A 112,492-nucleotide genomic window follows, 5' to 3' on the forward strand; every position below is an offset into this window, starting at 1 on the left:
ATGCTGGGTTAAACAATTTTCTGGATTTTCAACCCAACTTGGGTTATTTTTAACCCAGCATTTTTTAGGGTGTGGAAGCAAATGGGCTTCCAAAGAATTAAGTAAGTGTTAGGCTATATATCAAATCAAACAAGAGCATCTGCTGATTCAGGTGATACCGTATAGGTCCTTTAACATCCATGAACCTGATCGCAAATCAAATTATAACCCACAAGTGAAATAAATTTTCTACCTCAGAATAATTTTTTGTTCACTAAATCCATTCTGTTTTTGCTCCCCCGCGCCATATTGCTCTCCAATGTTTGCAGACGTTAGATTCAAATGAACTCCTTTTTTCTTCTTTTACCTTTGCCATATTTTGTCATTAAACTGAATGAAAATGCGCTAATTTGTTACAGTCTGTCAGCAATACAAAGCCACACAAAGGTAAGTTCCTTTCACTTGTAACCGCTGGAGTTGCGCAGCTCAAGAAAGGACACGTAAAATTGATTTAATTTTGCCGTTAGTGGCTTTTCCCTAAAGATTCACTTTTGGACATGTAATTAATTTTAATTGGAATATGATGTGACGCACACAGAAATAGCAGTGCAAGAGCAGGCGGCGTAGCAGCGGCCTGTCTGTCCTCGATGCTTAGCCGTGTGTGATGCACGTTCGTTTGAATTATTCCCACCCTGATGATAATCTGCTTTTAAAACCATTCAGCCCAGTTCAAACAACTGTACATAGATGCTTTCTCTCCACAGAACGTTGCCATCCAAAACACCAGCATAGAAAATTAGCTTTCAGTGAAGTGAATACCATCACATGTATCAAAACAGGTCTACATCAGAGTGTGACATATCAAAAGGAAGAAAATGGAGGGCGGAAAGGCTCTTTAATAGAGTGAATTTCAAGAGTGGAGTCCTCAGAGGATGCTGGGAAGACATAATGGCACTGACAATCAACTGGCTGAGTGCCTTCCTCGTTCTCTTTTCATCGGCTGGGATTTGGGGGATGCCTGTGTCTGTGTCTGTTTGAACCCGACACAGAGCCGGGGAGTCAGCTCGACTTAAGTGGAGCAGAGATAAGCACCAGGAGGCCGTGTGGAGACCCAGTTACCCATAATCCCACAGTGCGCCCTGTGACATTGATAGATTAAAAGAAAAAAAGAAGGAAATCAGTGCTCATATGTTCAGAGCTCAGCGTTGAGCTTGTTGTGGCCGTAAATTAATACATCACAACATAAGTCTTAAAGAAATGGCAACCATCAGATGGAGGTGTGATTGCTTTTTTTTCCTTTCCTCTCAGACCTTTAACAAAGTAAACAGCGGGTTTAAAACCGCTTTTCCTTTCTGGGTACTTGTTTATCTCTGTGAAGGAATCTGATTGCAGTGCGCATTGCAAACATTCTGAACATCTCCAGCTAATTTTGTTATGACATGTAAAACATGATGGAACGCTCATAAACATGTCCAAATCCTCCGTTAAATGAAGGCCATCAGACATCCTACTGGCAGCTTTGATATTAAAATCACAGGATACAATAGTGTAATATATATATATATATATATGTAATTTTTATTTACTTGTGTTGAAACAACAGCTTGGAGGTGGCATCTGAGAGCATGTGTTGTGATATATTAATTGTTGTATGTTCCTCTTGGTGTTTTCATATATTTAAAAAAAAAAAAACCTTAATTAGCCCATCTAACCAACAGGTATACACCGATCTGGCATATGACAGGTGAAGTGAATAAATTCACAGGTGAAGTGAATATTATCTCTTCATCACGGCACCTGTTAGTGGGTGGGATATTTTAGGCAGCAAGTGAACATTCTGTCCTCAAATTTGATGTGTTAGAAGCAGGAAAAATGGACAAGCGTAAGGATTTGAGCGAGTTTGACAAGATCCAAATTGTGATGGCTAGACGACTGGGTCAGAGCATCTCCAAAACTGCAGCTCTTGTGGGGTGTTCCTATCAGTATCTAGTCAGTATCTATCAAAAATGGCCCAAGGAAGGAACAGTGGTGAACCCGCGACAGGGTCATGGACGGCCAAGGCTCATTGATGCACGTGGGGAGAGAAGGCTGGCCCGTGTGGTCTGATCAAACAGACATACTATTGTATAGCTCAAAGTGCTCAAGAAGTTAATGCTGGTTCTGATAGAAAGGTGTCAGAAAACACAGTGCATCACAGTTTGTTGCCAATGGGGCTGCATAGCCGCAGACCAGTCAAGGTGCCCATGCTGACCCCTGTCCACCACCGAAAGCGCCAACAGTGGGCACATGAGCATCAGAACTGGACCATGTAGCAATGGGGTAAGATTTCTTTTACATCACGTGGATGGCCGGGTGCGTGTGCATCGCTTACCATGACGGATCGCTTCCTGTATTCTTCCGTTGGATAAAAGCGTCTGCTAAATTAATAAATGTAAAATGGAACACATGGCAGCAGGATGCACTATGGGAAGAATGCAAGCCGGTGGAGGTAGTGTGATGCTTTGGGCAATTCTGCTGGAAACCATGGGTCCTGCCATTCATGTGGATGTTACTTTGACACGTAGGCTACCACCTACCTAAGCATTGTTGGAGACCATGTACACCTTTTCATAGAAACGGTATTACCTGGTGGCTGTGGCCTCTTTCAGCAGGATAATGCGCCCTACCACAAAGCAAAAATGGTTCAGGAGAAGTTTGAGGTGTTGACTTGGCTTCCAAATTCCCCAGATCTCAATCCAATCAAGCATCTGTGGGATGTGCTGAACAAACAAGTCCAATCCATGGAGACCCCACCTCACAATTTACAGGACTTAAAGGATATGCTGCTAACATCTTGGTGCCAGATACCACAGCACACCTTCAGGGGTCTAGTGGAGTCTATACCTCGACGGGTCAGGGCTGTTTTGGCAGCAAAAGGGGGCCCAACACAATATTAGGTCATAATGTTATGCCTGATCAGTCGGTGTAGAGACTGTACACTGACTGAAATGATTTCTGCTTCTATATCAACCTAATTCTCCCCTCAAGGACTATTTTATAGTGTAATATATTTTATAGTGTAATAAAAAACTATTTTATAAGTGAATGTGGGTAATCCGTAAACATTATGCATGTTAACGTGATTTTAGTTATATACAGACTGCCTTGATAACAATGCTTAAAACCTTAAAACTACGGTAAAAAGAACTTTACGAGTTTAAAAAGTTTTAACAGGTGAATGAGTGCTGAGAATAAAAGTAAAAAACTTTGAAAGCCTCCAAAATTTGACCCCATTTAGTTCCATTGTAAGTGCCTCACAACCACCTCAACCCATCAGCGTTTTTTTTTTTTAATTGCCAGCCACCGCCAACATTTTTGATTATTTTGATTGTGTTTTACATATGCATATGATCACATATATCGCTTGTTTCTGCGTCATCTTCGCACTTGTTTTGATCAGGATATTCAGTACTCTTTCAGAACGTGTGTAATAGCACCCCCTACCGTATAACAGTGAAAACTCTGAAAGCTGAAAGTTTCTGTCAATGGCGGAGAAGTGTTTTCTCACGAATGATGGAAATTTCCGTCAATGGCAGGGAAAGAGTTAAATATTTTTAATTTAAAGAAAATGAGGGACAAGTCCAATTTATTTTTTTACAAGGTAATCAACATTATCCCAGAAATTGAGATGTTGAATCGAACCAGACTGTTTCTTTAAGTTTGCTGTTTAAGTCTACAGATTCCAACAAATAAGTACAAGACATTTTGAGAAAAGTTTTGGAAACAGACATTGTGAGTGTGAGGAATACAGATTTGAGAAAGCATATTGCAATATACACCAAATCGTCATTAACTGCTGTTGATTTGAAAGCTGCATTACTAATATTACAGATGGAGAACATCACCTTCATGACCTTTACAACAACCAATTAAAGCAGCATTACAGACACTGCACAAGAGTGCCAGTGCTCCAATTAACAAGATAAATAACGACATTTGGATTTTGTCCCCTTGTCTCGTCTCGGAGAAACGTGCTCCATCTATAGACGTCAAAGTAAATTGCAAAATAAAAAAAGCAAACAGAAAACGCAAAGAAAATTAGTATCAATCACTTGTGACTCGTGACTGTAAAAAACTGCAGCTAGCTTCATGAAACAAGCGCTAGAAAGTAGATTGACAAATTCCATATTTGTATAGGTTGATTGACAGACTTACTAATTAAATTGTAGATTGTAGCCTATTAATGCAGCTCATGCTGTCAGTCTGCAGACTAGTGCTATACCTACTAATGCCATTACTAAATAACCTCACTGCTTTATGTAACTGAACTGTCTGTTGGTTGAAGTGAGCTCATCTTTATAACTGCCATGTGGGAATGACAATTGTCGTATGAAGGAACCCTATTGCTTTATTCTTGCCTTTAATTTAAAATATCAGAAGCTGTATCTGAATTGTTTTCCTTCATTATCCTTTTCTCGTTACCATGGGAACATGTGCAGACAGTCTTGTGTATAGTTTAAAATACGAATACATATAGTGAATAAATCTTTTTCTCATTTAAATATTGTTGAGGGGAAAATGTCCTTAAATATGCATTGAATGAAGCACGTGAGTCTAGCGGATCAAATATCAGCCAGTCATTCATATGTTTTTGTTGAAGAGCAAATGTTCCTGTGCACCGTCTGTGGTGTATATGCCGAACTGAACATCGTCTCTCCCTGGATCTCATGCTCACGTTCTCTGGGAGGTGGCCTTTATCACTCCTGTCCTGACATGTGTTCTGTGTCGACTCAAGGACTCCAGCGGCGCGGTTATGGAGAATTATAATGAGGAACCTGGCTAGCTAAAGAAAAGCTCATCCTCCTGGGTAACACTTTACATTGAGCTGATGAAAATGTATAACAGCTAAGAAAAACCTTTATATCATTATCTTTTTTGACAGACAGCAGCCTGACATCTGTATATTTTTTCTGCACTTATCCACATCCCTCTTTCTGTCAGAATCTCTGATTGTGATTTTGCAATTTGCATAGCATATGTTCAATTTCTTCTCACTTTTCTCACAAGTCCTTACAAGTCATCATCAGCGGTTCGGATAACAGAGCCCAGTTTCACTCATGGCGGTAATTGTCCTCTTGACATTGCTAGATGAATAATATTGGTAATGTCAAGAAGACAGTTCAAGCAGAAAAGATTACCGGTCAATTGAGTTCCATTCGCTCGGTTCAAAATGAGTCGATTATTCCCATGGCCGGGTCTCGCACAACTCTCAAGTTTTTTCACAATATGAGCTCCCCAAAGGAGCTAATTGTTCATCTTTGCAGGTGTTCTTTTAGCTTTTATGGAGAAATTTCTCCATGGATTCCAAGTTTAAAATAAGAGGTATGCTGAGAAATTACGACACAAAATGAGGGATATGCCAAGAGCGCAATCTCTCACTCTAGGAGCACAAATAACTAAAAAAAACATTGTTTTTTGTAAGGACAACACCTCCTCAAGGGCTGAATCCGGAATCGCCCTCTAAACCCTCAATCACTATTCCCTGTTAATCCACTTATACAGTTCACTTGAAGGACAAATTCGAACAGCCGTTGAACGTACATCGGCTGTACACTCGTTATCGCGGTGCAATGTGGGATTCAATGAGGGCACTCAATAACATCCACTGTGGTTTTGGACACCACTACAAATGGCTGTCCCTTCAAATAATGCCCTATTTGAGGGTATAGGGGCTGTTTTGAAATCACAACCACCTCCAGTGCATTCACTGGAATTTCTGGTTATTTACATCAGTTATGTGACAAATATTTGTCCTTTGATTTGAAAGCTTCACTCTAAAAAAAAATGGTGCTATATAGCACTAAAAGTGCTTCTTGGTCGTAATCATAGGGGAACCACTTTTGGTGCTATATAGCACCATATCTTAACATGTTCTGTATATGGTAGCGGTGCTATTTAGCACCTCAGCCAAAGAATCGATGAAGAACCGCTGAAGAACCACTGAAGCACCATTGGTGCTATACAGCACTAAAAGAGGTTCCCCTATGATTACGAGCCATGCAAGAACCACTTTTAGTGCCATATAGCACCATTTTTTCATTGTGTTTGGCTCTTCAGATTCGATTAAAGTTGAAAAAATTTGAGAGATTCATGAAGGATAGCCACTTAGTTTCATCATTCAAAGAAAACTCCCTGACCTGTTGCTCATTTGTATGATGCAAGTTTCAGTAAAAAATGTTTTTTTTTTTCAGATCTGAAGTCCATGAGCAAATGGAAAGGAGAAAAGAGTTCTAAATTGTCAAAGTGTCTCTCTCTGGATGTCCCTGAGATTTCACTTCTGTTCCTTGCAGAAATTGAGGTGCAGTGTTTTCACAAGAGACAAAAGCCAAGCAAACACTGCTGCAGGCCTTGCCACATTGATAAGGTGAGGTCAATGCAAGCTCATAATCGACTTCAACAGCTTATGGCTCTTGCCCTCTGGGAATTTCCACATATCAACAAAAGCAGCTCGGCGGAGCAAGTAATAATCTGCTGATATCTGGACTGTGGCATGGGACTACCATCGCCAGCGGCTTTCCGAAATGGTTTCCAAACAAATCCCTTCGAAAAAAAAGAGAAGAGACTGCTTTAAGGAATTTATCTATACTATATGAGGCCTTTGTCTTCATCTTTTTGAAACCCTCTGGAAATGCATTTCTGCTTAACTACAGTTTTTCATGTCTGTAGTTGCGGACGGTTCTCCTGACTGACATGGGTGCTCTTTTCTCTATGTGTGTGCATATTGCTTCATATCATATTCAAAGCGCTGTGGTCTCTAAGCAAATTACATGAATGCGTACACAAATAACTCAAAGTGAACCTAAATGACATGTCAACATTTGTAATGACTACTGACGTGTGTCAAATCAGCTTTGTTCATGACCCATTTACTTGCTTCTATTCAGCAGTGTTGGTGTCATTAAAAAGGATTATGTTAAAATACATCTCACATTTTCAGCCTTTTGTACATTGTTAATGGGGTGAGGGGGGGGGGGGTCTAATGCAAATGTTTCTTGCATTCTGACTTATTTACACTGTTAAAGAGTTAGACGTATGATTTCTGTCAAACAAGTTTTGGAAAGTTTTTTTTGGAGTATGGCCTTGTATGATGTCATAAAGAGTGGAATTACTTTTATGGGCACTTCTCCCAGATGAGCGTGTGCTTACATCATCCAGAGCGAAAGCAAGAGCACGCCCATCAATGAGCTTCGTTCGGGTTAGGGGAGCTGTCGGCAGCGCTGTCATTTTGTTTTTAGACCACAAAATCAACAATGTCACTAAAGAAGTGTGTTTCTGGTTGTGAGAGAAAGATAACCTTGTCCAGCTTCCCAAATAACCCAGTGCTAAGGAAACAGTGGATGCAGTTTGTTTTTTCGGAGCAGCTAAGGAGTTCTGCAAGTGTCTTTGTTTGTTCTCGGTCACAAGTCGAAACCACAGGCAGTGAGTGAAGCCGCATCAAATGTCTGTTTTTTTGGCAATCCGCGCATAAGTGCATATAATGTAAACAACAAATCAAAAGTTATCCAGGGATAATGCGAGGATGTATTGTGTGCACGTTCAGGAGTCTTTAGCTCCGCCCACTGCACGCCTACACGAGCTCAGGTGTTTTCTGGAAGAATCGGTACAGCGTATCTGTCTTTTATAAATATGATAAAACTAAAGACTCTTTGGAGATTTGAAGGATGCAATACTACTCTATTGGTACACAAGATTAACAAGAGATAATTGATTGTTCCGTAAAATATGTTGCCCCCTTAAGCGGTTTCAGCGCAGGAATCCAACAATCCCACCTGCCAAACCGTAAGCAAAGGGTGCTTGGTGTATCAGAGGACACGTCACTGTGATGGATTGTGAACTCTTTGCGCGGTGACATGGGGAGTATACATCATGCTGTCATGTGTTTTGATCCTTCCAGCCAGAACTCAAGTGTGTAACGCTATGCTGCAGAGGGAAAAGCACCTTCATTTTAAAGACCTGATGAAATCATTATTTAGTACCCTTCTACATATCTCTTGAATGAATTTGCCCTCTATGTTTTGACACAGCAGTCCGTTGGCATTAGGATCAAACCCAGTTATGGTGAAACACACTTTTAGCTGTGACAATGTTGAAATGTTGAGAGGAGCTCCACAGTGCTGTCACTGCACGGTCGTTTTTGGTGAAGGCTTGGCTCATGCACCCAAATCTCACGCTTAAATCACTGTTTTTTGATGCTTCTGTCAAACATCTTAATCTGAAATGTCTCTCTACAGACTTTAAGACTACTGACTCTTCACATTAAAGGGAGAGTATCTGTCATTATTTACTAAGAGGGTATGTTCCAAACCCTTTTGCTTTTATATTTTCTGCTGAACACAAAAGATTTTTTGAACAATCTTCATGTCCCTTTAATATACAGTATGATAGTTCATAGTGACCATGTCTATTAAGCTCCATAAAATTGGTCTCATGCTCTAAATTACAAGTCATAGAAAAACCGTGATGTATTTAAGTAATTATTCACTGTTTAAAGTCATTATAATTCAAGTCTTTACTAGTATAAAGTCTAGCTTTTTACTGATGGCGATTGTATTTATGCTTCAAATAATCCAAAAGAAAAGTGCAATGGAAAAATCCTATAGGGTTTTTGTCGAGAGGATCAGGGTGATGCTATCTTCCCCAAAAATATGTCATCACTGCAGCCCTCTATAGGCACGTTTCAGAATTTAATTATTGCTGCTGTCGGATAATGGGTCGGGTGTTATTGTAAAGATCACATGAAAGAAAAACTATGCATGGCCTCTTTTGTAGATGTGCAACGGTGGGCATAATAAAACGGCTTACCTGCTCTAGAGCTGGACTGGCCGGCCTCGAGACTGCAGAATGAATCGGAGATGCCTAGACTTGGAATTGAAAAGTGCTGACGGAGGGGTCACTGCAAGGTGTTTTTAAATAAGGTTTTATAGAATTTTGCTTAAACATCACTGCTGGCCATAAGGCTGATTTTCTAATACACAACTGCAGAACAACTAGATGGGTGAACACACAAACTGATTGAGACAGCCTGGATAACTTGCTAAAACACAGATGTCAGTTAAACTCATCCAGCATTATCCATTTTATTTATTTTAGGATTCAGGAATTTATAAACATATAATCATTTATACACTCTAAAAAAAAGGTTCTATATGGCACCAAAAATGGTTCTTGGCTCGTAATCATAGGGGAACCTTTTTAAGTGCTATATAGCACCAATTTTGGTGCTTCAGTGATTCTTAAGCGGTTCTTCAGCGGTTCTTTGACTAAGGTGATATAGCACCGCTAACTATACATAACATGTTAAGATTTGGTGCTATATAGCACCAAAAGTGGTTCCTCTATAATTACGACGAAGAACCACTTTTGGTGCCATATAGAACCTTTTTTTTTTTTTTTAGAGTGTATGAACTCTCTGGTATTGTTCATTTGGGAGTCACTTATGTTGTTTGCGGTCAAAAGTGACCGAACACCTGAAATGTAACTTTTTTATTATTTTCAGTAAAATCAATGCACTGTAAAATATTTTTTTCCAATAATATTTTTTATTTTGAGGGAATTTTACGTTATGAATATTTATGCAATAATTATGTTTTTTTTTAAATCCCTTTGAAAATTTAATTGAAATCCAATTTAAATAATCCTTTTTGGTTTTGTTCAATTAAAGGGTTAGTTCACCCAAAAATGAAAATTCTGTCATTAATTACTGGCCCTCATGTTGTTCGACACCAGTAAGACCTCCGTTCATCTTCGGAACACAAATGAAGATATTTTAGTTGAAATCCGATGGCTCTGAAAGGCCTCCATTGGCACAATGCACTTTACACTCTCAAGACCCATAAAAGGTACTAAAGATGTTGTTACAAACTCCATCTCACTACAGTGGTTCTAAAATAACTTTATGAAGCGACGAGAATAGTTTTAGTGCGCAAAAAAAACCTAAATAATGACTTATATAGTGATGAACGATTTCAAAACACTGCATCATGAAGCTTCGAAGCGTTATGAATCAGTCAAGTCGAATCATGAATCGGATCGCATGTCAAACTGCTGAAATCACGTGACTTTGGCGATCCAAACCGCTGAATCGACTCACTGATTCATAACACTTCGAAGCTTCATGATGCTGTGTTTTGAAATCGGTCATCACTCTATAAGTCGTTATATGGGTGTCGAACGACATGAGGGTAAGTAATTAATGACAGAATTTTTATTTTTGGGTGAACTAAGCCTTTAAAGCTGTATTTCATGTTAAAACAGAGACAATGCCTTTTTTTATTGACGAAAGAGTAGTGTCATCTGGTGGGAGTAAAAAAGAAAAACATATGTAATGATGTGGTGTAACGCTATATAAAGAGGCTTGTAAATTCTATAGATGTTTTTAGACATAAAAATTTACTTTTATTAGGTAGTGGATTTGGATAGATATTTAGACATTCTCAAAAACTACTTTTTGTCAAGGCTTAGATATTTTTTTTGTTTGAAATGTTGATTTGAAGTGTCAGTTTTTCCATTAACTTTAATACAGTCAAACCTGAACACAGTGAAACACATTTTGTAGCGTGTCTATTTTGCATTCTTGATATTTCAGCGTCCAAGAACAATACTTTTAATTTATAACATTTTTATTATAACTGGATTGGCCTATGCGTCATAATGGATGCCCTTGAAGTTCAGTAGCCTACCGTTGATGGTTTATTTAAATATACTGACACAAGAGAAAACAATCTCGCCGGACAAGTAAACTGCTGTCAATATAAGCTTTTAATTAGCGACGGATAAAGGCATGTTAATATGTGATGCTTACGTGTGTGAGTGTTAATTCATGTGGTGTTGCTGCATATGAGAAAGAATCCTTAATGATGAACAGCTGGCGAAGATCTCACTGAATCTCATTTCAAGGTTCTTCTCACTTCAGACATGAAGCAGAGTATACCTCAGGAAAAAGCATTTTCACATGCAGCTTTCCTAAATGTGTTATAAAATATTCCATTCAGGAAACTTTACCTATGGGTTTGGAAGATAACAGTGAGTCTTAAAAGTTAGCCAGTGTGCTGGAACACACACCGAGCTCTTTTTCAATTTTTATCTTCTTCCCACAGAAAAGTGCATCGCTGGTAAGAAGGTGAGAGCCAAAAATTCTTGGAAATTTATAAAATTACCCTTGTCAGTGACATGTTTGAAGTTCTGCTTTTATGTAAATCACTGGAGTGTCCTTGACTACAGTGAGATTTTAACAGCCTATTTTTAGCAGCTGTCACCATAAACCAGAGAAGGTTTGCCTTCATGTGCTAACAGCTCAGAAGTGCTCTCCATATGAACAATTTGCAAGCAACGTGTTGTTGGAAGGCCATATTGTGGCGGCTCTAAAAACAAATCATAATTCATGTCTGCCATTTGTGGGTTTTATCATCATGTAAAAAAAAAAAGCAAGACTATATTAATAATGGATGATGTTAAACATGTTTTATATGCTTTGGGGTTTTTAAAGGATGAGGGAAGTGTTGTTGTAAAAAAACCTTGCGTGTTCAAAAGCGATTTAACACAACTCTGATATAATAAATGCTATATGCATTTTTAAAACAAATCTCTGTCCTGGGTTTGACACCTACTTACTAATTCATTTATTTGATTAACTCGAATGGAAAAAAGGCGGAGTAGATCGCTATTAGAGAAGATAAATGCATTAGAGTTTGAAAGAGCTTCATGAGATTTTGAGGAGGAAATGCTAAGGCTCTGATGTCTGTATTTGATATTTAGACACATATAAGCTTGTGGCAAAATAGCTAACTAGCATTCAATATTCTTTTGCTGCCAAAACAGCCCTGACCCGTCGAGGCATGGACTCCACTAGACCCCTGAAGGTGTGCTGTGGTATCTTGCACCAAGATGTTAGCAGCAGATCCTTTAAGTCCTGTAAGTTGCGAGGAGGGGCCTGCAACAATGCTTAGGTAGGTAGTACGTGTCAAAGTAACATCCACATGGATGGCAGGCAGAACATTGCCCAAAGCATCACACAAAGCATCACATAAGGTTTATTTTTATCTTTATTATAATGTAGTTATTTACACAGTGACAAGAAAATGAATGCTTACGATGATGGAAAAAGATCTAAAGTTGTTCAGTGAGGCACTGAATTAGTCTACTTGAAGATTATTTCGATTTTTTAAATAGTTTTGATATTAGAACCATTTCAGAATCTTTATCAAATGGGATGGGAAGTTTTAAAGCGAGAGAAACAAACTATCATTACAAAAATCACAGAAATCATTACTGGGAACGCCCACAAAAACGTCATATTCGCCATATGCTGAGGGGGAAAACAAACCATTAGAATGAATGCACGTAGACCTTGTTAGACGCTTTATCTTTACTCTAAAATACTAGTAAAACTAAGGAACTGATTGTTAATAGGGAAGGACCATCTAGGTCCTTCTAGATGCAGGGGCGGCAGTGGCTCAGTGGTTCATGTAGGTTGTCTACAAACTGGAAGGTTGGTGGTTCGATCCCCGGTTCCACCTGACCAAGTGCCGAGGTGTCCATGAGCAAGACACCTAACCCCAGCTGCTCCCGACGAGCTGGATGGCGCCTTGCATGGCTGACACCGCCGTCGGTGTGTGAATGAGTGTATGAATGGGTGAATGTGAGGCAAATGTAAAAGCGCTTTGGATGGCCGTAGGTCTGTTAAAATCGCTATATAAATGCAGTCCATTTACCATTTACCATCTATACATCAGCCGGTTATAATTGGGGGCCAACATGTTGAGACTGTTAATAGCTTCAAATTTTTAGGGATCATCCTAGATTGTAGTCTTACTTTTAATGAGCATACAGACTACATCTATAAAAAAGCACTCCAAAGATTTTTTATTTTAAGGAAATTAAACAGTTTTAATGTGAGTAAGACAATCTTGGGGATGGTCTATACCAGTTTGCTGGAAAGTATTATTTCATATAACATTACTTGCTGGTGTGGAAACTTGGGGGCTAGAAGTAAAAGCAAGCTCACAAAGATTATTAATACAGCCAATAAGATTATCTTGCACCCCCAGAGGCAACTCGGGGAAATCTGCACAAATCAGTCCAGGAGGAAAGCTCTACAAATAACTCAGGACCCTACTCACCCTCTCCATTATGAATTTGAAAAACTCCCATCAGGCAGACGATATAGGGTACCCATAGCAAAAATAAATATTTTTAAGAAATCCTTCATACCATCTGCTATTATTTTATTAAATAAATGACTTATGTCTGTGTATTATGAAACTAAGGGTGCTTATTTTTAGTAATATTCCTAGTAATTGTATTTATGGTCTTAGTGTAATAAGTTTTATGCGTTTGTAATGTATGGAGTATGTAACTTTTGCATTTTAGGTATGTTTGTTTTACTTTATTGTAGTCAACTGTATGTTTTTTTTTGTGAGAATAAAGATGATTTTCCACATGTGTGGCCAATAAAGATTTTCAATCAAAACTTCAGATAACTTACTAGAGGTGCAGAACCCCACATGGCAACTTTTCGGGACTGCACCAAGCAAAAATAAATCGTAATCATTACAAAGAGTAAAGATAAAGCGTCTAACAATGTCTACATGCATTCATTCTAATGGCTTGTTTTCCCCCAAGGCATATGGCGAATATGACGTTTTTGTTGGCGTTCCCAGTAATGCCGACCAAGTCTATATAACAAGGCTTGTGCTGTTTTCCCACTAAAAGGATGTCACTTCCTGAGGGATGATGCCATTAAGTGGCTTTTGTTAGTTTTGTTGAATATTACACAAGACTAACGAGATGGAAAATTAAATTGATTATCAATTAAAACAATATTCTAAATAATAAACATTTAGAGAAAGGATAAAATGAGGAAACACATGGAATATTTTTTTTTTTTATTGGAGAAATATATTGAGTACAGATAAATTGAACAGGAATCAAATCTCAAGATCCTCCATATTTTCCTTATGTACACAGAATCTAACAAAGTTATAATTTTTCTGCAGGTATTGACTATATATCAATTTTACATGCATATGTACACAACTACACATACAAGCATAGATAACATTCACATAACACATACATGCACATGCCACCTAAGTATATCTGTAGTACATACATGCTAACATATGCACCTATTCTGACATACAGAAAACTCTTAAACAAAGCTCTCTAAACCACCCACCCACCCCTCCATCTGCCTGATACGCACCACATAGGGAGAAATGTTAATTACTATTGTTTATTTATTAGATCCGACTCAAATCAAGTCAGCTTCCCTTTCCTCCAGGTCTCCTCCCCCTAAATACTTTATAAAGGGTTCCCAAGTTTTTACAAACTGTTGTCTCTTGTTCCTTAGAAAAAGCCATATACGTTCAAGATGAAGTGTATTTGTGAGTTCGTCAAGCCAAAGCTGGAAAGGAGGTGGCAATTTATTTTTCCAGAATGTTAAGACAAGCTTTTTGGCAGTTAAAAGTCCATAGGAAAGAAATTGTTTTTGTCACTTTGACAAACCAAGCTCATGTCTTGAAACACCAAACACAATTAAAAACGTCTCAGGTTACTTGCGTAACCTATGTTCTCTGAGTAGGGAACGAGACGCTGCGTCACTTTAATGATGTAATGGGACGCCCTCTGGGTGTGCCGATTGTCTGAAGCCCTTATAGAATCACGCCAATTGATTGGCTGATGGCGCGCACGTCGCCCCACCTGACGTAGTCACCTATATTAGCGCGCGCGCCATCTGCTCCTCAGATTTCTCTGCCGAAGAGGAAAGCCTGTCAGCAGCGCGAGGAGCTTGGCAGCGTACGCAGCGTCTCGTTCCCTACTCAGAGAACATAGGTTACGCAAGTAACCTGAGACGTTCTCTTTCATAGGTTCACTCGATGCTGCGTCACTTTAATGACGTAATGGGAACGATATACCAAACACGCCAAGCTAAAGCGCTGCCGTATCTGGCTCAAAGAACACCAGATAACCTGCATGACTAGGTTAAGCAGACAGGACATGCGAACCCGGAGCCATGTCGAGATCCAAACTATAGAATCTCACAAAAGTGTGCGGAGAGGACCAACCTGCCGCCACACAAATATCTTCCAAAAGAGCCCCTCTAAAAAGTGCTTGAGAGGAAGCCACACCTCTGGTAGAATGCGCTCTAATATCAAGAGGTGAAGGTAAACCACGCACCTCATAAGCTAAGGAAATAGCCTCTGTCACCCAATGGGAAACCCTTTGCTTCGAAGCGGCAAGCCCGCGGCGACCAGCACCGAAGCACACCAACAGCTGGTTAGATTTCCTCCAGCCGTCTGAACGGTCAACATAACACTTCAACGCTCGAACTGGGCAAAGCAAATGAAGTTTCTCGTCTTCCTCCGAGTCAAACGGAGTGGGGGTGAAAGGAGTGAAGAGTAATAACCTGAGAGCGAAATGACGTGGACAAAACTTTGGGCACATAACCCGGCCTAGGTCTTAAGGTAACCTTGACTAGGCCAGGGGCAAAATCCATACAGGTCCCGTTAACAGAGAGAGCCTGTAGATCGCCCACTCGTTTCAAAGAAGACAGAGCTAACAAAAGAGCAACTTTGAGAGTCAGAATTCGCTCAGGAGCTGACTCCAAAGGCACAAATGGAGCCAAAGTTAGCCCTTCAAGGACCACGGAGAGGTCCCAAGAGGGAATATCAGGGGAGCGTGCTGGTCTCAGGCGCCTAACCCCTCGCATGAAAGATGAAACCAGTCTATGCTTGCCTAGAGGGATTTCGTCCGACTCCCTACCAGCAGCTATAGCTGCGACATAGACCCGAAGGGTGGTGGCCGCTGCTCCAGCAGCAAACTTCTCCTGCAGGAACTCCAGAACTGAACCAACCGGGCAGTTAACTGGATCTGCTGCATGAGTCGAGCACCACGACTCAAAGACCCTCCACTTGGAGGAATAGAGCTTCCTTGTGGAGGGGGCTCTCGCATTAGCAATGATCTCCTGAACGTCCGCAGAAAGACCAGCGTTTAGTGTCGTTGGCCCTTGATGGGCCATACCCACAACTTCCAAATCTCCGGGTGAGGGTGCCAAATCCTGCCCTGAAGTTGTGTCAAAAGGTCCTTCCTGACCGGTATCTCCCATGGGGAGGAGTCCAGGAGGAGAACCATCTCCGAGAACCAAGTCTGGGATGGCCAGTGTGGAGCCACCAGCAGGAGGCTGGCCCCACTCTCCCTTACTCTGTACAAAACCGCCGGAATCAGCTTGATGGGCGGGAACGCATAGAGTTTCAGATTGGGCCATGGATGCGCGAACGCATCTATCCCCAACGGGGCCGGAGAGCTCAGAGAAAACCAGAGCCGACACTGGGACGACTCCTTCGAGACAAAGAGGTCCACTTCCGCTTTCCCGATCATCTCCCAAATCTGTGACACAGTTTGAGGGTTCAGCATCCATTCCCCCGACCGGAGCTTCTGTCTCGACAGATAATCTGTAGCGAGGTTTAAGACTCCGGGTACATGGACTGCTCTCAGGGACAAAAACTTGTCCTGAGACCACAGGAGGAGTCGGCGCGCATGCCTGTCCAGGGTGCGCGACCGTGATCCTCCCTGGCGATTTACGTGAGACACCACTGCCATGTTGTCGGTCCTGACAATGACATGATGCCCCCTGAGTGAGGGGAGAAAATGCTGAAGGGCCAGGGATACCGCTCTCAACTCCAGGCAATTTATGTGCCAGGAGAGAACTTCCCCCTCCCAGATCCCCATGGCTGGTCTGCCCTCGAATACCGCACCCCAGCCGGTAAGAGAGGCGTCCGTCGTAACCATTTGGCGACGGAAAACAGCCCCCATCTTGACCCCTTTCTGAAGAAAAAGAGGGTCTCGCCACATTGATAGGGCACGAAAGCAGCCGCGTGACACCTTCAATAGGCGAAGGGCCGATCCTGTTGACCGAGCCCCTGAGCGTTTCATCCACCAGAGGAAGGGCCTCATATGGAGCAGTCCCAGGGAAAGCACCGGGGAAGCTGCGGCCATGAGACCCAGGAGCCTGCGACATGTAGCCACAGAAACATGATGGCCTAGCCTGAAGTGGACCAAGCATGTTGTGATACTGGAAATCCGAGCAGGGGCCAAACGGGCCTGCATCGGAACGGAATCCAGACGAACACCTAAGAAGGTGGTCTGCTGAGCCGGAGTAAGAACGCTCTTGTCTGTGTTCACTCTCAAGCCAAGAGATTGAACGTGTCGAAGAACGACATCTCTGTGATGACAGGCTAACTCCCTGGAGTGGGCCAGAATGAGCCAGTCGTCCAGGTAATTGAGAATACGGATGCCCTGGAGCCTCAGCGGGGCCAGAGCAGCATCCATACACTTCGTGAACGTCCTTGGTGCCAGGGCAAGGCCGAAGGGAAGGACTTTGTATTGATAAGCCTTCCCTTTGAAGGCGAACCTGAGAAACTTCCTGTGTCATCTCGCAACCTGAATATGGAAGTAAGCATCTCTCAGGTCTATAGTGACAAACCAGTCCTCCGCACGTATCTAAGACAAGATAGTCTTTAGCGTTAGCATCTTGAACTTCCCTTTGTAGAGGGCGAAGTTCAGGCGGCGGAGGTCCAGGATGGGACGCAGACCGCCGTCTTTCTTCGGAACAAGGAAATAACGGCTGAAGAAGCCACATTTCTCCTCTGTTGCCGGAACTTCCTCTATTGCCCCCTTTAGGAGAAGAGAAGAGAGCTCTTGTTGTAGCACAGAAGCCTGAGAGGCGCTGTTTACTACCGTCTGAGCGACCCCGTCGAAACGAGGAGGGTTGCGACAGAACTGAAGCGTGTAGCCTGACTGAATCGTGCGGAGGACCCAGGATGATATCCCTGGCAAAAGCTTCCACTCGTGGAAGAAATTTGACAAAGTGGGAGGTATGATGAGGTGCGGTGGACATACCTGAGTTGGGGTGTCGAGCTGGACCTCTGAGGGGGGTGTGGCCATCCGCAGAGGAGAGCACGAGGCGTCCTGGCGCGGAGTAGGCAGTGGAAGGCTGGGCCGCTCTGGTTCCCGGAGAAGACCGGATGTGTCTCCGTCTGGACGAGCGGCGGATGGTGAGCCAATCAGACGTGAGGGGAGAAAGCAGACAGAGTCTCCTTCCTTCAGCGCCGGAAAAGGCGAGGATAGAGTCGGTTCTGTATTCCGAAGCGCGCTGGGCGGCGGAAATGACAGAGCTGGATAGGGAGAGCTGGTGGGGGGCGGGCAGAAACGCTTGCGCGGTCTGACCCAGCCCCGGTCGTGAACTGCAGCTCCCCTTTTTCTGACCGGAGGGTCAGGAGCGACTCGAAGTGGCGGAAGCAGAAGGTTTGTTGGGCCGCTTTGGGTCGATGCGTCTGTGAGGACGTTGACGGGGAAATGGACGACCGCGAGCTCCCCAGACCATGGTGGGTGGAGGATAACTCTGGTCGCTCCTCCGGGCGGTAAACTCTCTTTTGAAAGAGGGGCGATCTCTGGACTGAGAGGGGGAGGGGGAAGGAGCATCCCTCGCTCTCCTCGGCATGAACTGCTTAAGAGTGGCAGACTGGGATTTTGCAGATCTGAACTTCTCAACCACAGTATTAACCGCCTCCCCAAACAATCCGGACTGGGAAATCGGAGCGTCCATAAGGAAAACTTTCTCCTTATCGCGAATCTCAGTGAGATTGAGCCATAAGTGGCGCTCCGCCGCCACCGCGCCCGCCATAGAGCGCCCTACAGCGCGAGCTGTGTGTTTAGTAGCCCGTAACGCCAAATCCGTGGCTTTACGAAGCTCCTTTACAGCTTCTGGTGTCAAACCGGTGCCCTCGTCCATTTCCTTCAATACATCCGCCTGATATGCCTGGAGAATGGCCATAGTATGAAGGGCCATGCCAGCCTGACCAGCCGCCATGTAGGATTTGCCAATCAGGGCAGAAGTGGTCCTACACGGCTTAGTGGGAAGAAGGGGGCGGGACTTCCACGAGGGAGCTGAAGATGGCGCGAGGTGAGTGGCCAGCGTGTCCTCAACCGCGGGAGTAGCGGAATAGCCCTGTTCCTCAAAACCCACGAGGTTGGTGAAATCAGCGGCTGCCGCGTTAGTTAGGCGGGCTGAGAACGGCTGCTTCCAGGATCTAGAAATCTCACTGTGTAGATCACTGAAGAATGGTAGCTTCCTCCGCGGAGGCCTAGAATTAGGTCCGCTGAGGAATCTCTCATCCAACCGAGAAGATTGAGCTTCGCTCAAGGGTTTTGAGAAGGAGGTTATCGCAGTATTTACTGTTAGAGAACCCCTGAACCACGTCGCGTGCGTGAGGAAATCCCAGACATTTAACACACTTACTGTGGGGATCGTCGTTCGTGATGAAGCGAGTGCACGGCGGTGGGCAACGTCGGAATTCCATAGCACTTCACCACAAGGAGAACAAAGTTCCACAATCCGCGGTCGCTGAAGTGCTGAGGTAAATATCGACTGAATCCTAGAATTTTGGGCCAGAAAAATCGATAATCGAAGGGCATGAAATGGCCGCTTCGTGAAGGCAGAGAAATCTGAGGAGCAGATGGCGCGCGCGCTAATATAGGTGACTACGTCAGGTGGGGCGACGTGCGCGCCATCAGCCAATCAATTGGCGTGATTCTATAAGGGCTTCAGACAATCGGCACACCCAGAGGGCGTCCCATTACGTCATTAAAGTGACGCAGCGTCGAGTGAACCTATGAAAGAGAACTCATCTGGTTCAATAGATTGATTGGTGATTTCAGAGATGACACTGAAAATCTTGCGCCAAAAGTCTTGAAGGCTGAGACATAATGCGTAGCTGTGAAGCAGGGTTGCATCAGCCATCCTACATTTGTCACATTTTGGAGAGATACCTGGAAATATTCTGGATAATTTTGTTTTAGAATAGTGTAGTCTATGCAAGATTTTGAACTGGATGAGGCAATATCTGGAGTTTATAGAACATCTATTAATCTCTTCCAGGCTATCCGTCCACAAGTCATTTGAAATTTCTAACCCTAATTCTTCCTCCCATAGACTTTTTATTGAAGATGTAGCAGGTAATTGGGAGACCTGGATGGTGTTGTAAATGCAGGATATCATTTTCCCTTTACCAAAATAGTCCTTAAGACAGGGGTCAAAACAAGAAGGACTAACTGTTGCAAACCCGTTAAAGGATCTTACGTAGTTCCTGACTTGCAAGAACCTAAAAAAATGACTTCAATGCAGTTTGTATTTTTCCTGAAGTTTTTCAAAGGAGACAAAAGTTCCATCTTGATACAGATCACTTACAGCATGAATTCCTGCATCTCTCCATTGCTGAAAACCTTTATCTAGCGTGGAAGGTATAAAAGAGGGATTGTCAGCTATAGGCATTGATAAAGGTAATGTCTCCACCCCAAAGTGAGTTCTGATTTGTTTCCAAATACGAATAACACTACTAATGACAGGGCTGCTTCTGTAAATTTCTTTTTTACAGCTTGTTGGTGAAAGAATCACAGCACCAAGATCATAGGGGGTACATTAATCTTTTTCTAATCGGAGCGAGCCAGTCCAATTGTCCAGTTTTATCATTTAATATTATTGATATAATTCTGAGGTTAACTGCCCAGTAATAGCAGCGGAAGTCTGGAAAGGCAAGACCCCCCACATTTCTAGGTTTTGAGAGATGTATTTGTTTAATTCTATGGTTTTTATAATTCCAAATAAAGGGTAAGATAGTTGAGTCCAGTTGCTTAAAAAAGGATTTGGGAAGAAATAAAGGGATGTTTTGTAACAAATATAATAGTTGTGGGAGAAAAAACATTTTGATAGCATTTATTCTTCCTATTAGCGAAATGGGAAGAGTCCTCCAAAACTGAATATTTCTTTTCAATTTTTCTAAAAGGGGAGCATAGTTGGCTTCTCGTAAAGAGCTAAACTTCCTAGTTACAACAATTCCAAGATAAGTAAATCTCTCCTTAGCTATTTTAAACCGAATTGGGTAAATTTGTGAAAGATCTTTAAGCCCAACTGGCATGAGTTCGCTTTTATTTAGATTAATTCTATAGCCTGAGAATGAGCCATATTGCTCGATCACTTTTAAGATTACAGGTATACTAGACGCAGGCTTAGTCACATATAATAAGACATCGTCTGCATATAAAGAAATTTTATTTATAGAGGTTTGAGTACGAAGCCCATGAATTCTCTCATCAGAGCGGATGGCTTCCGCTAGAGGCTCAATGGCCAGAGCAAAAAGAAGCGGGGAGAGCGGGCAGCCTTGTCGGGTACCCCTAAATAAAGCAAAGGATGGTGACATAATTCTATTTGTGAGTATACGTGCCCTAGGATTTTTATAAAGAATTTTAAGCCAAGCAATAAATTTCTTTCCTACATGAAATTTCTGCAGCAAAGCGAAGAGGTAAGGCCACTCTACCTGATCAAATGCCTTTTCAGCATCTAAGGACAAAATCACCAGGTCGGACTGATTGGTCTGGGAAGAATATAAAATATTAAACAAGCGACAAAGATTATTAAAAGAACTACGACCTGAAACAAAGCCAGTCTGGTCAGGTTTCACTAGTTTGCCTAAAAGTGTATTAAGTCTGATGGCTAATGTCTTAGTTAAAATTTTTTGGTCCACATTAATGAGAGAAATTGGCCTATACCCCCCGACCTCCTCTGGATCTTTGCCCTTTTTAGGTAGGACTGTGATTACCGCTTCATTAAACGACTGAGGCAGTTGTCCCACCTCCAGAGCCTGGGAGAACATTCTAAGCATATAAGGCCCCAATAGATTGTTAAATGTTTTATATACCTCGCAAGGGATCCCGTCAGGGCCTGGGGATTTACCTCCTTTAAGTGACTTTATAGTGTTCTTCAATTCATCTAATGTTAAATCAGTCCCAAGAAATTCTCTGTCCTCTTGGTCTAGCTTTGGTAGATTACAGCTGTTTAAAAAAGTCTCCATAATGGAGGAATCATCCGTTGCATTACTGGTGTACAATGATTCATAAAATTGTTTAAACCGATTGTTGATTTCGGTAGGGGATAATAAGTAAGACCCAGATTCTGATTTGATCCGATGAATTGTGCGATCACTTTCCAGCTTTCGTAGCTGTCTAGATAACAATTTGTGTGGCTTATCACCAAATTCGAAATATTTTTGTTTCATAAACATTAAAGATCTTGAAAACTTTTGATAATCTTGCTGTATTGGTATCTAAGATTTAATATTTTCTTATACAGCTCTGAAGAAGGTTTTGTAGCATTCTCATTATCTAATTGACTAAGCTGTCTTTCTAAAGATTTTAAAGCAGCTGTATTTTGTTTGCTTTTTGCACCCTTAAAGGAGATAAAACAGCCCCTTAAATATGCTTTAAAGGTGTCCCATAACAGAGAAGGTGAGGTGTTCGGTTGATCGTTAGTTTCAAAAAATAACTCTAGCTGTGTCTTTAGGTACTCACAGAATTTTGTGTCCTTTAGTAGATAGGGGTCTGCCCGCCACAATGGTTGAGTTTTTACCATTTCTGATCATTTTAGAGCAAATGTAATTGGACTATGGTCTGAAATTAGAATATTATGATAGGTGGCATTAAACGTAAAGGGTATTAACTTCAAGTCAACCAGAAAGTAATCGATACGGGTATAGACGTTGTGTACCTGTGAATGAAAGGAGTAGTCTCTCCCCGTTGGATTAGCTAGTCTCCATACATCACCTACATTCGAATTTTTAATGTACATGTTTAGAAAGTCCCTGGATTTAGAGGGGGGAGCACGCTGAGCAGATGATCTATCTAAATATGGGTCTATAACGCAATTGAAATCCCCCCCTATAATTAAATTAGTAAGTGACACGTCAGGAATCCGGGAAAACACGTTTTTAAAAAAGTGTGGATCATCAAAATTTGGTCCCTAGATGTTGACTAAGGTTATAGGCGTTGAAAATATTTCTCCCACAACTATGATAAAACGCCCTTCCTTATCTGCAATCGAAGCCTTATGCTTAAAAGGAACCCCTTTTCTTATTAAAACAGCAGTACCTCTAGCCTTGGATGAAAAAGAAGAGTGAAAAAGAAGAGTGAAAAGACTGACCTATCCACCTGGCTCTCAGCTTGGAATGAGAATCATTTTTAAAGTGTGTCTCTTGTAAAAATATTTTAATATTAAAGTAAATTAGCCCATTCATAAAGTTCCGTGAAGAGAGATTATTGCTGCCTTCACGTGCTATCGGAATTATCGTAAATACGAGTTTCCTAGGTAAAAATTGCACATGAACGCCCTCTGATGTCGTGTTTACCACTGGGAAGTTCGGAAATAATTTTGATACCCCAATTCCCGAGATGGGCGTGTCATAAGCTTTAAACATGATGGCGGGGAGAACTAGACTGCTGTGGCAGGTGTGGTTTTATTGCCCCCCCCCCCCCCCCCGTCTACTGCGACTTTCCAGATCCGTACACTTATCTGTGAGCTGTAGGACGCTGTTTGTTAGCTTTTCAACATCTCTTTGTAGCTGAGAGACCGTGTCAGAGGTAAAGGTTGCGCCACGTTCGAGCTCCGCCATAGTTTTAACTTGGTCGTCCATCTTGTTTTTCATAGCCGCGATCGTGACATCCGTCTCTTTTTTGAGAGCAGTTATCTCTGCTCTAATGGAGATCGAGAACTGGTCAAGTTTCTTGTCAATAGCCTTAACTACCTCCGACTTGAATAGTTGAAAATTTGATTGTAAAGCAGCTATCCCCTCTAGCACTGCCTTGTTGGCCACTGTGCTAGCCTCGCCGCTGGAGTCATCTTGTTGGACGTCTTTCGGGACCTCAGTCGTTTGTTCCGCGGTTTTTTGGGGTTTATTTGGCATCTTAACTGGGTATTCTAAACTTAATGACGTGAAAATAAAGTTTTGTTTAGTTTTGCTTCACATATCAATGAAAAATCACAGAGCTGCCTTCGCACGCGTCTTACTCTCACATGACGCCTCCCGGAAGTCACATGGAATATTTCTTAATACATTGCCATTTCATATTCTGTCATTTACAACTGTAATGAAAGAAAACTCACTAATATGATTTCCATCTTTAAATATTGTATAAAGAGTTAAAACTTGATGAAGACATGAAAATGTCTCGACTGCATCATAGGAATGACCTGGTATAATCCACCATAACTGGTCACCATTTAAAGTTTTCATTTTAATAACTTTTTTTGTTGTTGCTTTTAGTTCATTTGAAATAGTCCTGCTGTGTGATGGGATGTGAAACACTTATAGGACGCGGCAGTCTGGAACATAACAATTTACACTGAGCACAACAGTTATAAATCGCTGACATTTGTGCTGGTAGCACATATCCTGAAAGGACAGATTTGAATTTGATGCTGTCAGAATGTGTGCAGGAGAGAACCAGTTTGAGCTGTCAGCTCATCCTTGCATCCTCAAATCAAGCAAGGCCCCCACCCCCCAAAAAATTAATTCATCATTGAAATTCTAATTATAGACTGTTTTGAGATAAGACTACAGCTCATCAAATGACATTGACTGTTTAAACTACCTGTCTCCATCGAGGAGGACGTATGCTGTTTGATCTAGTGCACTGTTGTTTTATCTCAGGGAAAGCTTCCATTCTCTTTCACTGTACACGCAATATATATATTGAGAGCTGATTAAATGTATCCCATTGCTCTCTTCTCACCTTCATTATGGCGAAACAAAAATGTATTTACTAAAATGTATTATGTTCCGTCATGTTGTACCATATTAATTATTTCTGTGGTAGAAATCGTTGTGGCACAAAGATCGGTTACTATGGGGGCCCTTGGGTTTGTTATACCCAACGTGTTCTTAATCCGGGCCTGGTGGAGTTAAAAGAACAAATCAAGTCACAGCACCAGTCAATATGGGAGCTATTTCAGATTGGATGTGAGAATAGCCACAATATTTGGACCATCATAAATTGGTGTTTTGTTCTTGTTATTGTTTCTTATGTTTTATGATACAGCAACAAATTTTGATTCTGCATTTTGACATTGACTGCAATAGGTCTATCTAGGTTGTGGTTTATTTCTGTTGTAGTTGTGTCTTCAGCCATTTTGGTGTGTTAAATTTTAATCCGTTTTGGACTTCCCCTTTTTATGTTTGAATTTACTTTGTGAAAAACAAGGTTGTGTTCCATATTGTGGTGCTCAGATATTGTATTGTCAATAGTATCATTGTAGATGTAGATAGACCAAAATAAAACCATTAAAATATCAAGTAAATAAGTATTGTGATACTTGGTGCCACAGTGACACTCAAGTATTGCTATATCACGATACTCAATATGTTGTCCCACAGTGAGACATTTTTTCCTGTTGCACCTACACAAAATTTGAGGGTTCCCCCACCTGCCAAATCCCACTTTAACCACTGCTTGTGGTTGCATAATGATTTCTTATAACACATTTTTTTGTGTTTCATAATAAGGTAGATTAAGGAGCTTTACACTGTGATATATTTTCTTTTAAATATTTATTTGAATGGGACATTAGTAAATGAGAGGTGAAATGATATTATACACTGGAAAACTCATGAATGGTGGCCGCAGTGCATACAGCTGAGCCATTTAAGCAGTGAATATGCACTGCAATATAACTAGACATTCAGACACAGATTTCCCCCCTTGCGGTAATAATACAGACATGATGAAAATCCCTGAACATTGCAGTTGACAGAGCACCTCTCAAAGCTCCACTGCAGCCTTTTCCATGTGTTAGCTCCAACTTGCCAGATGCCAGATATCAGACACGCTTATTCACTGTCACAGCGACGGCCCTTTAGATGCGGCGTAAGACAGGGGCTTTGCGTTTTGTCCGCATCTCTGCTGCAGGGGACAGATTTGTGCAGGAAAGAACCCCTGTGACATCTGGCCCTTATGTCGGCGGTGGGCCTCGCTGCCTAATGATGGGACATGCTTGTGCTTGGCACGGCACTGCACACCATTTATTAACGTCAGAGAAAGTCACATCAGGGTCTGCTGCACACTTTAATGATGGCAAACTCAAGCTCACAGTGTTTTCAAGCATTCGTGTGAGAAAGCTAGTCCTGTCAGAAAGACTTTTACACTTCATACATGCTACCCTGTCCTTGGGTGCGTGCAAAAATCTGTTCCTAGAAGATACATTCAATACGACATTAAAAATAGATTTCTATTTTCATTGCAAAACGATTCCGTATTTGTACCTCTTTCTCGGTATTCCTATATGTGAGTAAACAATTATTGTCTACTATAATCTTCCATATCTTTGCACGTTAACCATGTCACTATTCTAAAGTTCACTCTACTTTTAATTATTTTGAAAGTGGAGGGCCGCATGAATGTAACAGTTTCATACAAATTGGCACACAAAACCCAGCTTTTTCCAAACTATTAATATAAAAAAAAATGAATGAGGGGTTTTTAACAACTGCTGATTGTTTACGCCTTTGGATACAATTTTGATCCAAAATTGAAAGTACTGAAAACAGGCATTTGCATATACCAAATAAGGCCTTGGGATCTGCTTTCATTCAGTGTACATCTTGCTCCAGCACACCTGCCAGTGATTTCCATGTGAACCTGTAAAGCCTGATGGGTTTCAGGTGTGTTCGATTAGTGTTGAAGTAGAACAATGCATGATGGAACAGTTGCAAAAGATCCCAGCCCAAAGCCCAAGGTCTAGGGGGGCGTTAACACGACACCATTTTCAACAAAAATGGCAAAATGTATGCGTTTTGGACATTTATTTGCATGACAACAGTGTTTTGGGGACCTGAAAACGCAAACTTTTGAAAATGGGTTTCAAAGTGCACGTTTTTGAAAACGATACCGTTATTGCCTCGGTGTAATCTACAAAAACCCCCCCGCTAATTTGTGAAAACTGACTCCATGCGCATGTTTATTACATGTCCAGTCTATAGGCGTGTAGTGTTTCTTTACAAAACGGCATTGGCGACTACTTGCCTGGCATGCACAATACAGCATTTTTTGTCGTTTTCACGGATCCGTGTGAACAGGGATCGTTTTGACAACATTGTTGTCTGTACTCAAAAAACGTTTCCGTTTTTAGTACATCGCTGTCATGTCAACGTACCCTAGAAATGAAATAACGATTATATAAGACATCATCCATTGGTGTTTTGTAAAGTTTTATTATGTACTGTCAAGTATAAAACTGCTATCAGTGTTTACTTTTTAATAGGACATGTTATCTTACTGTAGTGTTTTCATGAAGAGTTCTCATTTCATATGAGTTCATATGTCCTACTATTGGTACAGTCATATTACCTAGTCTGCAAAGTGATCAAAATAAATGAAAGAAAATATTATTCTCTCTATCAGCACATAACAGAGAGATGATGACAGAGAGAACTGGTAGATTTGCTGACAACAGTTGAGTGAAATTGGCAGTAAACTGGTTTGAAATTGGTTTCAGAAATAAAAGGATTAAAAAGATTTGTTTATAAATGGCTATAAAAACAATTATAGTTTTATTGTATCAGTGGAATGCATGCAAAATCTTATATTTGACAAACCTATAGACGATTCTGTACAAAGTTTTGATTGGTTTCAGGAATATGCGTTGAATCCTACAGGCTTTCCACGTTCTTCAAAAAGATGTTGTTTCATTCGTAGTCAAAAGAAAATTGAATTTTAAAATTCTGCCTGAGCTGTGCTGATAACCTCAAGGGCACTTAAGACGGTGTTAAAATGCCACTTAGAAAAACATGATTGGATGTTTTGAAATTGTCATTGCAAGGAGAAAAGCCAAAGCAGATTCAGCTGAGAAACTCAAAGCATTAATATGAATATGTGTTTGTCATAAGAGTTTTGGGCTGCATATTGTGTGAAATTAATTTACCGTTTGTTTTGTTTAACTGTTCAATAATTTGTGAAGCCTCAGGCTTTTAAAGCACAGGTTCTGATGAGTAATATGTGCTGTATAGTGAAAAATGCAGAGCAAACTGAGTCATATGCTCACAGATGTCACAGTGGCTGTTTCTATAACCCCAAAAATACAAGCAAAACTGTTTGTGTGGCATAAAGATATTTATAGGTATTTGCTTGCATGTAGTTGTATATCTATCAAGATTTAATGCACCATGTTAAATCCTCACATTTAGCTATCGTTGAGGTGACATCGCGTAGACAAAATATACTCCATCTTCAACAGCCATTTAATCCAATTATGTCCTTTTTTGTCCTGTGGGATAAAAAGATTAAGCGAAAAGAGGATATATGACCAATAAATGTAAGACCTTACAGCACAACATTATGCATGAGAAAGGATTTAGCTGTTATTTAAACCTGAAAACAATGTTAAGATCAACATAGCCTTTATTACACCACAATATGTGGCATGCCTTATGTTGCCATGTTAATTTTGAAACTATATTACTAAATCTCTGAAGAATTCAAACTAGATGTGATACAGCTTAAGAAAGGTATCTTCTTGGACCTTCTGTGGTGGTCTGAATGAGCCAATCCAGGAGTGAGGTCAGCCTCATAAGATACTGTTCAGCTTTCATTTGGCTGAAAAAGACAATAAAAACATGCATCTTAACTTAGTGTCACTCAAAAATTCCTAAAAAATAGGCTCATTTTACACAAATAGATCAGCGCTGTATTCTACATTAAAACATACCAGACAGTACCTGTGCTTTTTCGTTTTATTTTACTGTCATTTCTTAAAGCCCTCTCATGCCGTCCTTTCCCATCTGTCACAAACCATGTGTCTGTACAGTGACTTACACAAGATGGATGTGCAGTGGTCATCTGTGCCCTGCAGTGATGTTCTGTCGAGATCAGCTCTATTGAAGAGCTGTGGGATCCATGGAAGTGAGAAGTTCAACACTGTTGGGGAAAGAAAAGAGAGAGAAAAGTCATATATGTCATGGATTCTGAACAGCATTAATTCTGGTACACTTCTGCACTTCTGCTTTTTTTTTTACTAACATTTCCCAATAGAAGAACATTGTCACTTACAAGCAAGACAGCTCAAACACTGTGGGCTGAAACACATCTCGAGCAATGTTGGCAGTGACCTAGAGAAAGCACAGTTACATTGACAAACGTCTGTCAGTTGGAAGCTGTTGTCTACAGCCCTGCAATTATCTTTGGTTTCCAGAACAAATCCCTCAGTCGACTTGCCAAGTGTATAGCGTTACCATAATGGCAGAGAATAAGAGAGTGCAAGTGCACTCCTGCAAGCAGATGGTGTCATTGTATCACTGTCAAACCTCTGAATTTTCAGTCCGACTGCATTAATTGACTCTTCAATCATAGCACAATCTTCACTGCTTTTGGTGCATAAAAAAATATAAAAAATTAACTAAATGAGGCTAAATGAAATTTGTTCAAGTGAAGCATGAATTCAAAAAGTGTTATGCATTATGAGCAATAGAGCACCTTATTCAAATGAAGGGGTCATGGTTAGGCTGGTTTACATGTTAGGGATGCCGTAACCATACTTGGTTCTTTTTTAACCTAAAAAGTCTTTAAAAAAGGAAAGGTTTAAAGTCAAAAATCAAATGGACAATTATTTTATTTTTATGGAAAATTGCAGTATTTATTATAAATGATTTATCCGTGCACATCATTAGGTAACACTTTGGGCCCTATTTTAGTGATCTGAGCGCATGGTCTGAAGCAAGCAGGTGCATTTCGGGGGTGTGCCAAATCCACTTTTGCTAGTTTAATGATGGAAAAAATGGTCAGCGTACCAGGTGCACAGTCCAAAAGGGTTGTACCCATAGTCTCTTAATGAGTCATGGGTGATATGGGTGTAACATGCAACAAACCAATCAGAGTCTCATCTCCCATTCCCTTTTAAAGCCATTTGCGCTTGTACCATGGCGGATTGCTATTTACATGGCGTAATATAGACACACTCAACCTGATGAGTCAGTTTAAATACATGTGTGTATTTCCACGATTGGTCAAATAATTAGCCAATTTCATTCCTCATTACTGCAAATAGGTAATTCTGATATGACATGTAGGCATTTTTATCTTTATGTACACAATAATAATCTTTTACATTGTAATCCTTTTATTTTTTATATTTGGCATATCTGTGTGCTGCTGCGTGTCCCTTTGTGTGTAACAAGCAGAGTGTACACGTGCTGTATACCCGCCTATAGGCGCATATTACTAATGAGCCCTTTAAATAACAAACAATAAATACTGCAGGTTTTTGTTGGTCAATGGCGCAGTCGTTTTCAGTTGCCTCAAAATAGCAACACGCCAACAATGCGCCTGAACACACCTCGCTTTCAGACCAGCACGCCCAAAATGATAACTGCGTCGGGATGAAACTAGCAATTGCCTGGTCGATTAGATTATTAATAATCTAATAAGAGTTAGTGACATGTAGGTGCAACATTACTTATAGTCAACAGAATGTCTAAAGTAGACTATCAAGATAAAGTGTAACCCAATTATTGCTATTATTTTTTTAACTCACGTGCCCTCGTAATCTTTAATCAAAACGACATGTTTGCTGGAGTGAGGGCAACCTGTCACTCATGTCATGTGAGATCACAGTAATAGCAAACAATTGATCCATTGATCCAAAAACTCCAATCAATTCCTGATGGACAAAATCAAGTCCCGCTCTGCATTTTTCTTGTCCGAGAAGCCGCTACACTCGGATATACGTCACAACAGGGAAGAAAAGACTTCGGTTTCATGCCAACTTTGAAATTATTTGCATTTTCTGACAAAATAAAAAAGATGGAAGCAACATGTACTCTACAGTTGATCATTTATACTTCATTACAGAACATGCCACTGCATTTGAGATGCTAATGGATCAATTTCAGTTATTATTGACCTCCTTGATACAACCTTAATTTTCCACAAAGATTGCACTCAATTTTTAATTAATCACTCATTGTCTTGTTTTCAAATGTCCTTGAAACATTAACTTCCTAAAAAAGCTGTAATTTGCAAAGAATTAAACAGATGAAGAGGTAAATTGATTACACAAAAACAGGTGAAAACAGCAAGGCTCGCTGCACTCTGAATTCACAAACAGGCGCTAGGCACTCTGGGAATGTGGCCCCTGGCTCACACAGTTATAAGCTCAGCATGAGAATGGCTCTGTGCGATGTGTCTGCCAAAACAGCAGGCACGTGCAGAGGGGGGGGCGGAGGGTGCTTGAGCACCTGCCTCTTTGCCCCTTGATGCCCAAAGTGCCCTTTTTGTCAAGGCAAAAAAATTTTTTTTTAATATATATATATATATATATATATGTAATTAAAGGCCCTTTTGTGAAGGCCTGCCCAATCTAACTATTAGTAAAATTAATGAATAATAATTTATCCGTGAATAAAATGAATCACATGATGATGACCTTTCACCCGACGACCTCATCTCTCACGCGCCGCTCACGCGCGCGCCAGTGCCTAGTGGACTGACAGGAGAGGATTCTTCAATACCGCGGCTGCTGGTAAGTGTTGTTCTCAGCGAACGAAGTGTTTGTTTACTTATTATTTTGTATTATTTCACAAGAACGACGTGGAGAGAGCATGGAGCTGTTGTTTATATTGCTGTTTCCTGTATGTGTAGCCTGTAGAAGTAACGTTAACATTAGTTTGCTGTGAGGGAGAAAAGTTTCACGGGCGTAGAGTTACACAGTTTTGTCTTTTTATGTTATTTTACTAAAAACTGTTTATACTTTAAACTATTAGTTTTATTCCAGTATTTATTTTAAAAACGTATTCCAACACTGGTAATATACTGATTTTTCGTCCTCTGAATTAGCCTATATCTGTTTTTATTATCATTAAAAAATATATATAAATTCAGAACAGGATTCAATTATGTTCATGTCAATAATGTTCATCACAGAGAAAAGTGTAGCTTTAATGATAATTCATCTGTATTTAGTTTATTATTTGTGCAGTTCAGAAAGGTGTTATGTTAACGTTTACGTTTTCTGTATATGTCTAACAGGGAAGGCCACAGGCAAATATAACATTTATTATAATGGGATTATATAAAGATTGTTTTAAGTTCACTTAAATTAAGTGTTTTTTTTAAAGCCTAATAAATGTTGAAATTGGTAGCTTTCATTTATACTGTAATGCAATGTCATAATGTTTCATAGAGACATTCATTCATAAAAAGATGCCAATACAACACATATTTACAATATGCTGTCTTTAAATTGTTTCTACATTAATTTGGAGAGTAACTGAAATTATTACAATATCAAAATATTAAAAGCGTCCATGTTTTTTAATAGTGATTAATTACAGAAAAAATTTGATTAATTATAGAATTTGTTTAAATCGATTCCCAGCACTAATTTTAATATGACAAACCTATGTTTTTCTGTAACAGTAGTGTTTACAACAGCAAAATCACTATAGCCTGTAAACTCAATAATATATCTCTGGAAATAATACATTTAAAAATATCAATGTCAATATAAAATGAACCTGACCTAACATCAAAGTGCAGAGTAAATGAGATATGGCCCTAGTAGATTTCAGGAAAAGGTGTGCAATGTCCCTTTGTTTGTGTGTTCTGCAGTGCAAAGATGCCTCGCAAAGAGAGGAGAATAAAACAAAAAAAAAAGGAGCTCCTTGAGGCAGCAAAAGGCAGTGGATCCCTATCTAGCTGGTTTACGAACAGCACAACAGGTAAGCATAACGCATGTAGCCTACCATTTGTTTACACTGCAAAGGTATTTTAGACATCAAGTACATCAGAAATAATAATTACTTTATTGCAGTGTATCAGTTCTTTAATGTTTTGTATCAATACTGAAGGTATTATTGATTAGGTGCAAGGGTAGTAGTGATGGTTGAGAATATATTAATGCTGAAATTATGCCTTGTTCCTAGATGGGCAGAGAGTGGAAAGTAATAGATCAGATGATGAGATGGAGTTAGAGACTGGAGAGAAAGAGGGAAATGTAGAGACACAAGCGACAGAAACAGTGCAGGGAACAGCAAACAAGGAGACAGAGGCTGAAGAGAACGAGGGAAATGTAGAGACACAAGCGACAGAAACAGTGCAGGGAACAGCAAACCAGGAGACAGAGGCTGAAGAGAACGAGGGAAATGTAGAGACACAAGCGACAGAAACAGTGCAGGGAACAGCAAACCAGGAGACAGAGGCTGAAGAGAACGAGGGAAATGTAGAGACACAAGCGACAGAAACAGTGCAGGGAACAGCAAACAAGGAGACCGAGGCTGAAGCCAGAGACCCCTCTATATTCTCAAACCTACATGGACTACAACACCCAACTGACCCTGCCCACGTCCTACAATTCAACTTAAAGTATGATGAGGCCTTTATCCAAATGTGTGACAATATTGGACCCTGCCAACCAACACTGTCATTTCCAAAGAATGTAGAGGGACGGTCATTTCAGAAGAAGTGGTATGAGAATAACCCATGGCTAGAATATTCTCCTAGCACTGATGCCATGTTTTGTTTCAGCTGCCGTCTTTTTTTAAATGATGAAAGATACAAGAGTCACACTAACTGGAAAACTGTAGGGTTCAATCGCTGGAGGAAGGCTTTGGAAAAAATTAGAGAGCACAGTGCCTCAGAGGCTCACATGTGTGGTATGGTGAGGTGGAACTCCTTCAAGAAAAAATTACTGGAGGCAGCTTTTGAAGTGGGTGACCTTGAGTCACAAGCTGCAAAAGACAAAGAGAGGGAGAGCAACAGAGAAGTGTTGTCTCGTTTGATTGCCATTGTTCTTTTCCTGGCTAGACAGGGCATGTCTTTCAGGGGAGATGATGAGACTTCATCAAGCCAAAATCAAGGGAATTTCTTAGAGTTAGTGGAGTTGTTCAGCAAATATGACAGTGTAATTAAATTACACCTTGATGGAGTAAAAGAGAAGCAGGCAACCCAAAAAAGACCTCTTGTCTCGCTCCTCTCGAACAGAACCCAGAATGACTTGATCAAAGCTTTGGCTATATCGGTAAAACGTGTCATCAGAGAAGAAATTCAAGAGAGCGAAATCTTTTCCATACTTCTGGATGAAACGACAGATGTGTCCCACACTGAACAGGTTTCCTTTGTTGTGAGATATGTACACAACATGAAAATAAAGGAGCGATTCATTCAGGTGTGCAATGTGCAGTCAACAAGCGGAGATGCTCTTGAAAATCTTGTCATGGCTCTATTGGAAGAAAATCACCTGAAAATAGAAAACATCCGGGGTCAAGGTTATGATGGGGCTGCAAACATGAGTGGACACTATAAGGGACTGCAGTCCAGAATCCTAAGGCAAAATCCAAAGGCCTTGTATGTGCACTGTCAGGCACACTGCCTTAATCTGGTATTGGTAGAAAGCGCAAAGTCAAATATCTGTTTTGTCAACTTTTTCAATCTAGTTGAAAAGCTTTACACTTTTATGGCCAACTCATCAAAACGACACTCTGCATTTATTGAAATGCAGAAGAGGGAGCACCCCGATCAGCGTCCTCTTGAGCTGAAGAAACTGTCAGATACTCGGTGGGCCTGTAGAGAGAGTGCACTTAAAACTCTGGTGAAGGTCCTCCCATCTGTCATGCAGTTCCTTGAGGAAATGACACAGCAAGATCCCCCAGATTCTTCAGCTGGTGATGCAATGATCCTTCTAAAAAGCATTAATTTTGAGTTCTTCTTGTGTCTGGAGATCACCTGTCCAATCTTCCAGGTGACTGCAGTTGCATCTGATGCATTGCAGCAGAAAGACATGGACCTGGCTGCAGCATACAGCATTGTTGATGGAGTTTTAAAGAGGCTGGCCTACAGCAGAACAGAAGAAGAGTTTGAGAACATTTATAAACAGGCTACAGAGAAGGCTGCATCAGTGGGCCTGGATCCTCCATCTGAGGTCCCTGGACAAGCAAGGAGGAGGAAAGTGCCAGAGAAGTTCAAGTTTTCTGCCACATCAGCTACGACTGACCATGCTTTCCCAACTTTGCAGGAGTACTACCGTGTTAAAGTGTATTACGTTTTTGTGGACACAATGATACAAGAGCTTCAGAGACGCTTTAAAGGAGGAGATAATTTCATATGGGAAATCTTGCATGCCTTCCATTGCCTAGCAGTCCCAGAAAACTGGAAAACCGCAAGCATTCCAACTGCAGCACTCCAAGCTGTAAAGAAACTGTGCCAGTTCTATAACATTGAAGAGGAAGACAAATTGCAGACAGAACTGAAGGTCTTCCATACTTCATACTCATGCCCACCACCAGTCAATGTGTCATCTATTCTTTCAGTGGTCAAGGAAAACAATGCACATCTAGTTTTCCCGAACATGACTGAGCTGCTGAAGACATATGGCACACTTCCGGTATCGACAGCAACTGTGGAACGTTCCTTCTCAAAACTGAAGCTGGTGAAAACCAAACTTCGCAGCCTTTGCAAAGAGGATAGATTGTCCGACCTTCTGCTTTTGGCAATTGAGAAGGACATTCCAATAAATCACAATGATGTCATTGACATTTTTAGGGACATGGCCAACAGGAAATTGCTGTTATAAATGCCTACAACTCATCCTCCACTTATTGGTAAGATTATTGCTACTAGTACTCTAGTATACTAGTGATTTTTAGTAGGTGCCGACAGAATGAACACACACATTTTAGTTTCTTTATTTATATTTTTGATTAGACATAATCAAAATCCAACTACATCTCAGAGTCACAATGCAATATATGAAATCATGATCACTGTCTATATAGATTTTTCTGTTTCACTCTTACCCCTGCCATGGCCCTCATCCGTTCCCCCTATTGTTTCTTTCTCAGATGCTTTTCTGAATCTGATATCTTATTTTCTCTCCACAGCTCTTGGTGTGCAGCAGCCTATATGAACATCTCCCTCTTCTTGTAGCAGTCAGCCTTGGCAGCAGTTGCAGCACAGTGAGCGAGTTACAAACACTTTCAGCAATCTTTACATCTTGTCATGGTCACATAACAATTGTTTAATCAGCTAATATATCTCATATGCTTGTTTTAATTTCTATAGTCTCAGATATACTCCAGCAGCATCAGCAGCAACAACAACAGCAAAGGCAGCAAACCCACTAAAGGATTTATTTAGGAATTTAAGATTTTAAGATTTTACCAGAAATTTTTTAGACGTTAATGTTAAAAATCTTGTATAAGATTGCTGTGATTTTTTTGTTTGTTTGCTTGGTTTTTATTTTTATTGGATAAATGTAACTCTTGTATATTTGTAATTCAGTTTTTGCCATGAAAATAGCCACAGATACTGACATGGCATTAAATAAAACTATTCTGTACTGTACGAAACGGGCCACGTTGATTTTGAATAATGACCATGTCCTACACAGTTTACTATAACAGCTGTTCTTTACTATTCTGTATAACTGAATCATAAGTATAACAGTTTCTAATCCCAGAGTTATTAATAGGTGCCAATAATTTTTTTTTTTTTACTTTTAACCTTTAAATGGTCTTTTTTATTCTCTTTCTTTTTCAAAACTGCATCAAAGCATTTGCTACCATATCAATACAGAAACATCCGTATCGGAACGCGTATCAGAAAGGAATGCGTCACAATATATTGCTGTATTGATATTTTGAGCACAGCCCGATTAAAAGCCTTGTTCCATGTGCCCCTTTTATACTTTGAGCACCTGCCCCTCCAACGGTCTCTGCACGGCCCTGCAAAACAGCACCAATAACGCTGGAATCCATTATACTCCTATAATACTAATCAGTCGAACACCAAAAATAAACAGATGCTATGCAAACATGGCTGCATTTTCCAGGTGCTGTGTTCAGGAGGGACTAGCGGATTGTGATTTTCACTGGAGGAGACAAGATAAGCCACAAATGCATGTCTTCCTAAAGCGTATGGAGTGTTTATTAAATGAAGAGGAAAGTTCTCTATAATGAGAAGAGTGGGACTACTGCTAATTGAGATTCATTAAAAACTAAAGGATAATTACATTGTGTCTAGCATGCTGAATAGAATATTTCATTATCACACAATCAAGAGTGCTGTGGTTTCGAAGCACAGCTGTGATTCGGACGCGTGTCGCGCTGATATTCAGACCGACAGAATGATTGCGAGTGTGATATTTTAAAACAATTCAATATTGTTGATGATAGTATTGAGTAAGTCACATTTTACACACAATATGTCTATTCTTGCTGTGACAACTGAAATAGTTAGAGTTTGAACTAATCATTTGAGTGAAGGATTCAATGACACACTTAAAGACAGACACTTGTTTTGTTCCTGAACGAATCAATGTTGTTGAACATATCAGTTTAATGAATGATTCACTCCAATTGGCGTATCTATGAAACCTACAGAAAGAGCTGTTGAAAAATGTGCACTATTATTGCACAGAATGACAGTGTCTAACTGGAACATGGACAAGTGGAGTGCTTCAAAGTCCCAGGGCTGTTGGGTTGTTTATTAGCCCTCTTGGAATGCCATTTGGCAAATCAAATCAGAAGAATGGAACTAAAGGACCACGCCAAGGACGATAACTATAAAGTTTTAATAATCGTTCTAATTCTTTGAGACTCTATAATGATAATGACACAGATGAACAATATCATTGGAATCACTTTCAGAACGATTTTTCCAGCTGATGAAAGATAAAAACTTTGACAACCAATCAGAATCCACCTGAGTTTGAGCATTTAACACAACGTTATTGTACATTGGTGTGGCCATTTGTCACTTTAAATGCTTCATCGACTTAAAGTTGGGTGAATTCTGATTGGCTATCAAAGTTTTTATCCTTCATCAGCTGGAAAAAAATAGTTCTGAAAATGATTTCAATGATATCCTCATTGTTATAACTGTGATGTGGGCTTCCCTATTCACTGTGATTAAAAATTTATATTTATAGCTATATATAGTTATATTTATAGTTCATATATACACTAACGGTCAAAAATGTTGAAACATTTGTCATTGTTTTTTTTTTTATGTTTTAGAAATTAGTCTCTTAATCTCACCAAGACTGCATTTATTTGATAAAAAATACAGTAAAACAGTAATATTGTAAAATATTATTTAAATGAACTGGTTTCTGTTATAATATATTTTAAAATTTAATGTATGCCTGTAATGGCAAAGCTGTCAGTGTCACATGATCTTTCAGAAATAATTCTGATTCAAGATCATTTCTTATTATTATCAATGTTGAAAAGATAGCTGCTTTTTGTTTTTTTGAAATCATGATACACAGCTATTCAAAAGTTTGGGGAAAGTAAGATTTAAAAGAAAAAGAAAAAAGTAATACTTTTATTTTGCAAAGGCACATTCAATTGATACATAAAGACGTATTAAATTATTACATTTTACAAAAAAAGTTCTAAGTATAATAATTGCTGTTCTTTTGAACTTCCTATTAATTAAAGAATCCTGAAAAAAACATCACTCACAGTTTCCACAAACTGTTTAACATCTTAATAATAAGACTGTTTCTTTAGCCCTAAATCAGCATATTACAATGATTTCAGAAAGATCATGTGACAGTGAAGACTGGAGTAATGATGTTGAAAATTCAGCTTTGCCATCACAGGAATACATGACATTTTAAAATATATTACAACAGAAACCAGTTCATTTAAATTGTAATAAAATTTCACATTTTTTACTGTTTTTACTCTATTTCTGATCAAATAAATGCAGCCTTGGTGAGATAAGGAGACTCATTTCAAAAACATAATGTTTGACCGGTACTATATAAACTGATGTATAATCGGATATACAGTAGGCTATTAATACTGCTATTATCCAGCCCGATCTCACGGCAATTCATACATATTTTACAAGGTGGCTAATTCGGTTGTGCAAATTTGTTCGATTTTTGCTAAATTTGTACAAATGACCTACCCCTAACACCGCCCCTAAACTTGGGGTTTAGACAAATCGTACCAGTTTGTAAGAGTGATGTCGTACAAATTCGTACGAATTAGCCACCTTGTAAAATACATATACGAATTGGTAGTGAGATAGCGTTGCATTATCTATATAAGGCAGTCTACTTATTTTTCAGTTAGCTTTCTGTACACTTGTAAAAGGCAAGTATAAACAATACTCTATAACTTACCTGGCATACAGCATCTCTACACAGACTGCTTATAAGCACTTCCTCAGCCAAACGGGATGGAGCCCCCTCACTTCTCACTGATTGGTTTTATCAATATGCTCCACATATCGTCTGCAAAGCGCCTGCAACGGCAGGGAAGAGATGTTACTCAGGTTAAACAAACACAATGTTTAAGGGGAGGCTGAGAAAAGATATCCTTCTCTTGGCAGCATAAAAGGCAGAGACTAGAGCTGGATACGTGGGAGGACTTGGGTTGGGAAAGCAGCTGATGATAGTCATACACTCCTCAGCGATAATATTTGTGGCTAAAATCTTGCCTCCAGATAACATGAATATGACCAGTGTATTTTGTCTAACATTCTGGTAGTTGTCAAAAAATTAATAGCCTAAAACGCCTCAGAGGTGTCTTAGCCACAAACTACATCATGAGGTTGTTTCAGATATTTAGTTGGTTAAAGATTTGTATACCCTGCTTATGATTCATGATCTACTGAAGAAAAACCTGTATCTTCTTTCACTCTCCTACACACACTGACTGTCCGATGGTTTAAAGTAGGTAATGATTACATCTCACATAACATTCCCAGGCTTAAAAAAAAGCTTCATTTAAAAGAATTTAGTGGATTTATTCTCAAATCTCTACATCGTCTGCACTGATCATTGATTATGGAAAAGTAATGGAGGCTGGATTAACTGGTCTCTTTCCATTATCCACGTTCATTCCAAAAGGATCCTCTGAAGAGGCTTAGGCCGTGAGGCTCGCACAGCCTTTCATGCACAAGTTGTACAAGTCTTTTTAATTCTCGTACAATGGCTTTCACTGACGTTGTGGGATATCAACATCACACGGGTATAATATAAAATAAGAGTACATTTGAAAAAATGAAAGGCCCAGTAGACTCCTCATCTAACATTACTTAGAAATCAGAGCTTGTCGATTTCTCTTAAGAGCCATGTCCTTAACATTTGTTTATTTGCTCTCCTGCTGTGTTAAAAACCCTTAGGAATTAGATTACAGGACCACCACACACTGCCTGACAAAATCATTTTAACTCATCCTTGTGTTTAATATGATGAAATCTGTATGTTTATATGTTTGATTAAAAATATTTTACCCGTATTCTACTGATGGTTATGTAGAACACTAAAGGGCTTCAGACAAGTAGAGGTTAGTAAAATGTACTGAAATAGATCTAAACAAAATTGCCAATAGCTAAGCAAGGTGTTTATAGAGCAATTACCATTTTTGTTATTGGATTGCTGTGCAAGTACCCTTAGTTTTTAATATCATGGCTACATTAAAAGTTGCTATTTGGGCCACGGCTTTACACAAACAAGTAACTCCCACTATGCGAAAAGAAATGTCTAAAGCCTTTTTCTTCAAACGGCTCTCCATCTCGGTCTCTCTACGTGATGACCAACTGTCACAGAAAACAACAGTGATTTTCAAGTGATGGAAATTCTACTAGTATTTGACAGCAAATTGAGCGTCTTGTGTGTGAATTACAGTCTCTCAGCGGAAAACATCCTACATTAATCTGTTATTGTCATCGTGAATGCATTCTTCCTCACCACAGAGAAAAAGACAAATGCATTGTGTATCACACAAAACCAGATTAACAGAAAGCTTAAAAATTCCAGTTACTTGTTACAAGTCTCATTGATTCATAGCACATATGAGGCATGAACCCTTTAAAACCTTCATGTTTGCAGTCGAAATATCAGACCTCCTGCTCTCTCTTACACTGTGGAACAGTGTTTCAGGACAAATGAGCTATACATCCAAGCTTCGAAATCCATTGCTGACATGTTCATGCCGCAGGTACTACTGCAAAATCGGCACCTGTGTGCCACTGATTAGAAGACACTGCCCATTTTAATTAGCAAGCCTAAAGCCATTCAGTTACCTGTCCACAAATCACAATAACACCACAAATGTGATTTAAATAATGCATAATCTATTTTTATTATATTTATTGACATGCTATTTTACACAAATTACATAAAATACAGCAGCTAAAGATTTGATTTCAAGCAGTCCATTAACGATCAAAAACTACAGCAGTGTCAATGCAGCTAAAACATCTTCTCATGGTTTCCTATTACCTTTCCATTCTAAAATAAGCCATCTGATAGGCATCAGCGATTTAATCATCCTTTGTTGCTTTACAAATGGTTCTCTGTGTAAAAAACGCATCTGTTTGAGCATGTCCCTGTCTTGTCCTTAATTAGACTATAAAACACGGCTGACCTCTACAAAAGACTTCCATCCATCAAGAGAACCAAAATAATGTGACGATGGTCCTAATTAATACAATGACTAATTTAGGAGATTTGGAAGTTCCGAGATTTGAATCTTTGAAAAAGCTTAAATTAATAATGAAAAGGTTGCGTTAATTGATTTTTTTGTAATGCAGATAATTGCTCTAGCAGAAGAAAAAAAACACACCAAATGAATCCTAAAGAACACTGTGTATTAGTCTCTTGTTGCTGTTACGCTCCACATGTGGGGATCGCCTGCATTGTAATTAATACAAAAATGGTTAATTACCCAAATGTTCCTGAAGGCCACATTTCACTCGAGGTCATACTATCACTCTTTAATATTTTAGTGGTGTGTGCAATTAATCTGTGCATAGTTGCACAAGCCTATTTCATATTGAGAGATATTCTGTCTTCAAGCTAACCTAAAGGGATGTTTCTGCTTCTTGCTAAATGGCTTATTAATTGTACTGTCACAACAAAACATTAATACAAGCTCCTACAGTAACTCTGAAATCAAATTGTTTGCTTTACTGTTTTCTCTTGCTCTAAGACAGCTCTGCAGTATAGACTGTAAAACAAATGGTAATTTGCCAAGACATTATCCAGTAATTTTACAGAAACTTCCGTTAACCCTTAAAACACAACCTTCACTGTAAAAAATGAATCCGTAAAATAACGAAAAAATTCTTGCAGCTCATTACTTGGACATTGTCCAGTAATTTTACGGACATTTCCGTTAACCCTAACATAGAACGCAATGAAATACAAAATTCTAAATACAGGTAAAACACCTGTATAAAACCAATACATTTTTTGTAGGTATACTTTCAGTGTTTCTGATGAAGCATGAAAGATTTATGATAAATGACTTCCATATCTGACCAGGTTTGTTTCCCTGCCTATACAGCCCGGGACGCTGGGAAACTGTATGGACTTCAGTCAAAGCAGGTTTACAATAAACCCAAGTAAAAAGCAAATACAACTAAACTATATTTGAATGCATTTGTTGTCGTGCAGAGACACTTTTGCAGCTTACCCAGTCTGACTCAATCCACTGCGTCTCAGCTCACAGAGAGACTGGTACCTGTTGAAAGGATAAAGCGTATTTAAGATACAGATTTTGAGGTGCTATTAGTATAATACACAAATGAAGAAGAGACGATGAGTGAGGCTACAAGTCAAAACAAACGTACACTCGCATGCATGGTTAACAGATGGACTGAAAACAGTTTGACAAAGCATATGTTACTATCAAAAAAGTAAACCAATTTGTGGGGCTGGACAAAAGCTGTCAGAGCTGAATATGATTTGAGAGCAACCATCTTTTTCAGCGTTTCTGGTTAAAAAGCTTAGTTTAGCTGGTCAGGTATTAAAGATCAGTTTTAGCTTGTTTTAAAAGATGGATGGTTAATTGTTTCTTTCTTTCTTTCTTATGTGTTAGTAAGTCATTTTTGGTGTCACTAGTTAACTTTATTAGCGGATTTAGAGGGCCGAGGCATTTATTTGGGAGTTAGTGAGGGCAGGTTTACTTTTTGAAGTATAAATAACTTAATTTATGACTGGCATTCGCAACATTAGAGTTATTATTAGGGTTACCTGCTTAACGTTTAGTCATCCTTTCGAAGTCTTAAAACGCGTCAGCATTCAGTTCTAATAGTCACAAAAAAGAGTTGAGGTCTCTATGGGGCCTTCAATAGTGCTGCTGATATTTAAAAGCATTGGTATTACAACACAAATGCAGCCTTCTAATGTTCATTAACATAAATAGCAGAAGAAAATAAATATACTGTAGGTAGCAGAGATAAAGCAATTTAACTGGATTCCATTCACTCCTGTGAGTGATGAAATATGAGTGTGAATATCAGCCATATTCACATTTGCTACAGTGGTTAACACCAAAGGCTGAAGGCACTTAGAACATCTTATTGGAATATGGGGACGTCTTACCTCCTGAATCTCCATATCATTCTCAGAGTCACGTTAGTGCAGACAAGTCAGTCCGACTTATTGTTTAATAAGCTGAAGCTTAAAGAGTGTGTTAAAAAAGATTCAATTTATTGATCTAAACAGTTGATTTCCATTAACATGTTAAACATTTAAATGACTAATCAAGAGTCAATGAACAATTTAGAGCTAATGTTAAAAATTATTTAACAAAGTTTAATTCTATTAATGTAGCTTATCTGTTATTACACAAAATGACTTGACAACGTTTCTACGGTTCCTTTTTGTGGCTTTTCTTTGTATATATAAAAAAACATATTAGCCATTTCCTTAGGTCAAACAGGCATTTAGTACTAGAGACAAGTACCTAATCTAATTTTACAAAAATGATCTCCTCCTTATTAACAAATTATAGCAACACAAGTTTAACAATTATAATCACCTATTTAGAGAAGCTTGCACAAGGCGATTTACATCCTTTTTATTACATTTTTATGTACAAATACAAGCTACACACAAAGCAAAGCACTTAGATGTGGCTACGTACATAGCCAATTGCTTTCAAACCCAATACTGATATCAAAATTAAATATACAAACTCAGTATTTACCATCATCAAATCAAGAAGTATTAAGAAAGATGTTATGTACAAAATGAGTCTTTTCACTGTGGCCATACATTTTTTTCCTTAACGCAAAGATTCCCAAAATCAGGGAAGCACAATGTGTAGCTAATTCCATGCTTTACATTTGGGGGACAAACAATGGAAAACTAAAGGAAGGAGCATTCAATGACAAAAGTACACTGCCAAATTCCGGCCAGAACTAATGTTCGTATGGCATCTTACAAAGAAGTCAACAGTTTCAGATAAGAAAAGAAGGGACCCCACCCAAAGTTAGTTTAAAAACATGGTTGACCTATTACTTAAAAATCCCTTTTTAGATTATTTAATAAATACGGTTTGCATTGTATGGAGGTCACATGATCTGGAGCACCTTTAATATCTACCATAGGGGTGATCTCTGTAGCCCCCTCGATTAAGTCTTGATGCAGGAGCTTTGAGGTTGGGCCGGGATGATATCCAGTCCTCTTCTGCTAAAAGTAAGATGATTACATTTTCATTTAAAGTATCTTACAGAACATTTGAATTGAACACAAGTGAGATGTTACAAAATAGAGAAGCCTCTTTAAAAGGGTGAAATGCAATGCTATGACGATTCATCAATGTATGGATATAGCTTTTTTTTTTTATCTAAGCATTACAAAATGATAAACTGAGCACCAGCTGATCATCTTACGCATACATTTCAATAATTAGAGCTTCGTTCCCACATCTCATCTTAGGCACATCATATTGCCTCGGTCCATTATCATAGATTTCAGAAATATACAATGTCACTTTGCCCTAATTATCAGTTACCAAAGGCTGAGCAGATGAGGCATGAAATCCTGGCTGAGCTCACAGTATGACCCTGCTGTCATTTAAATACAGTATGTGTCGGGAGCCGATGCTCCATTAGGTTCTCTGAGTGTGATCGCTGGGCCATTGAGGAAACAATCAGCCCGCCTTCAGGGCAAAGAACCTTAACCTTCATTGTTGCTAACTACCGTTTCACAGAGAAAGGAGGAAAAACCATTATACAGCATGACAAAATCCCTTACATTCCAGTATTCTGTGTAATGATCACTACCACACAAACAGCCCTCCCTTACTCACATTATCCTTAATATGTTTCTCCCTTACATCCTTCTCACTGTGAAAAACTATCTCTGATCTTGGCAACTTACAATGATCATATGGAAGCCTGTTTCCGCCTCTGAGTAAAAAAAAAAAAGTACAACATGTAATTGTGAGATAACGGGTTAGTTTTACCCAAAAAAGAAAATTGTGTCATTATTTTCTCCCTCTCATGTCGTTCCAAACCCGTAAGACATTCATTCACAATCTTCGGAACACAATTGAAGATCTTTTTAATAAAATCTGAGAGCTTTCTGCCCCTGTAAAATCCTTTCGGAAAGCTTTCTGTCAGGTAGTAAATACATCATTAAAATAATCCGTGTGAATCCAGTGGTTTAACCTCAATTTTATGAAGCGATGTGAGTGCTTTGTTTGCGAAAAAAAAACATAATTTACGACTTTGTTCACAAAATATGAATCTCCAACTCGTCTTCATGAGAGCACCACGATGCATGTGTGTTGACATGAGGATGTTGTAATGTGAACGTTAGATTCATATTTTGTAAATTAAGTGTTAAATTATGTTTTGTTTTGTTTTTTTTGCGCAAACAAAGCGCTACATAAAATTGAGGTTAAACCACTGGAGTCACATGGATTACTTTTATGACGTCTTTACAACCTTTACAACCTGGGGCTTGAAAGTGCTATTTGTGTCAACGGAGGGACAGAAAGCTCTCAGATTTCGTTAAGAAAAAATCTTAATTTGTGTTCCGAAGATGAACAAAAGTTTTACAGGTTTCAAACGACATGAGTAATTAATGACAGAATTAAAATTTTTAGGTGAACTAACCCTTTAAATATTTGAAATAAAATCACATTGTGATATATATATTCATACTTCGAGAGAAAAAAAAAATCACATTTTGAGATATAAAGTCACACGGCGAGAAGTCACACTTTGATCTACAGTCACATTGTGAGAAATAAAACTCACAATTACTAGAAATAGTCACAAATAAAGTCACAATTGCGATATAAAATCACATTGCTAGAAATAATCAATAATCACAATGAATATATAAAAACATAATGAGACATCATATTGCAAATAATAAAGTTATACTGTGAGATATAACACAGTATAGTCTCACAGTGTGTTGTGTGTTATATCTCACAGTATAACTTTATTTGTACAGTGCGAGATGTAAGGTTGCAGCTGAGAATCAAAGTTACAATTGGGAGAAATGAAGGTGCATCTGTGAGACTTAAAGACACATTGTGCAATATGAAGTCACAAATGCAACAAAGTTCTCATTGTAAGATATAAAGTCACCTTTTTTATTTTACTCTAAAAGGCGGAAATCCATATGATCCTAACTGCCTAATAAGAAAAACACAAAATACAATCTTGGTCTCAAGTCAAAAGGTGGCAAAATATCAAATCATTCCTGTTAACAGAGACACTCCACTGCACAATTTGACACAATGCAAAATGGATGAGCAGGCACATATACAATGGGAAACTGGCATCAGTGGAACACAACAGTCTATGCCAAGAACAGAGGGAATCCTGCATCAAATATAATCCAGACAGGGCACATATTCAAAAGGCAAAGTATGGGCTGAAAGGCCATTCCGACTCCCTTGGTGAGTCTCAGCAATGCCTGAAGCTCTCTACTGGCTCTGGTCCATGATTTCAAGTGCATCTTAAAACCCAGCCCTGAAGCAGACTAGTAAGGTAAGATGGCAGCTGCTGTGTCCTGGGCCTCTGTGATTTAACAACTGGTGAATGCCGCAAGGTGTTTTTCCTTACCTTTAGCTCTGAAACATTTAACAGCAATATGGAAAATGAATGAGGCAAAGAGGTTTCTCACTGGTGTGGGCAATGTGCCATGACTGAGTTTCAGCCCGCCTGCTACGCGAACTACTGCTATGCAAAGAGGATGTTTCTCTTTGTGGTGCATCATTCAAAATGGTTGACCTAAAATCCTAATAGTTTCCTATCGAGCTAAATGGGAAAAAAGTTTGAAATGGAAGTCATGATGCTTTAGCAGAACTGTAGATCAGATACATTTCTTACCATAACTGTTATAGGTTTCGTCATTATTGCCGTGTCCATATTCATAATATTCTGAGACACTGTAGGAGAAAAAAAATATTTCTTATGAGAGATTTTGGAATATTCTGAAAATACGCATTAATTAGCTCATGTTGTGACAAAATGTCATTCAAAATTAAATGTGCACCTTTTCGACTGGTTGCTGTAGTTGTCATCATAGGCCTCATAACTCTGATCATCATATTCCCCGTCATAACCATCATCGTATCCCTGAAATCACAGAAACACAAAAGAATAATCACAGAGGGAGACGTAAGAGGTCTGAATCTGTCTCAAAGCAGTGCTCTAATTGTTTAGAGTTGGAAAATCAATGTTTAATTACACTGCCAAAGGATTTCTCTAATAAATATACTCCCAGAGTGGTGGACTGGCACAGCTGAATCATGTCCAACAGAAAATATTGATCAGTAAGAGACAATTGTCTCATTTGCCATGCCTGAAGACAAATGGACAATGCCTAGGTCGATTCAATATTACAGACAAAAGAAACAATAAACAGATTAAAACTTCATAATCCTACATGACTGGTGTCATCCATACACTTATTATAACTTTTTTTAGAGCCATCACTGACATTGAGAGAAATTATTATCATTACAATGCACAAAGATGGCAATAGCTGAAATCCTTGTACGTGTGGAGACATTTTTTGGACCCCATGAGGAAAATTCAGACTAAATTATGTTTTTTTGAAAATGTAAAATTGCAGAACGTTTTCTGTGGTGGGTAGGTTTAGGGTTAGGCGATAGAATATACAGTATGAAAATCATTATGTCTATGGAAAGTCCCCATAAAACATGAACACGTGTGCGTGTGCGTGTGCGTGTGTGTGTGTTTCACCCAAACACTTCAGACTTTTTGGTCTGTAAAATATATGCAGCATGAAAATTCATCTTTCCTCAAACAAAATTCTTTCATAAGGACCATGAGGTTTTCCAAGTCCCCCTTCAACTAGCAAAATGCCATCAGAATGACATATTCCATAGAGTAGTGTAGTAATAAAAATGATACAACTGATCATTCTGTTCCTTGCTTCTGATGTTGACACAGCGTTACATTCATGCTAAATAATACGCAATATTACAGCTATGACACAATATACCGGATAAACTCCCAAAAATTCATAAATGCTAACTCATAACATCCAGTATTGTGTTTCCATTTTGTTGTTCAGGTAGACGTACTGAAAATGCTTCCATTTTTATTGTGCCTAACCTGTCAGAAAAACCTGAAAAAGCTATTTTGACCCTGCCTATTCCCTTTACATTAAAATTCTGCACAACAGTCTGGTTTTATGAGTATGAAGAAGGATTAGACTAAATGAAAGTCATGGATTATGCCAGGGATTAAGTTGTTCAGGAGATCTAACACACAACTTTCCTTCTATTAGTTTTTCCTCATGCTAATAGGGTCAGGGTTCTGTCCTCTCCCACTAATTGACCAGTTTGTTAACATTGCCTCTTGACAGAGTGTAATGCATATCTTAAGCAGCAGAGTACAGAAGAGGCAGCATGTTTTACTATTTAATGACATATTTCAGAACATGTCAATCACACTAATACCAACAGCTCTCTAAGGAAATACATTTTAGCAGAACAGTGAGAGGTAGTGGCCGACCTTCCCGTTTAATAGGGTCATTTCATCAAGAGCAGGAGTACCTTCCATTTCAACACTCTTGAAAAATGAAGAAGTGTCCTTTTTGTCTGCTATGACATTTAATGAACGAACAGAATAGTTCACCCAAAAATGAACATTTTTTCATAATTTACTCACCCTCATGCCATGTTATGATCTGTTCAATGAACTGTTTGATCCAGAAAGAAAAAGGGTGAGTGAACTATTCCTTTAAAGCGGCAAAACACTACAATGAACACATTCAGATCTTACAGTATGCAGAGGCCTTGCACATCTATGCAAACATTGTGTGACCAGGATATTACTTAGTATATTAACAAAGTGCTGTTTAAAAGGTCCTTGTGTCTGACCTTTCTGACTTTACCATGCACTTACAAGCCACTGCGCATAATTCGAGCAAGCTCTAGTTAATGGTGCTTGATCGTTACATTTCAACACTCATTTGAAAGAGCAATTAACTCTGGTCCTATTGAGCAAGCTAACAGGAAATAAATCAAGTGGTAGAGAGCACTGCAAAAGTAATTAATACAGCAGACAGCCAAAGGTCTTCAATACTCAGCTTCATTATCAATTGACAACCACCAACACCTCTTGACAGTGACTGATCTCTGTGTGGGATGGCAACTGAATATGATTCCTCACTGGAGAGCAGCAAAAGGAAATGAATGGTTGAAAGCGCTTTTTGGCTGTGGCTCCGTCTGCTTATTGAATGAAGTCTCTTTGTCTATCCCTTATTTCTCAACCTATTTTTCAGGCCTAATATTTTCAGTTTGAAGTATGAGCAAACATGGGCTTAAGGCCAGACAGGATGAAGCAGTCTGAAATATACTCACATCCAACAGGCCGTACATCTATTTAATGGTCTGTTCTGATTGTTGCAAATGTTGAAAGGACACATCATTCTTTCAAACATAATCAAAATTGGATTTTAATGCACATCAATTTTATATTAAAGGAAAACTGCAAATTTCAAATTATGGTGTTTAGTGACTAAGAGATTTAATGATGAATTAAAGGCAGGGTAGGCTTTGAGCACGAGCACCACAACTGAAACATCAGCCACCGTTTACAGTTCCTGAACCTGCTTATGCTGCTTTTATGCCATAACTCCTGTTGAAAAACAGCATATGCTGGTTAGGTATGATTTGAAGCATGGCAGCTGGTTTGAGCTGGTTTTGGCTGGTCCTTAGTTGGTCCTGTGCTGGAGCTATTTTCTTATGGCCAGCTTGGGACCAGCAATTGAACAGTTTAAACCAGCTCATGAGCAGCTAAGGACCAGCTTAAACCAGCTGCCATGCTTCAGAACATACCTAATAACCAGCATATGCTGTTTTTTCAACAGGGACTATTGCAATTTGGAAGAGATGGAAACCTGCGACGTTATACGAGTGGTTTGTAACTCGAACTGATGCGTTTCAGTGGCAACACTATCAACGCCAAAATGAATATGCAGCAGTCAGGTGGTACAGGTCAGTGCTCTTTAAACGGTGGATGTTATGTGCTTTGAGACATGAGGTAGTTTAACGCCGTCTCCCGTGATGCTTTTGTTTGCTCCCTGCTGTCATGTGTTTTGAAGTAGGCATTGCTTTAGGCACAGCTCTCTGAAGGGAGGGTGGGATCTTATGCTTTCAGAGCTAGCGTGCTATTGCTAGCCTCTCCAAAAAATGCCTACCCTACCTTTAAGTCCCTGTCCACACGAATACGTGTCCACAGGTATTTTCAAAAGCACCGCTTTTTCTATGCGGTTTGGCTGTTTGTCCACACGCAAATGCAGTATCCGGACACAGAAACCAAACTTTTTTGAAAACAGGGTGAAGATTTTTATAAACTCTGGTTGCAGTGTTGTCGTGTGGACAGTGAAACCGGAGATTTTGGCTTGTTACGTCAAAACCAGCAATAACCTTTTTCCTGGCTTCTGATTGGCCAACATGGCTTTACGGTTATTATATTGCCACCTGTTGGTTTGGCATGCTCTTGACAGCGCTTCATAGCGTGTTTTTGCGTTTTCATGTCATTTTGATACAAAAACTCTATTTATAAAAAAACCTGTGTACGTGTGGACTAAGCCTAAGCATGTTCAGTTAACCACAGTTTATAAGAATAAGGAGAATGAAAACAAGTATCCTTCCATTAGTTTTTCCTCATGCTAATAGGGTCAGGGTTCTGTCCTATCCCACTAATTGACCGGTTTGTTAAAATTGCCTCTTAATAGAGTGCTATGCATATCTTAAGCAGCAGAGTACAGAAGAGACAGCATGTTTTACTATTTAATGACTCAACTAGAGCTTTGGTATTTGCTCTTATCATTGGTGTCAAACTGTGTTTGGATTCATAGCATTAAGGTAAACATTCACTAGTCAAAACCGCTCGACCAACCTTTAGGAAATAAATAACCACACAATTAAGTAGTATATTAAATGAACTTGGATCATGAATGTCACTAATCAGCTGCTCTCCGAGTACCCCATACATTTTCATACAAATATGTCAATTACCATGTGTTGTTCCATATGTGGAGAAATCATTACATATTCAGGAGCACAAGATTTCAAGAAAACAGATTTCACTGAACAGTCTTTTCTTTAAGCAAAGATTATTGTCTGTGACCAGGAGTCAGTTTTTAATTTAATTTATTCCACAGAATTAAAATATCTTACTACTTACCACCTGGAAATGCAAATAATTGATGTCTATTCATTTATGATAACAGCTTGCTGAATTGTTAACACTTTCCACCAACTCAAGAACAACCACATGAATATTTATAGAGCTAAAATAACAATTTAGAGAATCCTGAACGCATAGGATCTGCCTGAAAAGCACAGTGATTTGCCAGTACTAAGAAGGTGGCAGCAGAAATGTATGGAGGGAGCTTTGTAATAAACCAGGACTGTTTATTGCCAAAGATCTCACAGTATAAATATAGGAGCACTTTTTATTTGTTACATAAACTTTTACAATCACCCAAATAAAAGAACTAATTCAAGCTGATGACAGACAAGTAGGCTATTATTTCTAACCTTCAGAAGCCGCAATTCGTGTAACAGAGCAATCTACTTTGCATTTGCGAATCATGTTGTAATAATTTTTAATAGGAGTTATTTATGCACGACAAGGAGCTCTGATTCAGTAATCACTGACCAGTAAATATACTGTTGCAGTTGCTCATAGAAAGCATAAGGCCTGATATTTGCATGCACTGTACGCATCAATTTAACCACTGCAAGCTATATAGCTCATGATATTTCCACAGCAAAAGCCCAAGTGCTACTTTTCCCTATTTTTTATGCAGCTCTCAGACCTGAAATAATATGCAGAGCCTCTAGGCATTTCACATACTTCTCTTCAGCAGGAAATTATTAAACTTCTTCTCGAGGTGTATGTCGTACATCTGTTTTATTAAACGAGGGAGTTCTGCATGAAGAATTCCATTTCAATAATTAGTTCACCTCAAAAATGTCAAGTCAGCGGTGTAAGCGAGCCCATTGTTAAAAAACAATTACAGCCGCGGTGAGAACCGTGCGAGTGAAGCCTTTTCGCAACATTCTATTTTGCACGTTGAATCGGCACTTGCCACATGAAGTGGTGTGTGATTGTGTGTCTAAGAGCTTTACTGTGATATCCGAGACACTCAAAGGCTTCTTTCAAAGTCATTGACCCTTTTCATTTATTTATCCACACTGAGATGGTTGTGACCTTAGAACGCATACTGTATGCTTTTTAATTGGATTTTCGAACAGTTAATACTTTAAAACAGTATATTATGGATGGAAAATTAAAATTCTAAGGTGTTTTCAGGAGTGTAGTCCCTAACTTAAAGGGTTACTTTAACACAAAAATGAAAATTCTGTCATTATTTACTCATCCATGTCGTCCCAAACCCATAAGACTTTTGTTAATCTTCGAAACACAAATTATATACATACATATGCAAACACAATGTATTATATACATACATATATAAACACACATATATATATATATGTATATATATATCAGAGACATAATCTAAAAAAAAAATATCCAGAAATCACAATGTATGCTTTTTTAACTATTTATTTGTATGATTCAGCTGCAAATAAGTATTTGAACACCTGAGAAAATCAATGTTAATATTTGGTACAGTAGCCTTTGTTTGCAATTACAGAGGTCAAAAGTTTCCTGTAGTTTTTCACCAGGTTTGCACACACTGCAGGAGGGATTTTGGCCCACTCCTCCACACAGATCTTCTCTAAATCAGTCAGGTTTCTGGCCTGTCGCTGAGAAACACAGAGTTTGAGCTCCCTCCAAAGATTCTCTATTGGGTTTAGGTCTGGAGACTGGCTAGGCCACGCCATAACCTTGATATGCTTCTTACAGAGCCACTCCTTGGTTATCCTGGCTGTGTGCTTCGGGCCATTGTCATGTTGGAAGACCCAGCCTCGACCCATCTTCAATGCTCTAACTGAGGGAAGGAGGTTGTTCCCCAAAATCTCGCAATACATGGCCCCGGTCATCCTCTCCTTAATACAGTGCAGTCGCCCCGTCCCATGTGCAGAAAAACACCCCCAAAGCATGATGCTACCACCCCCATGCTTCACAGTAGGGATGGTGTTCTTGGGATGGTACTCATCATTCTTCTTCCTCCAAACACGTTTAGTGGAATTATGACCAAAAAGTTATATTTTGGTCTTATCTGACCACATGACTTTCTCCCATGACTCCTCTGGATCATCCAAATGGTCATTGGCAAACTTAAGACGGGCCTGGACATGTGCTGGTTTAAGCAGGGGAACCTTCCGTGCCATGCATGATTTCAAACCATGACGTCTTAGTGTATTACCAACAGTAACCTTGGAAAAGGTAGTCCCAGCTCTTTTTAGGTCATTGACCAGCTCCTCCCGTGTAGTTCTGGGCTGATTTCTCACCTTTCTTAGGATCATTGAGACCCCACGAGGTGAGATCTTGCATGGAGCCCCAGTCCGAGGGAGATTGACAGTCATGTTTAGCTTCTTCCATTTTCTAATGATTGCTCCAACAGTGGACCTTTTTTCCACCAAGCTGCTTGGCAATTTCCCCGTAGCCCTTTCCAGCCTTGTGGAGGTGTACAATTTTGTCTCTAGTGTCTTTGGACAGCTCTTTGGTCTTGGCCATGTTAGTAGTTGGATTCTTACTGATTGTATGGGGTGGACAGGTGTCTTTATGCAGCTAACGACCTCAAACAGGTGCATCTAATTTAGGATAATAAATGGAGTGGAGGTGGACATTTTAAAGGCAGACTAACAGGTCTTTGAGGGTCAGAATTCTAGCTGATAGACAGGTGTTCAAATACTTATTTGCAGCTGTATCATACAAATAAATAGTAAAAAAATCATACATTGTGATTTCTGGATTTTTTTTTTAGATTCTGTCTCTCACAGTGGACATGCACCTACGATGACAATTTCAGACCCCTCCATGATTTCTAAGTGGGAGAACTTGCAAAATAGCTGGGTGTTCAAATACTTATTTTCCTAATAATGGCAAACGGATGCTCAAACGTGCTTTCTTGACTTCAGAAGACTTGGATTAAACCGCTCAATTCATATGGATATCTTTATAAAAAAATTTAAGTGTCATGGTGGAATGGGTAAAATTTTAGTGGGACAGAAATCACTAAGGTTTCATTAAAAATATAATTGTTTGTGATTCAAAGATGGACGGAACTCTGATGGGTTTGGAAGGACTGAAGGGTGAGTAAATAAAGAAATTTTTTTGGTGAATTATCCATTTAAATTTGGAGTAGTGTGCCCACATCCAAAATTGGGAAGGTCCTTGGTCAGAAAATGTCAAAAAAGAAAGAAAAAAGGCACCCTCTTTATCTGCTGAGCTCCCATGAAACTTAAATAAAATAGCAATGTTTCGAATAAACAAGGTCTTCGTCAGGCAATAAGAACAACATCAAGGGATTTTATATATACATAGTAAACCCCCTCAGCTGATAAAAGACAAGGGCAATAAGCAAACTAGCCAAACTATCCAGTGTTATCCAAAATAATTGAAAAAAAAAAAAATTATTGCTCTCAAACAGCTTTCCACATCTGCGATTGATCAAGATAAGCAGATATCCCCACCCCAATCTAACACCATTGGTCAAGACCCTGTTTCTATGCTAGGCTGGTCAAGATAATCCTACACAATCACCTACAAATGACTTATGGTCACTCTGCAATGCATATTAAGATGGAATAGGAGAACGTATTTTAACATCAAACAACATACAAACAATGGCCAACAGATAAGAAAAACTGGATAATTGCAAATCTTTAGCTTTAAACATTATTTTAAAATGTTAGAGCACAGATATCCGTCTAGTTTTCTACTAAGCCACATTCAGAGGTTTGTTTATTTTGTGGGGGGAAAAAACGGGGCATTAGCTCATAGACGACTGTTGGACTGGTTTGTAGAAGAGTGAAGAGCCCTTTGAGAAAGCACTTGTGATCTTTGAGTAAAGCTGTTGTGCTGAGAGGGAGAGGAGGAGGCAGTCTGGCACGGCTCAGCTGATATACATAAGAGCTGTGATTAACTGGATTCAAATGCTCACCAACAAAAAGAGCAGAACATTACCAAACAACAGTGGATATTCATGTGTCTTTCATTTTATACAACGTGGATGACACCAAAGTTTGTATAAAAGCAGAGAGCTAATCCATCAGAAAACTGCCTGACTCTTTCTATTAAACATATACGGGTATATACACACACACACACACACACACACACACACACACACACACACACACACACACACACACACACACACACACACACACACACACACACACACACACACACACACACACACACACACACACACACACACACACACACACACACACACACACACACACACACACACACACACACACACACACACACACACACACACACACACACACACACACACACACAATCATATTCTTTCCTCAACATTATCAGTCATTTATAGTCCATTAAGCCAGTGAATAAATGACTATTTAATTAAAGAATATAACTGGTAGTGCATATTATTTTAAGGGTTTGGATAAATATCCTTTGCACAGATGTAGACATTATTCTGTAATGCAGTTTTTTATTTATCAATCAAAAATCCTCTCCAACTTTACCAAGCTTATTATTTATATATTACACAGGGTTCCCACTCTTTTATGAACACCAGATTCAAGGACTTTTTAAAGCACCGTTTATTTTAAATCAAGCACAATAAATATGATAAAGGAGGGTGTGTTACTGCCAATATATCAAATACCTACTTTGCCTGTGTCTACACTAAAGCATATACTGACAACTAAAATACAAAATACAATGAGGAAAGAGGCTGGTGTACAAGATGAAGTTTGCAGCTCTTATTCCTGCTTTTAACATTTATTTCACACAAGTTTTAGTTCTTTTTTATAAATCATTACTTTAAAAACATCAAAATATAGAGATAATATTGTATACATGAATTTTCCAATTAAATGAAAAGATATGGACAAGTTAATTGTTAGGCATTAAAAATATCCAAAATTATTTATTAAATCACCTGTACATGTACCTTTTTAAAAATAAATTTGAAGGCTTTTAAGACCTGCACATATATTATATTTAACATATATAATTGCTGCCGTAATAACAGCCCATTTCAAATGTTTACGTGCTTTTCTTCTTTTTATTTTTTGAGCGGTGATGAAATATTGCTCTTGTAAATACTTTCCAGCATTTCAGTAATGAAAGTCTAGATCTTTAAAATGCATCCAAATTACAGCAAAGCGCAACCATACGGTGGCCTGCTGTGGTCAAAAAGGATATAAACAGTGAATTTTGAAGTGATCTCATCTTGAAAAGTCAGATGTGGATTCAGACGGCAATTAAATGACCACATGACCTTGGTGTTTGTCAAAAAACAGTAGGTAATTCGGACAGGGATTTTAACGCGGGTGGTGGGAGAAAAACTCTGACATTCTGGATTTGGGCGGCAATAAAATCACCTACTAGCCCTTGTCAATGATGAAAACACCTTATGACCTCATGAGAAACAATTACCATCCGAATAGGGCTTTTGACTGTAGATGGCGCTTATGGAACAGCAGAAATATATTGAAATAGCTTCCTCCCGTAATGCTGTTTTGTTCTGGCTTTGGCTATTTTTTGGCTATTATACTTTTTAATATATGTTATATTTATTCATTATTTATTTATATTTAAATAAAATACAGTAGAAAGTATATAAACCAACTGTCCTACAATGTCAATCATTTAATGCATTCAAAACATATATTTAAAACTTCATATTCAAAACAGGTTGGGTCTTAGTAAATTTAGCTTAATGTAGAAGAATTTTGATTATTATGATTATGCAAATCAACAGTGTATTCATTATCTAGTTATATATCAGCATTCAGCATCAAACCTTCCCATGATTGTTTGATATTAATAATAATAATAATAATAATAAATGTTATTTGTACTGCACTTTACTGTAATATAACTTTTAATCGGGCAAATGTAATATGATTCAGATTCAGAAAGATATTGAATCCTCTAAAATTATTCTTATCAATGAAATGTGAATAGGTAATACAAGATACAATTTTCAGATTCAAATCTCTCTCTCTATGTGTATCATGTACTGTATATACAATTAAAAAAGACATGAAGATATACACGTGTTTAACCACAAATAACAATTGGAATTCTCAAATTTTCTAGGGATTGAGACATTTTCGAGGTCGAAGATGGGCAAGGTTAGATTTTGAAAGGTGCTCCTAGTGAACTACTCATTTTTTAGTCTACTTTCTTCCACCTGCCTACCCAAGACCCAATTACTCACAGAAATATGTCCACGTTTTCCATGTCTCCCGTAATACAGAGGCTCTCCAGCAGAACTCAATTCACGCTGGTAATGAGTCTGTACTCTAACATTTCCCCATGCAGACAGACCAATCTGCCACAGCGCTACACATATAGGACTTTTGCATTAGGCAAAAGCTCAGAGGGAATCGAATCCATGAGATATTGCTTTTTTCATTAGGTTGGAGTTTGACGTTCACTTGGCTGAGAATTCTCAAAAATAACCTTGTGCACACCTGGGTGCAAAAGTCTGCAATGTGGAGGTGTTGTCCACTATTTAATAACATTTGTAATAATAATGATAATAATAATCATAATTATAATAGTGAAAGTGATAGTCAAACTCATCGCCACCCTCAGATAACGGCCAATGGAGTGAGCAGATGCTTTTCTTTTTTGGACCACATAGCTTTCCTTTACAGTATGTCAACATGTGGACTAACATCTTATGGCATTAAATCTGTCAGAGTGGGTTCTGTCTCCACTGATTCATTCAACCTTTGGTAAATAGAAAGGCTATTTTGTTAGGTTTTTTTTGGTGTTTTTTGAGTGTGTACGTGTGTTTGTGTGATTGTATAAGCAAGACTTTCAGTAATAAACATCAACTCAACTTTGGTCATATACAGTATAACATCAGCAAATGTTCACCAAGAATGCACCCCATTTAACTAAAACACGTAAACACTCAAAAAAAAAAAAAAAATGTTTCACTGAATTTTCACTTACGTAGTCATCATATGATTTGTGTGTGGCCTGCAGTAGCGAGGCTCTGTATCCAGGGGTCCCTGTAGTTCCTCTGGTCCGGGGTGCAGAGACTCCTCTGGCTAATGTGGGTGTGGTGGAGGAGGTGCGCGTACCCACAGTTCCTCTGGGAGCTGCTGCCCCTCGTCCAGGAGGAGCGGATGGAGCTGCCCCTCCTCGACCTCTAAAAACATAAGAAAATGGAATATGATTTTTTTTTTTGCACAAAATGTTTCTGCATAAAAATATTAGTATTAGTATCCATGAACCAATATGCCAATAATGTCAATAATTTAATGGCATTAAACAAACTTGACTTCATATTCAAAACAGCTTGGTGCCTATGTACATTTAGCTTAATGTGTATCAATTTTGATTCTTCTGAATATGCAATTTACAGTGTAGCCATTATCTTAGGCACTTTGGTAAAAGTGCTAATTTGACTGTAGTCTATCACCAAATGTATCCATAATTGTTTGACATTACTGTATTCTAACTGTTCTGCAGAACTACATGCAGTGACAGCACTATGCAAAATTAGTGCAGCACAACTCCAGTGTTTACAGATGAAAAATTAGCATTTTGTGTGAAGTCATTTGCTGCAGTGCTATAATAGTGAGCTGCTGTTAGCTAGTGTTTTCATCACAGACAGCCTATTAAAGCCCTGTGAACCATGAGCTTTCAAAGCTATTGCAATATTCACTGCCTCAGCACTGCCTTGTTTCACAGCACTGCTCTGGTTACACACTATAACTGTGGCAGTGAAGCATGCCATCAAAAACCAAACTGTAGAACACATTGTTTCATTCAGTACGATGAGAGACAGCTTTATTTTGATCTACGGTTGTGCTGCTACTGTTTTTAGGATGAATCAAGGGGTAAAGTTGCCTGTTTCTGGAGTATTATTCGACCTGGTTACAGTTGCAACATGGCAGATGGAGTTGGCAACGTTGGTGAATGGCAGATGTCTCGGTCTGTCCAGATCCACATTCGGTCTATCCAAATCCAAAGATCCTACAGAGACTAATGGCCTCATCAGTGTTGTTTTGGCCATGCTGATTTGTGGTAATGACTTCTCAGGGCACCACAAGGAGCACATCAAGGAGAAGAGGCACTTTATAGCTGTATCCGCCAGAAACAGAAATATCATATTTTGAATCTATTATTACTACCTGAGGTAACGCAAGCTGTCGTTGTTGTGGGAGAATCCAAGAGGGATCTTCACAGGCTGCAGCAAGCCAGAACAAGTGCAGTGTGGAATTGATGAAATAAACATTAAAGATGGTGTAAATAATGTATGATGGTATATATAAGTTATGCTTTTGATGAGAACAATTAAAGCTTCACCTGCTAACCTGATTAATAACACTGAACCTCAGGGCACTTTCATGATCCAACAGAGCGCAGATGTTTGGGAGTGAAAACTGGGCGTCTGTTAGGGTTGTTAACAGTCAGAGTCAAAGCGGTTAACTTGGATGGCTTCAGTTTCATGAGAAACACTGATTGAGAATATTTTTTTATGATATTTTATTGTACTTTTTTTGTGCTGCGTTAACGTGAGACTCTTATCGGGCGATAAAAAAAATATCGCCATTAATCTATTCTCAAAGTTGGGTTGGGAGCTGGGTCTATACTACGCAAGCTATGATGACTTTCACCTTGATATTTTAGCGCGGATGTATACCTAGCCGAATTACACTGTGGGGGCGAGAGAACGAACCTGTGTGTATGCCTGCTAGTGTTAAATATCGATATTTCGCTATGTATCGATACTGAAATATCTGAAACGATATGATACTCATTTCCTACAGTATCGATATATCAGCTGCGCTCTCCTCTCCTCTCCGACCAACAGCGAGTTGACACGCACCCGCCTCCTCTCATTCAGTCCGTTTAATCCTCTGAACATTGCGAACGGGTGTTCTGCTGGATTTTTCCTCATGACCGCGTGTTAGTATTGGTGTGACTGGTCTGAATTTCGCGCGGGGTTGCACATAACGTTAATTCTACTGATTCCCGCAGATTTCGCGCTCGCATCTGAAACGCACACACACATACCGCAATAAAGCCGTCTCTGACATACAGGTGCAAAAATGAGCTCCTTTTTCCAGTTTATTAATGGTCAAATACACTCAAAAATGTCTCAATGCCCATCTTGGTGAGTTTTAACGTAAAGACAGTCATAACCAGCTCACAGGAACAGTGGGATCCATGCGTGCATCAGGTCTTAAAGGGACAGAAGTTATTTATTATTCAAACTACAAAAAGACAAACGATCACTTACGAGCACACATACTCCGAATGCCTTCGGCAGAATTCAAATGAGCCATTTTAATCTAGATTAATTCCAAGATTACAGTGAGATTAATCTAGATTAAAAAAATTAATCTATGCCCACCACTAATTTTTTAAAAAATGAAATCAGATGTTTCTATCTTTAAGAAATCTTCCAAATTTCTTGTTTCGTGTTCCGTCATACATTTTTGGAACGACATGAAGATGAATAAATGATGCATATTTGGGTGAGTTATTCCTTCAAGGTTTCTATGATTCTTCAGAGTGGTGGTGAGGTGAAATGACTGTACCGTGTGGAGGTTGTGGAGGTCAGACGTAAGCTACGTCCTCGTGCGGTTCTTCCTCGGCTTGGGTCATCTGAACCATTTAAATAGGAGAGCTCACGAAGCTGCTCCTGCCTGATCTCATCATTGTAATCCTGTGGGAGGAAAAAAAAAAAACTGCCATAAAAAATACATTTATATACTAAGGTAAAGGTGTTGTATGTGCACCTCCTCTGACATGCTTCTCTTCAACCACTGCAAAAAGAAATGATCCCGTTGGATGCACAGAGCTTCAAATGCATTGCCAGACAACCAGAACGTTGGCAGGGAATGTTAAATATACAGCCAGAAAGTTTTGCTGACTTCAAACTAAAAAAAAATCAAATGTGGAGGACAAGAAACTGTTTTGCATACATACTGACAAAACGGCACCATATGACACGCACTCCAACTGAAAATATGGTGTAGAAATGAGGTACCGTGATGCACACATATCTTTCATTTAGAGTAAGAGGAATGATAGAGGCAGGAGAAAAATAGAGCACTGGCTTATTAACTTTGTTTGACATCAGCTATCAGTGCATTGTTGTGAAAGAATAATTCCACTTTCTGCATTTATAAAGTCCCTCTCTCATTTGATTGAACATGACAGGGCCCTGAATCACAAGGACGATTACAGAGTGGATAGCGCTTATTTTATTATCATGTCGCTGCCACAGGCAGATAAACGGAGCCTCATTTCCACCAGCCACTTATTTCCCTTCCTGTTTGGCACAACTGCTGTGTACAGGCAAATATCAGACATGGCAGCTAAAGGAGAGTGGCCTTTCCACAGAGATATGCTCAACAATCAATAAAGATTGCATTAGAGCTGCTTCTGTACATCCTGCACATGCTTGTACATTGTTACATTAAGAGTAGAGAAAATTTAGAAATAGAGTATAAAAATATATTAATACTCTATTACACTGCATGTTCAGAAGAACAAACTTAAAAAAAAAATTTGTTAACAAATATCTGTGATTATGGAAAAAGAAAAAAATATACAGCACTGCGCAAAAGTCTTTAGGCACATTAGTATTTTCACCAACAAAAAAGGCTTTAAGCCAGTTATTTATATCTTTTGCTGTAGTGTGGTAGTAGGAAATATCAGTTAACATTTCCAAACATTCCTTTTGCCATTAATTGTAATAATCCAGTGAGATTTTTGTATGCACCAGGAGTCTGACAACAGCCGGTATGATCCATGCAGAGTTCTGTTCTCATCATCATTGACAAATATCAGTGATTACATGAAGAAACAGAAAAACCTGAGACAGACAGTTCCAGAAGAACTGTGGCAATATCTCCAAGACGCTTGAAGAAACCTACATCCAAAGCTACCTGATAAACTATATGTACCAAGTGTACCTGGGACAAAAGCTGTTTTAAACGCTTTAGTTAGTCACACCAAATATTGATTTTATTTAATATAAGTTAATTGATAAATAAAATCTATTTATGACTTTATTTTTTGAAAGCATCCTAGCTTAACAACATTTTTACACAAGTGCCTAAAACGTTTCACAGTATACTGTAGCTTTGGAAGTGTCTTGGAGACGTTGCTGCAGTTCTTCTGGATTTAGTCTGTCTCAGTTTTTTGTGTTTCTTCTTGTAATCCCAGATGGACTCGATGATAATGAGATCAGATCTCTGCGTGGATCATATTGGCTGTCGTCAGACTCCTTGTGCATACAAATATCTTACTGGATTAGTACAATTAATGGTGGCAAAAGAAATGGGGGGGGGGGGGGGGTCCCACCGTCCTCTGAAGATCCTCTTAGTAGCTACAGAGACAATCACCAAGGAAATCCAAGACCCAGTGTTAGGAATTTTGATAGCTTCTATACCAGATTGAAAGGGGGGAGGTGTGGGTAAGTGAGGGGAAGTGCATGGCGTTTGTGCTTGGATCAGCGCTAGCGAGGTTTTCCCAGTTGCCAGGGAAGCCCATGTCGTAGCACCTACACAGTCTGACTACATTCCTTGCCTTGAGAAATTAGGGCAACACACGGACAGACAGAAATGTATTTCATACTGATCAGATGTAATGAGCATTCTGATGGATTCATTATGTAGAGTGTCTCGTGGTGAAGCTAATTATGTTCTGAATCATATTTAATAACAGCGGTAATGCATTGATTCGGGATACAAACAGTGAGTCTTAGAAACACCAGGTCAAATTGCGTCCAGTCAGCCGGTCAAGCCAAAAACAAATAGAAAGAACTTGTTTTTGTCCATTTTTGTCACTATTATAATTTAGTCCTTGCATCATCTCATGTATTAATGGTATGTGGAGAATTCCTCCTACAAAAACTAACCAGTTTCTTTCTTAATGAGACTACAGTCAATAGACGTACAGTGCTCCCGCTGAGGATAACCCACTCACACCTACTGAAGATGCTGAATTTTGCATGATTCACTCTTTTTCTGTGGCAATGTGTGAGGTTGCATAATCGTATTCACATAATGGGCTTTCTGTAGGCCTTATCAACAAAGGTTTGGGCCTATCAGTACAAGCTTCAAAGGTGTATTGTTTGTTTGTTTTTGAAAGACATGTTAACCATAGCTAAACTGGAATTATAAAATTCACTCAATGGAATTTCACAATTCATAGAGCAATTTCATCAGCTACAGGTAATCTATGTGTGGCTTTGTTGTATGAGAATAATTCCAGCAGATGTTGAAACATGGATTTTCTCACATCCAGACACAAGAGCATCACCAATGGCAGGTAATGATGTTGAGTGAGGTGTTCTGGCTCACAGCCTTGTGTTCCAATTCATCCCAGAGGTTAGGTGTTCAGATCTGAGCATGGTGCAGGTCAGTCAAATCCTTCCACACTACACTCAGTAAAACATTTCTTAATAGACTTTGCTTTGTGCACAAGGGCATTGTGATGCTGAAACAGAAAAGGGCTTCCTATGAAACTATTGCAACAAAGTCAGAAGCACACAATTCACTAGAATGTCATGTGTGCCATAGCATTAAGGTTTGTTTTCACTGGAATTAAGGGGCCTAGCAAAATCGTTAATTACAACGGGGCCATGTAGTGATTTTGTAATGTCACATGAATGTTGTAATTCACATGACTGCCTGGATAGTCACTTCAAAGTGCACCATCTTGAGATGCCTTTTATTTCTGACAGGAATCAAGCTTTCTGACAAAGATAAATGTATAAACATATTCAAAGAAGGAAAGACGCCAAGACATTAGCTTCAAACCCTAATAAGCAGTCTACATATGCAGCTGCTTTTATGGCAGCACCCTACCTGAAATGGACACACACAGTTCCTTAGAATTTGGCTTTTCTGTTTTACAGTTTCACAATTTCTACAGTTTAAAGTGAGCAATGCATCAAAACAACGAACAGGTTCACTCCCCAAGCGCTCAGGGTCAGGGCTGGACTGGTAATCTGGCATACCGGGCATTTTCCCGGTGGGCCGACGCACTTTGGGGCCGATACAAGGTTATTTATTTATTTTTATTTTTATTTTTTTGCCACGGACTGGCCCATCATGCAGGGACAGCGGCCCATTGGTTTGTCTTCTGATGACAGGCCAAAGCGAGAGAGACCTTCCCTCCTCCATAGCCTGTGTCCATATTAGGCGCTGTTTAAACATTTGGGCGCATGAAACTGCAAAAGGCGAATATCCGCGCAACAGCGCTGCCGCTGACGAACGTGCGCTGCGTTTCTGCTGCTCTATGAAGTGATGAACCGGCACTTTGACTCCGAATGTTGTTTTATACAATCGTGTGATATGGGAACATTAAAGGTTCTGTGGTGAATCAGCTGAAAACAGCCGCGACCGTGTAAATACATCACGAGGTAAATTGGAAAACAGCAATACACACAACTACAAACTTGTCACTCTAGCACAACCAAATTCAATAGTTTATTATTATTTATTTATTTATTTTCGAAACCATATACTTATGGCAATGAGAAGCATGATTTTACCTGTGACTACCATGCCCATACAGTTAAATGAAACTGACCTACAGTTAAACTCAGTTAAAATGTCATTACACTCTAAAAAAAAAAGGTTCTATATAGCACCAAAAATGGTTCTTGGCTCGTAATGATAGGGAAACCTTTTTTAGTGCTATAGCACCAATTTTGGTGTTTCAGTGGTTCTTCAGCGGTTCTTCACAACCACTGAAGCACCAAAATTGGTGCTATAGCACTAAAAAAGGTTCCCCTATCATTACGAGCCAAGAACCATTTTTTTTTTTTTAGAGTGTAGAGTAATTAAATTATAATTCAACAAAACAGCTTTAAAGCCTGGATCACATGCATTAAAGGGATAGTTCACCCAAAAATGAAAATTCTGTCATCATTTACTCACCCTCAAGTTGTTCCAAACCTGTATGAGTTTCTTTGTTCTGCTGAACACAAAAGATGATATTCAGAAGAACATTTGTAACCAAGCAGAGAGAGCAACTATCAACAAAATACTATGGTAGTCAATAGTTGCTTTCTCTGCTTGGTTACAAATATTCTTCTAAATATCTTCTTTTATGTTTCACGGAAGAGAGAAATTCATACAGGTTTGGAACGACATGAGAGTGAGTAAATGATGACAGATTTTAAAAGCAGTAAATTCACTTTAATGTATCCTAGCTCAAAATCAGTGGTTTACTGTCAAGTGCATTTCTGTGTGACAAAAGTGCAATATTACGTTTGTTATCTGCATTTGCAGTAAATTCGATAATATCCATCATTAGTTGTCCCTGTCCTATAGATTTATTTATTTACTCCAATTTAAGGCCCTAACCCCAGTTAAAACATTCAAGAGGAACTCATGGGCCGGATGGGCTGGGTTTGCCAGGGCCGAATTTTAGCCCCAGTCCAGCCCTGCTCAGGGTCATTTACGGTAATGATCTTTCGCCACCACATCCTCCAATATTTTTATCTAGAGCCAAACACGCTTCATTCAAGCCCTTTCCGTTCTGTGCGCATTGTTTCCTTCTGGAGCATCAGTGAATGTTTGAACCTTTTTTAGTTGTTCTTTTTGAGTCCCTCAATTGTCCTCAGTGTGAAAAGATTGATCTTAAAAATCGTACAGTCATTGCTGGAGAGGGTTCAAATATGAAAAAGATGCTGGAAACCTGAAGAATGTGCAGGACCTGGAGGATTTTTCTGAAGAACATTGGGCAGTTTAGCTGCTCAAGACAAACAAGAGACTCATGAACAACCATCACAAAACAAAAAAAACAGCCGTGGATCATCCAGGTAACGACACACAGCACTGAGAATCAATGGTTCATAAACTTTTGATCTGGGTCATTTTAATAATTTCAGCATTTTTTTGTCTTGTGGACTATATGTAAAAAAAAAATGATGTAAAATATCTTATTCAGGACAGTACTAAATAAAAAATAACATGCATTTTGTATGATCCCTCTTATTTAGTTACAATTATTATTTTCTTACTTTTTCTTGCCACTGTATCTTTCTGCATCTTTCTGATTAAATCCTACAATTCATAACCTAGGGTGAAATTAATTTATTTTTATATATTATCAGAAACTAGCAGCATTTTCAGCCAATACAAACATATTAAACATCCAATTTTGGATTTTAGGCTAATCTCCAATATAATATAATATAATATATAATATATATATATATAAATTAAATATATATAATATATATATATATTTAATTTAAGCATATGCCTAACTCTATAATCTCTTTTTTCCCTAGCAGTAAACATAGGCAAATTTATGCCTGCAGGAGAGCACTAGAGTTCAGCATAGTGTACTCTCATCTTGGCTTCCAGCTCACCATCTCTTTCAAGGAATTCAAGTATATAAACTTACTGGAACAAGGAATTTCTTAATCTCCTCCAGGGCATGGCTCATGCGGGAATAGGCTTCACCAGGTGGTGCGAAAACTTCAATTAAAACATGAAGATCGTTGCTCAAATGGGCGTATTTCGCCTCTCCACTTTTTCTCAGCTCTTCCTCCTAGAGATGGAAAAATATTAAGTCAGGAATTCTGTGTGAAGAATTAATCATATCATTAATGAATTCAATAAAGAGTGCTTTTCTCCCCCCCCCCTAACCATATTATGCATATTTTGAACTGAGAGTGAACTGGAAAGGCATTAAAGGGATAGTTCACCCAAAAATGAAAATTCTGTCATCATTTGATTGATTGACTGGACAAACGAACACTGGTCCACATTCAGGTCATACAGGTTTGGAACCACATGAAGGTGACAAAATGGTCATTTTTAGGTGAATTGTACCATTATGAAAGAAGCTCTTTTTGAGATGATGTTTTTGTAATATATTCTGACAAAATGTCACAAAGACTTTTTTTTTGTGAATAATGAAACCTATTGACACCCTTAGTCTGTAACACAATGGGTACGTGGATGCAAATCATTACGCTTAAATCGGTCTGAGGGCTTTTTGTCAGAAATAAATTGACACTGTCACCTTTCTGATTAAATCCTGCCATTGGAAAAGCAGAAAAACTGTGATATTTCACATAAGTATCACAGTTTTCACAGTTTCTCAATTCTCTCTGATTGCTTAAGGTGTTCTGTGGCTCTTCATGAAACTTGAAACTTTAGAAAGCTTGTAATTACGGCAGCCAACATTTCTGTTTTATGTTGATTACCGTTCGGCTGTGGCTTCTTCTTAAAGACAGGAGGGCTTTGATGAAGGGGGCCATTCATAGAAGCCTGATCACTGATACGGGCCCTTGTAGACCCTTCAGCTTTAATAAACACTTACCGATGCCATCTCTCTATCGTGTCAAAGTGACCCAAGCACTTTTTCCATCATGCTTTGCATGGACAAAAGGTCAGGTGACACTTAAGCTTTCACAACATCTCTGAGAGGCGTAATCATATTTTGTGGGCCTCTGGTATATGCAAGCTGACGAATTGTGCGGATACAATAGTTCAGACGGTAATTTTGTGAGTAGACACAAATCTGCGTGTAGGTGTTGGCACTGTGGGTGTCTCCAGATTGACTTAAAAATGGACAGGCAGAAGAGGAGGCAGGAGATGGTGAAAAGTCTGCCTCCTCATTTCCAGTCCTCTGGAAAACTGTTCGTCAGATGACATTTGTTCTGTTTCAAGTCTGAAAGCTTTAACTTTCCTTTGATGTCAATCCATGAAGAAAATGTTCTGTTGTTTTAAAAGGTAGGTCTGTCTCCCAGGATGCATTTCAAAAGGCACTCAAGTAAGTATGTCTAAGCACAGTAGAATCCTCTTCAAATATGACAACATGAAGGGTTCCTCATATTTATTCCCAGTAAAGTACAAATACCGAATCTGACACTTATAAGCTTGACAGTTATCGAGTACCCCTGTGGAGTTAAAGAGCTCAGTTTTGAAACATTCAAACGCAAGCTTATAGAGTTAAATCTTAAAATGAGAACTGTTGGCCACCATAAACACTGGATTTGATTTTTTCTTAGAAACATTTTTCTGCTATAACCTGTGTCTATCCCCAGAATAAGATGTCTTTTTGCATGGTGGTGAATGTAATGACCTGAAATTACGCCAAATTGCTGCCCTCAGACACATGCTGTTCATTTACCTGCACAGAGAACTGTTCCAAATGCAATATTCTTTGCTTTGCTAAACCCTGGATGTAGAGAGCCTTTTATATGAAGACCTCAGTAGGACTCTAATACTGCACAGACGAATCTATGGCCATAAAGATGCAAGGCAGACTCTTAATTTCATATGTATAACAAACTTGTACTAGCTCAAGGTGACTCTTTATAATGGAATATGTTTGCATTAATGATTGCCTTTGGGATTTAAAACAATCCAACAGGCTCTTGTTTGAGTTCTGCCATAAATTTAAATAGATTTCAGACCACGGTTCATCTGCATTGTTAAAAGAGTGTGAAATTCCGGTGAAAAGTCTGTTTATAAAACTTAAAAATGAACACTCTGCTTGTAGAAATTCCCCAAAGAGTTACTTGAAGAAAAAAAACAACAATGCATATTCCTGTCTTATTTGTTTCTTTGGACACATTTTTAGCATTTAACAATAGAAGACATTGGTCTTGTTTGTTTCTATGAAGTTATTGCAATGAAGACAATATGCATAATATATGTTTAAAGTCTGTGGGGGGATTCATTAAAAAAGGATTACGGCCTTAAAAGCATCTTTTATTTGCATGCTATCTGCATTGCTTGAGCACACAATTCACTTAAGTTAAGGAATTATGTAAATCAGATAAAGGTAAAATTGGGGCTGTGAGCACATTGCAACGATGCAAATGTATAAATGAACGCAAGGCTACAAATACACAGACACATGCGTGTATGTATGTGTGCATGGGAAAGAGGAGATAAAAATATAAAGTTGGTGCATTGTATAGAGCTTAATTTATATAGAAATTAGTTTTTTGTGCTGAAAAGAATCATGGCGCTAAAACGTACTTGTGGCACCTGGTTAAAATAGACTGCAGGTGGTATGTGAACATGACACAGGGGTTTGCAGTGCACTGTGCACTATACATTTTTATTCCTCTAACAAGTTCTGAACACTTTTCAGAGACCAAATGAGGACAAAGCCGCTTTTGTGTAAATAATTAATCTCAGGTAACTGTAAATGCATTTCTGATCGCACACATTTTCAGAAAATGATTTTTCGGTTTTATTCTTATCTATTGCTCTTGGTTGGACAACATTCAACAATAAATATGCACATCAACTGAATGCAATAATAATATGCCAAGTGTCCATGCTTCAATTGTGCCTAACTGTAGCACACATCCTCGCTTTGCTTATTGCATTATTCTATTTCATACACCACATGAAAGAAAACTAATATTTGCTTGATATGAATGTTTTTCATTCAATGGAGTAACAATCAATACAATTACATTCAATGAACAATTTATTGAACTGTGGAATTCAGGATGGCCTATTATGAGATGACAGGAGCAGCAAACCGAGAAATATTACATTTGGAACAAACTCTGGCTAGGTAAAGGACCAGTATGTCTCTTAGGCCAGCTGTTTGGCTGTATCACAAAATGCCATTTCTAAACAATTCACTCACCACCGCTCAATCCAAAGCACATGTTTAAAGTAGATCCACTGAGAAAGATCCATATCGTAGTCTCAACAGCTCCTTTATAACCTAGAGATATTTTTGATCCTCAAAACACTGTTTTTTTGTTTTCCCAAAGGAAAACATAAGTCTGTTAGGGTGTTAACATGATTATTGTGAAGTCTGAGGAGTTGTCATATCAACATTCAAAGGCCCTATGAAATCAAAATCTGAGTTTTGTAGTTTTTAGTCCATGTTGCTATTTGCTAATTCACTTCTAAAAGCTGACAAACTATCTTTTTACACATGCAATGTGTTTTAAAATGTGTTAAAAGGAAAATTATCAAAAATTTCCACTAATAGGCATATATCCTCAATATATCTTCATCACCCTCTCAGACACCTTATTACAATGTCCGAACTAAAGCTTATATATGTCCCCAACTTTCTTCAATAGGAAATATGTCAGCACAAGAAAGAAAACTGTGCTAATCAAACCATTTCAAGCTTTTAAGATGAATGAGAGAGAACAGGATTTATTTTCAGCCAAATTACACAATTTGTGAGTCAATGTTTAATCATTTACCCACTCACTCATGGGTAAAAAACATTGACAATGAAATGAGTAAACTGTTCTTTTATGCAAATATCATTCAGTTATTGTGCTAGTCCTGCCATGTGCTACTTTACACATGTCCATGCACTATTTATTTGTGATATTGTATGTGATATATATTTCTCCTTTCAAGAATCTGTACGTCAGTAAATGCTAAAACAGCAGTTCTTCCTCTATGTATGGGCATATAGGGCAGGTAATGATCTTCAGTGTCAGCGTCATCTCACACTTTGCTCTGTCAGCTCTGATACTTGTTAGACCCACAGAAATGAAAGGTTTACAGGATTTAAGGGATAAAGCACTCTGCTCTGGAATAAATGCAGTGTGCACAGCATGTACACGCTAATAGAAGCCCATTTCCTCCAAATAAGGAAAAAATATTATGCTTTGATTAATCATAATTATGACGTAAAATGTAAATTTGACATAGGTCATAATTATAAGATAAAAGTCAAAGTTATGACATACTAAGACACAATTATAAGCTAAAGTCATGAGATAAAAAAGTAATAATTATTACCAAAAAATATGACTTGGTATTATTACTTGAAATGATTGATATTAAGTCATAATTATAGATAAGTCGAAATGTTTTAATAAAAAGTATGACTTTTTAATTCTTTTAAAATCTCATAACTATAAATTTTTTTCTCATAATGACTTTTTAATATCATAATTTTGTCTTTTTATGTCATAATTAGCAAGATTTGTTTTTTCTTATGCGGCAGAATTTTAGTTTCTCATAGACAAAAATCAACAAATGGTTTAACGCAGCTCTAATCAAAGGCAGGTAGTTTGCATTTGTCATAAGCAGGCAGTTTAGACATTTAACATCTGAAAATATGCTGGTTTAGATATGGCATTTATGGTTACAAACAAATCAATGTCAATAATAACAATTCTCAAAGCATTATTGAAAAACGTTAATTTTATACAGTACACAGAGAAAAAATTGAGTTGTTGCCAGTCATCTTACCTTGCCTTTATCCCTCATTGAACCCTTGCCGAGGATGGACATCTTTGCTCCCGTTTCCTCTTGTAATCTTTTCATGGAATTGCCCCTGGGCCCCAGCAGTTTCCCAACAAAATTAAACTGTAATAAGGAGAGAAAAGGCAATATGGTTGGTCTCTCACACTGCCTGCTTCCTAGACGGATGCCTCAGTTACCTCCACAGTCAATAAAAAAAAAAAAACATTCGAAACTTAAGTTGATTTTTCACATCATGCACAAAACTAGTTACATTGAGAGAGTGAAAAAATCTTTTTTGGCTCAAAATTAAATCTGTGGCGGTCGTCGATCAAGCGTATTTTTACAGCTTTCACAGTTTTTGTGAAGTTTGTCAGAAATGATTAAAAAAGATGTGAGAGTCTACACCTGTTTCTGTAGGGCACTGTAGCCACTCATGTGTCTAATCGATGTTTAGGGTCAGTGGTTGGGCTCTGCTGCTTTCAGAGATATTATAACATGTACCAAATGCCAAAAGGGATCTTCAAAACGATCCAGGAGTCCACGCTTGAATGAGGCATAATGTAATGAGTTCATTTCCAATGGGGATTCAAGTAATACTACACAGATGATGAGCTATCCAGTAACTGCCTTGGGGCAGCAACTAACATTTCAGTCACACACCAGATCAGCGGTCATTGAGAACACTTGGCCCACACCGCCCCCCCCCCCCCTCCGTTGTTTTACTCACATCTGCGCATCATACAACTGTATCTTCAAGGGATTACGGAGTCTTTTACACATTGTAATCAGATTTGGGCTGCTGAGGATTGTCTAATGCCCATGATAACAACAAATCTTAAGTAGTCAATAAATGCAGCCATTGTAAGAAAAAGTGCCCTTGTATAAAAGGGTGCATCAAATTCTCTTTATAACAGTCTCACTTCATCACTGTCTGCTCATGTTCAGTGTTCATCACTTTTTCTGATGGATTGCCACAATCCCCTTAGCCAGCAGCCCCTCTAAATTCACTTTAGATTTAATATGTTTTTGAGAAACCTTTTAAAAAAGCATTTTTCATGGTCTTTACTAAGGACAATAAAACAGAATAAGATAGTGACCTTTTGGATGTTGAAACCACATCTAAACAGATCGTTATACATCAGTTATATAGGTCTAGTTCAGCCATAAAGCTCTAGATGGCACAGGCTGATAGGTACAGCAAGATTGCTTGCTCAACATTTAAATAGTCTGGTTCATGTTGCTGTAGGGTAGCCCTGCAGCACACTGTCAGAGTTCCCCTGAAACACTCAACCACCCCTAGCTCCACCTGTCTAGATCTGCCATGGGATTTATGTATGCATATTCATGCAGCAGCAGCATATCTTACATGCTCACAGCAGCTTCTTTTGGCAGTAGCAAGTCCATTGCTCTGCAGCAGCATGCTTAGCAGATCTAAATATCAGACCAAATACATCGGACCAGCATTGTCATATTCATAAACATGCCAAAGCTATTCCAAGAGTAGTCTCACGTAGCCAGACCTTCAGACTGACGGCAAAAGGTCCGCAGCTTTCATTGGCCAAGGACCGCCCAAGAGGATGTTTGACTGACATGTAGCGCAACCAATCACAGTTTGTTTTGTTCCGTGGGCGTGACGTCTGAGACTATTCCAAGAGTTGTCGAATACGCTATTTTTCAATGTATTTTAACTTGACACGCCATTTTACAAAACACTCTGCTAAATGGCAAAAGACATTAAGAAACAGGATAAAAATGTCCAGAAATGGGCAAAATGTCATTGCGTGCATTGCTGTAGTAGTGGGGGTGAATTTAAAGATGCAACTTCAAGAGTTTTCTGAATTTTACAGTGCAAACAATAAATAAATAAACGTAGGTTGTGTATGACAGTCAATCTTGACAGTTCCTAACCATAACATAAATGAAGCATTCTGTGTGGAACAGTTGCATCATTTGGAGAAATGGCTGTTTACTATTTGTTGTTAGTTTCCAGACCAATAAGTCAGACATCACTAAGGGAAGTAAATTTGCCCTTCAAAAATGTGTAAAGGTTATCCGATTTGTGGCGGCCAGAATGAAACAGTTGGCTATAACACATGTTGACATACCCTGCCTAGCACATGGCTGGAAACTCCTCAACACATGCTCTTCCCAGTCAGGCTGTAGATGCAGCTGTAGGGAACTCTAGCTGGCGAAACGCAGAAGAACTGTCACTGGATTTGGCTGGAGCCACAAAGCAAATGAAAACTGTTTCAGGTGAAAGGCTGAGGTGAGGGTAGGGCAGTATATTTAGCAACACTGCAGCACTGCGCCAAAGCTTGATGACCAACTCTCTCGGAGTGGAGGTGTGCCGTTTGCATCCCCTCCAATGGGGTGTGTATGACAGGAATACTCTGCAGCTGGCTGGGTGCCTCGGAGCAGATGGTTGCCTCAGCTACAGTGTGAAGATGCTCACTGGGCGGCTGCAGTGGAGTGGCCTGTTTTCATTAAGCTAATGAATGTCTGGAGTCACTCTCCTGCTCCACGGTGGGCAATTTAGGCTTTATTAGGGGGCACAGTTCAGTGCTGGATGAGGTTTGAAGCGATGCAAGCTGTCCCTCGCAGTCCCCGGCAGAGGCAGGCCACAGAATGATGGGCATTATGCAGCACTGACAGGCTGAGGATGATAAACCTGACAACCGGAGGCATAAGTGTCAAACCGCATTGGCTTATTATGAGCAAATGTGACTCCTAAGAAAGTACACATGGTGTGCTGTTGTGATGGAGAATAGATCACTGACCCACACTTCTAGAGCATAGATCAGTGTGTACGTCGGAAAGCACTGCAAAAATCCTAGGAAAGCATGCATTGCAGTGTTTATTGATAACTTAAAAAGCCCGCATGGCTATTCACTGTGCTGTCATGCAGAATCACTTATTTTTGGAGCCCGCAGTGAGTTTAGAGTGTGTGTGTGGCTGGCTGAACAAATGACTTTTCACACATGAGTCCCTTTGACAGGGCCCTTCACCTGCGCTCGGCACTCGCCGATGTGCATTACATTGATTTCTCTGTCAAAATCTTTTCAGAAGCCATTCAAGACCACTGAGCTCTTGATCAGCTTCATATTGGTACGATCACCGCCAGACACATTTTACCATCATCACATACTGACAGTCATCTTATCGGAGACATTTTTGTTGACTTGTCATCATGTATGCTGTAACTACACAATATGCAAAAAAAAAAAAAAAAAATTCGCCCCAAGATTAACGTAACCATTTACATGAAATTTTCTTTATTTTTTCTTCTTTCAAGGAACAAATATAATAATAGAATAGAATATAATAGAATTTGCCAAATACATGAATGGGAATGCCTGTGGATAGCTCTCTCCAGGTATAGACCTTTTTTTGCCGGGAATTAAGCCTGTGAGATTGTCAAGTTGTTGGAACTCTAAAATGGGTCACAGACCAAATAAGGTTGAGAATCCCAGCACTAAGACCAGCTTTGCTTGTTAATTTAAACTTCCTCAAAAAGAGTCTTAAGATTTTAAAATCTGTCTCCTACTCCCTAATGCATTGTGTACTTAATTCTGAATTTCATTTTGTGGTGCACTAAGAGTGCTGTTCTAGAACATTTCTCTTCTGCTGTCCCAATCTCAACAGATGCAAATTGATGCAAATTGCTCCTCTATAGTTATCCAAGTCCTTTTTTTATTCTGCACTTTCATTTTGCAATGGTGCATATTCTTATCTGTCATGAAAAAACAATAGTATAATAATCTATTTTCTCATCATATCAAAAAAACAGGAGATCTTAAGGGACACAAGCACAATCTGCTGCCAATTCACAATGACTGAATATGATTTACTGAGCAAAAGAGACATTAAAGGGGTCCAATATGTTTATGTCATTTAATGTTTTGGTTTCTTTAAAACCTGCTGTGGCAAGCAGGACAAGGCCGAGGGACCATGAGAGAATGGCGCGAGGCCAGTGGCGTGATTGATAATGAGCTCCAGCTGGGCGCCGCACTGGTCTCGTATCTCTCACGGAGGAGCTTCGGAGGCGTAAAAGGAAGAGCGATGACAGTGAGGGACGAGAGAGGACTTTACGTTGTGTTTATGCTTTGTTTATAGTGTATGCAGCAGCCATTCGTGAGGGGCTGCCGTGCTTACTTTCAGTTTGTTTTTATATTGATTTATTAAAGTGTTGAACGTTCACCGGTTCCCGCCTACATAACTGCCTGTCTAGTCCCTAGTCTGCTCTGATTGGTCAGCCGGCCCCAGTCTGTTGTTATTGGTCTACCACTTAGAGCATGTGTCGGAAATGTAACACCCCTTATTATAATCGGCACGTATCAGCTGCTCAGGCTTCCTGAGGCACTGTAAACACTGTAACTATGCTAATTATGGCGTCAATTTTGCCATATCAGTTTGAGTCCGATAATGACAGTCAAGAAGAACAAGCTGATCAACCCAAAACACCTTAACAAGCTCGACTTGTGCTGGATCTTTTGGACATTGTGACAACACGGCACTAACGCAACTTAACCAGACTTCACTCCTATTTTGCGTATACTTTGGCCGGGAATTATTTAAATGAGGGAAATTGTGATTGTGTGATGTTACCAGAAGAAAACTATAGACTACAATCGAAGCCTTTCAGGGAGTTCCGAAACGGTGCTTACTGATATGGAGAACAACTCTCTTTGGAGTGGACTTTGTGCTTTGTAACTTTTTCATGCTCAAACTGCAACATTAACTAAAGAAAGTTAACAACAATAGGAGCCCTTTAAGCACAAGACACATGCCATCTTGTGTTATTTACGGATTTGGGTTTCAGACTGTGCCAATTAAACCTGGAATTATAGACTCTGCAGAAAGAGCTACAGTCTGCATTTTATCCAGTATAAATTACTATGATGTCTGGGGCCAATAAACTTCTAAATATCCTCAAGGCTGTTTCAGCAAAAATGGCACAAAACTTCTCAGGTTTCACAACAAAATGTGCCGCCAGCCTAAGCTGGCGAAGGGAACACTTAACATAACCATTAGTGCAGTTTGAGTTGGAGGTTGAAACACAGCACCCTTGCCATAAGCTGTAAAACCAGATAAGATCCGCAGATGGGGTTAGATGGCTACTGCCAGTGTAGCCAGCTGTGCTGCTAGCAAGGTCTAGCACTGGCTGATAGCAGGATTATTGTTGGGGACTAGGACTGGGAGAGATGTAATAATGGCCAGGAGAGATGGCTTGGCTACAGTCAATGGACACAGGCATTAGCAAAGAATGGTTTAAACAGTGGCAGAGGGATATGGTGTTAAATAGAGATGAGAGTCAAAGAGCCAGTGCTGGCTGATAGTGGAGGCTAATGAGCTAGAAGAAATAGGGATACTGGGGAAATATTCAATAATATTCATATTTAACATCAGAATAAGCCAAAGGGCTTTGTGATAATGACTAATAAAGTGTAGGCTATTTGAATATTTTTGGACTACTGTTGCAATTTATAATGTTTTTTAAAATAAGTTTATTACGCACATTAAGGCTGCATTAATTTGATTAAAAGAAAACAGTAAAATGTTGTAAAATATTATTACAACAGATTTTTTTTTTTAAAGCAATTTACTCCTGTGATCAGTGTTGGGGAAAGTTACTTTGAAAAGTAATGCATTACAATATTGCGTTACTCCCTTAAAAAGTAACTTAGTTACTTTTTAAGAAAAGTAATGCGTTACGTTACTTTTGCGTTACTTTTTCTCACCTGGGCTGGGCTTGCTTTTTAGTTTTGTTTTTTAATAGCAAAAAAAGTCCTTTTTTGTGCTAATGTAAAGACCTCTTCATACCAAAATTGAAATAATAGGCCTCAGGCTGAGGTATAAATGTGCTGCCATTCTGGATAATGGAAGAATAGGACGCAGGAGAAAAACATTTTACCAATAAAAACAAAAAATCTAGTAATTTTTGCTCATGGCTTAACTGAATCATCAAAGGTCAGCAGCACAACATTGGTCAATAAAGGTAGATTAAATGCATAAAAATATTTGTTCTATTTAACATTTATATATTTGAGGTTTGAGTACTCTGATTTTGCATTTGACTGATTTTATTCATTTTGAGGAGTACAGAATCTTTATTGTGCGAGTTAGTCTAGAACTACAATAACCATCATGTTTACACACAACGCCTTTCCACTTATTTTTCACAACATGGGGGCAGGAGAGCTGTCAGTCAAATAAATGTGAAAAAGTAACTTGTTGTATATTGTATATAAGATATTTTGTTGTAAATTTGAAAAGTAATGCGTTACTTTACTAGTTACTTGAAAAAGTAATATTATTACGTAACTCAAGTTACTTGTAATGCGTTACCCCCAACACTGCCTGTGATGGCAAAGCTGAATTTTCAGCATCATTACTCCAGTCTTCAGACTCACACGATCCATGATTACATGCTCAAGAAACATTTCTTATTATTATCAATGTTTGAAACAGTTGTGCTGCTTAATAACCATAGCATTAATTTCAAATAGAACTTTTAAAAGTCTTTTGATTAATGTGCCCTTGCTTAAACTGTGTAAATATTTGCCTGCACAGACAGCTATATGCCTGACTAACTTCACAACATTATTATACAAATATTTAAGCATATTTATGGGAGAAAATTGGATGCACATAATGCATAGAATGCATAACAAATGCGTTTGATATCAAACTAAAAAGGCATGTTCCAACATTCTGAACACATTGTGTTCACTGCAGCACTAGAAAAGGTAACAGCCTGAGGAAAAGTTGATGATGGATTCCCTGCATTACAGAACCCATATTGAGCTCTGACACTCTGGGGCTGACAGCACAGATGCAGGGTAAACAAACAGAGCATTAAGACCATCTCAGAGTCAGGAGTCTGACAGGTTAAAAGACTGCTACCCATACAGATGAGAGGCATCCACTCTCTTCCCTCGACTACATTTCCCATGTTACTTTGGTGTTAGCACTTAAAACAAACATATGCCCTGGAAAGGTCAAAGAATTGGAAAGTCACACATTTACAAGTTTTCCAAGAGCATAAATATTTGTTTGCTAAAGATTATGGCACCAACATCATTCCACTGGCTGCTTAGTGAGTGTGTTATCCCATGGGGTGTTGGTCATTTGAAACATACTGGGATAAGCCTTATAAACCGATTAGGAAAGAAGCCATATTCCCATAGGCTCAGTGTTTCTTTCCATGACTTTCCGTCTCTCCAAATCTTGAACCAACAACTGTGCACCCCAAGAAATCAATGTTATCTGAGCTCATGTTTACAATTATATAAATAACCTTCCTGAAAACAAAGAAATGCGCCTCAGCAGGGGTTTTTAATTCATTAAGAAGATACAACTTCCTCACTATTGTTGATTTTTATATTTTTATTTTTCCCCTCTGTGTTCTGTTCGATTTTGAATCTGTTCAGCAGCTTATCTATGTTAAACACCTTTGACAAGGTTGGTCGGCCTTTGGGACTAGGGAATTCTTTAACAAGACAACAATTCGATTATCTTTGTGTGCAGAGCTTGCCTACACCTCCATGTAAAGGTCATAAAACTGGAGACAGATAAGCCACACACTATGGGGACAACAACCTCCGGCGTTACTATTCAACGGATTAGTTGTGTTTTCAGAACTATAAAGGCAAACCTCAGTGGTAGATCTGTTAACGTCTTTTCTTGTTGCTTGGAAAGGTTTAGGTAAAGCTGGATGTTTACCACAATAAAGCATCACTATGAATTCTGAATGAAAAATGAACACATTTCAGTTTTTTTCCATTTACTGCTTAAAAACATTTTCTCATACGTTTATTTCTTGCAGGCCTGTCTTTCTTTACAACACCGTAAATTATTAGCAATATACTGTAGAATTAATGTAAAATAGTAACATTAAAGCCATTGATTAAAAGATATAACAACATATAATTTAACATATATTATTATTATACTAAATTAGATTTAACATATCCATTAATCAGTGTTAACTGTTAAATTCACAATATGTAATTTTTTCGCTGCTAGAGGTCGCTTATTCAAAACAGTGGCGTAGCTAGCTTGATTTTATTATGCCGCAGATGACCGGTTCTGCTTCTTCCACTCATGCGTAATATGTAGGGTAACGCAGCACTATTTTATCATATTAGATATATTATTTGAGTGTGTTGAAAGTTATGTTAAAATGCTACTATGATGAGACTCTTGTTGCACTGCAGTAAGCTATCAATATTAGGCATGGTAAAACATGCTACTCGCGGTAAATCAAGAAAACGAGATTTAAAGAATAAGACTAACTGTGTTGAGCTATATAACACTGACTAGTTTTCTGTCGAGGAATGTATCCAAACAGTTGCTCACCTGTCTAATAAAACGCATAATATATGAAAGCTTCTTTGGTGTTTCCATGGTTTCTACAAAATAAAACCAGAAATCGAGGGTAATGCGGGTATGATGTCATTGATAGGCGACGCACGGGTATGGTCCGTGTCCTGGTTAAAATTGCTTATTTCTCTGGATTTAAACATTCTTGGAAACATTTGGGATAATGTAATTACACAAGTCAACCAAATATATAATATTGTTCAAGTGGGGTTTTTTTATATTTTAATCCAAAAATCCAATTGTGCCTTTAAGAGATGTGATAAATATTAAGAATTGTTTTTATATATATATATATATATATATAAAGGAAGTTCTTTATAACATGATTTGACATAGGTTTGAAATAGTGCAGCATAAAAATCAGAAAACGCCTGAAAATATGGCCAATGCAGCAACCACCTTGATCCAGGTGCTGATGATGCAAGTTTTTTTTGCACCACTAGCATGTGCTGCTGCCTGGACATGTGTTTGTCAATTTAATGTTCAGCCCAATGGAATCAGGTGAACGATAGCATAGCTTACTACACAACATACACTCCGCACCATTTTGATTCATCAGTGTGCACTGCACCAAAACAAGCATAGCGTCAACTGTGCCTCTAATGAGTCTCTGCACAAACAGATGTACCCATAGGACATTTGCTAAGTCTTAATTAGAATCCTCTGACAAATCAGACACCAAGGCGGTCTGGCTACCTTATAAACCTCTGCAAACACAATGAAGTACACTACAGTGTAAAGCAAGATGTCCCAGTTATCCCTTCTGAATATTGTTGATCAAAATAATACCATTACCTATGAGAGAGAGAAAAAAACCCACAGACACTCATAAAACAAATTTGCAGTCGTGCTCAGATGTGCAGATATGACCTTTGATAGATTGCCCAAATCCATCTCCTAAATCAAAATACAGTGGTTTCCATGGTGACCGTGCCTTTTGACTTTACTAGATGGTGATGCAGGTACCCCCATTCATCTTTTGACCTCCCTTTTGGTCTCTCTCTCTCTCTCTCTCTCTCTCTCTCTCTCTCTCTGTGTGTATGTGTGTGACGCTCCCTTGATTTCTATCAGTGCTCACAGATATCTGAGGTCTATGTCAGTAGGGACTATATTTCATAGCAAACCACTGACTGTGCTTTTGTGCAAGTTATGGTAAATCAAACACTTTATTTGCATACAGATAACGGATGAAAAATCAAAAGAGTGTGTAGTTTTGTGTTGTCACAATGAAATATATACAGACCTGTGCAAAGAAATATAAGCAAGAAGAGTTGTAGGAGAAATAAAAGCCGGGATAAAAATATCCAGTGATTCAACATTTGGTGGACACCATCCAAAACACATCAACTAAGCATATTTGCTGACTTTCTCAATACAGTCGCAGAAACTGGACTCCCAACAAGATGTAGGGGAGACTGGGGGTAATGTAACACACTAAAAGTTCTCAATCACGTGGGATGACATTTTTCTCTCTCTGACTGAGTGTTCATGTTGTGAATTGTGAATTTTCTATATCACTGTGTTTAACTCAATTAAATTCATTTGAGTTCATTTCACTCAAATACTACTGAAATTTAATTCTGCCATTGACAGAATTTTCTGTCATTTAGGTCATAATCTCTAGCTTCCGGTAATGATCATCTGTGAGTCCAGTTCCGGCTGAAGAGTGATCTCGGACCCGCCACATGACGTAGGATGTAGGAGTATGGTAAGCTTAGGTGAGTAGTTAGCAGACGCCTCTCACGGCTCAAACTAATTTCTCTTTAAAAATTCTCATTTTGACTTCTATTACATGACCAGTGCTTTGTTTTGCTGTATTCTCTGCGCTTTCGCATTCGTCAATACGTCATGCGTTGGGCCACTGTAACTAGACTCACTGACGGAAGCTTGTGATTATACTTTATAAAAAATTATATTTTTCTCACAAAAATGCATTGATTTGCTTCAGAAAGACTTTATTGACCCCCTGGAGCCGTATGGATTAATTTTATGATGGATGAATGTGTTACCATTCACACCCATAATAAAGCTTGGAAGAGCCAGGATTTTTTTTAAATGTATATATATATATATATATATATATATATATATATATATATATATATATATATATATATATATATATATATATATATATATATATATATATATATATATATATATATATATAAAACTCCGATTGTGTTTGGCTGAAATAAGAAAGTCATATACACCTAGGATGGCTTGAGGTTGAGTAAATTATGGGATAATTATCATTTGTGGGTGATTTTTTAAGCAGACTAATACTCTACTAATACTCGAATGAGAGATAGTCAACAGAATGTTCAAAAGGGACCATTAAAAAATTGTAACTGATTTTCTTTCTTCTGCTGAACACAAAAGATGATATTTTGAAGAATGAACCAATCAGTTGATGGGCCCCACTGACTTCCATAGTATTTTTTTTTTCCATACTATGGAAGTCAATGGAGCCTATCAACTGTTTGGTTACCGATGTTCTTCAAAATATCTTCAGATATGTTCAGCAGAAGAAAGAAATTAGGTAACACTTTAGTATGGGGAACCCATATTCACTATTAACTATGACTTTTGCCTTAATAAACTCCTAATTTACTGCTTAATAATTAATAGCAATTTAGTTGGGTAGGATTAAGGGGTGTAGAATCACGCATTTATAATAAGTGCTTTATTATACTAATAAATAGCCAATATCCTAGTAATATGCATGCTAATAAGCAACTAGTTAATAACGAGAATTATTTTAGAACCCTAAAATAAAGGTTTGGAACAACTTGAGGGTGAGAAAATGATGACGGAATTTTCATTTTTGGCTGAACTCTCCCTTTAAATGTGTACATCGAAAAGGTATAGATTCTCATTATAAGTGTATTAATAGCACAGTTATTTTTAACATATGTTAAAAAAAAATTGTACACCAAAACAGACATTTGTAGTGGTCTGTGAATTATGAAAGAAAATGTTAAAAAAGTTACAATTGCCCCTTGTTTCCCATAAATAATGAGGTGTTTTTGAATCATATTCAATCAATCAATCAATCAATCAATCAATCAATCAATCAATCAATCAATCAATCAATCAATCAATCAATCAATCAATCAATCAATCAATCAATCACCATGACAGAGCCAAGTTGTACTCTCCCTTCATGATCATATTGCCCCTGAATTGTGTAATTCATAAAGGGGATTGTGGACAATAGGCTGCAATTCAAAGGAAACAAACAGCATTCTTTAATAATAATAATTAAGTTTTAGTTCCCCTGTCTTCTATAACCTTGTCAATCTCTCTCAGCTCAGAGAAGCCAGTGAATTTAATATTCACTGAATGAAATCATTTAATAAGAGCCTACTGTCAGTGCTACTGTAAATGAATTGTTCTTTCTCAATCGGAAAGTCTCAATCGGAAATGATGCAGAGGAGTAAAACACAGAACTCAGACTCAGAACAAGGAATTCAAGGTCAACCAAATAGTGAAAGGACAAAACAAACCATTCAAGGTCCACAGGGCCTATTCTTGATTTTGCAAATATATAAACTAAAGTTAGCCTAATTTAATGTGAGGATCAAAGAAACCAAATATCGACTCCAGCTCACTTATTCTGAGCTGCAGCAGAGATGCTCTTCCTTGGAGACGGTCTCATCAAGCATGATTAAACAAAACTCGGAGACAGCGCTGTCGTCACACACAGATTAATTAACTGAATGTAGATAAATCCTGTGGATTTGTAACAGAGAGCATAACAATGTCTAGACTCTATAAGCTATTATCTGTTATGGTCCACAAGTTCATTGATCAACTGATTTTGAGGAAGGTGGTTTCTGAGTGTTAAGCTAACTTTTTTTTTGGCCTTGTCTACACCAAAGAAATGGCTTGTAAATCCGTATCAAGTGCAATGACAAGTAAAAAAATGGATACTTGTTAAATGCTTTCTTAGCAGGACTTATTTTAAAGGATGCGCCAGTATTAAATGTGCTGATGATAAATATTTTGTTGTGTATTTTGTTATGCAACAAACGTTATGGTAGACAACCGATATATGGCTGATATTAAAGACATTTGTAGTAATTAACTGCAAGTGAATTTGGCATCAAAATATTATACCATACAGTAAGAAAAATGTATATTCAATCTGAGATTTGATCAAAATTACATTTTTAAAAAAGTGTTATTAAATTATTCATTTTTAATGATTAACTTTAAGTGAGTAATGCAAAGGTAATCTAAATGTAAAAATGGAAGAATTAAAAATAAATTAAAAAAATCAACCAATACAGACAAATAAAAAAACATATACTGACCGATATGATTCTGATATACTGTGTAGTCTTGTCTAAGATCAATAACCTAAGCTGCTTAAATTAGACCCCCCCCCCCAAAAAAAAAAATCTTGCTTCTGAAAAATGTTATTTTTCACAAAAAAACACATCTTTGATCTGCTTACATATGTGGGGAAAACACACCATCTTAACTTGTAACAAAAAGGTAAAATCCAAAAGATTTTCATAAACTACACTTAATATTGATCAATGCAACATGACATTTTACAGATATTTCTCAGATTTCAGGAATATCACTAGAGAACTTTCCCATAAAATTACCATAACTACAAAGCAGCCAAGATCCTCAGGAAAGAGGATTTGGGAAAACAAAAAGCCATTGTTACAACTCGAACAAGACATGTAAAATCTAAACCTAAGGCGTGTTCTTTGTACTCGTTTTTCGACAGCAAAAATCTGCTAAACCCATCAAACAGTCTGTGCATTTTAGTGCTCCCGGGATTCATTTCCTAAAGCAGAAACAGTAAAAAAACGAGGGAGCATATGAGAAGCTCAGAAGCAGCTTTATGGATCCGTCTGTGTGATGCTCATGGGCTTTTTCCACTCATTTTCAAAGCATCATTTTAAAGCAGCACAATGCTGAATAAAAGAGTGCCGGGTGCACAGAACGTGATAATGATAAATAACCAGTTACCTCATGGGCGTCGGAAGCAAAAAAAAAAAGTGGGTGGGTCCTCTCTTAGAACAATTTTACTGGAGTAGATGCCATTTATATCAAGTACAAATATACCGCCTTGTTTGCTAAATGTCTGGTTGGGCCAGACAAAATTATGGAAATCACTGTATTATTGAGAGCAGCAATAGTGTAAGGGCAAGATGCATAGCATCAAGTTCTGACGCAAATCGACCCGAGGTTCGAATCCGCCTTTTGCCGAACTCACTCTACTCCCTTTTCCCATCACATATCAGATCGGAAATTGATTTTTTTTCAATAAAAATTATGAAAATATTAGAAAAGTGGAAATACAGCGTCTAACATGTGTTTAATAATAAGTGTTTATCAGACATAGGTAAACAGACGTGCTGAATTAGAGACGATAAAAGTGAGTGGGTCCAATATCATTGATCGTAAAAAGTGTGTGGGTCTGGTCCCACCCACATACAATGGTTCCGTCACCCATGAGTTACCTTAAATAAAAAGTCTGACTTTACTATTATTGGCAAAACTGTGATGTGCAAAATGTAATATTGTTTCTAAATGAATCAAACCAGGCAGTTCTGGCTCTTTAATGACTGAATTACTATAATCTAACTATCAGCGGAAATCAAACTTAACCACCCAGCGCCAAATACGCTACATGTCTCATTTTATGACACATTTAAATACCTCAGCTGTTATCTGTGAATAAAACTGATCAACATAACAAATACAATTGCTAGTCGAAGCCCCACAGGAAGCTCAATCAATCAATCAACCAACCAATCAATCAAAAGGCTTGGTCCAAAACGGACCGTGTTGCTAAATAAAATGAAACTTTATTGGCGATGAGAAGCCGAAAATACCTAACAGATGCCAGCTGGTGGTAAAGCATAAAAAAAGAGGTGGAGAAAAAAAACAAGAATAATTTCCTGATTACAAGATGAGGCAGAATAATGTTTGAACAGCTAGAAACAGATGTGGCGTGCCTGTTACTCTGAGAGAGCCAAGAACCTTTTCAGCTAGGACAGAAATATAAGGTGTAAACAACAGCAGATCTGCAGTGCTGCACAAATCAGAATCTGACACAATCTAGTTTGCTCCTGCCAGATACAGAACGCATTACCAAGTCATTACCAAGAGCACAGCAATCCCATAAAGCTGATGAATTGCTTTTGATCCTCTCTGATCACCATATGACTATAACACTGATTTGGCCATCACGTCATCACTCCTTTGTACGTTGGATGGAACACTGAGGCCTTACCTTAGGATACTGCTGCACCGGGATCAGCACACGCTCTGACAGTTTGATGTTTTTGTTGCTGATGATATCCAAGTATTTCTTCACCTCACCATCTTTCCTCAACTCGTCTCCTTCGAACTTTTCAATCTCTAAATGAAAGGGAAAAAAAAGTCGAGGTCAAATAATGACATGATTTGCCTTGATCGACTCAAAAAACAAAAAAAAAAGGCTTTCAGATCTTCTCAGCTTTCAGTGGATCATTTATTAACAACAATTAAATAAACACTCTGCGTAGAACGTAACTTGTCAGCGTAAGCCTACTAAGCCCTTATTCGCATGGCAAACACAAATTGAAAAGCTGCTGCGCAAAACTGTAATATTTTGTGCTTGAGGAATTTTATGGTGCTTTTGAGAATTGAGCCGGAGACTTAGCAGCCACACAACATTAAAGAGGCTTGAAATGAAGCTGTCACCTGGGTTCCTCCAGGGAACCCCTTCTGTCGCTGCTAAATTAATGCTCAGCAGAATTGAGAATTATGAACCTGTGCAACTCGTGTAAAACATGGAGCGGGAAAAGAAGGGAAGGGAAGTCAGCAGGTGAAGGGAGACCATTATTTTTCACCTCCCCTCTGGTGAAACTCAGCTGCTTAAACCTGCAGAAAACCATGTTGTCTCACATCTATACTGTATGTAGTATGCAAGAAGCAGCCTGAATTTCATTCCAATGCCTTTTCAAAATGTAACCCTTTTTTTCTAAATAAACTACTTATTGTACTTTGCAATAAATAGGTAGAAAGCTATTATTTTTCAGGTTATAATATAATCTTGTGGAATTATGTGCAAAAATAGAGGATTATTTATGAAACATAAATAAAATAAGTAAAACGTTTTTTTGAAGCAGCTGGTCTCAAGATTTTTAGAGGATGTATTAAGCCAGTTCCCCTTAAGTTCACATAGGCCTCATATTAAAGCAACCACAGGTGTATTTCAGCACATTAATAATGAACATGTTCCACCAATCTTTGAAAAACAGAACAAAACTTTGTGCCTTTAAACCTTAAAATACCATTTTCCTTCATTTTGAACAGCATATAGATTGCTTTATCCCTTTTTTACTCTAAGGTTCCCTGTTGTCCAACACAATATTCAAAGCACAGTATTTAAATATATATTCCGGTATTATGACAAAGTTGCTTGTTTTAAAAAAAAATGTATGATACATTAAATTAACTAAGATTATTCCAGAACTGTCTTAAAATGGTCATGAACTGAGAAATCACATTTTCCTTGAGCTTTTGACATACAAGAGGCCATTACTATAAGAATATCCTGTAAGTTTCAGAACTGAAAACTTCCTTGTTTGTCCAAAAACAACTTTTATTGTAACCAAGCCCAGATAACAACTCATTGTGGAATGTGCTTATAGATAGGTGAAAGGCCGCCTCCGTATATAAAAATCAACACCTACTTCATCATTACAACGCTTCAGTGGGAAACCAGTCTTGGCCTACAGGGTGATATGGCTGCTGGCCAATGCGATAACATGTAAGTAACTGTGTTAATTCTAATGCCTGATCTGTGACCAGTGATTTCTGATATGTAATTCATGTACAGTTAGATGTTCTTTGTCTATGGGCCCCATTTTAACGATCTGAGCGCATGTTCTGAAGCGCATGGCGCAGGTGCACTTAGGGCGTGTCCGAATCAACTTTTGCTAGTTTAACGACAGAAACGGACGGCGCGCCAGGCACACAGTCCAAAAAGGGTTTTACCAAGTCTCTTAATGAGTCATGGGTGTGTTTGGGTGTGACGTGAAATAAACCAATCAGAGTCTCATCTCATATTCCCATTAAAAGCCAGTGGCACCATGGCAGATTTGCTATTTATATGGACTGAACGCTTCTCCAGAAAGGAATCCTTTTATTTTTAATATTCAAAAATGTTTGTGTGCTGTTGAACACCCTGTGTGTGTAATAAGCAGAGTGTATGCGCGTTGTGCACCCGCCTATAGGCGCATATTACTAACGTGGCCTTTAAATAACACAAAAAATACTGTTATTGACTTTAGACCAGGTTTTTGTTGGTCAATGGCGCAGTCGTTTTCAGTTCCCTCAAAATAGTAATGCATCAACAATGCGCCTGAATACACCTCGATTTCAGACCAGCATGCCCATGGGCGAACAGATGGGCGTGCTATTTAAACAACGTGGTGCTGGATGTGAAAATGATAACTGCGTCTGGCTGAAACTAGCAAAAAAACACTTGCATTGCGCCTAGCGCCGCATTGCTAGTTGTATCATAGGGTCAGAATATCAGTCATCACCTATGTGTCAGAATATCAAACCAGCAGTGACTAAACAGTCAAGTTCACATTGTTTCTCTTCTCTTAGTTCGCATTGCTGGCAGTAAGTCAGACTTTTTCCCGGTGCATGTTGGACTCCGGGAGGGCTGCCCTTTGTCATCGGTTCTGTTCATAATTTTTATGGACAGACTTTCTAGGTGCACCCAGGGGCCGGAGAGTGTCCGGTTTGGGGACCACACAATTTCTTCTCTGCTTTTTGCGGCTGATGTTGTCATGTTGGCCTCATCAGACCAGGACCTTCAGTGTGCACTGGGATGATTTGCAGCCAAGTGTTGAAGCGGCTGGGATGAGAATCAACACCTCCAAGTCCAAAGCCATGGGTCTCACTCGGAAAACGTTGGCTTGCCCGCTTCAGGTTGGTGGAGAGTTCCTGCCTCAAGCAGGAGTTCATGCATCTTGGGGTCTTGTTCACGAGTGAGGGAAGGATGGAACGGGAGATTGACAGACGGATCCGTCTGTCGTGGTGAAGAAGGAGCTAAGCTGTAAGGCGAAGCTCTCCCTTAGAGATAGGGAGAGGAGCTCGGTCACTCGGGAGGAGCTCATAGTAGAGCTGCTGCTACTCCACATCAAGAGGAGCCAGCTAAGGTGGCTCGGGCATCTGTTCCGGATGCCTCCTGGATGCTTTCCCGGGGAGGTGTTCCAGGCACGTCCCACAGGGAGGAGACCCCGGGGAAGACCTAGGACACGCTGGAGGAATTATGTCTCCCGGCTGGCCTGGGAACGCTTCTGTATTGTAAGTGTCTAGGGAGAGGGAAGTCTGGGCGTCTCTGCTAAGACTGTTGCCCCTGCGACCCGGCCCCAGATAAGCGGAAGAAGATGGATGGATGAGAAGCGATCAAAGAACGCTCCTTTGCAATCCCTGGAGCTGTCAATCAAACAGCATCAAACAGAATTTATCAGTGACTGAATTCTGGACTCTAAAACTCCCGTTATAATCAATGAATCTCTTGTTTTTATTGTGCTTGCATTGTTATTTATGAACTGTTAGTTATAAGGCATTTCGTTAGTGTGCAGAAATTGCAATGTTGCAATGACGAGATCACTTCCTTCACATACTCAAAATGTCTTTAATCGGCTACAATGCTCATCACTGCAACCTTTCATGCCACACTCTCAGTATATGACCCCTTTAAATAGAGATAAAATAAAAAGTTTACATCTTTATTTTATGTACTTAATTTTAGCATTTTCTTTTAGAAAATTCATTTTTAATATATTAATGATAATTTATCACTTTAAATATTTGCAGCTCACTTGGAATTTTTCTGTGGCCCCCTAGTGGAACCTGGTCTACTGGTTAAGAACCACTGCTTTAAACCTAACCTATTTTCACTGTAAAATCTTCTTTCTAACTCTTTAGCACTAACAAGAGTTCAGATCCCGGTTGAGGTGATCCATGAATTGGAAAGTTACAGAGGTCTTGCTTCATTGTTTGCCCTTCAGCATGACACTTACTCTCAGACGGCTGTAAGCGAATAATGGCAAAGCATCTGCAAAATGACAACAGCAAGAAAAGGTGTAATTTCTATCACAAAAGTAAACAATGACATGATTTAAGTAAAAGTCGCCTGATTCTGATTATTGATTTATTAATCTTTTTTATCCTGAAAATGCCTTTCTTCCTGTCATCTTTCTCCTTTCTCTGGCTGAGAGGTACAAAAGAAATCAAACAGGCCAAAATTGAGGCATATTTGGAAAGGGAGAACTAACAATACGAAATGCTGAGAAATTATTTTAGGAAAAGTGGCTATATGGACACATCCTGAAATAATATTTGTTTCTGCATCCACTGCAGCATAGGAATGTGAGGAAAGTATAAGCTCTTTGTCCTCTTGCTTATGAATATATATTCATTTGAAGCATGAAAAGCACTTCAGCGCAGACTTGGTAGCTGCAAATGTATCTCATTGTAATCCACAGGGAATAGACTCTTGTTCTGTGCATTTCTAATGCTATTTTATTTGCACAGAAAAGATTTGATCAGACAAAATACAAAGCTGCTGTATTCCTTTGACTTTTTGCATCATTCAAGCTGCCAGTAAACTGAAAAACTAACAAATTCAACATGAAACTAACAACAACGCTGTAAGACCTTGTGTGTTTTCGGATTTCATTGATTTTGGATGGCCCTAAACACAATAAAAAGCTATCTCTTGAGTATGCCATGCATGCATGCATGACAACCCTAACTAACAAAAGTCTCGGGGTGCTATTTAGGAGATGGTGATCTGATCTTATTGAGTGAGTAAAAGACCAAAAAGTCCACAAATGGGCTTTTAGTTCATACATATAACAATTTCAAGGGTGAGTGGCCCTGTGGAATGAGTATCGCAGCATAATAGGGAAGATTCAGGCTTAAATTCTGGCCTGGCTTCTTTCTCTGGCATCTGCTTTTACACCCTTCATAAAAACACTTCAGCCCAGCTTGTTTAAGGAGTGCCTTATACAGTCACCGATGCATGAACAATTGATGGTCATTTGAAGGTTAAGCGAAAACCTTCAAGCATTCAAATCTTAAAAAATAAAATATATTCGCTGCACAATTTGTTAAATTCCATCCTCTTGCCATTACAATAAGCAGGAAAATGTGCCCATCACAGAATGAAACTTGTCAAATATATTCACTCATCTAAGTGCTCATCTGTGAAGTTTATCTACGGTTGTAGTTCCCAAGAACAGTCTAGACTGAATTCTATGATCCTTGTTCAGCTTGAACCAATTTGGTACAATTTAATGGATGCTGGATCCATCCAAATAATAATGTTCTCAAAGACAAAAGAAAATGTGAAAAGACCTTTGGGCGAAAGCAATCTGAGGTTGATCCATTACCACAAATTGACCACAAAAAAAAAAAAAAAACAGGCTGGTATGGTTTTCCGAATATTATTTGAAATGCCACAGCCAACAGTATTGTTCCTTTTTATATAATACATTTTGCACCCCTTGATTCACCTTTTCTAACAATCCATCAAAAAGACAACCATACTGATCTTTGAAGATCTGAAGATAACATCCTGCTGGCTGGAAAATGAAACTTCTAACTGAAAATGACTTCCACATTGTAAAATACATCAATCTGACCTCTTGATCAGGACCCTGTGGAACATGAAATTCTAAATCACCCACATTAGGATAATACTGCTATGAAAAAGGGAGGTAAATCACCCTTTTGTTCTAGTAAAATACATTTTCAATCTAAATCAATTCAAGGTTATTCATAACGATTCCTTTTTGTCGTCCTCGCTTTGTGTTCCCTTTTTCTCTGTAATCGGTAACAGAATCAGTGCATTCTTGCTTTGCACTCTGACACACTCATACACACTAGGGGTGCACCGATCCGACTTTTTCAGTCCCGATACCGATACCGATGCCTGGGCTTTGTGTATCTGTCGATACCCGATACCGATCCGATATATTGTTGAATTAATAATAAACTGTATATCTTCCACCTTATACCTTCCTTGAAGAGACTAAAGGCACCAGACTTTACTAACTAAACATAACTAAGACAAAATAACAGATGTATGTAAGGTGTTGAATTCTTATTTATTTAAAAAACAATTGTGCATTCAAATCTAAAATAGAATGTAATCTAACTTCTTTAAATAAATAAAATGTAGCAGTGGAAACAAAAAACAGTGTAGGCCTATTGGTCAAACATACAATAGTAATCTGACAGTTACCAAACATTTTTTACACTACAGATAATTGTTTTGGTATATAATCATATCAATATTAAAAAGTAGCATTACAAATTAACAAATAGTCTAATTTTCTGCCATATGCAATTTATTAAAAATTTTCAGCTAGCTAATAACAACTTTGTTCTGGTTTCACCTCACTCCAGATTAAATGATTGTAGGCTAGGCCTTTTTATTTTACTACACATTGTCAACAGAAATAAGATGAAATACTGTTGATAATTAAAAATAATTCTTACTACCCACTCTTGCTAAATTGGGTAAGCACACTTGTGTTCTCATTTCAGTTGCGTTCTGAGTAAATTAATAAACTGAGTTCATGAGTTCAGTGTTGGACGGATCAGTTGTTCTGGCCAGTCGTTAAAATGATTCGGTTCAAAGGAGTCATTAGGTCACGAATCGGACATTAGCAGACGCGTTGTGTGCGAATCCCGTCTGTTAGAACATCGCGAAAGATGTCAACACACAGAAAACACTTCATAACTGGATATAATTTGTCTCCCGCTTATTGAAAGTATGCTTTATGTCAGCTGGTCAGAGAAGAGTCAATGTTTTTTGAGCGCAATTCACACCCAGTGATAATTCAAGGACAAAATTGTCCGAATGTGTCACGTGCAACATGGTTTCGGTCTTCCGAGCTTTTGATTTGGATTAATATGTGAAATATGAGAGCGAACACTGATTATTTTGAAGACCCAGAGAGCGCGCGCGGGGGAGGAGCTCTCAGATCGGTCTCTCTGTCACTCAGTCACGAGCGCAGCATCTGTTCTACATCACTCGTAAATCACAATAACTCATCAAATTAGGCTTTGGCCGTCAAAAAAATGTCAATGCAGGAAAGACCCTGACTTTGCAGTAATACCCTCGAAACAGCGACGAACTAGTTGGCGTGGCAAGCGTGAAATATCTCCTCCACACAGCCGACTCTCTGGCTCGCTCCCTTCTAGCAAGCGACACACGTGAAGCTGACGAATGACGTAGGTTCTGCTGCGACGGAAAAAAACACCTGGATCGGCTTGTGGATCTGTTCATTTTTCCGATCCCCGATCCAGCTATTTTGTCAGTATCGCGGCCGATATCCGATCCTAATATCGGATCGGTGCACCCCTAATACACACATAAAGCTACAAAGTTATATTTAAAAAATGATTAAATCCAGCTAAAGGTGATGACTGACTGGATATGGAGGAGGCAACTAGCAAAAGTGAAAGATGTGTGAATTAGTTTGGGCTAGTTGTATGTTACTCAAACCAGCCTAGTGTTTAATATTTCTTAAGAACTTAATAATCACAGTACCTATTCCATATAATGTAAATCCCACATTAAAGGATATGCTTGATCTGTAATAAAACTTTCAGTCATGAAGCTTTCAAAAGTCTTTAGCTGACAAATAAACTGAGAGGTCTGGGTGCTGGTATCATGGAAAAGGGTACACTGTTCATTTACATTTACTATTGTAACAAGACAAAGCTTGTTGAAATTTCATTAAAATGCCAAAATGTGATACAATTCTGACACAAAACTATATTCAAAGAGTGAGATCTGCATGTAATATTTTGCTGTTTAAAACTTTATACTTTGAAATGTTTGAACATGTCACTTACCAGCACTATGATTTTACAATAGGCGTCATACTATTTGTTTCATATGAGTCTGGGAAACTCATTCCAGTTTCTGAATATTAAAACGGTTCCATCTTCTGCCTATTTCAATAAATATAACCCAAGTCATTACATTAGAAACCTCTTCTCTTTTCATTTCTTTCCCCATCATACATCACCTTTCATCATGCATCACCCTAATTTACATTACTTAATTAACCTTAGAGGCCCAGCAGGAATGTAGATAATTTTTATAGTTTAGTCAGAGGTAATATGTCGTACCACTCAAGACACAGAACCATTAAAACTACACAATCGGATGCTTCAAAGTCAAACATTAACAGTGACATTAAGCATTCATATCTCTGCAACAAATGTGTTGTAATGGTTGAACAGCAATTCAGGGTGAATGATAATGTTTTTTCCCGGATGTTTCTTAAGGGGCAGAAAAAGACACTGAACGGTAATGTTTAACCTCCACAGTAAAGAACATCCTGTCTTGCTCCATAATTAGAATAAAAGTGAGCCTGATGTGTGCTGCCTGCATCACTCCTCTCACCCGCTCTCTGAACTTCTAATAAGTGGGAAAGTAAACTCTCAGGTCTAAAGGATTGCTGGTCGACAGATGTCAGCACAGTTGGTTTCTGCACCTTTCAGGAGGGCCATAACAAAGTTAGAGCGCCGCTAAATGAATCAGGAGCGTTAATATATTACATAGGGGTTTTTAAATGTAATTATCATTTTAAAAAAATGATAATTTAAAAATATCAGCTATAATAAACAGACCTGTTTACGCCAGAATGTCAAATTTCACCCAGCATGTTCCAACCAGTAGAATGTATTGTGTGTATGTATATATGTATATATATATATACATACACACTGAACAAAATATATCAACGCAACACTTTTGTTTTTGCCCCATTTTTCTGAACTGAACTCAAAGATCTAAGACTTTTTCTATGTACACAAAAGGCCTATTTCTCTCAAATATTGTTCACAAATCTGTCTAAATCGGTGTTAGTGAGCACTTCTCCTTTGCCAAGATAATCCATCCACTTTACAGGTGTGGCATATCAAGATGCTAATTAGACAGTATAATTATTGCACAGGTGTGCCTTAGGCTGGCCACAATAAAAGGCCAGGGCTAAATCCAAAATCGCCCCCTAAACCCTCATTCACTATTCCCTACATTAGTCCACAAATATAGTTCACTTGAAGTAGTGAATGAAAACGAGTGTGTGAAGTCGGACATCGGCTGTACACTCGTTATTGTGGTGCAATGTGGGATTGAATGAGTGCATTTGAACATGTCCACTATGGTTTCGGACACCACTACAAATGGCTGTCTCCTCAAATAATGCCCTATTTGAGGGTATAAGGGGCAATTTCAGATTCAGCCCAGGAAGGGGTACAGGAAGGGGTAATCCCCAAACTGTTCCCATGAAGTTGGGAGCATGAAATTGTCCAGAATGAGAGTTCCTTTCCTAAGAGTTCCTTTGACTGGAACTAAGGGGCCAAGCCCAACCCCTGAAAAACAACCCCACACCATAATCTCCCCTCCACCAAACTTTATACACTGTAAAAAAAAAAAAAAGCTGAGAAAACATAAAAGTTTAAGGCAACCAGCTGCAGAACATTTTTGAGTTTTCTCAACTTAGTGTCAATTAGTTGTACAAACTTTTTTCATGTTAAATAGTTGAATAAACTTTAAAAGCTGAATTTGTCATACAAAACATAAGTTGGATTTTGGCTTGGCACAATGCAGTCAGGCAAGTACCGTTCTCCTGGCAACCGCCAAACCCAGACTGGTCCATCGGATTGCCAGATTCGTCATTCCAGAGAACACGTCTCCACTGGCTCTTGAGTCCAGTGGTGGCGTGCTTTACACCACTGCATCCAACGCTTTGCGTTGCCCTTGGTGATGTAAGGCTTGGATGCAGCTGCTCAGCCATGGAAACCCTTTCCATGAAGCTCTCTACGCACTGTTCTTGAGCTAATCTGAAAGCCACACAAACTTTGGAGGTCTGTAGCTATTGACCCTGCAGAAAGTTGGCAACTTCTGCGCACTGTGGAGACATGTTCTCTGGAATGATGAATCATGCTTCTCTGTCTGGCAATCCGATAGACCAGTCTGGGTTTGGCGGTTGCCAGGAGAACGGTACTTGCCTGACTGCATTGTGCCAAGTATAAAGTTTGGTGGAGGGGAGATTATGGTGTGGGGTTGTTTTTCAGGGGTTGGGCTTGGCCCCTTAGTTCCAGTGAAAGGAACTCTTAGGAAAGGAACTCTCATTCTGGACAATTTCATGCTCCCAACTTCATAGGAACAGTTTGGTGATTACCCCTTCCTGTACCCCTTCCTGGGCTGAATCCGAAATTGCCCCCTATACCCTCAAATAGGGCATTATTTGAGGAGACAGCCATTTGTAGTGGTGTCCGAAACCATAGTGGACATATTCGAGTGCACTCATTCAATCCCACATTGCACCACAATAACGAGTGTACAGCCGATGTACACACAACGGCTGTCCGACTTCACACACTCGTTTTCATTCACTCCTTCAATTGAACTATATTTGTGGACTAATGTAGGGAATAGTGAATGAGGGTTTAGGGGGCGATTTCGGATTTAGCCCTGGCCTTTTATTGTGGCCAGCCTAAGGCACACCTGTGCAATAATTATACTGTCTAATTAGAATATCCAAATCAACTGCAGGCGGTCGATCCTTTTCCTATTTAGCACCTAAACTCTGGAACAGTCTTCCTAACATTGTACGGGAAGCAGACGCACTCTGTCAGTTTAAATCTAGACTAAAAACACATCTTAAATCGATATGTCATCCTCAATAAACCCGTCTCCGGCGTGTTGCCTCCGATCCTTCGAATATTCCGATCTATTATGACCTCTGACCTGTAAAGTTTCCAGAATAATAATCATATGCTGTTTGTTAATTGGCCAGAGGAGAACTGGCACCCCAACTGAGCCTGGTTTCTCCCAAGGTTTATTTTTCTCCATTAGGTCACCTGATGGGGTTTTGGTTTCCTTGCCACTGTTGCCTCTGGCTTGGTGTGCTCAGTTGGGGACACTAAACTTTTCTAAATTTTTCAACTAAATATCGAAATAAATCTAATTATTAAACTAAATTAACCATATAAACTAAATTACTGATCTAAAGCCCACACTGCCACTGTATGATAATTGAAATGAACTGATGACATAACCGTTTTCTCCAGAATGGCTAGACGGCTGAATAAAATTATGCTGCATTATTTTCCTGTTTAACACTGTAAAGCTGCTTTGAAACAATCTGCATTGTTAAAAGCGCTATATAAATAAAGTTGACTTGACTTGACTTGACTGTGTGCCTCAGCACGCACTGACCGCCCTCGTGATTTTACGTGGCCTACACGTCGTGGCTGAGTTACTGTTGTTCCCAATTGCTTCCACCTTGTTATAATACCACTAACAGTTGACCGTGGAATATTTAGTAGTGAGGGAATTTCATAAATGGACTTACTGCACAGGTGGCAACCTATCATGGTACCACACTTGAATTCACTGAGGTCCTGAGAGCGACCCATTCTTTTACAAATGTTTGTAGAAGCAGTCCGCATGCCATAGGTGCTTGATTTTATACACCTTTGGCCATGGAAGTGATTGTAACACCTGAATTCAATGATTTGGAGGGGTGTAATACTTTTGGCAATATAGTGTACATTCATGGAAAGTGTTCATACATACATTTTAGAAAATACGCACTCATTTGTTCATTAAACATACATTTTTGCACATATTTAGGCTGCACACAGTTGCACTGTATTCATGCAGCTTTTGACAGCTCAATAACAGTAACACAGTGACAAAAACACAAAAATGCCTAAATTCATTCGACATGCTTTTTAGCAAATCTCTTTTCTCCATTACAATTTAAATGGCTCCCCAATCATAAGATTCCTTAATTGAACTTTTGCCGCGGGGCTCATATTATGCTTGAATAATGAAATGAGTGTGTGGTTGTCATGCACTAAAAGGACAAAATAATGTCTGCTCCAGCTTTGCTCAGATTCCTTTCGCACAGTGCTACAGATGAGCATAGAGAAGAGCACAGGGACAGAGACTGCAAGCTTTTAGATCCCACACATTTGCTTCACCTGTGTAAAGCCCCCAACATATTTAAAAATTAAATCATACGCTTAATTCTGTATCCATTTTGTTCTTTTGCCAAAACGCACATTACCATCTGCCACATGTATAATATTGAGCTAACACATGCACATTATTCCGAGAGCACAAGGACAAGTCCATTCGAATCTGCTGTCAGCCACCTCCCATTCTCCCCGAAGAATGGTATTTCATCAAGTCCCCAAACACGCTCACAAGAGAATGCTACTCACTGGCTCTCTCACAGCAAGTGTATGAGCATCCCATTTTTAGAAGGTGTTGCTGTAACAGCAAGAAGAAAAGAAACCTGCCATCCAGCCAGAGAAACAAAGGCACTTGGGAACCCTTTGTTCCAGCTGGAGTTTCAGGCACAATCTATACAGTGCACTTCACTGTATGTATATCTCATAGCAAACACAAGTTGCCTGTGCCAGTTATGCTACTGAGAAACCAAGGAAGATGTATAAGGACAAAAAAAATAAATCCTGGTAAAAATATAATGGTGGACTACATAAAGACAAAACCTAATACTTAAAAAGTGAGCTTTTGCAGAGCTTTATATATAGAACGTTTGTATTTGTCTGTTCTCTGTAGAAATGTATTCAAATAAAATTATTCTTTCCACCAAACATGAGAACCGCACAGGATTGTGGGATATTTTATACAGCAAAGGATCTACATCTACATTGGCTTCAAAAACCAACTCGGATAAAGGCACTGTTACTCACGTCACTGGAGTCAGTTGTTCCTTGATGCCTTCTTACCTCCAAATATTGCCTCCGAATGCATCATTTTTCACAGAAGTTTTCACAGAAAATGTTAGTATAGTCCCAATTCTAGTAGCTCACAGCTGCTCTAGGTCTTCCTGTGGCCTCCAATGACTACAGACCATAAAAGAGACCTGGCACGTCCTATATTACTTAGAACAGTGTATCAAGCCATCCATCAATTTCAGCTGTGGAACAACATCAACATATTTATCAAAATATTAAGGTAGCTTGCATTAACCTATTAGCCTGCACATGATTACTCTGTGATAGAGAGCTGTGGCTTGATAAGTTTTCAAATGGGAAGCTGTTAGGAACAGCTGATCCTATCAACATACCCATTTTAAATAGCTCGCACTTTACATACTAATGTCCGGAAGATTGCGGTAGTTGGTCAATCAAAGTCTCTGCCTATGCAATCCGCAGGTCATATTTATACTGCAGGAGAACTAAATCAAGTTAAAAGGCTCCTTATGAAAATGGAAACATATCATTGAACATTCATTCTATCTTGTGACACATTCTCTGGCCTAATGATTTCGTTTTGTCGGGACAAGGTTACTGCTAGATCACACATTTGATCAACTGCATTCATTATCAGTAATTTAAGACATCTGGAAGCATTTGACCTGTGATAGACATGTGTATTAAACCTCAAACATAAATAGATTCACTGAATATCCTGGTTAACTTGGACTGCACAGCAAATTTGCAGTTATTTTACAACTACTAAACTCAAAGCAATGGATTATGAATCTCTGTTAGCCAGAAGCAAAAATGTTTTATAAATTGCTGGTTGGCATAGTGCATTTAGCCTCTGCTGGTAGATATTGTAACTACATGTGGCATTACAAAGCACACACAAAAAATGCAAGCACATATAAACCCCAATATATTTCACTTTTAACTAGTGTACTTCTTTTAGGGGTTAGTGTACTTTTTTTTATACTTTTTTGTATTCTTGTGGGGCTGCCATGAGCAAAAATCTCATTCCAAATTGTACCACTTTGTGTTGCACCAGCCGAGCAACTGCCATTGAGATGAATGGACATACTAACAGATCGCTTTCTCTAGATATTATGCCTTTGGTTATGCTAGAGGGAGATTGATTACTGAAATATGACACTTATGCTGTTCTATATAATTAAGGTTGTAGTGGTAGAATTTTCTCATCAGGCACACCAATCCTTGAGAGTCATATATTACTGTTGTTTAAACCACAATTGAATCACTACAGTTGTGGAAAGTATTAATATAGTATATGTACTGTAAAAGCAGAATAAAAAATGTTTGTACCACTTTTCATTTGAGTCACCATCTACCACAAACATCTGTCCAGTTTTTATCATATAAAAGCTCTTTGATTTAAATGTTTTGTTTTCATCTCTGTATTGAAAAGTCCTTTAGGGAGAAAATCAACAAAATCCTGCCTCATCTTAAACACCACCTTGTAATACCCATTCCTAAAATGTTGTTGCTAAGCAGATTTTTTAAATGGCTTACTCTTTGTCCCTATGAGGCAAAAGGCAATTTTAGAAAAACGGACTCTGGAGTGGATGCAGTAGTAGTCTGCCCTTTTCTAAAGTAGTTTGCATCAAGTCACCTCTATGAAGGCAATTCAGCAATGTGCTTTACAAGATCGAAATGACAGACTGGAATTTGAAGCATTCTTTTTGTTCCCCCAAGAGGAACAGCTTATTCCAGGTTGGTGGTTATCTGAAGAGGGCTGTCTCACCTGGAAATCAAACCATCTGGACGGAGATGACGCATAAACTTTAAACAGTCTCCATCAGTCAAATTATCTCTCTGCAGTTTCTGAGACAAACCAGTCAACTCATTTTGCTTATATCACTTATGTCATGATATATCATGAAAAATGAAAATTCTCTCATTCATTACTCACCCTCATGTCGTTCCAAAACCGTAAGACATTCGTTCATCTTCGAAACACAAATGAAGATCTTTTTGATGAAATCCGAGAGCTCTCTGACCCCTCCATAGACCGCTATTTAATTACCACGTTCAAGGCCCAGAAAGGTAGGAAAGACATCGTTAAAATATTGACTCCAGTGGTTCAACCTTCATTTTATGAAGCGTCGAGAATACTTTTTGTGCCCGAAAAACAAACAAAAATAACTACTTTATTCAATAATTTCTTCACGTCTGTGTCAATCTCCTACACTGTTGATGTAGTAAATGAAGAGTTTCGTTGCAAAATGAGATATATCCATTTTGAGAAATGTTGGTTATTAACATTATTATTTAAGACATCAATAGTCAAGTTCATTCACAATTTTTTGTACATTAAACTATTACTTGAGCTCAGTGAAGGCCAGGGACACAATATTCTTCAAATCCAGGATATTTTTAATTTAATTTTATGTCCATAAATAGTTCATAAATAAGTCAAAAACCATGCCAAAATGCAACATATTTATCTTAACATTGTCAAACATCTTAAATTGGTTAAAAAAACAATACACCATAAATATATGGAATAGTATATACAAAGATTGATTAATAATAATAATAATAATAAGATTCCGAGTTAGTTTTGGCCAGAACATACACAACATAATTTTTTTTTTTTTTTTTTTTTTTTTTGCAAAACGCTATATATCCACCTTAGGCTATATTCTACTACTGTAATACCATTAAGAAAAGCTAGTGAATCAATGTTATCCTGGTCCACTTTTGTAGCGTTTTTATACATTTTTGTGAAGTTGAAGGCTATATCTTCATCTGACAGTTTGTCGGCATGACACAGACCAACATTAGCTACTCGCAGTAGCACAATGACCACAATTCATCTTTGAATGTTTTCCCTCCCCTGAATGCCTTGTCCGTTTGTCTTCTCCCTTTGATGATTTTCTTTAGATGCCTTCCTCTTTCTCCCAACAGCAGCTGGAATAACCGGCTCCAATCCGTCATCGAAATCCATAACGTTAGCTTGACTCTGAAGCTTTGATTCTCTGACTGACAGACAGCTGTTGATCAGTGACGTAGCCTACGTGACTGACAGCTCGCCTACAGTATAAACAATTAAATGGTAAACGTTTAGTTAGCCTATTGAATCCTCTTTTTAAAAATATGTTTTCTGTTTTGATATTATCGTTAAATCACTGAGCAAACTCGGAGCACTTCACCGGCGGTGACTCTCTCCTCGCGTGACATCCTGAGCTCGCGCAGCAGAACGTTCTATATCGCACTTTGTAAAGAAACTGGGCTGGCGGATATCGCGTTTTGTGAAAAAATACATTTTGTAGTAGGCTTAAAATGTAAATTTTTAAATCGTATTAATGGCAGCAATTCACACATAGATTAAGGTACATCTAAACAGTGATTTCCAATAATAAAACCCAAATGTCAAAAAATGGCGTTTATCGCGTTTTGCAACCGAACTCTTCAAATACAGTGCAGCGCTTCCGAGTTACGTCAGAGCTACACCAGAACGCCGGCTTACCATTGACCGATGCTGCTCACGTGAGCACCATGACGTATGCATGTGATGCTGACGCAGGAGTTGGCCAACGTAAACTGCTTAGGAGAATGACACAGACAAGAAGAAATTGTCTGGGGGCTTTTTGTGTAAAAGTATTCTCGTCACTTTATAAAATTAAGGTTGAACCACTGTAGTCATATGGACTATTTTAACTATATTTGTACTACCTTTCTGGACCTTGAAAGTGGTAATTAAACAGCTGTCTATGGAGGGGTCAGAGAACTCTCGGATTTCATCAAAAATATCTTACTTTGTGTTTCGAAGATGAACGAAGGTCTTACGGGCTTGTAACGACATGAGGGTGAGTAATTAATGACAGAATTTCCATTTTTGAGTGAACTAACCCTTTAAAGGGGTCAAGACAGATTTTTTATTATTATATTACGTAGTGTTGTAGTCAAGACCACCTAAACCGAGACCAAGTCGAGACCAAGACCAGCGTGTGACGAGACTTTGTGGGGTTGAGACCAAGACAAGACCAAGACCAGACCAGCACTCCTTAAATTAATCTAAAAGATCCATATCAACTGTCTGAGAAATTACTAATATTTAATGAATAAATACAATTAGGATAGTAAGACACTATAGCGCTGTTACCAATCAAATCACTAACAATAAAATTCATGGCACAGAAGTTCCATCTGAATTAGTACAATTACACCTGCATAAATAATGTTCCGATTAATTTAACATTAAAACATTAATATTATTTAACAGTCACAGAATCCTTTATTCAACCGATTTGTTCAAAGCAGTTATTATAAATCAATATAATTTGCAATCACGCTTATATTCATGAAAATAGCTCTCTTGCTCTTGCGATATTGCTTAATTATATTCTATGTTATATAAAAAAAACTGAATCTCAATTTAATTTTGGGCATTTTTGAGACAATGCTGCATTGATTTTGAACCCGGCAGCACAGTAACAAAAGAAATCATATTTCAAAGAAGTTATTGATTGCATTTTAAGCTGTAAATTTTACATCAAAAGACATTAATGATGTTAAATCAGACAATGCACCGGCAATTTAGTGATATCCTTGCAGTTGTGGTCTTGAGATAAAATCCCGAGACCTCCAAGTCCGAGACCAAGACAAGACCGAGGAGAAATGCAGTCGAGACCGAGACAAGACCAAGACCTTCAAAAAATGATCTTAAGACCGGTTTGAGTACTACAACACTAATATTATGCTCATATTACACTCTAAAAAATGCTGGGTTAAAAATAACACAAGTTGGGTTGAAAATGGACAAACCCAGTGAAGGGGTTGTTTTAACCTAGCGGTTGGGTTAAATGTTTGCTTAAAACAAACCAATCGCTGGGTTAAAACAACCCAACTGCTGGGTTTGTCCATTTTCAACCCAACTTGGGTTATTTTTAACCCAGCATTTTTTAGAGTGTATTATTTAATATAATTTTGTATTATTATATCATGCTCATTGAGGTTCATTTATAATGTTTTCAGCGCAATGAAAAACAAATAGACATATGCAGAAAAAAATATTATTTTCAACCCTCTGTCTGAAATGATCTGTTTTTAATGGGCGGCTCAAGAAATGGCCACTGTTATGATTGGCCAAAGTCATTGCAAAAGTATCAATGCTTTAAAAACATTATCCATATAAAATTGCCATTTACAGATATTTATAGGCTCTTTGCGAACTCTCCATTACACTGTGGCTCTTTACAAAACAATCTGCAGTCAAATGCTCCGAACCAACATATAATTCCCTGACGCAATCCAGGGCGCAATTAAAACAAAACAATCCACTTGTTCCTTACTTCTGTGTCCTTCTTTTTTATAATGAGTAGGATGTTTTAAACTATGAAACTTGCAGGATGTTTTCACTTAAATAAAACTAATAGATACCAATATACAGATTAACTGAAAAAAGTTCTAAAAGCTATTATGTGATGCACAGTTATATCTGTTGCAAGGCAAATGATCTCCTGGAAAACAGCAAAAAGTAAAGCAGATTATCAAAAGCTTTCCCTTTATCATCTCATTTTTGTGTCCCCCAAATTATTATTTTTTGATTTGTTGCACTAAAATAAATCTTGATAGGTATCACTTGTTTTTTCACATTACAGAAAAAACCTCAAATGGGCTATTCTAATCATTAGTGCAAGTTCTTTCACAGTGAATATACTGCACTGGAACTGTGCCGTTTCAGAGAGGTCTAGACATTAGAGTTACACAGCAGGCACGGACCATTAGCTAAAGTGCTTAGTCGTCAGTTGTTTCCAGGCCGCCTGGTGTTTAGGATAAGTTACGCTTGTATTGATCGCCGTCGTAATATTAATCACTTCCCTCTTAAAGGGTGTGACAAATTCTGTACCAAAATAACTAAGCTGAAAGAGACTCCTTGCCTGAACTCTTCTTAAACCCAGCAACTTTGAGAGTGAAAGCATAAATTCCTTCAATATCCCAAAATGCACAGCAAACATAAACATTTAGAGTGTTAAATCTTTAACAAGAAAACACATGTTTAAATGTTCCCTGAGCATGCTGGGCCACAATCATTTCCTACCCATGTTCAGGTCGGCTGTACTGTTCACTGGCCCTAAAGGTACATGCAGTGCCAAGAGGCCTGAATATCATACAACATTCTGAAATAAATAAAATATGTGCTTGGGTAAATAAACACTGGCAGGCTACCAGTGGCTCAGCATGAAATTTAACAAACCACAAGGTTTGCTTTTGTTAATCCTTGCCACTACTGAAACAGTCTTACTAATGTGCTACCAAGGTGAGAGATAATCAAGTTCATTTTTTGCATTATTTATTTTAAGTATTTTGGAGTGAATTCAATACTTTATGACGTAATTATATAACCCTAAACATGACAATAGCTAAATATAACAAAGATAATCAGATTCAAATAAATGCAAAAACAAAAGACAACCTTTTTTCTGCATGTCTTGGGGCAAAACACTACAAATTAAGTCTAGTAGGTGTCTACTTTGATTAAATGTGACCCACAGGAGACTAAGTATCTTTACTAGACTGCCACTAATCACCATTAATTTCAGTTCAATAAGCCTTTTTGTGCAGAGGTAAAATATTCAGACTGAATAATGGTGACTTAAGCTATATGCAGGCTGTCACAACCATGGCCAATTTAGTTCATTTGAAAGATAGCATACAAATGGCTTATTATCCCTTTTGTGAAGAGACATGTTATCTTGATTTGGTTTTGAGACTGTGACTAAATATTCTGCACCATTTTGAGGTTTTTACTGGACACATTTGTTACCTACAGAGAAAACCCTGGAGACGTTTTCCCTTTTGAGAATGCACAGCCTGTTTTAGGTTCCAATTCAGTTCACTCTTTTCTAGCTCTAAAATGGAACAGATTAATAGCCTGATCACATACATCTGAATAATCCTTTAGACACCGCCATATCATAAACTTGAAGATTGATTTTTGTTAAGATGATCTGACCTTCATGAATAAATACAACACAACAGATGCACGTGCTGCATGTACACTTCCTCTGAAACAACACTAATAGGTATTCATGTTTTAATATTTATATATAATTATTTACAGTTTAAAAATATGTTTACTATCATTTACAATGTCCTGATAATTTGGACCAGTTACAACGGTTGTCATTTAATTACATGCATGCTTATTCAACAGCACACACCCCACTGTGCTCCCCTGCACTCGAGATAATCTAAGCCAGTGTGAGTACTTTGTAATAGCCGTAATTGCCTCTTAATTACTCTGCTTACTATCTGATGAGCTGTCAAGGACTGCTTTTATCTTATCCCAAGTACAGCCAAATATTTTCAGATCATAATGCTACCATGTTTGCTTGCCGTCAAGACCTTACACAGATGAACATGGGTTGGCAATGAAATATTTAAGCAACTCCCTGTGCTGAACATTACATCAATAGAGATAGGCCAACCCAACATGCAGCAGAGCAGCATATACCTAAAGACTGAATTAAAGCTTGAATTAGCCCAAGGGGGAGTAAAAGTTCATATAGTGTTAGGGTTTTCATAAGGGGAAATTTGTATCGGCAAAGTATCAGTTAAGATCAAAGTTTTAATAAAACTGGGCATAGTCAAATACGACGCTAAAGAACAAAATTCGCTCGTTGGGCAGAGGAGGGAACCAATAAAACGCGGATCGCGAGTTTTTCATCGCCATCTACGTGGACAAAGCATTACAAGTAGCCTACTGTCGATATGCATGATATGAATAAATGATTAGCTTAACCTATATCACAACTTTGTGATAATGTTTATGTTCTGCATTTAGTGTTTTCATCAAATAGTAGCCTAGGTTATTTCAAATGTGACGTTTTGGTCGAACATCGACATATTGTGTAAATAACTTTTACATTTTTCTTTTTTTTTTTTTTTTAAATATGCTACTCGACTTCCCTGAAAGTTATGTATAATTAGCATAGACTTAGCCTAATAAATGTAATCATTTTAACATCATAAAGAATAAGTATTCGACTTTTACTGTATTCACTATTAGACATTAACACTATTCACTATAGGAACGCGTTTACCTTTGCCCGATCCATCTCGAAAACAAGGATTAATTTCTGTGATAATAGGAAGCGACGTCACTGAAGCACATTAACTTTTTGAACGTCATGAACTTAAGAACAACCGCCTAATATTCCTGTGGTTTATGTTGCGTGGAAAGGTGTTGCTTCTAATTTCTGATCGGACGAAGTTGAGCATAAAAGACAACCCTACACACAAAAAAAATATTTATAAAGACCAAGCCTGCCTGTGAACAATTCCCTTGTTTTACTAAATAAATAATCACCTGAAAACATAAATGAAACATCTGACCCATCATGGTTCAAGAACGGACGTCCATATAGCCTATCTGGATCAAACATGATAAATGGATATTGTAACAATGTACAGCAGCGACACCACTCCAAACATACGAGCCTACAAATTATGGCAGAAGAAGGCATAGTTTACCTTCCGCGAGAAGGCGCATCGCGTGGACGAACGACGTGTCCAAGCTCTCCTTCTCGGCAATGAGCTCTGGCAGGTACTTGTCTTGATCCATCACTGGATTCCACTCCTGAACACCGCGAGTGCAGGTGAGACGACCAAAGAGGTGAATGATAGAATGGGTGTGTGGTTGTTGCGTTTAAATAGACTGCGTAATATCGGGGAGGGATCGTGTGGTTTTCGCGCACAACGTGGAAGATATCAATGCAGTGTACCCATCTCCTCGAGTCTCTCATGTAAAACCTCCCACCTCAGACTCCGAATCTGTACTCTCACTCCGCCCATCTATATCTGGATTGGTCATGGCAGAGAGCAAACTGCATGCAAATGTCAGATATTGTCTATAGGATTGAATAGGGTGACATTCTGTAAACTAACCGCGGATCTGTCACCCCTGTCCATGGTTCTGAACACCTAATCTTCTATGCAAACCTATGGGTTTTTACTCTCTGCCAGTAGTTACATTGGATGTCCTTTGCATATTTGCTTTGGAAAGACATCAGAAAACAAATGTATGTGAACAGGACATGCAAGTATTGTTATGATCTGGCTGCTGAACGTGACAATCATTCACGTATCATCAACGTGAAATGATAGTAATAGATGCTTCATAGTGAAAATAGTGGTACAAATAAGTTTGATAATTGGAAATGTGAAATAATAAATATCCAAACATAAGTTTTCCATTGCAGACGGCAGAGTTGGAAAGGAAATTTGGTAACGGCCATGAATACTAATCAGTGGATTTCCCATTTGCCTCAGTTTGCCAACATGGATTAAGCTGTTGTGACAGACAGTCACAGATAGTGCAAACACTCGCAAACACACACACACACTAACACTTAGCCAAGCAGCTAAGCACATATGAGGGGGAAGGAGAAATAGCCACAGAGGAGAAGGGGAGAGAAGACGGGGGAGAGAGAGAGAGAGAGAGAGAGAGAGAGAGGCAGTGAAAGGAGGAAGAGGGACAGGACCAGCTTGCCTAATTAATAACTGAATGGATTACAGTGCTGTTGGCAAACATCTGTACCCCAAGTGTCATATTTACTGTCTGCCTGTGAACTATGAACATAATTACAGAATACCGGTCCACACAGAGAAAGAAGTAATTAAAAAGTAAAACATCAAAAAGTCTCACGTGAATACTGATTTATCCAAAATATTTCATAAAATAAAAATGGGGTTTAAATAAATCATGCTCATGCATAGATCAAATATTTTATGTATGCAAAATAATATAGTGTAATATGTCACACAACAAGCCATGCAAGCTGAAAATTATATATGGTAAAAAAACAAAACAACTAAAAAGATTACATTACATTAAATATTTAACAGAATTTCAGTATAAATTTGTCATAATAAAGCTGTTTCTATATAGGGTGGGCGGGAGTCCATTCAATTGAAATCCATTGGAAATCTTTTGAAACTTTTATTTCTAACACCAAAGAGACACTTTATGATTAGTTATACTACCATCTGTGCATTGCGTTTTGATTTCTAACGTCTTAATTTCCTCAATCGGTTTGGAAATATAGGATAATCAAATGGATTTGGGGGATGGGGAGGGGTTATATATTGATTCTGAGGGTAGTGAATGGGAAGGGATTAAAGAAAAAGAAATAAGGGTTTGTGGAGGATCAACCCTTTCTATACATCACTCACCACTCAACATAATGAAATGCTTCTGAAGGGCAAACGCTATCAGTTGCTGTGATATACGCTTCTTTTTGTCACATTTCTACAAGATGAAAAAGAGTTTATTGCTTCTTTAAAAGATTGTGATGCATCAAACGTCTCTCACTTAGGCTAATTTGTTGATTCTCTGTTCTCATTTGTACAGAATGAGAGTCTTTATTTTGATATGGGTTGGAGGAAACATCAGTGGATGACAATTTATGGTGATACTGTATTTTTAATCCAACATCACACCATCAATCATTTCCTACCACTTTTGTATTCATTCCCGCCACTGTAGAAATAAATAAATAAAGTAAGGCAATTGGTCAAGAAAATACAATTAGAGGACCTCTGTAGTTACACTTAGTAACAGCTTGGCATAATTGGTTATTTTGCATTATGTATCCAACTAGTAAGAATGGCTTTCTGCAGCACTCTAGTGGCCAAAAATAACACAACAGGGCCGAGTAGAAATACTGCTTCTAAACTGGTTTTGCTTCAAGACCCAGATTTTACATTGAATGAGCAGTGACTCAACACAGCACAAGTGTTCATCGTATAAAAGTATATAAACATATATAAAAAAATTAAAAAAAACTTAATATTAAAAGGCCAAACAATGTGCAAATGTATTAAGCATGGCATAAGCTGAACAGGAATCTGATCATTTAAGTTTCCAATTATCACTTGAAATTTAGTGGTTTTATGCTGTTGGCAGACAATAATTTATAACACAAAACAATCTCTGACCAGCATATAATTTGTTGTTAGCAATTTTTGTTTTTGTTCCCTGCTGTCACTTTGCCTAATGCATCAGCACTAGATGAGACAGTTTTTAATTGGCAAAGTGATGCTTTTAACAAATATTATCTTTCATAAATAATCTTTAAAAACTAAATAAAACATCTGTCATTAAAACTTTACAGAAAGCCTTTAATATTCAAAATATGAAAAATGTGTCTCCCGTGTTGTTTTTCTGGCACTTTTTTTTCTGAAAGAAAAAAACCCCACCAGATCCAGTCACTCATTATGGATTGATGACACATTAAGCACTGAAGGATAATTAGACTTAAAAAAATGCTTGGAAAAATACATGATGAATGACAAGGCTGTGACAGCACCATGTGATAGGAATGATCAATCTTTATTATATAATCAAAATAAGTAGAGCTAGTACATTGACTTTACACCTCAGAGCAAGTCCCTAATAACTATTAAAAATAAAAATAACATTTAGTAGTGAGCAGCACTTTCATGAAGCACTTTTGATCAAAAACTTTTGAGTGAATGTAACCACAGGGATGATAGCTTTGGTATTTTAGCAGAGTCTCAGATTGTGGAAATGCAATAGCCCACACTGTGAATTATTAAGCAGCACTATTGAGAGAGAAATCAGGAGAGGGGAGGAAATGGGGTAATGGGATATTAAGCTGTGCTGAATTTGAGGACTAAAGGTTCACATGGCATCTCAGGCCCTCGTGTCACATCAACCCCCTGCCTTTTCGCTTGAGATTTATGTATTTATTTATTTTTACAAGCTCTCTGCTTCACACAAAACAATCTATTCTACCCTGACAGGTGGAAAGAGCTATTGAGACAGTGCTATAAACAGCATGCTGGTAACAACTGTCTTAGTTTGTAGTACATTCTGTTTGTAGTAAAAAACTTTGCTGCCACTGAAATTGCTAGATTGATAGAGGTCAGGTGACAATCTTAATGGCAGCCAATGCATTCATAAAATAATGTTTGCTAAGAAAATATATCATGACAATCTAAAGACACAAGACCAATAAGTCAAGTTAAATATATATTATTTGTAGAGTTTAGGCACTATAGCCGCTTTGGTGGTTTTCGCAAGCGAGTAAACGTGAATCATTTTAACATAATAAAGATTATGAACTAAGAAAATAAGACTTATATTCAGAATTAACTTTATATAAAAATTAGCACCAGCGTCATAAGCAGAGGGCAACGTGTGTGCATTTATTGATAGATTTTTACGATATCTACATCTGTGTAGTTCTTTGCCATAATTGCAGTTTACATCCGGAAAGTATTCACAGCACATCACTTTTTGTATGGCCTGTATGGTAGAGTGGCCAGACGGCACATGACAGCCTGCCTGGAGGTTGCCAAAAGGCACCTGAAGGACTCTCAGACCACGAGAAACAAAATTCTCTAGTCTGATGAAACAAAGATTGAACACTTTGGCCATGTCTGGAGGAAACAAGGCACAGCTCATCACCTGGCCAATACCATCCCTACAGTGAAGCGTGGTAGCAGCATCATGCTGTGGGGATGTTTTTCAGCGGCAGGAACTGGGAAACTAGTCAGGATAGAGGGTAAGATGAATGCTGCAATGTACAGAGACATCCTTGATGAAAACCGGCTCCAGAGCGCTCTGGAGCTCAGACTGGGGCGAAGGTTCATCTTCCAACAGGACAATGACCCTAAGTACACAGCCAAGATAACAAAGAGTGGCTACGGGACAACTCTGTGAATGTCCTTGAATGGCCCAGCCAGAGCCCAGACTTGAACCCGATTCAACATCTCTGGAGAGATCTAAAATGGCTGTGCACCGACGCTCCCCATTCAACCTGATGGAGCTTGAGAGGTCCTGCAAAGAAGAATGGGAGAAACTGCCCAAAAATAGGTGTGCCAAGCTTGTAGCCTCATACACAATTGGTGCCAAAGGTGCGTATTGAGCAAAGGATGTGAATACTTATGTACATACTTATGTACGTGACTTTTTGCAATTTTTATTTTTGATAAATTTGCAAAGATTTCAAACAAACTTCTTTCACATTGTCATTATGGGGTATTGTTTGTAGAATTGAGGAAAAAAATAATGAATTTAATCCATTTTGGAATAAGGCTGTAACAGAACAAAATGTGGAAAAAGTGACAAATAATATGTCATACTTGAGTGCAATAAAATTGCTAATAATTTGTTATAATATTCATTTTAATATTCATTTCCAAAAGCAAAACACATGAAAAGATTATTTTGAAAATAAAAAAGATGTTAACTGAACACATTCAAGTACTGTTTATCTATAGATATCAAGCCTTGTTTTTGGGACTTCCAGGTCAAAGCCTGTGGTAGTCAGAGGCCTATAGGCACTGGTCACACTGTTTTTACATACATTTACTGCACAATATATACACTCACCTAAAGGATTATTAGGAACACCTGTTCAATTTCTCATTAATGCAATTATCTAATCAACCAATCACATGGCAGTTGCTTCAATGCATTTAGGGGTGTGGTCCTAGTCAAGACAATCTCCTGAACTCCAAACTGAATGTCAGAATGGGAAAGAAAGGTGATTTAAGCAATTTTGAGCGTGGCATGGTTGTTGGTGCCAGATGGGCCGGTCTGAGTATTTCACAATCTGCTCAGTTACAGGGATTTTCACGCACAACCATTTCTAGGGTTTACAAAGAATGGTGTGAAAAGGGAAAAACATCCAGTATGCGGCAGTCCTGTGGGCAAAAATGCCTTGTTGATGCTAGAGGTCAGAGGAGAATGGGCCGACTGATTCAAGCTGATAAAAGAGCAACTTTGCCTGAAATAACCACTCGTTACAACCAAGGTATGCAACAAAGCATTTGTG

At 38.6% G+C, this 112,492-nt stretch overlaps 2 protein-coding genes across 4 annotated transcripts; one reads left to right on the forward strand and one right to left on the reverse strand.

The window, feature by feature from the left end:
• Positions 1-31,350: 31,350 nt before the first annotated feature.
• On the forward strand, positions 31,351-36,554 carry LOC307141612 (zinc finger MYM-type protein 1-like). Of its 2 annotated transcripts, XR_013818366.1 has the most exons (4): positions 31,351-31,411; positions 32,500-32,609; positions 35,766-35,840; positions 35,947-36,554. XR_013818366.1 is itself a non-coding variant. In XM_079841959.1 (3 exons), exon 1 carries the CDS (start codon positions 32,852-32,854, stop codon positions 35,456-35,458), a length of 2,607 nt encoding a protein of 868 aa, XP_079698085.1. In that variant the 5' UTR covers positions 32,736-32,851; the 3' UTR covers positions 35,459-35,486; positions 35,766-35,840; positions 35,947-36,229. The 2 variants fall into 2 exon arrangements, 1 of the variants encoding a protein (XP_079698085.1); XM_079841959.1 differs by lacking the exons at positions 31,351-31,411; positions 32,500-32,609 and adding an exon at positions 32,736-35,486 and having other exon boundaries at positions 35,947-36,229.
• Positions 36,555-43,326: 6,772 nt separating this feature from the next.
• khdrbs2 (KH domain containing, RNA binding, signal transduction associated 2) lies at positions 43,327-107,433 on the reverse strand. Of its 2 annotated transcripts, none has more exons than XM_079842210.1 (9): positions 107,160-107,433; positions 86,116-86,243; positions 71,478-71,594; positions 66,676-66,822; positions 60,840-60,967; positions 58,240-58,438; positions 47,156-47,238; positions 46,990-47,048; positions 43,327-44,326 (listed from the first exon to the last, which is right to left on the reverse strand). In XM_079842210.1, exons 1-9 carry the CDS (start codon positions 107,248-107,250, stop codon positions 44,229-44,231), a joined length of 1,050 nt encoding a protein of 349 aa, XP_079698336.1. In that variant the 5' UTR covers positions 107,251-107,433; the 3' UTR covers positions 43,327-44,228. The 2 variants fall into 2 exon arrangements, with proteins under 2 accessions (XP_079698336.1, XP_079698337.1); XM_079842211.1 differs by having other exon boundaries at positions 43,328-44,323; positions 107,160-107,431.
• Between the last annotated feature and the right edge of the window lie 5,059 nt (positions 107,434-112,492).

Source organism: Gobio gobio (genome assembly GCF_949357685.1).
Source record: "Gobio gobio genome assembly, chromosome: 18".
In the NCBI taxonomy this organism is placed as follows: Eukaryota; Metazoa; Chordata; class Actinopteri; order Cypriniformes; family Gobionidae; genus Gobio; species Gobio gobio.

Coding starts and splice junctions, on each gene's coding strand:
- khdrbs2 (XM_079842210.1), bottom strand. CDS start 107,250: ATGGATCAAGACAAGTACCTGCCAGAGCTCATTGCCGAGAAGGAGAGC. Junction 71,595..86,115: donor CGGTGCAGCAGTATCCTAAG/GTAAGGCCTCAG, acceptor TCCTTATTACAG/TTTAATTTTGTTGGGAAACT. Junction 58,439..60,839: donor ACCTCCACAACCTCCACACG/GTACAGTCATTT, acceptor TTATGTTTTTAG/AGGTCGAGGAGGGGCAGCTC.
- LOC307141612 (XM_079841959.1), top strand. CDS start 32,852: ATGGAGTTAGAGACTGGAGAGAAAGAGGGAAATGTAGAGACACAAGCG.